This window comes from Panthera uncia, chromosome B4 (genome assembly GCF_023721935.1).
Source record: "Panthera uncia isolate 11264 chromosome B4, Puncia_PCG_1.0, whole genome shotgun sequence".
In the NCBI taxonomy this organism is placed as follows: domain Eukaryota; kingdom Metazoa; phylum Chordata; class Mammalia; order Carnivora; family Felidae; genus Panthera; species Panthera uncia.
The window spans coordinates 42,347,970-42,482,436 of NC_064809.1; the positions used below are offsets into that span (position 1 = coordinate 42,347,970).

The window sequence follows — 134,467 nt, forward strand, 5'->3', positions numbered from 1 at the left end:
AGAGAACCCCAAACAGTCTCCATGTTGTCAGCCCAGAGCCGGACGTAAGGCTGCAACTCAAGAAACATTAGGTCATAACCTGAGCTGAAACCCAGATTTGGGGGCTTAACCAACTTAGCTCCCAGGCATCCCTGTCTCTCTGAGTGTTGTAATGCAAAGTCTTACAAATACTAATCTTATCTCTTGTGTTCATCTTGAGAATACTGTGACAGTATATAGAACACACGTGTCAGGTCACTGAAGAGAATATTTCTTTTCACACTTTGTTTCTGAAGCGTGGACTTTATCCAAGGCTCCAGCTGCCCACCACACCCCAGAAACGCACAATTAATTTTAACATGTTTTAAACCCTTCTTCCAGGAAGAACTTATTTCAAATATGCTACATGCTCTGAAATGGCCACTGCTTGTAGATCAGCCACTGGAAATATTCGTGGTTTTTCTTTCCTTGACTCAAGATTTCGGAGAGTGCAACACTGTGAATACGTGTTACTTTTGTCTACCTCGACTTGGGCTTACTTGTCACCAGCGGCATTAGAGGTCTGACAGCCACATCGAAATTTGAGAAATGATGTTTTAAAGGCAACTGCAATTGTGATAAGTGGAGAGTCCAATGAATATACAGTTTTGATATAAGAAATTATATCAAAAAGATGTGTTGATATTGAATGATTATTGTATCTGTGAATAAAATGTGTGTTTTGCTATATTGCCAGATTGTATTTGATACATTTTATTTAGAATTGTTATGTGTACTCCTAATTGATAGTGATTAGTTTTCATTTTTGCAGCCGTATCTCAGCGTTTTGGCATCTAGCTGACTTGATCAAATGAAGGCGAGTCCCTTGTTGGGATAACAGTTGATATATTATTGTAAGTGCCTAGCTCTGTAAAGGTTAACTATATAACTGACTTAGGAAACCATATTTAGATGTCTTTATGAGGAAAGTAAACTTGGTAAACTTTACTGGGTATTGATTGTGTTCTAGCTTTGGATTATCTTGTGTCACCTTTACCCATTTTCCTTATACCCGGAAAAGTCTACCTTTAAAAAAAAGTTGGGGTGCCTGGGTGGCTCGGTCGGTTAAGTTTCGGACTTCGGCTCAGGTCAAGATCTGACCCCCCCCCATTCATGCTGTGTCTCTCTCTGTCTCAAAAATAAATAAATGTTGAAAAAAGAAAATAAAAAAAAAATAAAAAAGTTTTAGCACTTGTTTATTTTTGAGAGACAGAGATAGACAGAGCATGAGTGGGGCGGGGGGGGGGGGGGGGGGGGGGGGGGGGGACACAAAACCCCAACAGGCTTTAGGCTCTGAGCTGTCAGCACAGAGCCCGATGCGGGGCTCGAACCCACGAACTGCGAGATCATGACCTGAATTGAAGTGAGAGGCTTAACTGACCGAGCCACCCAGGCCCCCCAGAAAAGTCCACTTTTAGATTTTATTGCTCTTTTAAGTGCTATTTTCTATTTTATCTTTTCTTACTTTGATCTTTATTAGGTCACTCTTTCAAATTCTTGAAAGTTCACTGTTTGTATATAAAAAACATTTTTTTTTAAATGGCTATTTATTTTTGGGAAAAAGAGAGAGAGAGACACAGAGTGTGAGCGGGAGAGGGGTGGAGAGACAGAATCTGAAGCAGGCTCTAGGCTCTGCCCTGTCAGCACAGAGTCTGTCTCGGGGCTTGAAATCAGGCACTATGAGATCACCACCTGAGCCAAGGTACGATGCTTAACTGACTGAGTCACCCACGGGCCCCTGTTAAAATTTTAATGTCATAACTCGTGCCCCTGTTAACAGTTTTAATATCATAACGTGTATTATTAAGGTAATTGTTTATAGTCTTTCTTTTATTAGCTTAGTTTTTTTCAGACCTTTTCCTCAGAGTGCTACTTTTCTCTGTCTGGTGGTTGTGGTAAGAAGAGTCTTTGATTTTCTTTTCTTGTTAATAGTTTGCAAACTTAGTTGTGTCAATCATATTGTTAATCTGCATAACAAGGTTTAAATTTCTCTTTTTCTCTCTTGCTATTCTTGAGTGGGACATCAGGCCTTTTGTTCAGTTATGCTTTTCAGTTCTTTCTCTACCCCTGTGGGAAGATGTGTTTCTCATGCAGTTCCGTGGATCTCTGGGCAGAAAGATCTTTCTAGAATCCATGTTTCAGAAGTTTCCCTTACCCCCTTTTATTTATTTTTATTCATTTTATTTATTTTTTAAGTATTTATTTTTTTTTGAGAAAGAGAGAGAGAGACAGAGGGCAAACTGGGGAGGGTCATAGAGAGAGGGAGACACAGATCTGAAACAGGCTCCAGGCTCTGAGCTGTCAGCACAGAGCCCGATGGGGAGACTTGAACTCTGGAACTGTGAGATCATGACCTGAGCTAAAGTCAGACACTCAGTCAGTTGACTGAGCCACTCAGACGCCCTTGATTACCCTCCTTTAATGCCCTTTTAGTTTTTCAAGTCCCAAATCAGCCTGCCTATAATTTTTTTTTTCCTTGATGATTTCTGGAAACATCACTGGCTGTCAATAGGGTTCTGTGCATGTATAAACTTTTCATATAGGATATTCATATCCAAATGTCTAGCATTTTATTTTATTTTATTTTATTATTTTTTTTAGAGTTTATTTATTTTTGAGACAGAGAGAGAGCATGAACGAGGGAGGGTCAGAAAGAGGGAGACACAGAATCTGACACAGGCTCCAGGCTCTGAGCTGTCAGCACAGAGCCCGACGCGGGGCTCGAACTCACGGACCGCGAGATCATTACCTGAGCTGTAGTCGGCCACTTAACCGACTGAGCCACCCAGGCACCCCCAAATGTCCAGCATTTTAAAACACTCCCAAGCACGCTGGATGTCATCGAACTTAAACCTCTTTTCTCAGGGAAATAGTTTTAAAACACAGATAGAATTTGAACTTGTAAAATTGAAATTGATGACTTCTTTTTTTTTTTTTACAGTTCTTTCTTTCTTTCTTTCTTCTTTCTTTCTTTCTTTCTTTCTTTCTTTCTTTCTTTCATTCCTTCTTTCTTTTTCTTTCTTTATTTTTTAATATGAAAGTTATTGTCAAACTGGTTTCCATACAACACCCAGTGCTCATCCCAACTGGTGATTTCAAATAGGTTACAGTTTTAGTAATTAAGTCCAGTTTTACTTGGTTGCTCTCTTCTGGTGACTTTTTGTCATTGTTTTTCTGAAATAGTCTAATTTCTGAAATGAAGTACTTTTTCTACTGTGTGAGGTTTTTTTTTTTTTATGTTTACTTATTGAGAGAGAGAGAGAGAGAGGGAGAGAGAGCATGCATGGGGGTCGGGTGGGGGGAAGGGGGGCAAAGGGCAGAGAGAGAATCCCAAGTAGGCTCTGAGCTGTCACTGTTGGCCCAGGTGGGAGTGGGAAGGGCTTGATCTCAGGAACTGGGAGATCATGACCTGAGTCAAAATCAAGAGTCAGACACTTAACTGACTGAGCCACCCAGGGGCCTCACTGTGTGAGTTTCTATTGCAATGTACCTATAACACCGAGTTATTTGGGTTCAGTCGGTTTATCCTTTTCTGGGCTGTATATGGCTTCTTCAAGGATCATCAAACAGTTTTGGAGAAATCACATATAACTTTCTGTCGTACTGTTATCTCTTTCTCATATTCAATGTATTTCCAAGCCAGAGAAGGACAATCTTTTTGTCTTGTAATTTTGAAAATAAGTTTATGACAAGCCAACACTCCACATGTTGACATGGCCAGCAAAAATGACCATCGCTTTGTGGGCACATGTCTTACTGCGAAATTCAGTCTTTTCTTTAAAATCACTTTGCGGGGGGCGCCTGGGTGGCTCAGTCGGTTGAGCGTCCGACTTCGGCTCAGGTCGTGATCTCGCAGTCTGTGGGTTCGAGCCCCTCATCGGACTCTGTGCTGACAGCTCGGAGCCTGGAGCCTGCTTCAGATTCTGTGTCTCCCTCTCTCTCTGCCCCTTCCCCGCTCATGCTCTGTCTCTCTCTCTGTCAAAAATAAATAAACATTAAAAAATAAAATAAAATAAAATCACTTTGTGGTACGATGAACATATGCAAAAAGCTGTATATATTTAATGCATACAATAAGGGGCTTGTAGATGAATATACACCTGTGAAATGATCACCAGAGTCTGCGCCGTAAACATATCCATCACCTCCAAAAGTTTCCTCCCACCCTCTTCTTTTTATTTTTTGAGAGATTCAGTTCATGTGCTTTTATATACTTATCTCCTCCATGCTTAATCCCACATCCTTTTTCTGGATATTGTGCAGCACACTCTTTCGGTCGACTCCCTAATCCATTTGCATGTATCCTTTCGTCTGTCATTAAAACAACACATTTAGCTTTTACTTATTTATTTTTCTTGGTAACGTCTGGGGGATGCCGGCCTTGGTATACGCCCTGGGCTGAATGTGTCTCCCCAAAGACCACATGTTGAGGCCTTCATCTCCAGTGAGATGGTTGTTAGAGGTGGGGCCTTTGGGAGGCATCTACCGTTAGATTAATTCATGACACTGGGACCCTCTTTATGGGATTACTGCCCTTATTAAGAGAGAAGGAAACACCAAATCTCTCTTTACACCAGGTGATGACATGGCAAGAAGGCAACCATCCACGTAAACCAGCAAGAGGGATCTCACCAGAACAGGACCACACTGGCACTCTGATGTCAGACTTCCAGCCTCTAGAGCTTTGAGAAACAAATGTTTGTTGTCTACCCTACAGCCTATGATGTCTTGTTATAGCCTCCCAAACTGACTAAGACGATACTATAACCATTTTCATTTTCATTATCTGAGCTCTTATGATACGTAAAGTATTCACAATGTCAAAAACTAAAGTAGCACTACCTTAATGCAGGGCACAACTTTGACGTTCACTGTCCAAGTTAAAGATGGATGGTTCACGTTTATGATTACAACACACTTAAGTTGTATGTTTAAGTAGCATCGCTTGGAGTGATGAGAAAAATGGAGGGTCCCTTTTTGTGACCCACGGATCATGGTTGCTTAAAGATCAGTGGTTGGGAAAAACCAGTAACAACAAAAGGCTGATAATCAATGCCTTACCCACTTGACATTCAAAACAGTGTTGCTTCCAACCCCTATATTTTGTATCATCGTATGTGGTTTGTACTTTCTCTCCAACTTCTCACACTCATCTCTAAAACTCTGGATGTTGGGGGTACCTGGATGGGTCAGTTGGTTGAGCGTCCGACTTTGGCTCAGGTCATGATCTCACGGCTCGTGAGTTCGAGCCCCATGTCAAGCTCTGTGGTGACAGCTCAGAGCCTGGAGCCTGCATCAGATTCTGTGTCTCCCTCTCTGTCTGCCCCTAACCCACTCGTATTCTGTCTCTCTGTCTCTCTCAAAAATAAATAAACATTAAAAAAACAAAAAACAAAAAACAAAAAAAACTCTGGATGTTTTTCCATCCTGGGGAGTGACTACCTGGGAAACAGGATTTTCATTACTGTTAGTGGGACAGACTTTGGTAAATCAGGATTGTTGGTCACTCTAGGGTATCTATTCTTCTTGTTCTTTTTTTAATGTTTATTTATTTTTGAGAGAGAGAGAGAGAAACAGACAGACAGAGCATGAGCAAGAGAGGGGCAGAGAGAGAGGGAGATACAGGATCCGAAGCAGCCCCCAGGCTCTGAGCTGTTAGCACAGAGCCCGATGTGGGACTCGAACTCACGAACCATGAGATCATGACCTGAGCTGAAGTCCGACACTTAACTGAGCCACCCAGGCGTCCCGTTAGGGTATCTACTCTTATTGAGACATTGGAAGAGAAAAATCTGGCTCTGCGTGAGGATCTTATTGCCCTGCTCTTATGTCAACAAATTTTTTTGAGTCTGTTTTCTTTTTTGCCTTGGTCTTGGAATGATCTAAGGTGCCAGAGAAAAAGCAGAGGGGAGGGAAATATTCTAAAAATAAATAGTTTAACTTCTGAGAGCTAACCTTACCATACTTAAAAACATCTGCTGAACACATTAGACTCAGTTTGAAAGTGAAAAGCAAACACTCAAGCAAAAACAAAAACAGAAAACAACCAAACGAAACAGACTCTTACAGACTTGCTCGATTTGCAGAACAGAGGGTCACAGGATAAACAAGTAGCTTCTGCAATAAATGCCCTTTCATCCACTTCTTATTTATTCAGAGCTGTAAGAAAGATAATTAGTTGAAAAGCCTTTTTTTTTTCTCAAACAACGTATCTGTTTTTCAGCAGAAAATTAATAAGGAAGAGATTAACTTGTCGTCATTTTGCTATAGCACTCTACAAAGATAATTTGCTAAGTGCTTGCCATAGAACAGGTACTCTCCTAAGAATGTAACACTATTAACACATTTAATCCTACAGTAGGCCAATGCTGTCGTTAATACTATTATCTCAGTTTTACTAGCAAGAAATCTCAGGCACAGATAGACGGGCAAATTGCTCAGACTGGGATTTGAGCCTAGTCAGACGCATTTCAAAGATGATGTTTTTAACTTCCACATTTAAAGGTAAAGCTGACATCAGCAATGGGAAAAGAAATACTAGAGTTAATAAGACGATTCCATAAAATTATCTGATCAAAAGTAAATACACTCAAGCCAAGAGTCTTAATATACTCAAAAAAAAAAAAAAACAAAAAAACAAAAAAATAAAAAACAGATACAAGCGAAAATAAAGGGCAGTTTACGAAAGCAGTTTTTTTTAAAAAATTAAGAATAATGTTATGGAGAATAACATGCTTGTACGATTACTAAAGTTTTACGGTGAAATAGAAGCAGTTGCGGTCACAGACACGAAATTCTTTATGAAGGAAAGTAAGTCTTCACAAAATATCTCAGTTATTATCAAATAAATCAAAATCTTTGCAACTGACTGCCAGACTGTCTGAAGATTCTACTGTCTGGTCATTTGGAGAGACAATCCTTCTCATTCTTCTCTAGGAGCGCCTAAGAAAATAAAAGTTAGGCTTCAAAGCAAACAGGGGGGTGGAAAACCCTACCTTAACAATTTTATGGAATATTAAAGAAAAGTACTAGCATTATCTTCTCTGCCCCCCCCCCCTTTTTTAAGAAATAAATGGTTACAGGGAGAGTGGAGAAGATATTGTATTGCAATATAGAAGCTTATTTATGGTGATGATATTATAGGCTGAGCCATGTCTCAGATTGTGACTATATTTACATAGAGGGCTAGTAAAATGAGGTTTTAGGGTAGGCTTAATCTAATCTGTCTAGTGTCTTTACAAGAGGAAATTTGGACACACAAAGACACACTAGGAGTTAAAAAAATTTTTTTTTTTAAACATGTATTCATTTTTTTGAGAGACAGAGAGAGACAGCGTGAGCTGGGGAAGGACAGAGCGAGAGGGAGGCACAGAATCCGAAGCGGGCTGCAGGCTCCGAGCTCTCAGCACAGAGCCCGACGCGGGGCTCGAACTCATGAACCTTGAGATCACGACCTGAGCCAAAATCAGACGCTTAACTGACTGAGCCACCCAGGGGCCTCTAGACACACCAGGAATTTAGTACTTGGAGGAAAGAACATGTGAGTATATAGTAAGAAGGACGGTGGCCACATTCGAACGAAAGGAAAAGGACTTGGAAAAAGCCAAACCTGCGGACACTTTGATCTTGGAATTCTAGCTTCCAGAACTGTGAGAAAATAAATTTCAATTGTTTAAGCCAGTGTGTGGTATTTGTCACAGCATTTCTAGCAAACTAATGTAGACAACGGTAGGAACATCTCCCCTCCATGTGGGCTCAGAGGCCTAGGATGCCAACGGGGGGTGTATCTCAGATTTTACCTCCAGACTGCTGTTTGTGGTTTCAAACAGCATCAGTTATGCTGGGGCTGAGAACAGCCAAGACTACTCAACAGATGGAAAACTTCAGGTTATTAGATAAGCAATTAACTCCAAACTCCAAAAATGATCAATTATTCTTGGATAGATTATTCTTGGCGTGTTATTCTTGGGTAGATTTTTGTTGTTAGAAATTCACACCTGCTTGTTTCAATACCAATGGCGCACTCTTAGACAAATGAGAAGGGTACAGATAATGGCGAAATGAGAGAGGTTCCACAGGGGGCACTGTAGGATGTGGAGATCGCTCTGCAGAGGATGCAGAAATTTTGTCTGAGCAGCCAGGAGGGCACAGGGGTGGGAAGGGGGTGACCAGAAGACTGAACAGCTGTGAACAGCTGACACCTCCCCCCAAAACCCCCTCCCTGCCCCCCCCCCCCCCCCCCCAGGTAGTCCAGAGGCCAAATATTGTTTCAGGGCTCTCTGCTCTCTGTTTCAGGCTACTGGAGATAGTACAACCTGGGGGGAAGCTGAGGGCCTCCTAATGCAATCATGAAGGCTTTTTTTCCAGGAAGTTGCTGGAAGGAGGTGAGGGGACTTGGGGAGATGATATTTGTAGCTAGTGCCTCAAGAGTGCTGAGATTCACATCTGGGCAGCCAAGGCCACCATGGAAGTCCAAGAGGGCAGGGGTGGGTGCCTGGAGAACTCCTATCTGGCAGTAGGTGTTGACCAAGAAGAAGAGATTGTAAGGCAACCAAAAGCATGTATTTGGGGTCTTATGGATTACAATTCCAAAGACCAAGAGTGGACCTAAATCCAAAGCATGCTCTGAATTTCAAGTGCAGAGTACAGGCTTGTAAAGGCAAAAACCACAAGGTTACAGAACTTGTTTTGAAGGAATTAGGATTGGTGCTGATAGAGCTAAAAAGACTATCGGAGACACAATTGCTATTTCTCTAATAGAAGCTACATTATCTCTGTTTCACTCCAAAGTAGGAGGATGTGTTCCACAAGGTGGTTTAGGTATAACTGACAAGTTGCAATTGACAAAAGCAGAAAGTTCACGGTGTTCCGAAAATTGAAACAGGAGCCATGCTTAGGTCCTGCTTCCTCAATATCCTCCTGACCCTGTGTTGACTGACTCTTTTAGCCATGCTTACTTGACTTTGGCATCTTATTTCACATACATTCCTGCAATATTCTGAGCCTGACCTCCCTTGCCAAAGATTGTCCCTACCTCTCTCCTCTCTCACCAACACCCATTTGTGATAGTGCATATTTTGCAGATGAGAAAACTGAAGCAGAAGACGTTAAATGATATGTCCATATTGCAAATGGTAGGGTTGAAACTTTAGTGTGGTTCCTGAGTCTGTGCTTTTATTGCTAATTTATGGGAAGTAAACCAGAAATAATATCGAATACATAGGTTACTACACAACACGACACAACACTGACTATGGGATAGGGCTAAAAAATAACATTCCACTTAAAACAGTTTGCAGGAAACATTGAAAACAAGAATGTTCAAGAAAGTCAAAAGTAAAGGAAAGGGAAAAATGCAGAGGGACCTGGAAAATGTACCCAAACAAATTAGGACTTGTGGTATCATCGGCATACAAGATGCTATTTAATATTAAAAACAATAAACTGGTTAATGACCAACATAACATAATATGCAGCAATAAAAGTTGTAATTTGTCAAGAGGATATTAAATCAGAGAACATAAGTGTGTAAACATCAGACGAACATTACAAACGTAAGTTACTAAAAACAGTAACAGCATTGAGTAAGCAGGGAGAAAAAGTCAATGATATGGGCAACACATTGATTTACAATAAGTTTAAGGACTGTCACATGCCTTCAAGAGTCTACATTTGTAAAAAGTGGTCATTTATGTTGTCATAAATGTAATTTTAACGGGTTTTATAAAGTGTTGATTTTACTGTCCACAGTCATAATCAATATAATAGAAAAAATGATCAAAGGCTTTTGTTCCCTGATCCAAAAAAACAAACAAATTAACAAACAAAAAACAGGCAAGCAAGCAATCATTTGCTGTAGAATTTAAGAAATGCATTCATGGATAATCCTTGGAAAAGTAATAATCAAAACCGAGTTATAAAATATTTACGATACAATAAAAATGACTAACATTTTTATCAAAATCTACAGGGGAGAAGAGAAAGCAATACTTCAAGGAATGTTCCTAATCTTAAATGTGTTCATCAAGAAAAACTACTAGTAAAAGTATCCACTGGCAGTTTTAAGGAGTTAAAAATATTAAAAATGAAATCTGAGATTTCATACACGTAACTTTTTGTCTAAGGAAAGCAAAGTGTTGTTGTTGTACAGATAAGTTTCAGTTTCAAGTCAAAATACCCAATCTGGAGCCCTTGCTCTGTCATTTACTTGTTTTGTGATGTAAGTAAGAAATCATTGTTGAGCTTTGGTTAAAACAAACAACATGATAAAAATTCGGTGAAAAAAAGAAAACAGAAACTCCAAATTACTTGGCAAAGTAGCCCTGATTATTAAAAAAAAATTATTTTAGTTGATAAGTCCCAGTGTACTGGGAAATGTTTGGAAGGATGGATAATAGCTACCTACACAAACAGACAACGAGATCTATCAGATACAAGGAGTAATTTAAACAGCAGAGTCGAGCCAGTCAAGCCCTGTCAGTCTGGCTGATCCATAGAATTACGAAGAATAATTAATTGTTGTGAGTTTTAAAAATATGCTCTGTCGATCGACCCTTGTTTTCAGCTCAGGTCATGATCTCTCAGTATGTGAGTTCGAGCCCTGCATCAGTCTCTCTGCTGTCAGCACAGAGCCCACTTTGGATCCTCCGTTCCCCTCTCTCTCTGCCCCTTCCCTACTGGTTGTATCTCAAAATAAATAAATTAAACTTTAAAAAAAAAGATAAAAAAAAAATAGGGGTGCCTGGGTGGGTCACTCAGTTGAGCATCCGACTTCGACTCAGGTCATGATCTCACCATTCGCTGGGTTCAAACCCCGTGTTGGGTTGTGTCCTGACAGCTCAGAGCCTGGAGCCTGCTTCTGATTCTGTGTCTCCCTCTCTCTCTGCCCCTCCCCCTGTCACACTCAGTCTCTCTCTCACTCTCAAAAATAAATAAACAATTAAAAAAAATTTGTAAAAATGTATTTTATTGCAAACATTTATCATGGCCTTTATAGCTTTCATTGCTCTGATATTGGAATAATTTCATAATAAACTGAAATTAGTTGTGATGCATTGCCCACACAAACCAAACAATATTTAGAGGCCTCCCTTAGAAGATGGGAGCCAATACGATCGTTTTGCCAATCTCTTACTGGTTGGGAACTCCTGTGAATGGCCCTGACTACTTTGGCAGTTGTCTTGGGCATTGTTTACAACACACGGGACATTTCATGAATCATGTTACTCTACTTCGAGGAAAGTCTGGCATTCTTGGTGATATGCCATCCCACCTGGGTACTGCAGTGGTCGCTTTTTTCTAGGCACTCAATCTGCTGTACCTACTGGAGGGTTAGTTGCTAAGGTTCTTATCTGATCTAGGGTGTCAACTTCCTTAGGTGACACCAAGGGGTGTCAGGGCCTTATGAGCCAAGATATAGAAGACAATGAGGACTGTTTCAGGCTCTTGCAGGTGGACCCAAATGTCTCCACACACATCCTGACCCCATAAGGGCCCACCCATGATCATTTACCCTGTGGCTTTCCATCGACCAAGAAAGACATGCGGTTAATCTCTTTAGAACAGCCCAATTGTCAGTACTAAGGGTTAATGGCCAGGGCTCCTATCCATGAACCAGTCAGACAACTCTGAGCTCTCAGCTCACGGACTGCTATGGTTGGTCTCTGTTTCCACCCAGATGGTGTCAGTGTTGGGCTGAACAGCGTCCTTAGTTCATGTGGACAGGCTTCCTTGACTAGACCCCACTGTATACCAAGCATCAGAAGGAATTTATCCTGATCCTTCTGCAAGATCTACATAATTTACAGGGGCTAGTAGCACCGCCCTTTCTAGAGACAGTGCTCCTCTGCTGCAAAGATACGTGTCGTTTGGTCAAAGTAGGGGTTTGAGCCATAGCAAAGGGAAATTGGTGGAACATATTGTCAACCCATCGACCGGAAAGTTACCATAATGTGCTGTCCTTTAGTGAGAGGCTCTACTTCGGTGGGCTGTATGAACTGCTAGGAACTTGATGGGGTATATCAGGTTTCTGCCTCCTTCTAGAGCTGAGACCAAAACCTGGGAGTACTCACTCCTTCTGTTTCTGCCACAGTATCCAACCCATACCTCTGGAGTCATGGAAACATCTAACTCAAATGGTAGCCTTGCTTGGGGGATGCCCAAAGCTTTCATCTGTTTTACTAGTACCCTTGCCTTCTCAAAGGCAGCTTGTTGCTCTTATCTTTGGTCCCACAAACGCCCTTTATTTACCAGACAGTATAAGGGATGGGCACCAAGTAGGAAATAAAAGTCCTCCCAAACCCTTAGATCCCTACAGAGGTTGTTCACATTCTTGGGTGTCAGATAGGCTTGCACCTTATCCATCACAGCTTCTGGGACAACATGGGTCTCACCCAACTAAGCAACGCCCTCAACTTTACAGTGGTGCCTGGCCCTTGAATTTTTTGCGGGTGCGTTGTCCAACCTCTTCTTCACAGATGTTCCAGCAAAAACTTCAGAGGGTCCTGAAGCAGAGACAAGTCTTCACATGTTACTATTACACCATCAATGCAATGGGCCCATTTTTAAAAAAAAATTTTTTTTAACGTTTATTTATTTTTGAGACAGAGAGAGACAGAGCATGAACGGGGGAGGGTCAGAGAGAGGGAGACACAGAATCTGAAACAGGCTCCAGGCTCTGAGCTGTCAGCACAGAGCCCGATGCCGGGCTTGAACTCACGGACTGCCAGATCATGACCTGAGCCAAAGTCGGCCGCTCAACTGACTGAGCCACCCAGGTGCCCCACAATGGGCCCATTTTACTGATGTGGGAAGGGAGAACAGGGACAGATCTGGGGCTACTGTCCTAGGACATAGGGGTTGTGCAGGTAACTCTGGGGAAGCACTTGAAAGGAAAATTGTTGTCCCTCCCATGCGAAGAAGACAAATTCGTCTCGTGACTCAGTGGCTAGGGGTATACTGAAAAAAGATATTTGCTAAGTGCGGCACAGCATAACATACTCTTAGGACGCTGGCCAAGGTAGCTAAGATGGTGACAACATAGAGCGGCGACACGGATGGGGGGGGGCACTTTCGTGTTCAGTTTTCAGTAGTTCACTGTCATCTGCCATGAGGCTTATTTATAGGGCCTACCTGGTTATTGAAAACACTGTGGGCAGGGCACACAATGCCCACTCAGGGCAGTTCTTGGATAGTTTCTCCTATCTCTTTTTGCCCCCGGGGAATTTACATTGCTTGACCGTTACCACCCCTCACAGGAGTGGCAAGCTCACCAGTTCCCAGTCGGCATTTCCCGTCAGCACTGGTTTGATTCCTTTGACCGAGCTGTCAGATCCACTGATACAAGGGTGCAGAGTTTGACTTTGGAGGATATCAATGCCCAACGTGGTCTCTGGTATCGGGGAGATACACATCTCATATTCTTGGGCGGGAGTTGGGGACACCCAATTTGCAAGTGTCAGAAGGAACTTCTTGGCCATAACCGTGCGCACTTCATATGTGTCAATGGCACAAGGAAGCCACTAAACGTCTGAGGGTTACCGTATACCTAGAGTATCAGCTCCAGTGTCTGCCACACCCATCACCTTTTGTTTATTCCTGCCCTCGGTGAGGCTTCTGGTCACCCTTAACGTTCCTCATCCGGAGGCAGTCTCGGCCTGTAGTCTATACCCAGGGTGTGGGAGGCACCCACCTGGAATAGCACTGTATCCCTGAGGCCCCTGCTGGAGCAGATGAGATGACAGAGACAGGTGCAGCGGGTCTGAACTGTTGTTCAGGCTTTAAGGCTTCCCACAGGACAACCAACACAGCGTTAGATTGTCTGGCCATTTGTTCAGATGGAGTCCCCACAGCAATGAGGTCAACCACATTTTATTTTATTTGTTTCACCTGGCCCTTTACAGTCGATCAGGATAGCCCCTTGCCTTTCTGAGTTCCTTCTATGTCTCCGGTCTTTCTCACAGCTTGTGTCTGTTCCCAGGATTTGTCGGGCTCCCCCAGATCAGCAAAAGATTACCCCTCATCGTAAGGTCTTGTCCCACAGCGGGACTCAGCGTGGGTATCAGTGTACCGTATCAGGAGCTGGTATTTATACGGTGTCCCAGGACTCACACTTCTAACACAGAAGCCACCCCTTCCCACACAGAGGTAGGTGGCCATTATGGGATTTCACCCACAGATGCCTCTTTCCCAAGGCCCATTTCTTCAGTCTCCTGGTTGCATCACCAATTGGTTCACAATCCCCTCGGGCACTTCTCGGGTAAAATCTGAAACCAGTCCCTCATACGTGGAGGGCACAGAGAGATGACAGAAAAGGGCAAGCCACTCCGGATTGTAGGTGGTAGGTTTAATAAACAAGGGGACTTACACACGAGGCTTGTCTTGGGCAACCGTAGGACGGATGAGTCCCCACACCCATCCACCAAATCTTAAAAGTTTATGTGGCGTTTTTTTTTTCTTTTTTAAAAATTTTTTTAAGTTTATTTAATTTGAGAAGGAAAAAGAGCATGAGGCGGGGAGGGGCAGAGAGCAACGGAGAGAGAATTCCCAGCAGACTCCGCGCTGTCAGCACAGAGCCCTTTGTGGGTCTGCGAACCGTGAGATCATGACCTGAGCTGAGATGAAGAGTCGGACGCCTAACTTTGCGATCCACCCAGGCGCCCCAAAAGTTTATGTGGAGGTCTTACCTGGGTTCAGTCTTGTATACCAGCCAGACTCTCTCAACACCACATGACTGTCTCAAGGCCATGTCTTTGGACAGAGGAAAGGTTGAGGAGTTTCCAACCAAGGAGGTTGAGCTTACAGGTCAACCTGTGGTCATGTCTTCTCGATGACCACCCTCCCACCATGCACACAAACTAATGTGCAAACACATATGAAGATGGGTTCATCACCGGAGACAAATCAGCAATGATTCTTGTCTGTGCTGAAAAGTTCAAAGGGCAAATTCAACATATACATTTTAATTTTTGTACAGTTGCCCCTACAAAGTGTGATTTGACTGTTAAGAAAGATACTGATTGAGCATTATTTTGTGGTAGCTGCAAACATCTAGTTCTAGTTCCGGTTACTGCTTGTTGGGGTAAAATGTTTTCAGTCATAGGATGCAAATTTTGAGTATCGCCAGTGGGCTATGTGCTAAGTTTGGGCTAACCAGCTTCCAGCAGCGTATCGATAACATTTGCCACGAGAGAGATTTCATTATTCTCTTCCCCTTGAATAAAGCATAGGGGTGACATGCCAGTAACACAGAATTCAGAGGAAGGACTACATTTCATCGTAATAAAAGAAAAATCGTGAAAACTCAGATTGGTTGCTTTCTTTCCACACTTTCAGGCTGAGGTTTTTCATGTCTTCAAAAGGTACTGCTTATAACATCAGGAAAATAGGATTTTGTTCATTACAATATTTTAAAATTTATTTTGATCTTTTATTTATTAAAAAACCGGGGCACCTGGGTGGCTCAAGCGGTTAAGCATCTGACTTCGGCTCAGGTCATGATCTCAACAGTTCGTGGGTTCTAGTCCGGCATCAGGCTCTGTGCTGACAGCTCAGAGCCTGGAGCCTGCTTCGGATTCTATGTCTCCCTCTCTCTCTGCTCCTCCCCAGCTCATGCCCTGTCTCTCTCTGTCCTTCAAAAAAAAAAAAAAAAAAAAAAAAAAAAAAAAAAAAAAAAAAAAAAAACCAAAAAACCCAAAAGTCCAGGGAATTTATAGGAGCAGGAACCCAATTTTTAAAAATAACTATGGGCCTATGGAGATCTTTAGAATATTCTGCAAAGGTCTCATCCAACCTCATCCTCACCCTCACCCTAGAAATAACGTAGAAAGTAGTGCAGGAAATGTGTGCTATGTTATTACAGTCATTAAAAGAGTAGAGTATAAAATAGAAAGGCAGGTCAAACAACAGAACTGGTAGAGAAGCTAGTAAGCAACATAATAAAGTTGGCTTCAAAACTCAGTTGGGACAGACAGCATTAACGAACAAGAGGTTTATTTAGAAATAAATCATGTATAGATCGTACAATACACTGAAATAAATTCTAGGTCCATAGCATTAGTTATAAATAAAATCAAAGTAGATGCAAAAGTTTCAAGGGCAATTGCAAAGGAGAAAATTAAAACTGAAAATAATTGTACAAAAAAACATCTGTTTTCTGGACTCGTCCTAGAAATCAAAAGGGATGTGAAGCATCCCCTTTGTTGCTCTTTGTGAAGATTTTTGTTTTAATACCTACATTACTCAATGCTGCTGACAGTGCTATTAGTCGGATAGACGCTGCATATGTGATGGGAGTATACACGTGCATGACTTTACTAGATATCAGTCTGGTGACATCATCTTAGAACTTTAAAAATTTCACCTATCCTACGTGAATAATGACATAGGGGCAAAAATTATTTGTAAGAATGTTTATACAACATAATTTTGAGTTCCTTTAACATTACGGAAAGTTCAACAAGAGTCCTAAGTTATGGCTTATCCATATGATACTATATCACAAAGGTATAAATTTCTTGTTTTTAAATTATTCTAATAATATGGCAAAGTCATTATAGATAACGTGAGGTTTTAAAAAAGGTAGACTAAAAATTCAGTACGGGATGATCTCAAATTATGTTTATACAGCCAAGAAAAAAAGACACAAAGAAAATATGCCAAAAATTAATCATGGTTATCTCTGAGTTGTTGACATAAATACTTTTTGGTTAATTCTTTATTTTCAATTTTCTGAGCTACTTTCCTTTCTTTTTCTTTTTTTTTTAAGTTTTTTTTTTTTTTAAATGTTTATTTTTGAGAGAGAGAGCAAGGGAGAGCAGGGCAGAGAGAGAGAGGGAGACACAGAATCTGAAGCAGATTCCAGGCTCCAAGCTGTCAACACAGAGCCCGACGCAGGACTTGAACTCACGAACTGCAAGATCATGACCTGTCCCAAAGTCAGACATCCAACCAACTGAGTCACCCAGGCGCCCCATCTGAGCTACTTTCAATAAGAAGTAGATTCCTTGCACCCACTAAGCTGAATGTTTCCCTTTGCAGGTTTGCCCTTTGTTATATATCTAACAAAGGAAAATAAAAACGATAAAATTACAGAGATTAATGGCGTTACTAATCTGTGCAGCCTGTTGTGAAACCTTTCTTTGGTGGCTAAAACCATTAGTGCACTTATATTTAAATAGCTAATTACTTTAAGTTTTATTTTTCTGGAGGAAATCTAAAACAATGTGATTTAAATTGACTTAAATGCCTTAGACAAAGATAGATTTTAATTAAAAAGTTAGCAATAACATGTAGAGCCCATATGTCTAAGTAGCTAAAGCACAATATAAACAGAAAAAATATTAATAAAAAAGAAAGAAAATGATCATTGGCTTTAAGTTTTTAGGATAATATTTTGCATCTTTCAGCTTTTCTTTTTTTTTAATTTTTTTTTTTTTTTTACATTTATTTATTTTTGAGATACAGAGAGGGACAGAGCACAAGTGGGGGAAAGGCAGACAGAGGATGAGACACAATCCAAAGCAGGCTCCAGGCTCTGAGCTGTCAGCATAGAGCCCGATACAGGGCTTGAACCGACGAACCGTGAGATCATGACCTGAGCTGAAGTCGGACGTTTAACTGACGGAGCCACCCAGGCGCTCCTTTCAGCTTTTCTTCATTTCCAAAATATGCTATAATGAGCATACGTTGTTTCTTGTTTACTTTAAAAAGGTATAAATTACCTTTATTTTTAATTACACAGATTACATACATGTTTTAATTGTTAAAAAATTTAAATAATGGGTAGAAAAGGCAAAGAACAAAATTGTAAGGAATAACAGTAGATTCCTCTGGGCTACATTCTGTGACAATTCTCTGGTTTCACCCTCCGACAAACTAATTCTCTCTTCAGCGCTATCCATTCTCCTAATCAGTCCATCTATACATTTTTATTTTAAAAACCGATATGCTGAATTCCAAGATCTTTCATTGAGTATTTTAAAAAGACACGTCGCCCCTTCATTTCTGAGTATACAAATCTTACTTATTTCTAAGTTCTTGTTCTATTTGGTCTCCAACCGTTTTCTCAGGTATTAGCGCCTCAATTTTTTTTTTTTTTTCAGCTAAATACTTTTATTTCAAGTTGTTAGAGTCTTCAACCATTTATGTTTGGGGCCCGTCTCAGAGTACCTGTCTGCTGATTGCAAGATTTCTCCAACAAGACCACACAGATGCTCACATTCAGCCAAGCATGGTTGGTGGTACCTCGTCCTGGGCTTTGGGGATTTCCTTTGCCCAGGGGTATTTCCAGCAAAGCTGGTAATGTCCTGCCTTCTCCACCTGATTAAAATGGGACTTTCCTTTCCGGTACTTCTTTTGCCTCCTGTGGCTCCAACTCTGGAGGTGAAGCACACGATAGGGATATAAAAAGGTCGGCCATCCCCCTTCTTGACCATTACGGACTTCCAGCCTAAAGCAGAGAAGCTAGAGAGGGGGCAAGGCTTTAACCTGGAAGTTTAGCATGGAATTTTATATTATTAGAATGAGACTGTCCTTATCACTAGCAATCACCAGGTACTTTTTCTTTCTAATTATCCAAAAGGAAAAGGAAAAGGAATGTAATAGACATGAGATTTGATTCGTAGAGAAAGAATTAATCCTCGCATCAGGTCTGAGGAGACAATGCTTTCTGTTTGCACACTATTTAGCTGTCATTGCTGGTTACACAGGCCCTGCAAATGCTTCTGCACTTAGTGAGGAGGGGGGAAGAAATCAGTTCGAACTACCTGGCTAGTACATCATACACGAATAAAATGCCCTGTTATTTGCGCCAAAGTCCCTGTCTGCCTTTAATCCCCTCCACACAGTGCATCAGCATTACCCAAGAGTCACTTCCAGCTCTGCTCATGGCTTTTTCTAAGAATTCTGAGCTACAGTTTTGTTCTTTAATCATGTAATGTGTAAGGATTTAATCAAGAAGTCAATCACATGATACTGTCCAATAGAACTTTCTAGAATGATGAGAATGTTCTGGGTTCTATACCTGTGCTTTCCAATTCACAGGTGGCTAGTGAGTACTTGAAATGTGGCTGGTGCAACCAAGAGACTGGATTTTAAATTTTATTCAATTTTAATTAATTGAATCTCAGTTGTGTGAGACAGTGCAAATCACTGTATTATGTCGTGATGTAAATCAGAGAGTAGTTGATAGTCTTTTTTTTTTTAAAGTTCTTTTTTTTTAATGTTTATTTATTTTTGAGACAGAGAGAGACAGAGCATGAGCAGGGAAGGGGCAGAGAGAGAGGGAGACACAGAATGTGAAGCAGGCTCCAGACTCTGAGCTGTCAGCACAGAGCCCAACGCGGGGCTCGAACTCACAAACTGTGAGATCATGACCTGAGCCGAAGTCGGACACTTAACCGACTGAACCACCCAGGCGCCCCGATAGTCTTAAACTATTACCTAAAACCATGTGCCACAACCCATATGTAAATAATTACTGACATATAGCAAGAATTCATAAAATCAGCACTACCATTTCACATGTTTTCCCCCTTGCCTGCTACATATTTCTATATTTCTTTTTAGTTGTCTTCATCTTACTCTGTAAATGCGTTATTTTACTGTGTGCAATTTAAACTGACAAGGCACAGACATCAGCTTTGAATTCAGGGTCCACAACGGAGACATTTTCTGGCACATCCGTAGTCATTTGGGGGACACCGTCAGTAAAAAGAAAAAAAATAACATAAGTGTTCATATAGAGGTTATTTTCCCCTTAACAAACCATGGGCTTTTGTTATGTTTGCTATTACTAAATGATGTTCAGATGACACTACGTGAATTTTGGAGTTGCTTAGAAAACTGCGTATTTGAATTCCAAATCCATCACTTCTCAGGTATTAGTCTTGGCAAAGTGAGTCTCAATATTTTTGTCTGTAGAATGGGAATAATGACACCAAAATAGAAATTTTATGAGGATTTTATGAGACAACAAAAAGGGAGTACATTCTTCCATAACTAATGTTAATTCCAGTCCTTTTATACAGAGTGCTTTGAAGCATAAACTTGCCTTAAAAAGAGAGGTAAAGCTTTAGAAACCATCATATAAACGGGATTCCAAATACCACAAAAAGAACTTATGATGGGGATCCTAGGTTAGCAGAAAACTACACGAAAATTATAGGCTGAACTAGGGGATAAAGACATACCAGGTGAAGGATGCTGAAATAATAACAAAGGGTAAGGAAGGAGGCAAGGAAGAAATGCACACGTAAAAGTGCTATTTAATAATCATGCCCTTCCAAAACGGGACAGATTTTCATTATTTTTCTTATCATTGGTGGATAACATCTCCATAGCTATTATTTACTACATCTGGCCCTCCCCCTGAGAAGCAATAACGTGTTTTCTTTTCCGAGAGCATCTCCATGGTGATTTCACACCAGCCAAGGATGGGCTCTGAGGGTAACTGGAAGGAGAGTTGCCTCTCAGAGGCTCCCCATTTGCCCGCTGAATTTGATTAACATGTGGATCTGGAGAAAAAAAAAAGAAGGTGTATTTCGTTGCATGCTGGATTTTTTAATTTATTGGAAAATGTCAGTAAGGAGCTTCCCAGTTATTAAGATTCCAGCCTACTGATTGAAACCACGGGGATGTCCTCTGATTCCCCAGGGAGAATTGATGACTCTCCTGTCTGGGTTCACACAGCTACATATTATAACACTTGGTATATTTTTAAGCTTCCAGTTTTTACATGCCTTTTTCTGCGTAAGTCTACGAGCGAGCTTAGCAGGCATCTATGTAATTGTGTTCAGCTGACAGATTGACATGGGAGACCAAAGTACAATGGTTATGTCTAACATACTGGATTGTAAAACACGTCAGGTATCCTGTTACCACAACTTTATCTCTTCGAGGTCGTGATTCATTTAGTCATGATTCATGTTCTTTTGACCATTTTCATTATTACCACCCCCTAGCTGGATAGTACTCTCCCATTGACAAAAATCTCGTTTTAGACTATCCTCACGATATTCTTGTTATTTAGTCCCTTAACTGTGGATCAGTATCTCTAAAATAATTCTCCAGTATTTCTGTAAGGTGGGGTCACTTTCCTGAATGAATAAAAACACTTCCCTCTTTTACCATCCTAGCATAAATAATGAGTAATGCCATTGGAACACTTCCCCAATCATTTTATCCCTCTTCTCTAATCACAAAGGGTGCCTTTATGACTAACTGTAAATCAAGAGCCTTCACAACACGGCACCAAGTCTCCTTTCCAAATTTTTTTTCACTGTGACTTCCTGTTTGTTGTATGTTTCAGCAAAGCTGGATTATTACTAGTCCCAAGGTTCTCTTGATTCTCCACCCTTGTGCCTTCACTAACATTGCTCCTCTGTTCACAATATCCTCCTATCCCTAATTTAAACACTGATCATCTGTATTCTCTAAGGTCTCTTAAATTTCATCTGCCCGGTGATGCACGTAGCTGTTATGGTCAATCCCCCACCCGCATGTCCTAGATCCCTTTTTACTAGCCCTTTGTCCTACTCCCAGCTTCATTGTGTTTTGCTTGCTTCTAACAGCTTGCATCTGTGAACTTTTTTTAAGAGGCCTGTCCTTGGGCCCGTTGGCAAGTCCCTAAGGGTTTACCTCGACCTTGGGAATCGCCCATCACTAGTAATTGCCTGGTGCTACAGTATAAAAACCTAGCTACCTTACCTAAATGTGGAATGAACTGAAGTGTAATTTATGCCTTGGAGCTTCCGGCCAGATCAGGCTGAAGTTAAGACACTGTCCAAAATCAACTGCCCACTTGACTGGCTTCCTCTTGTCCCTGTCTTGCTTTCCTCCGCATTCTTTTTGGTTTCTGTTGGGAGCATTTTCTTAATAACTCACTGGCTTATTTCTTTCTGTCTCATAATCTGACTCTGGGTACACAGACCTAAGATAATAACTTCCTTGATAACTAAAATATGAAGCATCCCTAGGGCTTTCATTTACTTATCACATAATTCAACCACTATGTAATATTTACTCATTATATAATTTATTCATTATATAATATTAAGAGACTACTATATGCCAAGTCCTATTCTTCCAGATATCAAGGATACAGAAATACATTTTGTTTATTTATACTTTCCTAAGGTCACTTTGATTGTGGTTATTTATATTCGTCTCCATGTACTTCTTATGACATCATTTTGAGGGGAAAACAGTATCTTCCCTATATTTTGATTTCACCTTAGCTAGCACGTTGCTTTGTATGTAGTAAGCGTTCAGTAAATTAGGAACCTTGTAGGAATTGGGAAATATATTTAACTTTGCTCACCCAAGAGAGAGAGAAAGAAAGAAGAAAGGAGTGAATTTTATTTATTTACTTATTTACTTGTTTTTATTTTAAAATAAACTCTACCCCTAACATGAGGCTCCAACTCATGACCTTAACATCGAGTCACATGCTCCACTGACTAATGGGTCCTAAGGCTACTAAGAATACAGAATCAATAATTTAGACTAGCCTACCTCATTTTTTGTGAATTACTTTTAAGACATGAGAAACAAAAATGTGCATAATGAATACCTACGTATTTCCAATTATAACTTACAATTTCTTCAACAGGCTTCAAATGATCATCTAGAGACACAACTCAACACACGCCCTGAGAAGGAAATAAAGGTAAGGTAAAGAAAGTGTTTATTTTTTGTGTCTTAAGAACTTTCTTACGAAATTAATTAGATAAATCAGAAGGCATTAGATTATTGTCATCTGTGACATACAATCGACTTCTCCTTTGCTCTAACACCATTTACTCATTGTCTTTGTTTAAGACATAATCTTCTTTTGTTTGGTCTCCTGCAAAAGTCTCTAACTGGATCAGCTAATTCTTCCATAGTTATCAGTGTTAACCTTTCAAAAACTAACTTCCTGATCTTATCTCTTCTCTGATGAAAGCCTTCCATTGCGTAAATATCCGTGTCTTCATACCTTGATAGGAAGCCGGTCACACATTGTTTGTTGTTCGAGTCCTGGCCTGGCCATCTTCCAAAAGCTCCTATCCAGTCATTCCTTAGGATGCCACCTAAACTGATGCCACAGTTTCCTATAGTTATTCCTTCTTTAGAATTAGCTTTACTTCTTTCATTGCTATAAATATGATGTATTCTGCCCTTTTCCTTCCATACAAGGGGCCACTTTCTCTTTTACCATTGGAAGCATGGGACAGCCCCTTTAATTCTCCGAAACACAACTGGAATCTGTTAAAGACTTTGTGTATTACTTAACTGCCTTATCCTTTATCTCTCCAAATTTACTCCTATACATTCCCATTAACACATTTCTTTATTGCCTGAAGAATTAGTCATTTTATTTTTTTTTCAACTGTACTTTTCCCATTATACTTTGTCCATGCCAGTATACAGCAGTTACCATGGTAAATTATAAATTATAAATATTTTTATTTGGGCTCCCTGATCAGTTTCCTGCTTATGAGTTTTGTATCGCTAATTCACCTTTGTATTGCTACCATATGTCGGCTTACCCAGCACGTAACAAGTGTTCAATCAGTTCGTTGATTTTTTTAACCATATTAAAAAATGGAAATTCTACCAGCTATTTTATTACTGCATTATTCACTGTTGATTTGAAAGACAGATTTCTTTTTTTTTTTTTTTTTAATTTTTTTTAACCTTTATTTATTTTTGAGACAGAGAGAGACAGAGCATGAACGGGGGAGGGGCAGAGAGAGAGGGAGACACAGAACTGGAAGCAGGCTCCAGGCTCCGAGCCATCAGCCCAGAGCCCGACGCGGGGCTCGAACTCATGGACCACGAGATCGTGACCTGAGCTGAAGTCCCACGCTCAACCGACTGAGCCACCCAGGCGCCCCTGAAGGACAGATTTCTACTGAATAATGAATAAATGCTTTTTATAGTGTCAAATGGTTTAGGTGATATTTATATTTTATTATAGAAGTTTAACATTACATAACACATGCTCCTTAAAGAAAATTAAGAGAAAAGTCCTAAGATGAAAACAACTTCATTATGAATGAATTATAGAAACAGTATCTAAACTGGTTCATGGTTTGGGGGCTTACACCTGTGTGTATATTTTCCATGTAGACTCACCTTAATGATACTGCATTTTTCCTTCTTTTAAAACTTTCAACAGAATAAAATAGGTGCTTTAGAATTGTGTTAACACTGTGAAACATTTGAGACAGCTACGTAATATTAGATCACAACAGATACATTTTATTACTGTTTTTTTTTATAAGAGGGCACCCTTCTTGTAAGAGATATGTTCTTGAAAATCTCAATTTAAAACTCATTCAGGGGGTGCGTGGGTGACTCAGTCTGACTCTTGCACCTGACTAAGTGCCTGACTCTTAATTTCCGCCCAGGTCATGATCTCATGACATGTGTTTTTTGTGGAATAAATTCTAGTCCCCATCTGGCCATAGCATAAATAGCTTATAGAACACTCAGTTTGCCAGCTTTAAAACTATGAGCACTGAAACATTTTTGTCAGTTGAAAAATATGAGGGGGTATTTTCATTCACTAAGACTATGAAGATAGAGTGGGATTTAGACACACACACCCACACACACACACACACTCACCTCAACACTTTCAAAATCATATACTTCACAGATATTTCTAGTGAAATAACAACCAGATAGCACAAAATTGCCAAAATAGGGTAAAACTCTCTTGATAGAATGACAATACTTGTCAGTATAAACATAATACTCTTTTCTAGGCAGTCCTATTGTTTTTTTCTGGGCTCCTAGGGGTAAGTGCAAATAACCTTCCCTTCCTCATTCAATGACATTTAGATGGTTGTTTTCGGAGCTTAAAACATCTTTCAAGTTTTTGATGAGCATTTCTTTTCTCTCTCTCTCTCTTTACCTGTGAGTATGTATTTTTAAGAAAAACACTAAAATTTGTTGAGTTTCCATAAAGAAAATAGCTTGTTGTCTTAAGTTTGTGTTCTAGCAGGATAAACACTTTAAATAAATGCACTGAAGCTCTTGCTACAGAATTTCGGGACTCAAGGACTAGTAGTGGTGATCATTTTGTCAGAGGGCCTTGCAACCGGAAATTATACAAGGTGAAATAGACTGTAAATTTCTCGAGGCCTACCCTGTTGTCACTGCCTGTAAGAGCACAGGCAAATACATTAGTCAGCCTGTCCTTGTTTCTGATTGCTGAGTGAAATTTCATTGTTTGCTTTTTCCTTGTCCTTGGCAAATTTGGGCAGAAGCGGTGATAACACTCCAGAAGAGTTAAACACATATTCAGTTTTTCAGCCAGGCAGATGATTCTAGTGAAACCGGCTCTCCAAGAATTCATTAATTACAAACGTAGGGAATTTCCATGTATGGTAAATGCCAAATGCGAAGCTGGAAAACGTAAAGTTAGAAGATGCATCTGGATAATTTACGAGTCTTACGAATTTTAAATGGCTCAAGTGGCAACTACTTCTCCATCAGTAACTTCCTGTAAAATCTTTAGTGTGGGTTGATGTTATGTCTTCTGTAATTTTGCAGAGGAAGAGGGCAAGAAGAATGTCCACATATCAAAACCCAGATAGATGGTGGTCACGTACGAGGTCACGGCAGTCTAAATGTGTCCCCCACCCCAATATTTTTTCAAGGTACATCTCTTTTTATTCCTTGGTAAGTAAACAGAGGTCAGGAAGGTCGTGGGAGCAATTTGCCATAGAACCATAAGAAGACTTCTGGAAGATAAAGACATCACCTTAGCATTCACAGTTAGGGAAACATGGAAAGATGAATCCGAGTGGAGCGAGGTAAACCTTATCAAGGCCTCGTGATCTGTGAAATAAAGGTATCTTGGCAGGACACTGAAGCATTACCCCCCCCCTTTTTTTTGCATTGTATTATCTTCTTTTCCATTCCAAGAGTATTGCCAAGTAAGAAACTCTTGGAAGCCACTCACGTGATGGCTGTGATGTTATCACGGGTCACGAAGGATTTCTTCTGCTAGGCTCTGCCTCGAATACTGCCTTTCTATTGAAAACAGCAGGAGATCATTTTATGCTGCCAATAGATCAACTTTCCCCCCAAAAAGGTAAATTAATAATATCATGTCCTCTTTAAAAACTCCTTAATGGTCCATAATTACCTACAGGATAAATCCCAGACTCTTTAGCGAGTTTCTTCTTAAGAAGTCCTTAACTACCCACCCTTCAGCACTTTCCACTTCCTTAAGACACTCTTTGCTAATTTCCATGAAAACTCGAGCAATTTCTTACATGAACCACACACTCTACCTCTCCATGAATATGTATAATGTGCCAAATCCTCTATCTAGAATGTCTCCCTATGAATTTCTTTCTGCCAGCTCTACTTTCATGATTCTCCAGATGAAATTAGTTGACACTGTTTTAGACTCCAGGTAGATAGGTATCTACTCCAGGTAGATATCTCCATTATAGAATATCATATTCCCGTATAAATGATTGCTTTTATGTTATGTCTGCACGTGACTGTCAGAATCTCAAACGCACAGCTGGTATGTTTTTATTCATGGCTAACTTTCCAATGGTTAGACTATCACAAGCCTTTAATAAACGCTAATGCTATTTTAAATATGTAATTAATATTTTATTAATTAAAATAAATAATAATTAAAATAGTTAATTAATATTTTATTAATTAAAATAAATAATTAAATTAGTTATCAATATTTTATTAATAAAAATAAATAATTAAAACAGTTAATTAATATTTTATTAGTTAAAATAAATAATAATTAAAATAAATTAATAAAAGCCCCTTTTGTTTTTTTTTAAATGTTTATTTTTTTTCCCAATATATGAAATTTATTGTCCAATTGGTTTCCATACAACACCCAGTGCTCATCCCAAAAGGTGCCCTCCTCAATACTCATCACCCACCCTCCCCTCCCTCCCACCCCCCATCAACCCTCAGTTTGTTCTCAGTTTTTAAGAGTCTCTTATGCTTTGGCTCTCTCCCACTCTAACCTCTTTTTTTTTTTTTTCCTTCCTCTCCCCCATGGGTTTCTGTTAAGTTTCTCAGGATCCATATAAGAGTGAAAACATATGGTATCTGTCTTTCTCTGTATAATAAAAGCCCCTTTTGAATTACTTATGGCTTTTAGTCAATTTCAGATTTTCCATAGAATTTTGCCTCTGCTCACAAGGTAGCATATTCTTAGGGAGTAAAGTAGGAGAGTTTAATTCTAGCAAGAAAGAAAACTTCTTGCTATTCATTGAACTCACCTTATGTGTGTTTGAAGTAAGTACTCTTTTTTTTTTAAGTTTTATTAGGATATAATTGACATACAGCACTGTGTAAGTTTAAGGTATACAGTATAATGATGTGACTTAACATACATTATGAAAAGGTTACCATATTGTTTCATTAACATTCATCATCTCATATAAATACAAAAAAAGAAGAAAAAGAAGAAAAACGTTCTTATTTTCTTACTCTTAGGATTTACTTCCTTAATAGCTTTCAAACACACCGTACAACAGCGTTAACTATTGTCCTCATGTTGTACAATACATCCCTAGTATTTATTCATCTTTTAACTGGAAGTTTGTACCTTCTGACCACCTTCTTCCAACCCCCCATCCCCTATCCCTCACCTCTGGTACCCACAAATCCAATCTCTTTTTCTGTGTTTTTTCTTTTTTTTTTTTTCTTTCTTTTTTTAGATTCCACATATAAGTGAGAGCACACATCATTTGTCTTTCTCTGACTTATTTCACTTAGCATAATGCCCTTAGGGTCCAACAATGGTAGGATTCTCTTCATTCTCTTTTTTTGAATAATGTTTCACTATATATATATCACAATGAAGGAAGCACTCTTGATCCCCCAATTTTAAAAGCAAAAACCCATTTTGACAGTGGTGTTATAGTGGTTAGACAGTGTAATCCAGAATTAGACACTGTCCTTTTAATGCAGAAAGATGCACCTTTCCAATCAATAGTGGTTTTTGCTGGATTCTGACTGTTGCACCTTCCAGACAATGAAAAGGACTAAAGCCAGTAATTATCCAGTGCTCAGGTATAAAAATATATTAAGTCAAATGGCAGTTGGCAAGCCATGAAAGGAGGGCTTTTAGGCACCTGCACTTGTCCCAGCTTGCATAGTCCAGCAGGAAGTAGGATCATTTTCTTTTGGCGGCAATGAGAAGTCACCACTGCTTCGAACTCTCATTTTCCTTCAATACACTTTTGTTCAAAACGACTCCTTCCACCTTCCTCCTTTCCTCTATGGAAGGATGCTCTCCTCCTTTGTTCTCTGGACTTGTCTATGGTTGGCCATAATTTGCTTGTCTCGAATTGCAATCCCTCTGCTATTCTTGAATAAACTCATTTTTTTTTTCAATTTTTTTAACGTTTATTTATTTTTGAGACAGAGAGAGACAGAGCATGAATGGGGGAGGGTCAGAGAGAGGGAGACACAGAATCTGAAACAGGCTCCAGGCTCTGAGCAGTCAGCACAGAGCCCGACGCGGGGCTCGAACTCACGGACAGTGAGATCGTGACCTGAGCCGAAGTCGGATGCTTAACCGACTGAGCCACCCAGGCGCCCCTCCCTCTTTTTCTATTTACCTAGAAATTTTCATTTTTCATCCTGTAAAGTAGAGATGAAATCATCATGAAGTATAAAAGAGTAAATTTGGGATAAGGCCTCCTTGTAGTTACTAATAAAGAGGTGCGAACAGAATCTAAACTAATGCCGTTAATTTCAAGATCATGGCTCACCTCTTTCTAAAAAAAGACAGCCTTGTATTGTATATTTCTTTACCTTAAAGATTTTGGCCAAACCTAAAGAAATTTGGTCCCATTTAGTTGATGAAGACTGTCTTTATGCCTTTAACTTCATGCTTCTCTCTATCACAGATGGGATCTAGTTTCGGACTGGTGATCCTTTATGTTATCCCTTATAAAAAGCGACAACAAAAATCTACCTCCCTCCATGCTTTTCTGTTACTGATTCCTTGGGATTTCTTTGCCCCGTGTTATAACACTCACTCTAAGCTGTGATTCCAAAGTGGTGTCTATATTTAGAACACCTTTGTTAATCAAAATGCAGAACACAATCATAGCAGCAGCCAGCATACCTGGAAGTCAAATGCTTTCTAAGACTTTTTTACCATATTATAATTTGGATGCCTGAAATCTAATATCAGTAAGAGGAAATTCAACATGAAGAGTTTCAAAAACACAAGGTAATTGCTGTAAATGTTTAAGTTTGTTAAGTGAGAGAAAAACCTCACATAACACTTCTTTTTAATAAGGTGAATTGAGTTTGTACTTACACCCATGCATGTAATCTGATCTGGTTTGGTGGAGACAATCATAATTATGAAACATTGGAATACATACCCCTCTGATAAATAAATACATATCTACCATTAAGCCCACTCGACTGACTTCCCCATATGAGAATTCTCTAGATTGACAATTAGCAACTAAAATTTGTAGTATCTACCCTATAATTTTCTTGTTTGGGGCTCATGTTTGGAATTATGGTTTATTTTCTCTCTTCATGGAATTATAATAACTTAGAAAATGATCCTCTTAATGTTATTTATATTTGCCTGTGATTGTAATTCAGTTGCATCTGACTGAGACTACGATTGCTTATTGCTTTGAGATGTCCCTCGCGGACCTCCAAAGTGAATTTTGCATGGTAGACGTTGTGTGTAAATGTGTGCGCGTGCACATGTGCGTGAGTGTCTCTCTCAAACACACCCTCTAAATTTGGTAAAAGTTACCTAGATGTTTAAGTGTGAAATTTAAATGTGAAACAGTAACAATAACAGAAATGTATGTGCACAAAAAACCAGATACACACAAGGTTTTTGGGATAAATTCAATGACTAAGAAGCACTGGGTGTCATATGTACTCACCAATATCACACTGTATGTTAACTAACTTGAATGTAAATACATAAATTAAAAAAAAAAGAATGTTGTTTACATAGGAAATGCAGAACGGTGGCTTCTGATTTTCAGTCCATCGCATGGGGAAATTCCCTTCTATCCTGGGAAAGCTTTCGCCAGCAAGGAAGGATTTCATTTGTAAAGTTCAGGGTGTGGAGAAAGTGGAGAAAATGATGGCTTGGGTTTTGCATCAGGCAAAACTGGTGTAATCTTTCCAACGTGGGAAATCCCTCTTTTTCTTTAAAAAAAATTTTTTTTAATGTTTATTTATTTTTGAGACAGAGAGAGACAGAGCATGAACAGGGGAGGGTCAGAGAGAGGGAGACACAGAATCCGAAACCGGCTCCAGGCTCTGAGCTGTCAGCACAGAGCCCGACGTGGGGCTCGAACTCACGGACCGCGAGATCATGACCTGAGCCGAAGTCGGCCGCTTAACCGACTGAGCCACCCAGGCGCCCCTCCCTCTTTTTCTATTTACCTAGAAATTTTCATTTTTCATCCTGTAAAGTAGAGATGAAATCATCATGAAGTATAAAAGAGTAAATTTGGGATAAGGCCTCCTTGTAGTTACTAATAAAGAGGTGCGAACAGAATCTAAACTAATGCCGTTAATTTCAAGATCATGGCTCTGGTCTAAAATGCATCTTGGGATTCCCTTTATGGGAAATGTTTTCAAAAGAACAACAGCAACTTCCTTTACGAAAGCAAGAAAATGAGTCCAGTAATTGTCAAAATGAGATATAAACAAGACTTAAGTCCAAGTCTGTATGTTTTTGAATATATTATTTTAATATTATTAATTGATACTGTGTGCTTTTATTTCAATATATTTGTGTATGCGACATACAAGGACATTTTAAATCCAGTTATATTGGATTTAAAATATATAGGCAATAGATACTGTTAAAAAGTAAGCAGGTAATAAATACTCATGAAAAGTCAAAATAAGGTGTGCCTGGGTGGCCCAGTCGGTTAAGTGTCGGACTCAATATTTTGGCTCAAATCATGATCTCATAGTTTGTGAGTTCAAGTTCTGCGTCAGGCTCTGCGTTGACGGTGTGGAACCTGCTCAGGACTCTCTCCCTCTCTCTCTGCCCCCCCTCGTTTGGTCTCTCTCTCTCTCTTTCTCTAAAAATACATAAACTTAAAGAAAAAGTCAAAATAAGAAAGAAAAGGATGAAATTATGTTTCCCATCTTAGTGAAAATATATTCTCAGTTCCAAAGCTAATTGTGAAGTATACCTTCCGTTTTGTGCTATGTCCTTCCCACCCTCCCTGTTTCACTTTCTTTAAAGTGGGTCTCCTCAGGTGTTGTTCATAAGTTTTAATGGTAAAACATGAAACTTCTGGGAAGAACCCTAACCATTTTTGCAAACCATGACTGTCATTATTGCATAACGTCGAGTGTTAGGACAGAGGCCAAAAGGCTTAGAGATCTGCCAGGAACTTGCTATGAGTCAGGTAACAAATGAGAACTTGTCCTTTCCTCTGTGGAACCTGTTCTTGAGGAGAAGTCTACCCACAACCCCAGCAGGCAGACATTTCGGGCAGTCGATGGTAAGCGATGTTCACCCGTGTTCTCCCTTCAGACCTCTCTTTGTGTGCAGAACCAGAGTATGTACCTGTGGTGGGCCTCTGTCAGGGGGAGCGAGCTCACGGTGTTCTCTTCTGAATTGCCCTTCCTGAAAACAACGAGGTGTCTGTAAACTTGTTTTGATTTTGGCATCGAAGTTTTGCAAGCAAGTTATAAAAATTTCCAGAAGGTTCCTGCCAGCCGCGGCCGACTTCATCCTTCAGGCAGAGCGGGACTGGGAGCAAACGCACCCCTCTGGGACCGGTTTGCAGTAACTACAACCCCTTTGCGTAAATGAAGTTCTACTTTTGCTGTAGCCCAGGGGAAACTCCATTTACTCACCCTGTCTTTTATTTTTTTATTTAAAAAAAAATTTTTTTAATGTTTTATTTATTTTTGAGACAGAGAGAGACAGAGCATGAACAGGGGAGGGTCAGCGAGAAGGAGACACAGAATCTGAAAGAGGCTCCAAGCTCTGAGCTGTCAGCACCAAGACCAATGCGGGCTCGATCTCACGAACCACGAAAGCATGACCTGAGCGGAAATCAAGAGCTGGCCGTTTCACTGACGGCCATTTCACTGAGCCACCCAGATGCCCCTAAATTAATATATTTAAAGTGATTAGCCCAGTGCCTGGCACAGAGAAAACATAGGACAAGTCCCTACCGAGACTAAATATCACACACACATGCACTCGCCCCGCCATCCTTCACGTTCTAGCTGTAAAGAACATTACTGTGTACAACGGATGATTCATGTCAGTCAGTCAGCCTTGTACTGGCCCCTCTCCAACATGATCTCCCCGGGATTAGGAATCAAGAAAGAACTTAAAAAAGGAGATATCACAAGTTCTCTAGAAAGATACGACAGGGGGAAAAAAGATGAAGAATTTGGGAAAAAACGATGAGAAAATCTTCACCAGCTGCAAGGAACAGAATGCTTAACTAACAGAGACTTCAAAAATATCAAACATTTACCTCATGTGGCACAAATTCTGAGGAGGGTGGTATTGGCCCTGATTCAGCAGCTCGTCCCTTTCTGTCATTCTTTCTGCTCTGCCACTTGATGGGTCAGCATCGTCTTGCCTTTCTAGTCCCAGTTTGGCTTCTGCGCTACCGAAGGTGATTTATTCCCAATAATATCTCGATCTTAAAGGGAGGGGGCAGAAGAATTTTCTTCTCCTAAATTTCCTGAATCTCTCCCTCCCTCTCTCTTTCTCTTTTTCTACCCAGGAGCAAAACCATCCCAGATGCTGTGCCAAGAGACATCCCCGTAGTAGGTCCTTAGTCGGATCTGGTTCTTGTATCTCACTGCTAGACCAGAGTAGCGACCTGGGATGTGTCCTTTAGATACTCTTATCTATGACAGAAATACTCCTAATCCCAGTTTCTAGACGTGTTGGCGACTGTTGGCTCTCTGATGAATTCAGCTCTGAAAATTTCCCTCAGTGTCAGAGAGACTTTTCATCCAAGTTCCCCCTTCTTAGGGTAAGCTTGGTATCCAATAACCACTACGGTGGTGATATCAAGACCTGGCTCCCTTGCCTTAAGTGGGAGAATTCTAAAAGCCGATCCCAGCACCAAAGCTTTCTGCAGGCTGAAACTTTTGTTGGGGCCCATCGCAGCTCAATTGTATAGCTCTCTCTATACAATCCAGATTCTCTTCTCCTCCATGGGTGGTGTTCTTTAAAGCTCCCCTCAGTAAACCCCCTCCACCCAGAGTCTATACCCAGGGAACCTGACCCACGGACACCACTCACTCACAGTGAGAACTGTGATAATGTGATTGGCTTAAAATTATGATTCATCCCAAACCACCCCGGGGCCGGAGCAAAACACAAGTTCTCTAAATTGAAGAAGGAAGGATACTCTTGGGCGAGCAACCGCAAACACAGAAGGGTGCATTCTCCAGCATGTTTTATTTCAGATATTGCAGATGGTTGGGGAAGAGGAGAAGTAAGACAGTTGTAAGCAAGATAAGTGATGAGATGTTATTTGGCACAGCAGGGAGAGAGTGAAAGCTCTCAAACATCGAGGACCAGCAAGAATGATTGCTATCCTAACTTTTGCAGATTTCTCCAAGGGAATAATTCAGGGATGGTCTGTGCAAACCTTCAGATGCACGTGTGTCCTCTGACGGTCTTGTCTGAATGTGGATTCTGTTTCCATGTGTTTGGGTAAAACATGACATTCTGCATTTCCAATAGACTTTTGGCAATACTCCTGCCTTAGAGATTCTAATTAAATTGGTCTAGGTAAGAGATCAGCATATATATATATATATATATATATATATATATTTTTTTTTTTTTTTATTAACACCACAGACTCTTAGGAAGTTTAGGAAAAATTTACTCCTCCCAAAACATGACTCTTCTAAGATGTTTGTCCTAAAGAATGAATGCAATTTACTTTGGTTTATGATGTCCCTTTGTGGGTAATGTTTTTTTACAAGTCGGTAAATGATCAATTTGCAATATTTCTTTTACTTGATTAATCATGAGCGCTCGACACTGTCGATCACCCCTTGTTCCTTGATACATTTTTTCATTCGGCCTTCGTGAGCACACTGTTTTGGTTTTCTTATTTCACTGGTCTCTCTTTCAGAGTCATATTTACTGATTCTTCCTTAACCTGCCCCTAACCCACCTCTTAAGGTTCGAGTACTCACAGCAGACTTAACTGCTGAGCAATCTCTTCTCATTGACTCTTCTCTAGGTTCTAATCTCTCCCAAATTAGTTTTTTTTTTTTTAACCCAGAGCTCTCGCCCAAATTCCTGTATCGATTGTTCAGTTTCCAACTTGATATCTCCACTTGAGTATATAAAAATCACAAACTCACCAAGTCCGAACACGAATTCCTCCTTCAACCTTCAGTCACAGCCAGCTCAGGTGATGGCGATTCTTTTTTTCCAGTAGCTCGGACCAAAGGCATGGAAATAATTTCTGACCGCTCTTTTTCTCATTTGTTATATACAATCCGGGAGGAAATTCTACTGGTTTTACCTTCAAAATACACTGAGAATCTGATCACTTCTTACCGTCTCCACTGCTACAAACTCTGGTCCAAACCACTGTCATCTTTTGTCTGGATTACATGATAGCATCTACCAGATCTCCACACTTCTACTCTTGCACTTTTACATCCGAAAGCTGTGTGTGTGTGTGTGTGTGTGTGTGTGTGTGTGTGTGTTGGGGGGGTCTCCCCCAGGACCACCATATCTTGTGTATATATGCATGCTTTTTGTAAAAAGAAAGAAAAGTTGGGAGAGATGGGAAAGCTAAAGTCCCAATGGTGACCCTCAATGCCCTACCTGATCTAACTCCCCGCTATGATTCCCACCTCCTTCCCCCCTGCTATATGCTCCCCTCTGCTCTCTCAATTCTAGTCACACTGAAGTAGTTGCTGCTCTGTGAACACAGAAGACATGTTTCCACCACATGTTCCTCCCTTCCTGCTTTTCTAGTTGCTCTCACTGCCTGGAAGATTCTTCCCCAATGCATCTATGTAGTTAACTCCCTCACCTCCTTCAGACCCTTCTTCAAATGTCACTGCCTTAAGGAGGTCGAACCTAAATCTACTCAGTATTTCAGTCCTTCTCCTCTTCCTGTCTCCTTGGATGTTGTGGGTCCTCCTACTCATCTCTACAGTTTTTCTTTTCCCTAACACTTATCACCTTCCTATTTCCTATATTTTGATTCTCTATGATGTTAATTTTATGCCTACATATATTGTTTGATTAGATTACATATATTGTGTATATCTCCCATTCAAATGTGAGCTCCACAAGGATAGCCATTTCTTACTATTTTCTTTCATTGCTATAGCCCCACCATCTAGAAGAGATTTTTGGCACATGTGGGCCCTCAAGACTGGTGGTCTGACCTAAGGCGACATGGCAATGTGGATAAAAGCAAATGGATCAGTGAATCATTCATGTGATAGGTCAACATGGGTCCATTACCAACAGTAAATAAGTAAAATGAAAGAGATGAGACAGGGAAGGAGTTAAGGTTGATACTTAGATAATTGTTTAGCGATGATATTGTCACACACTGAGATAAGGATCTCTGTCAAATAAGCTAGTTTGGGGGTAAATAATGAATGTTATTGAAGCGCCTGTGGGACATGTGGCTAACGAAGTACAGTAGGCAGTGGGATTCACGGGGCTGAAATGTAGAAAGAGAGGCATATATTTGGGAAACATAAAAAATATAGATGCAAATTAAATCACAGGATTTTTAGTATGTATAAAGAGAAGAGAAGAGGGCTTGCTAGAATCATGATGAAAAATATTATTTAATGTTTGGAGAAAGAAAGTGGGGCCAAAAAGAAGAAGATCAATTGGTATCTAGAGAGTGAGAAGGAAAAGGTGTATATTATGGGAGGGGATCAAATCCTTAAGAGATGATGGGAGAAAAATAAAACAATAAAAGGCAAGAGGCCAAGACAAGAGAAATAAGAAAAAATTGATAGAATGAGGAGGAGGCCAAAGAGGATGAGATTTCTAGAAGACAGTAAAGGGGATGTTAGGGTTAAGTATTTCATGTACCAGTTAAATGTAAACACAACATAGCAAACTGCAAACACAAAAAAGTGTGATGGCTACATAAAAACATGATGGAATGAATTATTCCTGTTGTCCAAGTACTTTTGTGTAGAGGGGCAAGAGGGACAAGTGTCATATGATGCTTTGATAATGCAAGTGTCACCTAGATCAAAGCTGTATATCCTCCGTTAAATATTCCATGGTGGTCTAGTTTACTAAAGATCTTTTCTTAAACACACACACACACACACAATCGCATCAAAACTTGGCATTTCCCATTCAATACTCCTAAACTGGAATGTCTGGTATGCCCCATTTAATTGATTAATTAATTAATGTTTATTCATTTATTTTGAGAAAGAGTTCACATGCCCATGTGTGCAAGCAAGGGAGGGGCAGAGAGAGAATCCCAAGCCGGCTCCATACTGTCAGCATAGAGCCAAATGTGGGGCTCGATCTCACAAACCTGTGAGATCATGGCCTGAGCCAGAATCAAGAGTCAGACTCTTAACCCACTGAGCCACCCAAGTACTCCTTTAGGCCCCATTTTATATTGAAATGTGGACCAGGAAAATTATTTTGGTTTTCTGTCCAACATAAACTGGACAGAGGTTTCAATGAAAAGGGCAAGTAACATAGCTATATTGTTCATCAATAGTCTTTCATTCTTTAGAAGATACATAGATCTCAGTTCCCTGTTACCTCTCATACTCACTGTGACACCAAGACATTTTGGAAAAGTAAACATTAAATTCTAGAATTTCTCTGTGCCTTGAAATACAGCCATTAGCAGACTGCATCGTGCCCTCCTTGCCTCCTTAGAATTGGGGAAACGATTTTATTATGTCTGCAGACTATTGAATACATGCCACGTAAAATGAGGATTGAGAATTCTTTATTTAGGCACAAAAAAAAAAAAGTTTCCCACATAGGGACATTATTTACCACAAAGTAAATTCCCCTTATTTTACCATGTACCAAGGAGTCTATTTTCCTTGAATGAAACTCTTGAATTTAAATAGAGCCTAGGGTGTCTTTAAAAGCATGGAGTACTGATGTTGTATCTACACATCTGATGTGCCATGTTTTGGTAAAATAAGCGAACTGAGAAGGTATAAAGCAATTCTTAACCCAATCAAATAAGCTTTTGTGGCACCACCTGTGGACTCACCCCAACAGTGTATCTATGATGAATCAATTAATAAACATTTAGTAAGGGCCCAGTTGTAATTGACGCACTGTGAGCAATATACATTGGGCAGAGATACTACAAAAATAAGTTTAACCATTTTCTTTTAAAACATTATATTTTTAATTTTGGGGGTACTGGTAGAGTCCAGGATACTCTGTTTCCATTTTTTTTTCAGCTCAGCAACTGGAGAATTTATCTGTATCTTTTTCTTACTTGTAGTAGTATCTCAGCAGAGTCATAAGCCTGTATTAATCAGTATAATAAATTAATTTTTCAAAAGATCAAATGCCATTGGACTTCCCTCTCAATTATATAAAGGAAATTAATAAATCCATCAATTAATTTATGACTTTCTAAGTACTTTTTCCCTTATTCTCTGATGATCTTTCATGGAGAAGAGTCTGTGTGTTTTGTGTTGCCTGTGTTTCTTTTATTTCCTTGAGCCCATATGAAGTCCTCTTTAATTACATCTCTTTCCCTCACGTCCACTGACCCTGGCTTTCTTGCCCTTTCTCTGGATATTGGAGGATCCCATATTCTGTACACCATAGCGTCTAGAAACTTGACTTCAGAACTGACACCAGTAAAGCAAATTATGAGAGCCGCTATCAAAGAAAGTCCTAAGTTTCCCAGGATGAAAATTACATATAATGTACTGAAAGAAGAGAAACTCACAGACTCAGATGAGAAATGAAAGAATTTTATGGGACAATAAAAAATACAATCTGATAAGAAGTCACGGAAGACTGTGGTCTCTTCAATATGGGAGGTGATGCATGGCTTTCTTCCAAGTTTGATACAGAAAGATGAGTTTATTCAAAGTAAATAGCTTTCCATCTGGAATTTAAAAACATAGGTTAAACAATAAATAACTGTGTGTGCATAGAGAGAGAGATAGATAGATGATAGATAGACAGATGGATAGATAGGTATAGACATTGCTGAACAAACATACATATATACACACACACAAATACACATACACATCTAATCTATACGTGAATGTGTATAAATGTATGTGCATCTATATTTGATGACTAATCAACTTATAAAACAAAGATGAGAGGTTTTAAAAAATGAGTCATGTATAAAAGCCACATATACAGCTGGAAATTCTTTAAAGCTATTTTAAAGAAAGAAATAAAATCTTATTGACTATCAGGATACTCATTTAGCACACATAGCTACTCAAACCCTGTGACATATGGCAGACTTCCCTTTGTTTCATCTATTGTTTTTATCTTTTTAGGCTTTCGTTGCAGATATATTTTCAATATTTGTAATTTCCTTACCTTTTCCGGTGCTTTGTTTTTTCTCACGAGGAATCTGAAACACTGTTGATGTTGTAAGTAACAAGGGCATATTCGTCTGGAAAATAAAGAGAAAGTTCGCCCCTTATTAAGTTTCCAACTTTCTATAATCAGATTATGTCAGACTATATAGATACATTAGGTCTTATCTTTCCAATACTTTTGTAAGACAGTCAATCACTTCTCCATTTTCTAAATCCAAAAATATCGTATTAAAGTTTAAAGCGCTTGATGAAGTACATTCAATTAGTGAGTGACAAGAGCAGGAATTCAAATGCTACTTGACAAATTTCATGTGTCATTCAATGAGAAACTAATAGCACTGAGCTTCCATGGAAAATTTTATGGTCCTTACAACATCTTAGCAACTGTTTTGGAACCTAATCTATCAAGAGTTTTCTATAACATTTCAGAGTATTGTCCACTCTCCTTCTCAAATCAAAGTCCATAAAGGTAGCATGAAATGGTAAGAGCAACAAAGAGACTGGAAGTGTCGAATGGTTTGTATTTCAAGTTAAAGGGGCGGTTTCTCACACTATGTCAAAAAGATTCTAGGTGCCGAAAATCTTTGGTAACTGGAAAATGGCCCAGTCTGAAGATATAATAGGGAGGGGAAAAAAGCAATATAGAAAGTAAAACCAGTTACTGTTTAGTATTTGATGACTGAGGTTGATTTTGGAAAATTTAGTGGCTCAGGGAGTCTTAGATCTAGATATCATGGTCATGTTCAGTAGCCTTAGGGCAAGGGCGTTGCTTGCCTACCTTTTTCATAATAATCATAGACCATAACCGGGGCTGGCTGTATGTTGGACACGAGGTTGCTTTGCTCAACAGAGAAAGTAAAACTGTTCACTGTACTAAAAACCTAGAAAGATACAAATGGTAAATACATCAGCTCTACATCACACGAAGACGCAAATGATAAATACATTAGGTACAAATACATCAGCAGTTCTGCAAAGAGAAAATCACTGAGCAAATCATATCCAGAAGTTCATGATTTACCTAATTAAATAGAACTAGGGTATCAGGAATGGATAAAGAAATTGTGGTTTATATACACAATGGAGTACTACGTGGCAATGAGAAAGAATGAAATATGGCCCTTTGTAGCAACATGGATGGAACTGGAGAGCGTGATGCTAAGTGAAATAAGCCATACAGAGAAAGACAGATACCATATGGTTTCACTCTTATGTGGATCCTGAGAAACTTAACAGGATCTCATGGGGGAGGGGAAGGAAGAAAAAAAAAGTTAGAGTGAGAGAGAACCAAAGCATAAGAGACTCTTAAAAACTGAAAACAAACTGAGGGCTGATGGGGGCTAGGAGGGAGGGGAGGGTGGGTGATGGGTATTGAGGAGGGCACCTTTTGGGATGAGCACTGGGTATTGTATGGAAACCAATTTGACAATAAACTTCATATATTGAAAAAAAAAAGAACTAGGGTATCAGTATCTTACATAATGACAAAATCATGTGTTAGGTGACATTAAATTATAAGAAATTTGAAGTCCCATTGCTTATATTGAAGTGAAAAGAATCTAGTTCAGAACATTAGTGTAATGCAGGCATTTATGTGAAAGGTAATGATGTACACATAGAAGGGACGACTCTAAAACTCATGCCAGCCTTTGTTAGGAGTTCCTGTTAAACTCTACATGAATTCTACATCGACTCTGTGTCCATACTATGTTAGATGCTGTGAGGAATGAAAAACAGGAAAATGATATTGTTGACTTGAGTCATTCTAGTAAAGTAGCTAAAGCATATATGAACACGCTTGTTAACTCTTATTATCTAGTGATATTTAGATATCATTAAATATCTTAAATATCTAATTACATTTAGAGTTAAGAGGGAGAAGTGGGAATGGAAGAACACTGAGCATCTTTAATGTCCCATATTTTCTAATAAACCCCATCAGATATACAGTTGACCCTCGAACAACATGGAGGTTAAGGGTACCGACCTCTTGTGCAGTTGAAAATCTGCATATATATTTTGACTCCCCAAAACTTAACTATTAATAGCCTCCTGTTGAAGAGAAGCCTTACCTATAACATAACCAATTAACATATATTTTGTATGTCATATCATATGCTGTATTCTTACATTAAATCTATAGAAAATGTTATTAAGAAAATCATAAGGAAGAGAGAATATACTTACAGTATTGTATTGCACTTATAAAAAAAAGAATCCTTGTGTAAATGGACCCATGCAGTTCAAACCTGTGTCATTCAAAGGTCAACTGGATAAAAATTCATATATGTATGAATAAAATACAAGCATCCAATCACCTTCAGAAATCAAAAGAAAGCCACGGAAGAAAAAAAAAAAAACAATTATTGCTCAACTTACACTTTCCAAGTAGAAAAGAACATGATCATTCTTGACTTCAGTCTTCATCACTTGGCCATTATTTTCAAGCTTTAAAGAAATTGGCAGGGAGGGATGGAGAATAGATATTAAAGAATATCTTCTAGTATCGAATGTTTCATGCTTTTTACTTAACTGATTGTCAGGAATGCATTTTATGGATGTTCCTTTATGCCATGATATTTTTTAAAGTTTATTTATTTTGAGATAGAGAGAAAGCACAAGTAGAGGAGGGGCAGAGAGTGAGAGAGAGAGAGAGAGAAAGGAGAGAGCGAGGATGCCAAGCAGGCTCTTCACCGCCAGCGTGGAGCCCGATGCAGGGCTCGAACTCATGAACTGTGAGATCATGACCTGAGCTGAAATCAGATGCTTAATCAATTGAGACACCCAGGTGTTCCATGCCATGATATTTTTATAAACACAAGTAGGAACTAAATAAAGAAATTAATTATGAACTATGGGAAAAAATGACTTCTAATTGCTACAAATTAAGAACACCGTCCCTCCAGTGTGACAGCAAAAATAAACAAATGAACTCTGCATATATTTGTTTAAAGGAAAAATTGCACTATTTTGTTTTGCTAACGAATTATTCCGTGCTCAAGTTTTAGGCTTCTATTATTTACCTCCTCAATAGATGCCATGACTGGAGTAAATCCTGACAGCATTTTTACATCAACAAGGGCCATATTGGAGTTATTGCGGATTCCAGTATATCTGAAATTTAAAAACAAACACAAGTTGAGACAACAGTCTGGAAAGGTGACCTATATTAAGGCAAGGATGATGGAGACGTAGATGCCAACTGTCTGTATGTCTGGAGCAAAGGCAAGAACTGAAGAGGGAACAGGGCGAAGAAAGTCATTCTCAAACATCTGAGAATAGGCACAACTAGAATAATAATGGATGAGAAGATACAAAGGAGCGTAATTTGGAGTAAAGAGTGAATTATCTGGACCCAGAATCTCTCCAATCTCTTTTAAGTTTACCTGAGGCCTCAAAATCATGAATTTTAAACAAAGCTGATACATTTATATGACATATACTTATGTTAGCCTTAGATCTGCACAATACTTAAAGGATATCTTTGTTTAGAAAGCAAGATGTTGGCAGAATCTTAGAGTAGTCATGCCCTTAAGTGACATAGATTATGTCCCTGACTCTGGACAGCATCGTTGGGACATGAAGTTGAGGGTTCCACAGCGTATGTAGTTCTTATCTTAGCTCTGATGTTTAAGAGATTTTCATTCAGAAATCCTAAGAAAAATCCCCCAAACTAATTTTACTCGGTGTTTCTCCACATATTAACTAGGATTAAAGCTCTCTGGCATCGATAAATTATATTTTAATTCAAGAGAATGATTTTGTCTACTCCAAATAATAAAAATCTAAAATTTTGCTCTGCATAGTTAGAGAACCAGTATTTGTAAGTTTCCTTGTACTGGCCCCACTGTGTGGTCTTCAGGAGGAAAAAAAAAATAGTATCTTTGTTGCCCAAATCTGACAGATCTTACACACACACACACACACACACACACACGCACACACACACACAAATGGGAGCATTGCTGGAATATATTTCCAGCAGAAGCTTTCAAATTTATACTTGCCTATAATACAAATCATACTTGCATAAGTACTAAACTGGTGTGTACAGAGAGAGCTATAAAGTAACTATGCTGTAGAAATATCACCACCAACGTATGAACTCATCGCGGTTGCCATCATTAATATTTATTTTGCTACTATTTAAAATAATTATTGTTTGATCTATCGCCCTCTGTCTAAGCTGGGAGTTGATGTCAAAATGGGACACTCACTTGAGGGTTACGGTCAGGTTAAAATTGCTCTGGAATGTATCCGATGAGTTTTTCTTTATCATTTCCAAGGAAAGGGAAAATCCAGATGCCTTCTTAGGTAGGAGTACGTTATACCTCAGGGTAGCCTAAAAAGAAAAGCAAATCGTAAGAAAATCATAAGACAAATTTATCCTGAAGTAAAAATTGAAGGACTTCTGTTTCCTCTATTTTTAAATTTAATTTTTTAAACGTTTATTTGTTTTTGAGAGAGAGACAGAGCATGAGCAGGGGAGGGGCAGAGAGAGAGAGGGAGACACAGAATCCAAAGCAGGCTCCATGCTCCGAGCTGTCATCACAGAGCCCGACGTGGGGCTCAAACTCACAAACTGTGAGTTCATGACCTGAGCTGAAGTCAGGCGCTCAACCAACTGAGCCACCCAGGCACCCCTCTTCTATATATATTTCTAATGCACTTTATTTTGTATCTTTACCATCAGGGAATAAAGCTAAATGTAATTGTTCAGTTTTCAGAAGATGTAAGGACCTTTACATAATTTAATGGAAATATCGGAATTCTTTCTAACAGTGACATTCCTCGAGAAATTTCTCAGTTACCCAGCTGTCTTTAGTTGTAAGTGTCTCTTCATAAAATAACTTGCATTTTCAGCTTTTGATTAGAAAATATCAATGAGAGAAAGAATGGAGATAATAATGAAAATATACAACGGTAAAATAACACTCTATCTATAACTAAAAGGATAGTCTGGCTTTTTAACTGGCAAATATTTATTTCTGCCTCAGGTAGATTTTTATTACCTGGATAAATGTACAACCTTGTCCTTCCACATCTACTGTATATTGTCCATGTGCTTTTGTTAGTTCGGAACGCTGGACCAGTAAGCGATTGTCACTGTTAACCTGGAAAATCTCACTGGATTCCTCACTGCGAAAGGTGACGGTGTTTTGGTCATCAGAGAAGGTTAACTTCATGTAGCGGGTCATGGCAAGAAGACAGACTGCAGTGTCCTGCAAAGAACAGTAGAAGCCAAGATCTAAGTTCTGTTATGTTGCAATATTAGTCATCACTTGACCATGAACTTTAAATCAATCCGTAAAAATATCCCTAAGACAGGTCAACGGACCAAGAAACAAATCTTAAGTCATAGGAAGATACATTTGCTTATGCAATGATTGCCATTTAATCTTCTTCAACCCATCTTAATTAGATTTTAGTTTAAAGGATTTAATGAAATGTAGTCTCTGTTGTTGAAATAGTGTCAAATCTTTTCTAAAAATTAAGGTTCTATGTACTTTGGCTGCCTTGAATAATGCTTATGCCCAACAATCTTCAAGAAAAGGAGTCAGAATAAGAAAAGGATGTTGGGAGATTCACTAACATATGATTTTATTCAGCTACTAAGACTAAAGCAAATAAGGAGGGAAGTAACAATTTCCTTCATAGGAATGAAACTGCATTTCTTTGAATTTTACTTTTTTTCTTGTTAAGGAAAGACATAAGCCACTGTTTTTTATACCCATTTCTTTTGTTACTCATTACTTCCACTTGTTTTTCCCAATGTCTACACCACATAAATAGAGAGAAATTTTTTTTCTTGGCCTATATGTAGTATCATAGTATTATTGGATATCTAACATCATCAAGACTCTGGTGCTTACAGTAACAATCCCTTCTAGACTCATATTCTACTTTTACTGTGCAAATGGAGGTAAAAATCAGTCACAAATTCCTTGAACAGAGGCCTTAGTTTATTCATCTGTATATGAAGAATTCTTGGTAGAGTCTCTGTTGCACTAGAACTGCCCAACAAATCGTTGGGCATACACAATATCAAATATTCTTCATCTCAGAAGGTATTTTCTATGATTACCTTTGCTATCTAGATTATTGAAGGCTAGCATCTTTCGCATGAAACATATGATTAATATCAGGCCCATGTCAATCACCTGAGTGGAGGAGAAACCCCCATGGGAATTCATCTGCCGGGCAAGCCACTGCACAATTTTACTCGCATAGGTGAGATCAGGAGTTTTCTTGGAAAGAACAGCCAAGAGCACATAACAAGTCTTCTCAGTCTCAGCAGAAGGTGCATGAGGAATAAAGAACCGGGATGCTTCTGTCTTGGGTTTCTTTGCTCGTTCCCAGTATATGACATTATCTAAGGAAAAGGAAGAATTTTCACATAGTCCCTATAAATACCGCTGATTACACATAAGAACAGTGCGAATTCCATTTCTGACCTCTGCTGTGGGTTGAGATGTGTTTTCTCAAAATTCACATATTGAAGCCCTAATCTCCAGTACCTCTGAATGTGACTCTCTTTGGAGATGGGGCCGTTAAAGAGGTGATTCAGTGAAAATGACACTGTTAACGTGGGCCCTACTCCAGTATGACTAGTATTCCGATAAGAGGGGAAAATTTGGATACACAGAAGGAACACCAGACAGACAGGTGCACAGAAGAAAGCAGAAGACAGAGGGAGAAGATGCCCATCTATAAGCCAAGAAGAGAAACCTCACTTGTTGATACCTTGATCTTGGACTTTAAACCTCTAGAACTGTGAGATAATAAATTTCTCTTGTTTCAGCCACCTAGTCTGCAGTACTTTGTTATGGCAGTCTTAGAAAACCCATATAGCTCCCAACAGCAATTCCCTAAGGTTAAAAGCAGTATGTGATTAAGTCACACAAACAGTAATTTTGGTCGATGGCATGGTCACCATGCTTGATTTTCTCTACTTTACTCATTGGAAAAGAAACTAACAGAAAGGAGAAAGAGGGAAATAGAAAACATGTAATGTTCTTGATTTTATTTTTATTGTTTTAAAACTTTTTTAATTTTAAATTTAATTTTTTAATTTTAGAAGGGCAGAGAGAGAGAGAGAGAGGGAGAGAGAATCTTAAGCAAGCTCTGCGCTCAGCAGGGCTTGATCCCTTGACTCCAGAATCAGGATCTGACCCGAAATGAAGAGTTGGATGCTCAACTGACTGAGCCAACAGGTGCCCTATGGAATGTTCTTTAAAGATAAAGGGGCGCCGAGAAATTCCACAAGAGAAATGGAAGCAGACCAGTGAAGACAGGGTTCCTATATGATTATAAGTAAGTTTCACTTCTTTATTCTCAAGGCCATCCTCATTAGTAAGAGTGAATAATAATACTTACTTGTTTTGGTAGCAGATTGATCCAGGATCTGGAGTAAGGATTCCATTTGTTCCTCTTTTTCAGCTAATGCAAAAGCATAAGCTAGAATTGCATGATTATAGCCATTAGTGACGCCGTGTTGAAGTGCTTCCTCTAGGCAAAAGAGCCCATCTCGTAGAGCAGGAAACTAGTCAAGGCGAAGAATAATATATTTTAAAATAATACCTGAATACTTTATAAGCTTGCTGACTATTTAAACTAATCATTCTGTAAAATGTATACAATATGTCCTTGAAGTATATTTTACATATAAACTTATTCATATACACGTATGTATGATAGTTCATAAATATTGTTAAAATTCAGTTTTAATGACAATATTAGTGTTTGGGAAATAAAAGCTAAGTAATATGCATTATATTTCTAAGGATGCTTTTCGAGATATACTAGTGACTAAAAATTCCTGCTATTTCACTTAGTTCAGGAATAGATTTTTCAGTCAGATAATCTGAATTTGGGATTCGGGGGTAGCCAATATGATCACACTTAAGTTGAAAATGTTTACATACTAAACTGGTTTGACAAACAGACTCTTCAGTTACATCTACACCTAAAACAGGACTTCTTAACCTGAAATTCATGGCTGGACATAAGGAGATATCTCAATACCTGAAATGGTATGAAAAGCTTGCGGATGTGTGCCTATGTGTATTTTCCCTAGAGAGAAACGCAAGCGTTCATCAGAGGTTTCTATGAATCAGAAAAACTTTGAGCAGCTTTAACTTAAGGAGGGGTAATGAATTAAATGCTCTCCCGATTTTCATTCAGTCTAAGGATTTCAAATCGCTCTGAACCCATAATGCATTTAATGTGCATTCAACTGGCTGGAACTCAAGGATGATAAGAATCCGTACGGTGAAATTGAGTCCAGCTTCAAGGAACGCTCCGACAATATAGGCAGTGAGTAAAACGTCCTCTTCTTCTCCACCCTAAACACAAGGGAACAATTAATCACACAGGATAGTAGACCACACACAAAAAAGAGCTATTCTTCTGAAGTGAAACTAAGTATGCTAGAAACACTGGAACCAATACTCTTATTTATGAAAACATCCTAAATGTAATTTTAAAATGTGATGGTTAATAACTATGCTATCGGAGTGAGAATCCACCAAGATTCATTACACTAATGAAATAAACAAAAATACAATTAATGTCAAGTACACGAAATGACAATCTGTTTACATGACCCAGGATTGAGCATGAATTCCAAATAACTCCCATGGCTCTATTTTCCTTTATTTGTTGTTCATTTGGAAAAATAAACACAGAATTTCTGCTGCCCTCGAGCAGAAGGTTGCTGCGAAGCTGCCTGAACATCCCTGGGGACGTATCCTAGGAGGTAACGATAGTCAGGTCTCAAGGATTCGTAGAGTGTAAAACCAGAAAAGTATCTGTAAGTTATGCAATTTGTAAGTTGACAATGCATAAAAATGCAGTGGGGAACTTAAGCATTAGATAAACCAGCATTCACACAAGAGATTCTGATTCAAAAAGTTAGGAATAAGACACAGGGAAATGAATGGGTGCTCTAATGATATAGGTGCATAGCCTTCAGATGGCTTTTGAGATCCTCTGATCTGGCATAAACCTCTCAGTTTCTCTATTTAAGCAAAAGGTGACCTCTTTCTTCTTCAGAAAATGAACATCTGAGGAGCTCAGTTTGCAAGGTGCAAATAACTGTAGAAAGGAACACCAAAATAAGCTGTGGGAATCCATTTAAATTATAACAGGTTCTATCACCATTCTCTTGCAGTATGGGTTCTTGTTTTTCTGTTGCTTCTTAATCCTTCCCAACTCAACACACACACACACACACACACACACAGAATCCTGGAAAAGGGATTGGGTAAGATCAGACAAACGGAAGCAGTGATCAGTAACGGGCCCAGTAAGAAGAAAGCTTGCAGAGATGTTTTAGAAAAGAACATACACAATTCTCATTTTCTACGTAAGGACAAGAGCTCTTCTCTACCAGGGTGCTCCTATTGTGAAGAAGAGATTTGAAATAATTTAAAGACATTTGTCTAGGGGAGCCTGGGTGGCTCAGCGAGTTAAGTGTCCGACTCCTGATTTCGGCTCAGGTCATGATCTCATGGTTCGTGGGATCGAGCCACAGGTTTGGGCTTTGTGCTGACAGCGCGAGGGCTGTTTGGGATTCTCTCCCCCTCTTTCTCTGTCTCTTTCCTGTTCACGCTTGCGTGCGTGCTCTCTCTCAAAAACAAACTTTAAAACAGTAAAAAGATAAAGACATTTTTCTACACTACAAACAGTATAACAATTTGAAGAAAATTGCATTAAAATGAAATACCATACAGAGTGGCCATTTGTCCATATTTTGAAGTGGATTAGCTTTAGGTTTCAAATCCAAGAATAGGTGTAGTGACTCTGAACAATGAAGAGGGAAAGCCCCGAATATTTTAGGCGATACTATGGCATGCTAAAAAAATCATGATCAGGGCTTGTTTTCAGAGGGAAATACAAAGGTTAGGAGAATAAAGAACATAGAGGACGGAGGGGCACCTCGGTGGCTCAGTCGGTTGAGCATCCGACTTCGGCTCAGGTCATGATCTCACGGTCTGTGAGTTCAAGCTCGGCATGGGGCTCTGTGCTGACAGCTCAGAGCCTGGAGCCTGCTTCAGATTCTGTGTCCCCCTCTCTCTCTGCCCCTCCCCTGCTCATGCTCTCTCTCTCTCTGTCAAAAATAAATAGACATTAAAAAATTAAAAAAAAAAAGAATGTAGAGGATGGAATGGAGATGTACAGGTATCCTCAAAGAAGGGAAACCAGAAGGGAAAATGCCTAGTGATTTACCTACATATGCACAGGGGAAGGGAAGGGGTGGGTACCTTCAAGGACATAGTTCATCTCATTTGTATTTTGACCTACAGCAACCTAAGCCTTCATCCTTTGACTTGAGAAAACATTGAAAGAGTTTCACTGAAATGCTGTGAATGACTGGATATTCTTCCTGAACGTTCTTGCCATCCATAAATAGGAATGAATTCCCTAATTAGGGCCCCATTCTTTAACATATTGTCTGACTTTAAATTTATGAATGTTTCCCTTCTAGGTTCCTTTTTTCTTCCTTCTCTCCTATTTTTAGTTTATCCACTGCAGGAGACTAGTTCTATGGAAGTTCTATGGAAGAACTAAAGACCATGAGGCAAACAGCAGGTTCAGGAAAAGTTAGTCTAGCTGTGGTTAACATGCATGCAGGGGAATGAGGCTGTTGACCAGTACACCAGGGACCTACGACTCTGGTGGACTCAGAAGGGGTAATATTCCCAGGAAAAATATTCCTGTTCTAGATGAGTTAGACCAGAAGTAGGAAAGGTAGGCAATGCAATGACACGAAGAAGGCCTAATTCTGTTCATCTCTCACCTCCCACGCATTGTTGAAAAGCTTGCCATCACTTTTAAAGCAGCCATCGATTTGCTGTTTGCTTGAAAGCCAGAGCAAGGTCTGTTTTTGAACTTGTTCATCAATGTAAACATATTCCTTCATTTTCTCTAATGTCTTAAAAGTAAGGGCACTGAGCCTGTAATACAAATCACTAGTTAGACCACAGTTAGATAAGAAAGAGATGTCATTTCTCCAACAGGTTCATCAGCATTGTTCCCCTTCAAGAGTGGCTGCGTCTGATTTGGCTCATGTTGACCGCAAAGAACATTTACTGAGAGTGGATGGGTCAGTAAAATGCTGTGAACGTCAATATGTGAACATAAACGTAGGTAATTTCCAGCGTGTTTCCACTCAAAATTCTTGTTTTGTGGTTCATTGGATTATCTATACACGGAGACAGAATGGGTTTAATTAGATGCTCTGGGGCCTTCTGGTTTTACTTTCCTCTCTCCTGAATCTACATGGCTCTCTGAGAAGTGTAGACCAACTTGTGTCATTTGCCACAATGTTAGGCTGTGGCGGTACAGGGGGGTGTCATTAAATGATCAGACTGCTAGGCAAATTGCCACGGTACTTTAGGTATATGGTTGTATTAGAGATAGAATAGTCAAACATTTTAGTCAACGTGATTCATTTCTGTAAAGTCACTTTGAAACTCATTTTGCTTCCAAATCCCACCGAACTCAGCCCCCTCAGACTGTCACAAGCCCTCTTCGGATCACTCTTACATTATTTAAAATAAAATGTTCATCTCTTACCATAGGCTTCCTTTCCGGTTACTCTGCCAAAACACACTATATGAACCATCAAAGTTTTTGAAAGACAACTGCTTTTGATAACCTAAAATAAAAAAAAAATAGGAAATTAGTTTTTCAAGCTACAAAAATTAGAAAAAAAAGAACGGCATAGCACAAGCCCTGTGTTTGGGTTTTAGACAGAAATTACTAGGAGGATCATTTCAAGTATAATTTCTGAAGTTTGGGTTCTCTATCCATAGTGAGAAAAAGTAAGTCATGCTTTACAGGGTTTTAATGACCAGATATGACATGTGACTATGCCTAGTTTAATAAGTGGCACTTAACTATTTAATACCTTTTCCTTAAGGTTAATTTATTTCTGTGATATCTTTCTGAAAAGTGAACCTGGAGAAATTATCCCCTTGGATCTCTCCTTGGTGTCACATTTTGCAAGGTTTGTATATCCTTTTTTTTTTTTTTTTTTTTTTTTTTTTTACATACAAATCCAGTCACTTCATTGCAATGGAATACAACTGGGCAAACGAATACAGACCTTGATGAGTGAGCTATTTATACCTATTAGTAACAAGCACAACAAACTAGGTAGGGTGGCACAATGTTCAGATGAAAAAAAAACTGGGCTCATAATTTTAAAAGTTATTGTTCTAATCTGTGAAGCCGAATGACCGCATAGATACTGAAGTAAAAAGAAAAAATAGCTAGGACTCAGAGCACCTCAGTTCGGAGTCCAGACCCACTATTATGGGTCAAAAATAAATACCTACCTGCCCCCCCCCCCCACGAGACCACCTCATAATAATAGCTTTAGGACATCTTGGTATCAGGGACAATTGATTTTATTTATTATGGGTGGAAATTACGCAAATAGCCTCACCGTTAGACAAGAAAAAGAAAGCCTTAGATTTAACTTCCTCGGTCAACTGTTTAGTAGACTGTAGATAGTCTAGGACATAGGTATCCGATGCGAGTAGGGCAATATTCTGCTCTCCACATCCATAGGGCATTTGGAGAAGATTCTCCAGATTCTGCATCGCAAGTCCTAGAATATCCCCTAAAAATAAGAAAAGCAGAAGGTTACCACCGCTTATGGTTGGTACCTCAGCATTAACAACCGCAGATAAAAGACACACAGTGGAAGTAGGAAATATTAAAAATCGCATTACAATTGTTTTTTAAGGGTTGTTTATTTTTGAGAGAGAGACAGAATACGAGCAGGGGAGGGGCAGAGAGAGAGGGAGACACAGAATCTGAAGCAGACTCTTGGCTCCGAGCTGTCAACACAGAGCCCAACACGGGGCTCGAACTCATGAACCTTGAGATCATGAGCTGAGCCAAAGCCAGATGCTTAACTGACTGAGCCACCTCGGTGTCCCTAAAATTGCATTTAAATGGTGGAAACAAGGAACGTTCTCCTGAGGTAATTCTAAAGAGGAGATAGGCGTAGCCGGTGAAGTTAAAGGAGTTTCTGGTATGCAAAATGGTTTTTTTTGTTTAAATGTTTATTTATTTTTGAGAGGGGGGGACGCCGAGAGAGAGGAAGACAGAGAATCCCAAGCAGGCTCCTCACTGTCAGCGCCGAGCCCGACGCGGGGCTCGAACTCACGAACTGCAAGATTATGACCTGAGCCGAAACCAAGAGTTGGGTGCTTAACCGACTGAGCCACCCAGGTGCCCCAAAGCATACAAAATATTTCTGAAAATCTCCTTACCAGAGACAGGGGGAAGTTAGAAAAGTGTGTCTTTGCTTGTTTGCTTGTTAGCTTTTTGAGAAACTGAGCCTGTGAATTATAACTGCAATCCATCCCTCCCACAAAAGCATTAATGTTAGAAAAAGAAGTTTGCCTTTTGTAAAATAGGTTTTGCCTGTTACTGAGGAAATTCTCAGCATCTTTACCAAGCAAAGTTTATTCTGATTTTTCAAAGGGGAAATACATAAATATGTATAATATTTCTGATTGATGAGCTGTAATAGAAGCCTTTGTTTTCTAAATGGCAGTTAACGTCCAGCAGAACAAGTGTTTCCTAAGGGCATAGATTTGAAAATAGAACCCTCTTATACTGTTGGTAGGAATGCAAACTGGTGCATCTACTCTGGAAAATAGTATGGAGGTTTCTCAAAAAGTCAAAAACAGAACTACCCCACAATCCAGCAATTGCATTACTAAGTATTTACCCAAAGGATACAAAAATACAGATTTGAAAGGGTACATTCACCCAATGTTTACAGCAGCACTATCAACAATAGCTAAATATGGAAAGAGCCCAAATGTCCATCGACTGATGAATGGATAAAGAAGATGTGGAGATATATATATATATATATATATACACACATATATACATATATGATGGAATATTACTAAGCCATCAAAAAGAATAAAATATTGTCCTTTGCAATGATGTGGATGGAGCTAGAGTGTATTATTCCAAGCAAGCTAAATAAGTCAGAGAAAGACAAATATCATATGAGTTCACTCATGTGTGACATTTAGGAAAAAAAAATGATAAACATATGGGAAGGGGAAAAGAGAGAGAGAGAGAAGAAAGCAAACCATAAGAGACTCTTTTTGAAAAATTTTAAAATGTTTATTTTTGAGAGAGGCAGAGAGACAGAGTATGAGTGGGGGAGGGGCAGAGAGAGAAGGAGACACAGAATCTGAAGCAGGGTCCAGGCTATGAGCTGTTAGCCAATGTGGGGCTCGAACTCACAGACTGGGAGAAGATGACCTCAGCCCAAGGGGGATGCTCAACCAATTGAGCCATCCAGGTGCCCCAGGGGACTCTTAACAATAGAGAAGACACTAAGGGTTGATGGACATAGGTGGGGGGGGGGGGATGGGCTAAATGGGTGATAGGTACTAAGGAGGGCACTTGTGAGGAGCACTGAGTGTTATATGTAAGTGATGAATCACTAAATTCTACTCCTCTTGGCCAATATTACACTATATGTAGCTAACTAGAATTTTTTTTAATGTTTATTTATTTTGAGAGAGGGAGACAGAGAGAGACAGGACACTAGTGAGGGAGTGGTAGAGAGAGAGGGAAACACAGAATCTGAAGCAGGCTCCAGGCTCTGAGCTGTCAGCACAGAGCCCGATGTGGGGCTCGAACCCATCAACCACGAGATCACGTCCTGAGCCAAAGTTGGACACTTAATCGACTGAGGCACCCAGGTGCTCCTTAGCTAACTAGAATTTAAATAAAAAATGTGGAAGAAAAAAAAGAAAATGGTACCATTCTCCTTTCAGATCCCACATGGAAATAAGCATAGAGAATGACCTTCAACAATCCTTCCCTCCAACTAATAGTTTAGAGAAATCTCTCCATTCTGTTATTTTGAGGATTATTTTTTTTAAGATCACCTCAATCAAAATTTTCAACTCATTGTGAAAGACAAGATTTAGCCAACTTACCCACAACAGTGAAAAAGGCCCTGGCCGATCCTTCTACCACATTGTTTGTCAAGTCCAAAACGACCTGATTGGAGACTTTGGTCCCTAGATGGAAAATATTGATAAAAAAGATAATATGATAACTTTCTTTTACAGACAATAGCAGCCAGATACGTGGGACAAACATATTAGGAAATAGATTTCATTATTGACTTCTTTTTTGCAAGTTGCTTATTAGAAAGATGAAATTGAAATCTCTGATCTCATTTAGAATAATAATACATTCAGAGAATGGTGTGTGTCTGTGTGTGTGTGTGTGTGTGTGTGTGTGTGTGTGTGTATTAGATAATGGCCCTTAGTTTCCATTAGTAGAGTGCCTAAACTCCTTATGTGTGAAAAAAAAATGTAAAAAGCTACTGACTATGACATATAAAACAGCACACATAGAAGGCAAAGTTTGGAGATTCCCACTAACATCAGATCATCATCAACAAGATGGCCACAAAGCAGGTGACTGAGGGGTGGTGATGTGTCTGTGGGTTGCTTTCTCCCCGTCCTGATCTTCCTCTGTCCAATGCTGTGCAACACATCATATGGCAAGAGGAGCCAAAAAATATGTAAAATGGGAAAACGGGTTGAGGCAGACCAATGTCATAGATGAACTGACAAAAAAATTCTCACAAATTATACTTTTGGTCAGCCAAAATTGTACAATGAAGATAAGGGATGAAATAAAATCATCCCCCGTTAGGTACTTAACATGAAATCACTGAAATTACTCAGTGTGGCCAGGGAACTAATGTGTAAGGAAAGGAAATAAGTTGACTCTGTTGACAAATTTTCTTTGGGACTAATTTGACCACCTAAAAGAGTCTCTTACCTTGTGTACAGATAAGGAAACTTTGAGTCATTTCTTTTTCAATACCTTCAGGCTGTCAAAGAGTAAACAAAGACAAGCACAAAGTAATGAGTCTGGGGCACCTTCCATGTAGGAAACATAATCCAGAATCAGCTCAGAGAGGCATGACTGGCCCATGTTTGTCCCCGGGAGATGATCCATTCATTGACCCCTTTTGTTTAAATTTGGAAGTCACTGTATAGTACCAAGACCTACTTTAGACCCTGTGTTCCCGTTGTTTGAACAGAGATAACTTCGATATCATCGTGGGACACTGTCAACCCCCCGATCCCGTCCAGCATCTCCAATGACAAATGACAGTGTTTTGTGGAGTAGGACCAAGAGGCGAGGTGAGAATTATCTACTGAGAATTGTTAATTCTTTTTGAGGATGATGGGATCTACACCGGAGTGTAGGACAAGTAGATTTGTCTCGGATTTAAGAGTCGGTTAAAAAAAAGGAAGGGAAGGTGCACCTGGGTGGCTCAGTCGGTTAAGCAACTGACTTCGGCTCAGGTGATGATCTCACGGTTCGTGGGTTCGAGCCCTGCATCGGGCTCTGTGCTGAGAGCTCAGAGCCTGGAGCCTGCTTCGGATTCTGTGTTTGCCTCTCTCTCTGCCCCTCCCCCACTTGTGCTCTGTCTCTCTCTCTCTCTCAACAATAAATAAAATTTAAAAAGAAAAAAAAATTAAAAAAAAAAAAAGGAAAGGAAGAGCAACAGGTCTACAGGAACCACGAGTTGGGAGCAAGCAAAAAATCATCAAGCCTGTTTCAAATATTAAGCTTTACTATCCTGGGTCAGATATTAATTAAAGAAAGGATGAATTTTCCTGCTGCTTTAATTCATCTAAAATGATATGTTTTGTGTCAAAAGTCACTATACTCAATTCATTAAGTATATTCAAGAAGAATGCCTCCCTGTATTTAACCCATTGCTTATCTGAAAGAGCCTGACAGTTTTGCATGTACATACCTCCACCAATAGACTTTTGACCACAGTATCTTTCCAGTTTAGATTCTGCTGATCAGTTGCTTCTTTGGGGCAGGCACTACTTTGTCTGGACTCAGCAACTACCGTGATATTCACTTTACCTGGAAAACATTCCTGAATGTAAGTTAAATTGTTGACCATAGGCCTCTTCTGTAATGGGAAATGGTTAGACTCTACGAACCACATCTTGAATTGGATGACCTGAATACATACTATCATCGTGTTTGTGCTTGACCAAAATAATTTGTTCTTTCTCCTGCCTGAAGATGATTTGATATGCTCTGTTTTAGCTGTTTCAAGATCCTTATGTTAAATACACGATTCATTATTTAAAAAACAAAACAAAGAAACAAACAAAAAGAATCAGATCTAAATACAAACAACTTGATAGTTGCCAGAGGGAAGGGGGTGGGGTAATGGGCAAAATGGGTGAAGGAGAGGGTTCCAGTCATGGAATGAATAAGTCATGGGAATAAAAGGCACAACATGGGGAGTATAGTCAATGACACTGTAGTAGCCTTGTATGGAGACGGATGGTGGTTATACCATAGAGATGTTCAATCACTAAGTTTTACACTTGAAACTAATGTCGCACAGTGTGCCTACTCTACTCAAATAAAAAAGAAGTTAAAAACCAACCCAACAAAGATAATAAATGATTTATTTATTTAATTAAAAAGTAAAATATTTTAAGGAAAAATAATAATTTGCAAAGCCACCAGAGAAAATTCCTTGATAATTGGTTGTCGATAAAGGTTACGTATACCAATATGGGGACAGAACATCAAATAACCAGGGATCCTCACTTTTCCCAAGTTTGAACAAACACAAATAGTAAAATATGACATAGTGGAAAGGGCACTGGATTTAAGTCAGTGCTAGCAAGGAATCCATTGTTTTTAACTCCCCGTGAATCATGGGTCATGTAATTAACACTGATCTTCAGTTTCATTGTAAAAATTGGAAGATTGAAAAAGATAATTCTTTTGGCTTCCTATTACTGTATGCCTATATACCAATATATATAACCAATTACTGTTCTTGTTTTTACTTGTTGCTGTGTTTTGTTTCATTTGTTTCCTTTTAAGAACGACTTTGATTCTCTATTCTTAGAACTGTGTCCCCCACTTAATGCCATAAAACTTACCATAAAAAATGCCATATAGTATTCTATCTCAATTGCCAGGGTAAGATTTTTGAAGACTTAAGTGTAGTCAGAAAAATCGAGAAACAAAATCTAACAGGGAAAGTAGTTTTAGTCACACCAACATCACAGGTGAACCAAAATGATCTATAAATAAACTCTTTGCTGCCTGCAATAACACAATGAACATGGAACATGAAATAAAGGAAATTTTAATGACAATTTTTTACATCAGCGATAACGAGTATCACGGCTCTATCACATCTAGCATTTTGTTTACTAGTTTTTTTTTTTAACTTTCCCTTCCCTTATATTTTCAACAAGATACTTGCAAATTTATTTTTCTATATTGCAGATAACACATGCATGAAGAAAATACTCTTCTCAGTGTCTGATCTCCATCCAAGGGTTCACTGTTTTTGATGTTTCATGATATATCTAGCAAATTTATAAGTCCTGGCAATCATCATGATTGAGGAGTAATTTTGGTATAGGTGACACATGTCCTTGATGATAGGTGAAGGAGCAAGTTAGAAGTGGAGGACCTGAGCAACATTAATAACAATATAACCTCCTTTTGGGACATGACATATGGATTTGATAGATCATGGAAATTGGCATTTATATTGTATTTAAATCATGTTATTCTTTTATACAAATGAATGGTGGCTTTGCATTAGCAACTGGAAAAGAGATTATCAAAATAGGATTTTTAATTGAAAATTTACAAAGAGGAGGGGCACCTGGGTGGCTCAGTCATTTAAGCGTCTGATTCTGGCTCAGGTCATGATTTCATGGTTCAGGGGTTCCAGCCCCACATCAGGCTCTGTGCTGATGGCTCAGAGCCTGGATCCTGCTTTGGATTCTGTGACTCCTGCTCTCTCTGCCCCTCCCCTGCTTGTGTGCTCTCTCACAAAAATAAATAAACATTTAAAAAATTTTTTAAAAGAAAATTTACAAAAATGAGACTTACAAAATGTGAGGGAGAAAACTATGTTTGTATAGAGGATTTAAGGAAAATAAATGAAGGCCATAAAAGTAGGCTGTTTTTTCCCTACATCTATTTCACCCATCCTGGGGATTAAGACTGCACCTACCATGATGAGACCTGAATAATGTATAGAATTGTTGACTCTGTTGTAAACCTGACTCCGATATAATGCTTTGTGTTAACTATACTGGAAATAAAAGTAAAGAAAAAAAAGGTTGAAAAACAAAAGGGCTGGTTTTCCATGAGGGATTGGCATACCCATTGACTTACCCAATGTCTTCGGTAGAAGAGTCCAGACATACGTTTTCTTCTCTCCAGCTTGGATAATCTCACTGCCATTGTTTTTAGGGGTGCTGATATTTGCTTCAAAATACTGAGATGATTCCAGCCGAACCGAAATCTGAAAAAAAAAAAAAAACAGTCAAGCAATGAGAGTGGCATTCTAAAAACTTTGCTGCTACGATTCCTCTTCCCATCTTGAGAAAATTAGCCAATTTGCTAGCAAAAACAAAAGACACCAAATTACTTCTCACAAGAAGCTAAACAATGGTAAAACACACAGCAGTATGATATGATATTCTCAAAGTTGTATTCAAATCAATGCTGTGAATTAAAACAGCTGTTGTTGTTTAAATTTTTAAATGGTTATTGATCTATTTTGAGAGAGAGAGAGAAAAAAAAAAAAAACCAAGCAGAGCATGAGCGCAGAGCCCAATGTGGGACTCGGTCTCACAACTGGGAGATCACCACCTGAGCCAATATCAAGAGTTGGTTGCTCAACAGACTGAGCCATCCAGGCTTCCCTAAAGTAAGTATTTCTCCCTGAGGAATATGGGAACAGGTCTTATAACTTGATAGTGCCATTTTTGCATTTGAGAATAAAGAGACTAGGGTAATATTCAAGGAAAATATTGAGAGATCTTTTGGCGTTGGTAGATTTCGTGTCCAGATCGAAGGGAACAACTTACCTCTACACATGTACTTAGGTAGCTGAAGACACTGACAACCAAATCGGATTGTTCATTTCGAACAACTGAAAAGGGCAAAGTCATTTCAACAAAAAAAGGCTGGGAGATTTCCAGAGTGACTGTTGATGAAATGCCAAATCCAGCGTCACCATTCACACAGAAGCCATTTGCCTGCCACTGGGTTATGGTATCAGGGACGAGGAAGGACATGTTTGCTGAACCTGAGGAACTAAGGAGACATCATTGATAAAATGCATTCCTTGTCTAAACAAGGAAGCTAAACGTCGTGCAGAGCAAGCAAAAACGTTATTAACTGAAGGTTAAAAGTAAGTTAAAATGTTTAGACAGGGCATTAGATAACAATCTTGAAAGCCGTATTTTTATCAAATTTATCTTTAAAAATGGCAAATTTCTTTGAACACGGCACGATTTAAAAAAAAGTTGAAGCAGCTTGCATCTGCCTGCATGAGATTAATAAATGAGAAACAATGCTAGAGAAAAAAAAATAACGTGATCAGGACATAACAATGAATGATCGTCTCTATTTTACAAATACGGTATTGCTTTATACAGCTGATGGTGAAGTTTAAGAAATAACAACGAAAAGAAAATAGAAATAAACACAGGAGAGAAAACTCAAAAACTCACTCGACACTGACGAGGTCCCATATCCACGTCTCTGGGAAGTTTGTTCTTACCGTTTCTATTATAGCCTGTTCTACATAGTCAAAATTCTCCTTCAGGCCTCCACCAGCTAAAAGACAAGAGAAATGCTTTAGACAAGAGAATAAAGGTATGTGTTTCAAAGGCACACACCTATAAGCTATGTCGTTAATCACACATGCTTAATGTGAAGCAAAATAGGGCTTTGCTCCCGGGGCTCATTGCCAATAAATGTATATCTACACCTAGGCATCGGCATTTTGATGTTCAAATCTCTGCCATTATTCAAAACCACAACAAACCGACAACAATAACAACCGGGCTACATTGTGCCTCCAGGGCCAGATTTAGAGAAAGTGATGTTTGTTCCTGAATTGAGCTTCTCATTTGACATTCTGGTATCTTGCACTTACTTGGCCTCTAGGCTGTAACCGGCATTCTTAATCACTGCGTCCTTTTTAAATAGTCACTCCTGTTAACCTTCGTGACACCACATCCTTCTAGTTTTCTTCTCTTTGGCCACTCCCATTCTCCCATTCTCCCCATTTTGTGATCTCCCCCTCTTTGACTGGTTTCTAAGAGCTCTGGTTTCTAAGACCTCTTCTCTTCTTTAGGCACTGTCTCCCCATTGACATCCCCACACATGGTGCCATTACAATACGTGTGCTGAGGTCTCCCCCCGCGCCCCCCCCCCCCCACCTCTGCATCTCCAACCTGGACATTTCTTCTTGGATACTTTACAGGCATTTCAAATGAATCTGTTCCAAAGGCAAACTCATTATATACACCCCCTTCTCCTCTCTAGTATTTCCTGTCTCCTTGAAAAGTACCAAAATCCACTCACTCACCCAAATCAGAGACTTAAGAATTGCCCTTGATCCCAGACCCCCTTTCTGTGTTTTCTATCCTAACCAATCTCTGAAAACAGCTCTCAGATCTATCCATGTTTCTCTATTTCCACTGCCTTTTTATGGTAGTCCCAGCACTGCCGTCTCTCAGTTTAATTACTAGCATTTAGAATATTTCATACAAGCAGCCCAAATCCCAATCCCCTTTTCCATAGAGCAGCCAGAGATATCTTTTAAAAACACATATTAGATGGCAGAAAACTTGTCAATCGTGTATTATTTCACTGAAATGAATTGTAAGCGCTTTCAATGCCCTACAAGGTCTTCCTGAGCTGTCTATCCCTCTTGCTTGGCCTATCTTTACTCTTGCTTTTGAGCCATCCTTCTGCCACCCTGAAACACTTTTGTTTTCTTCGCTGGTCTTGCATAGTGCTTCCCTCACTGCTTGGAATGCATTTTCTAACTCCTTTGCGATGTACAATCATTCATCTTTCAGGTCTTGGCATAAATGCCAAGGATTTAACAGGCCCTGGAGGAATTTATGTCTCCTGTTTATATTCTTCCCATTCCGTGCACTCTTTCCAGGCTTTTGGTGTTCCTGCTTCACTTGTCATGCTTCCCTGTGAGACTAAAAGTTCCAGAAAAGCCGAAATGAAGCCACTGCCTTTACGATGCGTAACTCCGTACCTGGCCTCAATAAATGTTTGTTGAGTGAGTTAACAAATGAATAACTGAAGAAGGAGGACATTACAGGGAATGACTTTGGGGTTCAGTATATTTCATTGAAAGATACTAAGCAGTTTAAATGTGTCTGATAAAGATTACTGAATGTAGTGTCATCGAGTAGCAGAAAAAAAAGTACAGAGCTTCAACCTCTTGACTAGGACTTCGAGGCGGTTTTAAACTCTACACTTCTAGGGTCTCTTGAGTACCTGCTGAATCCACCCTTGCATGAAGTTGTTAGGGCTTTCATTTTTCTCCAGTAGTTTCTGGTACTCATCTTCAGGATCAGCCCCACTTCGACTACTGGACTCACTCGATATTGTGTAGGGGGATTTGTGGGTGTCATTCACGTATTTTCAGATCTGGAATTCAGCTTTGATTTTAGTCCCATTCCGATGATCTTGTTTCATTTGCTTTCCCGACTACATTCCCGTTTTGAACATCTGTCTCATTACCTCATTCGCCTAAGATGATGGCTGATTTTTGTGTTTACAGCCCTTTCAATAGAAAACGGACTACTATTTGAACTCACGTCTCTGATGCCAGCTTTTTGGCTACCTGGGAATCAAAATGCCTTCTGTCTTGAACCCTGTGGATTGTGGTTTACACGTAATACAGGTATAAGGGCCCCATCAGGACACCTTCTCCTGTATCACACTCACTTACAATGATTGTCCCTCCCGCATCACGACACATTGCCTGCTCTTAAACACTTCTGATTCTGTGTTCTACCGATAAAAATAAACTTCCTTGTACATCCGAAGGTAATTCTTCCTTTGAACAACAACAACAAAAAAACCCAAACCAAAACCCAAAAACCATTTCTAGTCTGCCTTATCCTGCAGGATGTCTAGTTGTAGTCAAAAACATGGCCTAATTCACATATAAATCCCAATTTTTATAGTTTTATCACAAATACACCCAGTTCCACAAACTCTTTTAGCCATCTCTAAGACATAAAATTCTAGATTACCCACATGCAAGTCTAACTTTTTTTTTCCCCTTCCCCTCCCCCACGGTCTTCTGTTGTTTCTCAGGATCCACATATGAGTGAAAACATATGGTATCTGTCTTTCTCTGTATGACTTGTTTCACTTAGCATAATACTCTCCAGTTCCATCCATGTTGCTACAAAAGGCCATATTTCATTTTTTCTCATTGCCACGTAGTATTCCATTGTGTATATAAACCACAATTTCTTTATCCATTCGTCAGCTGATGGACATTTAGGCTCTTTCCATAATTTGGCTATTGTTGAAAGTGCTGCTATAAACATTGGGGTACAAGTGCCCCTATGCATTAGCACTCCCGAATCCCTTGGGTAAATTCCTAGCAGTGTTATTGCTGGGTCATAGGGTAGATCTATTTTTAATTTTTTGAGGAACCTCCACACTGTTTTCCAGAGCAGCTGCACCAGTTGGCATTCCCACCAACAGTGCAAGAGAGATCCCGTTTCTCCACATCCTCGCAGCATCTATAGTCTCCTGATTTGTTCATTTTAGCCACTCTGACTGGCGTGAGGTGATACCCACATGCAATTCTAGGTGGGGCACTGTATATTGGCCCATATCCTTCTGCGTCTAGATGCAATGGCCTGAGGAATGGCATCCTTCCCTCCGTTGAACATACTTCCGGTTTCCGGTAATGAAGGTTGGTAAAGACTTTCAGACCCATAGCCTTCAAAGAAACAAACAACAAAAGAAAGCTGTGCGTTTCTTTCATGCAAGACCTAAAAAAAGGCCTACCAACTATATATTATAATGATAAACAGATGATAGAAGTTTTCTCTGCCAGCAAGGGTGTGGGATTTTAGAAGTCAAGTCAGCTCTATTTGATGTATGGAAAGTCTTTAATTTGGAACAAAAATGATAAGCATTATGATTTATCTAGCATGTATGTGCCAGGATTTTGCTAAGTATTTTAAGTCATTCTCCATTTAATGCAAAGGGAAAAATACTTATGAGGTAAGCACTATCATCACCCTAATTAACGTCAAACAGATGCAAACACATAGATATATACACATGCACTGCACAGTCCCTTGTAGATTAAACTAAAGTCTGTCTAGCCCTTTTTCTTCCATGCCTTCTGACTCCTCTTATGGAGACTTCAGCGGATCTAATTGATGGAGCCTGGATTATATTTCAGCTTCTTGGTTTGGTAATTTCTGTGTAACACTTATTGCAATAAATTGAAGACTGGCTCATTACTTCGAACACAAAGTTTTATAATTTCACTGCCACTTATTTTTAACAAAAGAGGGAGAAAATCAACAAAAATTAATACCTTTTTGAAAATCTTTTACTTATTTTTGAGAGACAGAGGGAGACAGAGCATGAGCAGGGGAGGGGCAGAGAGAGAGGGAGACACAGAATCCGAAGCAGGCTCCAGGCTCTGAGCTGTCAGCACAGAGCCCGACGTGGGCCTCGAACTCATGAAACATGAAATCATGACCTGAGTCAAAGTCAGACCGTTAACTGACTGAGCCACCCAGGCACCCCTTAATATCTTTTTATAAGATAGTTTCTGAGTCATCTTGAAAGAGATTACTGACACCAGTCTCCAAGAATAGGAAGAAAACGACACATTTAATAAAACACAGATATGCATTATGAATACTACAGTTAAAATTGAAATGAAATAATTTTTAAAGTCTTAAGTGATCTTACCCTGAGAATATCATAGGTGTCTCCATCCCCATAGTTGCTTACAGGTATATAATACAAACCATTGTAGAATATATCCTTCTGAGGAATGCAAGAGTCAAACTTGCCATCATCAAGGTTGAGGCCATGATAGAAATAACCATACAGTTCTACACGTGGAAGCAGATCGTACACCTATGAGAAAAATCACATGGTTCCCAATGGTTTTAAGCATTCCTCTTTTATTTTTACAAAATTGGCAAGTATTTTAAATACTTTTTAGTTCCATAATAATCTTCTCTTTATTTTAAGAGCATAGTCATAATATTTAATCCAACATTTTTTGTCAACTCATCCTTCCAGAAGAGGGAAACTTCAATTTTGTTTCAGGTGGTCAGTGTCATGTTCATAAAGTTTTCCGCTTCGGTTCAGGATTTAGGATAGCATGTAGGGTAGCATTCTCCACTCCTATTTCCATCAGCAACAATATTTGTAATTAAACAAATAGCGTTTCATTAAAATAACTGGAAAAGGCACTCTTTATCAATGAACACTGTCCACAAACATATCAAGAACTGGAAAAAATTAATTCCATACCAAACTGCTATAAGATAAAGGAGAAAATGAAAATCAAAACATTTCAGCTGATGCAACTTGTCTGCTAAAGTCACTAACCGAACAAATAGAGAAAAAGCTATACCAAAAAAAAGAAAAACCAAAGACATTTCATATAAATCAAATATTCTTAAAACTTTTTTTAATGTTTATTTATTTTTGAGAGACAGAGAGAGATAAAGAGCACTAGCAGGGGAGGGTCAGAGAGAGAGGGAGACACAGAATCTGAAACAGGCTCCAGGCTCTGAGCTGTCAGCCCACACGGGGCTCGAACAGAGTGCCTGCCACATGGAGCTCGAACCCATGAGCAGTGAGATCATGACCTGAGCCAAAGTTGGACGCTTAACTGGCTCCAGGCACCCCTAAATCAAATATTCTTAAACATTCACTGGGGGTACTAAAAAAAGCACCATGAATTGGAAATTCAATAAAGAAAGAAAGGAAATGAGAAAGACCTAGGAAGAAATAAAATGATAATTTATTAAAGTCAGAAATAGTCAAATTAATATCAGATATAAACTCCAAATTATACAGAGCTCAAGAAAAAATAGATGGAAAGAAAACTTTAAAAAGCAACATAAAAATAAAGAAAAAAGAATAAAAATGAGAGGAAAATAAATTAAAATGAGTCATAGGCAAAGCAGTTGACTTGGAAAGCAGGCAAAGAAGATCCAATATTGCTTACAGAGTTTTTCTAGAAAGAGGAAAATGGAAAAACTAATATTTAAAATTATAATTCAAGACAAATTCTGGAAATAAAAAATGAGTTTACCCAATGCATGGGTCTACTGACTAGCTGGTAAAACATCTCCCAAACAGATTCTGAGAGGTGTTTTACTAAAAATATTAGATTTTAAATATAAAGGGAAAAAGCCAAGCCCTTCAGGCAAAAAAAAAAAAAAAAATCAATTTACAAGGGCACACGAATTAGACTTATGTCAGTGTCCTTAAAAGGAAGATTTGAAGCAATTCCAATAGGGTAGCAGCATTTTCAAGAAATTTAAAGAAAGTGGGAACCAAGAATTTAAAATATAGATAACTTGTCCTTCCCACAACAAAGCTTTAGTGAAAGAATTGTGAATGCGAAATTCAGGGAATTCTCTACCCAGGTGACCTTCTGAGGAATCTAGTATAAAAGAGCTTTGGGCAACCAAAGGATGGCTAAGGCAATGGGCGAAACTCGGTGCGTTTGAAGAGAAAAGTAGAATGTAAACATAGGATGTTTTGACAAAGAAGTAAAGATCCAACTTTAACATGAGAGAAAAGGTGAAAGTACAATAAAATTATTGACTGTGGTAGAGATAATAGGAAGGAGTCAAAAGATACTACTTAAAAATGACTGCTTAGATTTAAAGGTTAAGCAAGAAAAAAGTGAGATTAGAGTTTTATAAAAGATATAAACACAAAGACGATCACTAAAATAAAAATTAAACCTCAGTTAAATGCAAGAAATTTGAAACCATCTAGAGCAAAGAAAAACTCAAAAAGCTAAAGAAATAAAATAAATTTGGGGTGCCTGGGTGGCTCAGTCAGTTAAGCGTTCGACTTCCACTCAGGTCATGGTCTCAGGTTCAGTTTGTGATTTCGAGCCCCTCATTCGGCTCTCTGTTCTCAGCGCAGAGCCCGCTTTGGATCCTCTGTTTCCCTCTCTCTCTGTTCCTCCCTCGCTCACTCTCTTTCTCCAAAATAAACATTTAGAAAAAGAAATAAAGTAAATTTAAATGTTGCACAGTAATTATAACAAAAACGTTATGATAGAGTTGATGCCTGTTATGATAGAGTTGATGATATCACTCATATCAATACAAGTAAATAGACTTAATTCTTTTCTAAAAAGTTTTTTTAAAGCAAAATCCAGCACTATACTTCTAGAAAAAACCTATAAAATACAATATTTCAAGATACTAGGACTAAAGTGTAGGTAAATGAAATTAATAAGAAAGCAGAGGTTGTAATTATCTTGATATTAGACAAAGTAGAATTAAGGACAAAAGGCATCAAATAAGATAGAAAAGGGAACTTTGTAGTGCTAAAACCCCCATTGCACAATAAAGGGACAAGAGTAATGAATATCTGTGCACCAGATAATACAGCAGTCATTTATGCAAAGTGGAAACAGCAGAAGGTGCAAGGGGAGGTAGACAGAAACACTCTTTACAGAGTAGTTTAACACACTACTCTCAGTACAAGACAAGTCAAGTGTATTTAAAAAATAACAACAGAATCTTGCCATTTGCAATGACGTGGATGGAGCTAGAGAGTATTATGCTACACGAAATAAGTCAGAGAAAGATAAACACCATATGATTTCACTCTTATGTGGAACTTAAGAAGCAAAACAAATGGGCAAAGGGGGGAAAAAGAGAGAGAGAAACCAAGAAACAGACTCTTAACTGTGGAGAACAACCGGACGATTACCAGAGGGGAGGTGGATGGGGGATGGGTTAAATAGATGAAGGGAATTAAGGAGTGCACTTGCCATGATGAGTACCTGGTGTTGTAGGAAAGTGTGGACTCACTATATTGTACACCTGAAACTAATATTGCACGTATGTTAACTATCTGGAATATAAATAAAAACTTGGAAACAAATTAGATCTTACGGATAGAAAACAAACTGATAAAAGAGATTGCATCTTTTGAATACAAGTGAAGCATTCTCAGAATCTGTTGATACATTTGGGCACGCAGAAAAAAAATCAGTAGTTTCCATAAAGTAGAAAGATTACTGATCACGAGGCAGGATAACTTGAAATTAAAACGAAAATCCCCATATAGGTAGGCCTGTCTACATATACATTATAGAATGCTTCACTAAGTAAGTTTTCAGGGAAAGGCTAAATGCAGATAGTATAGAATTTCTGAAAAATGATGATGTAATTGCTACAGATCCAATCTAAGAGATACTTTAAAAGTAGAGATCAGAGAATTCATAGGCCTTAACGCTTAAACCAATAAATATAAGTAAATGAAAATTATGCAAATTTCTAAGTAAAAGAAGTACAAATAACATCAACAAAACAAGCAACAATAAAGAAGTTATATGGACACAAGCAAAAATTAATGTGTTAGAATACTTCAAAAAGCCCATATTAGATCAAATTAATCAATCAAAATCTGAAGTTGAAAAAATCAACACAACAGGTAAACCACTAACATATTAATAAGGAGAAAAAAAAGGAAGAAACTAAAAATATGCAAAATAAAAGTTACATAAAGAGGAAAAAATTAAAGAAAAGAAGGGTGTAACGATTGATATACAGCACAGAGTTTTTAAATATCATGAGATTTCTTTGCACTTCTCAGTACAAATAAATTTGAAAGCCTATATAGAAAGAATTTCTTAGGAAAATATAAATTGCCAAAAGTGACACCAGTAGAGAGAGAATGCTTAAGCAGACCAATTTCTACAAAAGAAATAAAATTATTAAGAAGCTACCATGCACAAAGCACCAGGCACAGGATATTCTGCTAGAGTCCAGAACAAGGCAAGGATGCTATTCCTCCTGCAATTTAATATTCTACTGCAATTAGGCAAACAATTTTTTAAAAATAGATCATCAGGGGAGCGCCTGGGTGGCTCAGTCGGTTAAGCGTCCGACTTTGGCTCAGGTCATGATCTCGCAGTCAGTGAGTTCGAGGCCCGCATCAGGCTCTGTGCTATTTGTTGGTAATATGGCAGTATCCCTAGAAAGCCTAGAGAACAACTTCTAGAACTAAATCACTAAAGGATTTCAGCAATTTAGCAAAATTATAAAATTATTCTGCAAAAAAAATACCTCTCATATACACAAATAATAACAAGTTAGAATGTATTATAGAAGAGAAAACTTCATTCGCAATAGCAACAAAAGAAGTTAACCTGCTTCTGGATAAGCTTAACAAGAAACTACATAAAAGTTATTTAAAATTAAAATTCATGAAAGACGTAAAAGTACAGTTGAACAAATGAAAAAGGCATTTCATGTTCTTGATGTGACATTTCACCATCAAGATGTACTTGATGTGATTTATAAATTCCATACAATCACAATAAAAAAATATCAGTGAACGTTTTCTGGAATTAGACAAGTTGAAGATAAAATTGCTACAGAAAATCAAACATGGCAAAATAGCTAAGGAAACTCTGAAATATAAGAGCTGGGGGATGAGAAAGAGGAGTTGATTTCTACCCAAAAATTAATGCACCCTACAAAGCTTCCATAATTAAAACTGTGGTGCTGACCCATCAATAGACAGGCAGACCAGTGGAATAGAATATAAACTCCAGAAATAAATATAATTGCAAATAGAAATACAGTCTATGGAAAAGTATTGCAAACCAGCATAGCAAAGATAATGTTGTATCAACTGGATAGATACTAAATTTTAAGAAGAGAGAAATAAAACAAGTACTATTCCATTGTCTAGTGAATTAAGGATCCCTGGAAAAATAGTTATTTTCAAGGCTGGAGCAAAGAAAGTACAAGATGGGCCTCTAGCATCTTGCGCCAGAAAATCAGCAATTGCTAAAACCATGATGTGGGCACGTCACAAGAACACGGGCACCGACTTGAAGATGTTCCCACTGGGAAAATTTAAGATAATTGTAACATAAAAATAAAGGATAGTAATGAATTGTGAATTATTATTTAAAAAATTTTTGTGATGTTTATTTTTATTTTTGAGAGAGAGAGAGAGAGAGAGAGCATGAGTGGGAGAGGGGAAGAGGGAGAGAGGGAGACACAAAATCCGAAGCAGGCTTCAGGTTCTCAGCTCTCAGCGCAGAGCCCGACGCGGGGCTCCAACTCTTGAACCATGAGATCATGACCTCAGCCGAAGTCAGACGCTTAACCGACTGAGCCACCCAGGCACCCCTGAATTGTGAATTATTAATTCAAAATTATAAACGTTGAGAAATAAATATTCCTGCATCCATAAGTAAAGAGGAAGAGGGAGAACTAGAAAATCATGTTCCAACTCTCATACCAATATTGGTTTTGGCAAAAACTATCAATGGATGCTAACTCCAAGGAAATTCTGATGAGAAGCAGGATGTACAAAGAGTCTTAATAAGCACAAATTGCTCATTAGTTTAAGGAACAAAATAGCCAGTGGAGATATATGGAAACACCTTTATCAGGTGACTAAAATTACCATCACCAAATGCGCGGCTGAATCTTGTGTACCTTGAAAAACACACAGTATCTTACACACTGTATTCCGGACAGAGATGCATAATCTTGGCCCAAACATGAGAAACATCAGACAAACTTAAAATGAGGAACATCCTATTTAAAAAACTACTTGGCTTACGTTGTTCTAAAAGGTCAGATTCATTAGAGACAAAGAAAGATTCTGTTCCAGGTTAAAGGAAACTAAAGGAACATGACTACCAAATGCAGTATGCGATTCTGCCCTGGATCTTGCACTAAATTAGGAAAAATGTGTGGTATAGAGGACAACTGACAAAACTTGAACATAGCTGGCAGATTAGATCGAAAGTACTGAAACAATGTGCAGTATCCTAAATTTGATAACTGTATTGTAATTATGCAGGAGAATATCCTTGCTTTTAGGAAATGAACACTGATATATTAAGGAATAATATAGCATGAAGTTTTCTACTCACTCTCAAATGGTTTAGAAAAAAAATTGAAATGCTATATACATATGTGTGTGTGTGTGAGAGAGAGAGAGAGAGAGAGAGAGAGAGAAAGGGGGGAGAGAGAATGGGAAAGAGAAAACAGATGTGACAAAATGTTAGAAACTGGTGAATCTGGGTAGAGAGTACATGAGAGTTCTCTATACAATCCTTATATCTTTTAACATTATTTAAAACTAAAAATTAAACTTATATAACATAATATTGAAAGTACTATAAACTTAATATGAATAGGAACGTTCTCCTTTATATAACATCTCTTGATTTACACTGTTAATATGGCCATAGATAATAAACAAGGGCAACCTCCTTTGGCTCTGATATATTCTGATTCACTTGTATCTTCTGCTCTGGTGAAATGCTTCTGGAATTTTCTACTGGTGGACCCTTGATGGTTTTTCCTCAGGGTGTTTTTTTTTTTTAATATTTTTTTAATGTTTGTTTATTTTTAAGAGAGAGAGAGACAAAGTATAAGTGGAGGAGGGGCCGAGAGAGAGAGGGAGACAGAATCCAAAGCAGGCTCCAGGCTCCAAGCTGTCAGCACAGAGCCTGATGCGGGGCTAGAACTCAGGAGCCACAGATCATGCATGACCTGAGCTGAAGTCGGAGGCTTAACTGACTGAGCCACCCAGACACCCCTCTCAAGGTGGTTTTTCTAAGACCTTGCTACCTCCAGTTGTAGGAAGAATGAGTAGAGATGATTTACTCTGGCTCCATGAAACTCTTAGAAGAAAAGTATATATAGATTTTCTATGTTTATAGGTAAGCTTATCCTTTATTTGTTGATACTTTTCTGACTCTGAAGTCAGTTAGAAGCTTCGTAGCTCCAGGGTATCTGGGTGGCTCAGTCCATTAGGCATCCGACTCTTGATTTCGGCTCAGGTCACGATCTCCTGGTTCTTGAGTTCGAAAATCCTGCATTGGGCTCTGTGCTGACAGTGCGGAGTCTGCTTGGGATTCTCTGTCTCTCTCTGCCCCTCCCCCTGACAAAAATAAATAAACTTAAAAAAAAAAAAAGAGAAGCTTCTCAACCCCAATAAGAAATTTAAATGTATTCAACTTTGACATTGGGAAAAAATGTATAGCTTATGTCATGATTAATTGTTAGTATATTAAGTCATTAATTTTTATAATTTATACTTAAAGCTGGATGTACTATAGATTGTTAAAAGCAGAATACTAAATTGTGTTTTTCAGTGAGATCCCATTTGTAAAATATATATGCCTTCAGAAAAGAGATTTAAAAAATTACATCAGAAATGTCCATATCTATATAATAAAAGTCCATTTTGTGAAATTAAAACAAATTATCTTAGTGTTAATATTATGAATGATTTTAAAGATTTCCTTCTTTCTGCCTTTGTGTATTTTGCACATTTTCCGCAGGACACAGGTGCTGTGGTCTGAACTTGTATGTTGAAATCCTCATGCCCAGAGTGATGGAATTGGAGGTGGAGCCTTGGGGAGGTGATTCGGTGGAGTGGGTAGAGAGTGAGATTAATGCCCTTATCAAAGACGCCTGAGAGATGTCCCTTGTCCCTTCCACCATGTGAGGACACAAGGAGTCTGCAAACCAGAAGAGGGGCCTTGCCTGACCATGCCAGCTCCCTGATGTCAGAATTTCAGCCTTCAGAACTGTGAGAAATATTTCTATTGTTTATAAGCTACCTAGTTTGGGGGTATTTTCTTGTAGCAGTTCAAATAGCTTCAGACAATAAGTATAATTTTAATCATAAGAAAAATTTTTAGTTATTCAATTAGTTATAAATGGGATCATACCTTTCAATATTTATATGTCCTCATGCCAAAAAAAAAAAAAAAAAAGGGAAAATAGCCAACAGTTATTAATGGAAACAATTTTGATGTGAAATTCTAGAATTGCTGGTCTGGAAATGCTTACGAGAATATAAGATCTCTTAATAGGTAATAGACAACTGTAGACTGTATCCAAGCATCTCCTCCAACACAGAGATTTAACTCTAAGTTTCAAGAAAAATAAAGTGTATAATCCCTGGGAGAAAAAAGGAGGAGAATACTTGATATTCTAAAACTTGTTTCGTCTCAAATAAAGCACATCGGCTGAAAGGCAAGGAGTCCAGATGAAAACGAGGAACAGGAGGAGATCAGAGAGCTTACACTTTCGGCTGACAGCTGTTGTTCTGATTTCAGCAGAAGAACACTTTTATCCACAGCCCGGAGTGCACAGTATGAGTCAGGGGCTGCTTGAAGGTAGAGATCCGTGTTGGAGCCAGGTAGCCCCTGCTCCTTAGAGAACTTCATGCTAACCTAAAGTGGAGGAAGAAAAGGAGAGTAAGATACTTATAAAAAATTTTTTTTTCAATCTTTATTTATTTTTGGGGGGGGAGGGGCAAGGAGAGAGAGAGACACAGAATCCGAAGCAGGCTCCAGGCTCTAAGCTGTCAGCACAGAGCCCAACACGGGGCTCGAACTCACGGACCGTGAGATCATGACCTGAGCCAAAGTCGGTCGCTCAACCGACTGAGCCACCCAGGCGCCCCTCATCCCTCCTGTTTTAATCATACCGACATTTATTGTGAGATCACCGCGTAAAGGCGATAGTAGTCATGTAAAGAAGGAGACAGCGGGGAGAGAACTGCTTCGCTCCTCTCTCTCAGGACAGGAAAGAAATAGAAGAAACATCACCTTGTTTTTAAAGCACTTGTCAACCTGGAATCTGACACTGTCAGCCACAATTTCCCCACTGGGGTGAAGGGTGTAGACAAGCATGACAGCCACAGGAGCAAGATCGGCACTGACGTTGATCGGGAACGAGAAGTTTCCATTCCAGGCTGTGTAGTAGGAGATGTCATTAACTTTAGTGCCAAAACTTTCCTGGCTCACTGGCTACACTTGGATAAAAGAGAATGGCTGATGGATAGCGGGAGCGAATTGGGCTTTGTGTTAAAGTCAAACAAGTTAAATAGTGGGAACGACGTGGGCAGATAAAAAAGACTGCATAATTTAGGCGGCAACAATATTTGGGTTTGGCAGAGCACGTTTCTATAATGGGCTTGACAGCCTGGCAACGATTGAAAGGAGTTGAAATCACTTTCTCTGCAATATTTGGAAGAATACCCTGGGGTCATACTATTGCTTTCCACCCACTAATCGTTAACGTTAAGTGCTCTTGACTCTATCCCTATAACATTTTCTTAGAAGGAAAGAAAAATGAAGGCAGAGTACCTCGTAAAAAAAAAAAAAAAAAGAATGTATTATGTTTACCTTTGTTTCTGATTTCCTTTTGTCCGCTGAGGAAGATAGCCCCTTTTACCATCACCTGGACAGAACACAGGAAACACGACGTGTAACATCACGCTATCTAACAGAATCTGAAGAATTGCTAATGACGGTCTGATGATAATTCTGTTCCAAAGATAAGGTAGCTTCTACGAACAAATGCAAAACTCTGCACCACTTGGAAAAGAACACAGAAACTTCTACGAACAAATGCAAAACTGCACCACTTGGAAAAGAACACAGAAACTGACGACGATGAATTGAAAGTCTATTATGTGCTAGAAACTTGGTAAATAATATGCAATTCACCAGGCAAGGGAGTGTACAAAGCCCTGAATTATTTAGACTGTCTCGCTTCAAGGAAGCCAAGTCATGTCACTTCTCCACCACTGTTCCCTTATTTGTAAACTGAAAAGTGTAACTTTTTTTTTCCCTTTGCCTCATAAGGACAAAATGGATAAATATGGAGACAGAGCCAAAAGGGCTCATTCCTTTTACTGCTTATCAAAATTAGCCTTCCCCTTTACTCTCTTGTCTCTGCCTAATGTTGTACTCTCATGAAGGGTCACGGATACTCGATGTGAATTATAACCGAATGTTTAAAAGAGCAGACTCTGAGTAGCAGGTTTTTCAACCTTAGGGAAATTGAAATTGCCTTGGATGTTTTTATGTGTTCATTTACTTGCTTCTGTGTTTGTTTTTAGCAGATCCAAGGGTAGTCACAACCATGTGGGGTCTGCACACTCAGGAACAATGACATGATTGATGTCCCCGTTCCAAGCCGCCCTGTGCTAAGCAGACAATCAGACAAGACCCAAGGATCCATCAGTGGAGACTTACCAAATAAAAAAAGTTGATATTGGAATCATCCCTATATGCTTCTTTGTTTAGGGTGTAATGCACAGTAACAGTTTTCTGTTGATTGCATCTAAGCTGTTTTGGTTCAGGAACAATCTTCAGGAAGCTGTTGGTTCGGGAGTAAAAGCGTGAAACTGAGAAATGAGCATCCACATACTCAGGCGCTAACCAGCTGGGAGGATAGCAGTTCTTAGGTCGAATATACGTGGCCTAATAGGAAAAGAGAAGTAAAGGATGTTAGAGCTATAAAGACTTTTAAGGACAGGGATTATTCCAGAATGGAAGGCTTCTTATCTCTTCACAGTAGAGAGGAATCTTAGTTTGTGGCTGACGTTTCAAATATCAAGTTATTGGAAGTAAAATAATAATTACGCTTTCTTCTTTTTTGGCGTATAAAACATGACCATAGTTGTATGTATATTTTATTAGGCCTACGCTAGTTTATTTTTACTTTGTAACTGAAGTCAGGGAATAGTCTTACACCCTGTATCTTTCAGCTATATTTGAACGTGGATGAATTGTTTAACTCTAAAATTCTGTTCAAGAAGCAGAAAAATGGAAATCAAAGGGGATAAAAAGGCCAAATCATCTTCATGAACTATTTCTGGTGTCTCAGAGGAAAATATTGGATGTTACAGACTTTATAACAATTGTAGCAGGCTATTATCTCATCCTCTTGAGTAAGTATTCTTACATATTATTTAATGAACAAGGAGACATATAAAATACGTGAAATTTTGCAACTTTTTAAAAATATATATATTTAAAATTTTTTAAATGTTTGTATTTATTTTTGAGAGAGAGAGAGAGAGAGAGAGAGAGAGAGACAGAGTGCAAATGGCAGAGGGGCAGAGATAGAGGGAGACACAGAATCTGAAGCAGGTTCCAGGCTCTGAGCTGTCAGCACAGAGCCCGACATGAGGCTCGAACTCATGAACCGCGAGATCATGACCTGAGCCCAAGTTGACAGTTAACCGACTGAGCCACCCAGGTGACCCTAAAATATATTCTTACTATAAATGATCTTTTAAGAGATTCCTAATGTTCAAAATTCCTAACACTCAAATACTTTGTGGGATCTTGTCTACTCTTTGGTGTCTTACTTTCAGGTTGAACTCTGAATCGAATATATCTGAAGTGTCGATGGAAAACAGAGCTTCCCCATTGTCGTCTGTGGTGTAGTTTCCTATAAATCTGTTATTTAGCTCCAATCGCAATGGCTTGTTCCCCTTTGGTACATTATCAGGTCCAGAAAATTTAAGCTGTGCCAAAAAAAAAAAAAAAAGGCATTAATTTTTAAAGCTCAAAACATCACATTTCTATAGAGAATTTTCTATTCATAAATGTGATCGCTTATTTGTAATTTTATTAAAATCAATGGACAGAAAGATGGTCTATTAAATAGATACATAAAATGGAAACAGCTATAATTGTGTTGATCGCTTTCCTTCCCCCGTGGGGGACTTTCTCTCATCTATCAGACATCGTGAGGCTACAAGTGTGTTATAAAAGTAGGAAAAAGATGTCCAGAAATTTTCAAAGGGCAATCCATGATCCAAGAAAATGAAATGAGAATATGTATTTTTAAGTCAAACCTACAGTTCCAAAATAAGGAATGCCTCTTCTGTAGAAAGAATCCATATTCTCAAAGCTCACACTCCCAAGCAATTGAGTGAGAAAAATGGAAGTCTTTTCACTGATCTGCACACCTGTAAGAAATAAAAAAAATAGCGTGAGGGAGGATGAATTGTTTAATCTAGAATCTCAAAAGAACAAATAGCTTAGGGGATATGTACAAACTTCTATGCAGAGAATTACATTCTTGTTCGACATTGAAAGGAAAGCGTAGGTGCTTTGGAGTATGTTTCAGAATACTCTGTATCTATCTGGTTATAATATACTTCAAACTTAATAATATAATCAATGTGAAAATGTTTGGACCAGAAGCAGGAGAAAATGCTTTTAATTTCTTTCTTCTGACCATTCTACTCAGTTCTGGCTTGTAACTCCTTTTATAGCAGAGAATGTCACAGACATCTCTTGAGAGAAGGCTTTCACTTCCTTTAAATCTTTCTTTAGCCTGTCAAGATAACTATGCTTTTAGACTTTTCCCAGATAAGAAAAATATCTGAAAGCAAAGTAAATAGGAATGGATTGTGATAAGCAGAGGTAAACATACCTAGCTAAGTTACAATGCTACAAATACCCATAACAAATGCCATCACTCTATTGATCAAGTGTGTTTATACAAAGCACTTTATAAATAATATTATCTCACTCATTTTTAAGCAACAAAAATAGCCATTGAATCTGGCTTTCTCCACTCCAAATTAAATTCCACTTTCCTCTTTTTCTTTGTTATTCTTTTAACAATGATTTATTGAGCACGCATGTGCAATCTTGTAAATTTCTCAATGATATTTTATACCCGCAAATGTCTCCATTTGTATTAAATCAGAAGTTGACAAACTTCTGTGAAGAGGACCTCACAGTTATTATTCTAAGCTTGTGAACCATAAGCTACACAACTTTGGCATTTTAGCTGTTAAGCAAGATAAACGAATGGGGTCATGTTCTAGTAAACTTTACATAAAGAAGCATGGAGCTGGGTTTGACATTCTAGCTGTAGATTGTGAACTTTTGTATTAAATCAAAGCTCAGACCTGGTCAATTGGTTATCAACTGATTTACCCTAAATTAAAAAGAGTGCCTACTTTATTAGCTTAGCTTGCTACTTCAGAAGCAATCTCTGTCTGATTGATGCAGGCACAGAAGTAGATACAAACCTGTAACATTTACATAATAAGTTTATTTTAAACATTAGGAGGAAAATCTTTTTTCAGAAGCAACCTTCAAGTTGACCTATTGGTAAATGTACTCCACTTTACTATGTGGAACAATTATTGATCTCTATTTGGTGAATCTTGCTTACTAGATACACTTCTCCCTAGGAAGCTGCATATACCCCCAGGTTGCCCATAAAACATGATCATTACCTGTCCCAAATTCCATAACTGTTACAGCGGTTTGAAATGACATGAAAAATCCTGAACGGTAGAGTTGGAAGACTTTCGTATTCACAATTTGAGTCACACAACCATTTCTCAACTGAAAAATGAAGAGAAGGTATAACAAAAAGATTAGGGATTCAAAAGTCTTAAAGGGATATAGACTTTTAGCACAGATTTCTACCTTCCCCCACCACCCCATGGTTTCATCTCACAAACTTGTTGAAATGACCAAGAATTCCAAAAGAAGGGCTGGGAGTCCATCAGCAATTACAACAAGTGAAGGAGGTAATGTGTATTTTACAGACTTCAGGGATATTCTATTGACAACAATGTAGATGGCAATAAATTAAAGATGAGAATCCTATTTTAAGAATTAGAGATTAAAATCATCTTGAGTCTTCAAGTGTGTCACACAAGAACTCTTTTTAAGGTAAATTGTTATTTAAAATGAAGAACAAGTCTATAGATGATCTTTCATTGGTGACATCAGGAACGAGAGAAACGTAGATTTAATTACATTTTAAAATGAACGGTACTATTAATTCTAAATTTAAAATGGTAGAGGGATAGATCAATTCATCTGACTCTCAAAACTACCACATGAGGAGACACGATTGTCATCACCATTATATGGATGAATAAACTGAAATATATAATCTGCCCAAGGTCACACAGATAGAAAGTGGTAGCTAGGCATTCTGATCGCAGAACATGTGCTCCTCTGAACCATCAACTATAATGTTAACAACAAAAACAGGCAATTTTACTTTGTCTATTTATAATACAATCAAATTACAAAGAAATGACAGAGGCGCCTGGGTGGCTCAGTTGGTTGAACGTCTGACACTTGATTTCAGCTCAGGTCATGATCCCAAGGTCGTGGGATCGAGCCCTACCTTGGGCTCTGCCCTGGATGTGGAGCCTGCTTAAGATTCTCTCCCTCCCTCTCTCTCTCTCTCTGCTCCTCACCCCCCATTCATGCATTCTTTCTCTCTCTAAAAAAACAAAAATTAAAAATTAAAAAAATGAAAATAAAATGTAATCAGAAGAATCTTACATGCCTTGAAATTAAGAAAAAAACCATTTTTCAGTAATACCTGAGTCAAAGAGAAAATATAACGTAAATCAATAAGAGTCTCGACATTAAAGACAAGGAAAAAAGTGTTTTGCATCAAAATCTATGGTATTAAGCTATGGTTAAAAGAGAAAGTAAAACACAATGTGTTTTTAACGAGAAGAAACAACATTTTTTAAAACCACCAAAATAAACTAAAATTTCAGGGAAAAGAAAGAATATGATGACTATAAAAATAAATGATTTAGGGGCGCCAGGGTGGCTCAGTCGGTTGGACATCCTCCTTTGTTTGGCTCAGGTCATGATCTCATGGCTCATGAGTTCGAGCCCTTCATCAGGCTCTGTGCTAACCGCTTAGAACCTGGAGCCTGCTTCAGATTCTGTGTCTCCCTCTCTCTTTGTTCCCACCCCACCTGTGCTCTGTCCCTCTGTCCGTCTCTCTCAAATATAAGAAATAAAACATAAAAAAAAATTAAAAAAAAATGATTTAGGAACAAAAAAATAATATCGGAAAGGAAATAATAAAACAAAAGTCAGAGGAAGTCCAACAAAACAGAATAACCTTTTACGAGCACTATTTAGAATAAAGAGGGAGACCAAAGTTGTATAAGATTAGATGCTAATACAACTTAGTATCCATTTGGAAGAAAACGAAATGTGTTATTTTACAACATAATAAAAACTACTTTATGTTGATTAGAGAAATTTTTAAAATGTTAAAATCACGCTTAGATAGCTACACGTACAACATGGTGATAGGTGAGAACTGTTTCTAAGGCTGAGAAACTGTAAACATCAGGAACTTTGGTATTTCAAAAATAACACAATCAAAGTCAATATTTAAATAACAGACTTGAAAAAATATTTGCTTAGGGGATAGAGGGCAATATTTATACTAAAAGAAAGTTTCAGTTTCACACAAACAGGGAAAACAAGGACCATTAAGAATTCTTGAAAGAACAAATTCAAACTCATAACAAAAATATGAAAATACACTCAAGTTCACAAATAATACCAATTAAACCAAAAGAAACTTCTTTCAAAATGGCAACATTTTAAAACCTGCTATACATATTGCCGGCAGTAACTTGGGAACTATAGTCCTCTCACACATTGCTGACAGGAATTTAAATGCTTAAAAATTTTTTTGACAATATTTTTTAAATGTAAAATTGTGTGTGATTCTATCATCTATCTATCTATCATCTACTTTGATTCATGAAATCCATGCAAAGGAATCTGTATGAAATACATAAAACCACTGATATAGAAAGATAGTTTTAGCAGATTATTTATTGCTATATTTGTCACACTGGGGAGCAAAAAGCCATTCGCGGAGAGAACACCCATCACTTGGTAAAATGACTAAATTACATTAAAATCACACTACAGAAAACTGCACTGCTGATATGGAAGAAGTCGACTCAGCCTTTCTTTGCCTGCAATTCTTATCTACAGGAGTTCTGCTTGTCTTTAGCAAATCTCGATATTTACCAATTGATGTTCATCAATTTGGTGAGTAACTTCAGGACGATCAGGCTTAAATTATAAACTGAAATATATGCAAATCTCATTTTCGAGGTCCTAAGTTGATTCTCAAATAAATGGGCAGGATTGTTTACTGAGATTAAGATGCCACAGATCAGGAAAGCAGGTGGCGGCTTCAGAAATGAACCTCAAATTTAAAGCAATGCAGGTAGATACTCCGAATCGCAGGTGTGTGCGAATGAACTTTTTTCACAAGGACAATTCTAGATTGCATGGTGAGTCTTATCAGGGATTTGCTAATTTAACAGATGACTAATGATTCCACATGGGAAGACCAGAGAGATCATCTAGACGGTATATAAAACAAGAAAACCAATAAGGTTTTTCAAATTTAAAAATTCTATGAATCCATAGGTGGGTAACCATTTACATGGCCTAGAGAAAGAGACTATTGGTGGACGTTGTATTTGCTCCTTATTCTTCACCTTATCTAGCTGCAGCCTCCATTACCCACGAAATGAAAATAATGTTTTTAAGTCCCTTTTATAAATGGAATTGTAGGGGCCAAAGGCAGGTTCCCCCCAAACATGCCACATGGGCTTATCGATATTTTATTTTATCATTTAATTTCATTTTATTTTAATTTCATTTTATTATTTTATTTTATATGTTTACTTATTGAGAAAGAGAGAGAGAGAGAGAGAAGGGGAGGGATAGAGAGAGAGGGAGAAAGCATTCAAAGTAGGGTCCATGCTGTCAACACAGAGCCTGATGTGGGCTCGATCTCACGACCATGAGATCGTGACCTGAGTCAAAATCAAAATCAAAAGTCGGACACTTAACTTACCACCCAGGCGCCCCAAGGCATATTGATTATTTTACATAAAAGTTACTTAAGGAAGAGCCGGTGCAAGGACACTTAGATCCTCCTTGGTCCCCCTGAAAGAAGGGAAAAAAACTCCCAGGTGAAAGGCACCCTCGCTGCACTAAAAAGTAAAAAGACATCCTTACCACCAGAGACAGGGACTTTAAAGCCAAGAAAGCTCTAGAAAAAAAAAAAAAAAACCAAAAAACCCCCAAAAAAACCTTGCTGGTTTTTTTCTAATCTACTACCTCGACCCAAATTCCAATTCGAATTCCTTACTAATTAAAGCTTACAAACACCTGTTTTCTTTGTCCTGTCAATTCCTCACAAATTTATTGTCCCTCTGTCAAAAAGTATAAAAGCTGCTTGCCTTGGTCATCTTTTTGGACCTCAATTTCATTATGGGACCGCTGTATGTACCTAATAAAATTTTGGGTTTTTTTCTCCTGTTAACCTGCTTCATGTAAACTTAATTCTATTTAGTCCAGTGGAAGACTTTAAAGGGTAGAGGGAGGATTTTTTCCTTCTCTACAGAATCGAAGAAAGAATAATAATGAAATATAATGATAATGACAATAATAATGATGATCTGTACCTGCGCAATAAATTGTTCACATATTTCATTGTTGTTGTTCTCACAGTTCTCGGAGGAAAAGAATTTTCTGCACACCCGGATTTGAGCTTTTCCTTGCACCGGCTGGCCATAGGTGTACCTGGTAGGAGAAAGTGTAGTGACAATTATAGATGATCAATACCATGGGCCTATTTTATGGGCTTTTTCAGAAATTGTATATGAAATCTGGAACGTATGGCTACCCCAATGACTGAATTCTATTAGCAATCATCATCTATTAGTGCTATCTTCCCCACAGAATTTGAATTCAATTAGGCATGTGATCTGTTATAAGGATTCGGCTGCCTTTTTAAAAATCAAACTCAAGGGGTGCCTGGTTGGCTCAGTTGATACAGCATGTGTTGGCTGATCTCAGCACTGTGAGTTCAATCCCCACGTTGGGCGCAGAGCCTACTTAAAAGAAAACAAAAATCAAATTCAGGGAAATGTAGGACCTAAAGTCTCAGCAAAAGGGATTTAATGATCACATCGAGTTTTTTAAATTACATTTTAGCCTGATAGAAATATTATAAAATTTGTCTGCAGCACCATTTTTTATATGGAAAATATATATGGATCTAAGTAACATGTGGATTATTAGGATATATTTTTTTAAGTTTATTTATATTTTGAGAGAGGCAGAGATAGTGCAAGTAGGGGAGGGGCAGAGAGAGGGAGACAGAGAATCCCAAGCGGGCTCTGCACTGTCATCTTGAAGCCCGATGTGGGGCTCGAACTCAAGAAACTGTGAGATCATGACCTGAGCAGAAACCAAGAGTCAGAGGCTTAACCGACTGAGCCATTCAGGCGCTCCTGGATTATTTAGGATCTTAAAATACTTCCAGATCAATACTTAAAAAAATTTTTTTTATATTTATTTATTTTTGAGAGAGAGAGAGACAGAATGCGAGCAGGGGAGCGGCAGAGAGAGAAGGAGAGACAGAACCTGAAGCAGGCTCCAGGCTCTGAGCGGTCAGCCCAGAGCCCGACACTGGTCTGTGACTCACGAACCGGAAGAGCATCACCTGAGCCAAAGTTGGACACTTAACCGACTGAGCCACCCAGGTACCCCCAGATCAATACTTTAAACAACAATTCTCATTGTACATCCAACAAATGCAGCAGGTAGGGAGATTGGCATAAACTAGATAAATTTTGATCAAAAGTATGTCTTGTGGGGTGAGATTAAATAAATATCTCATTTTCTCCTAAAACACACAGAAAACCACAACACAAGGTGGGTTTTTTTTTTTAATTTCAATCAAAGGCAAATACAGTTGATTTGAAATTTTTTGTTATTTGAGGATTGCTTCATTTAGAAAAACATAGCACCTGTGAAATTAGTAAGTAGTAAAACTGAAAATAATTAAATTTATCAATGATAATATTTTTTTTTCTAATTTTTGGGCACTACTATGTATCTGGTGGTTACACAGATGATCTAATTTATTTTTTAAGCGATCCTGAGACGTCGGCGTATAATGTCATTGCGCAGATTAGTGAACTGAGGTCAAGCAACTCGCCTACGTTGTAAGATACGGAATTGAAATTCAAACTCTGATCTTCCTCCCTTCCCACAGTCCGGGCTCTTCCACTAAGTTGCTTTTCTCTCCCTACTTAAAAATTGTCAATGCTTCTGAGAATTCGATTCGAGCCAAATCGCTAAAATCATCCATGCGCTTTAAAGATCAATTACATATAACACAGCGGCAAGACTCAGATCAGGCCACAGGTGACACAACTGAACATATCTTATTATTGCTTCTTACTGTCTTTTGCTTACAAAATAAAACTCTCATTGTCGTATTTTCTAGGGGTTAACACATGCCTGTGAAATATGTAGCTTAAATGTTCGTACAGATCAGAAAGAATAAACATTTTCCCTTTGTGATTTGAAAAGCTTTTGGTGGGTACTAATGCGGTTTATTAAGGTGTCTTTGCCTATAGGCGCGTTTTCTTCCCTGTTTGCTAAAAGGGGGCCGTTTGCCAAAATACCCTGGCTTGCTGTTGTTTTCTCAAGTGCCAGGGAGTCCTGAAGAAACAATGCACAGACGTAGTGCGTGCAACCTGAGGTAGGCAACTCATGCATGGATGTTCACTCCTAGACATACTGATTTTATTCATCCTGTTCCTGTAACCTGCCCAGAAATATTTCTGTAGCCACGAGAGCTTCTGTCTCAACTGCCTGGTCCTGTTGCAGGGCATCATGATTGCTGATAACTGAATACCATGTCATGTCAAATCTAAATGAAATGTAACATTCAAGAAGTTTTTGAGAACTCCCAATTCTGTATCAACAGTTAGTTTAGCAAGTCTCCTATGAAGGCGATACTTGATAAATGCTTTGGCTCTCCTGATATCTGTGTCGTACTTTTTTTTTTTAGCATACCCCTGGGCAGATAAATTATAGGTATTAATCCCATTGACAGTTCTGGCTTGTGTGGGATTTTATGAGTGAAACTAGTTTAGGAGCCTGGATTTTTTGAAGCGTATTTGATTACCTCCTTATTTTTAGCACACATATCTACATCTTTCATATATTACGTTTATGAAATTCTAGCACGTGTCAGCTACTCTTCACCGAGACAAGAAAATATTCGTACAGTTGTGCTAGAGTCCAAAGAACATTGTAGATACTGTCAGCCTTTCACCCAATATATCTTTAAAGTACCTTGACTCTACTCAAGAATATTTTGAAAGTCAAAATCTACTTTGAAACCCTCTGAAGATGCTCTAAAGCAAACTATTTCCATGTCGCCAATTAAATAAAAAGTTGGAACAAATATGTCATATATTACAATTTTTAATTGTTTATATAAATTATAACAGAGGTCTTGGTTAGAAGAGTACTTCTGACATCAAATAGTATTGGTCTAAATCCTAAGTCGGCCATCAAAAGGCGCCATTACTGTTGATAAATTATTTCAGTTCTCTGTATCTTGTTATCTTTTTTTTCTAAAACAAAGATGATAACAGCTTCTATCACATAGCATGGGGGTAAGAATATAATAAGGGCAATGCTCAGCACAGAAATTGGCATTCAATAAATATTAACTATATTAATTATTATTAGAAATTTGAGAAAAGGCATCATACTCTTAAAAATGTAAAAGGCATTCGAAATCATTTCCCAAAAACAAAACTAAAATTTCTCAAATCATACAGGATTTTTTTTTTCACACGAGGAAGATTCAAATTAATTCTAATTGCTAAAAATACCTTTTTTCCCACTATGACATTTTGAAGAGTTTCTTTTTTATTTAAAATGAAAATATCAATGATGGTGAAGATTCAGTGAGGCAGGTACTTCTGTATCAGCTGCTGGAACTTTACACTGATGCAACGTATTTAGTGAGTAATATGGCAATCAAAAAACTAAAAGAATATTATACATTCTGTCTTGACAATTCCAGTTCTGGACATCTTTCTTAAGTAAATCGTTTTTAATTCAGAAGATACTTCTTATACACTTATACACAAAGACATATACTATAATAGTACGGAAAAAAGCTGAATAGCCTCCATGTTATATAATAAAGAAAAGTTAATTTGGTATGGCCACATAGAGTTATGTTTATGCAGCAAGGAATTAGAATTAGTAAAAGATGAGCTGAATATGAAGACATGTTTTCTTAATTATAGTGTATAGAAAAGGATGATTGCAGTTGATGAATATGAAAAGATTCATACAAGACTAGAAGAAAATACCTTACAATGTAAATGGGAATCAGCAGAATTAATTACAGGTAATTTCTTATGGTTTTCTTTGTTTTTAAAATATTTTACAACAAGAATTCACTCTTTCTCTAACAATCTTAAAGGAAGCATATAAATAAAGTTACATGGTTAATCTCATTTCTCATTCTTTCTGAGCTCTATATTGACCGTTGGAGTCAAATCTCCTGAATACTTACTTAGCACATACATTCACTTGGAACTCATCATCCGAAATAGTTACTATTTGTGGTGCACTGACCTTAACTTCAAACCTGGGCAACACTGGAAACAAAAAGAAATAGACTTCAGCCCCTACAACCACTGGTGAGAAAAACTTATGGCAATCACGTAACTAATCATGTAACTAGGTAGGTTTCTGTGCACAACATTTTCCTATGTATGCATCTCGATAGCCCACATTTCAACTGCCCCCAATTCTGTGTGTGGCACCAGTAAGTCATAGGGCCTTTCCTTTATCTTCCCTGTTCTCAGAACTTCACATGTTATTTATCGTAATCATTTAGATCATCTTAGAAGATTGTCTGGATTCTAGAAGATGAGACATTTCCCAGGTAGGAAGGTCAGGGGTTAGAATAAGGATACAGGGCAAGAAGGAAGGATGATAAAGCAGAAAACCCCAAGAAAGGAAAATGGCAGAAAATCAAATCAAGCCTCACCTAAATCTTTTGGCTAAATCTAACATAAAATTTGTTTTGTTCAGCCCTTTGAACTCTTCCTTTATAAGGAAACAACCATAAGTAGTAATTCATTACCATATCTATCAACAGTAAATTGGTGTGTCAATGTCTTTCCTGATTTTTCTTTCACGATAATAGAGTAATCTCCAAATATTGGTTCTGAAATCAGTTGGAATGAGAGTTGGGTAATGTTTTGAAAGGAGGTCACATTTTGCCACTGAAAAATCCTATTGTGTTGAGGATCCTAGAAATAAAGAAGAAATAAAATTAGAGGTCATGAAGAGTATTATCCCTTCTTTCTTTATTCTGAGTACCTTCTATAGTTATTGGAAGTAAAGAAAACTACCATTTTATTGCACTAATATCTTGCACTGTAACAATAACATAACTTCCTCGGGTATACAAATTCAATATTACAGTATGTCTCTGTTAAGCCCCAAAAGGATAAGAACAACAATCTCTAACTATTGCTTTGGATTTTTGTCCTTCTGAACCAGAGTTCCATAGTTAACAAGTTTAAAACACAGGGGCGGGGCGCCTGGGTGGCTCAGTCAGTTGAGCGGCCGGCTTCAGCTCAGGTCATTATCTCACAGTCTGTGAGTTCGAGCCCCTCGTCGGGCTCTGTGCTGACCGCTCAGAGCCTGGAGCCTGTTTCGGATTCTGTGTCTCCCTCTCTCTGCCCCTCCCCCGTTCATGCTCTGTCTCTCTCTGTCTCAAAAATAAATAAAAAAATAATAATAATAAAAAAATAAATAAAACACAGGGGCGCCTGGGTGGCTCAGTCGGTTAAGCATCTGACTTTGGCTCAGGTCATGCTCTCGCTGCTCATGAGTTCGAGCCCCTTTTCAGGCCCTGTGTTACAGCTCAGAGCCTGGAGCCTGCTTCAGATTCTGTCTCTGTCTCTCTGCCCCTCCCCTGCTCACACTCTGTCTCTCTCTCTCTCTCTCAAATATAAAATTAAACACAGAAAAAATTAAAAAAAATAAAACGCAACATGCCTGCCCCAGAGTAGTGCTTTCCACAGTAGAGTGGACCCACTCCAACAGATGCATAAGGAGGGATTTATTCTAACAAATACTTCTATTTGTCACTGGTGTTTATTTGGTCTATAAATAAACTGGTTATGAATTTACACAATGCATGCAAGAGCTGTTTAATGGGAGTTCTACATTTTCTTCTTTATTTGTTTTTAGCATATTACATCTTATGTGAGCCTGCTTCCATAAGCCTATTTAAAGATATCAACCAGTTGTGATTAAAGAATTCCTGATAAAAAGATTTCTACAAAGAAACAAAAACATTATTTACTACTCACTTAATTTAATTTTTTTTTCTCTCCTTTACAATAAAACCTAGAAAACTAAATTAATTTTCCAGGCTTCCTTTCAGTAAGGATTGTCCATATGACCAATGTAACCAAGTTGGCCAATGAAATGACCAATGTAACCAGCTTGGCCAATGAAATGTAAGTAGAAGTCACCGAGTAGACATTATTTCTAAAAGAATCAGTTGCGGCTGGCCTTGAGAATAAAACAACACACTGAGGCCAGCCGAGAGGTTACATAGAAGAAGCCCGGATCCTTCGTAATATTATGTTGTTCTTGTCCAGACCTTAAAGTGCCTGCACTCAGACTTAGTGGTTTGTGAAAACAATAAAACTTTCACTCATTTAAACCAATGTTGGTTAAGCTTTCTGTTGCTTTCAGTGGAACACTAGCTGTGAAGGTAACTGTGAAGGTAGAATCCTAGTGTTCACACTAGGATGTGAAGATAATGCTATTTACAGATTACGAAGGATGCGGAAAACATGAAAATGGCTGACTTGATATTTATCCTACTGGAAGGATGAGCTATTTGCCACCCACGTAAGAAGGAATTTGTATTATAAAGACAAAATTATATTGTATATATATATATATATATATATATACAAAATTATATTATACATCGCATTATAAAGACAAAAAAATTCGTATTATAAAGACAATTTGGAATATTTATATACATATATAATGACAATGAACCTAGATCCTAGTGTATTAACATTTAATTTTTTTTTTAATCTTTATTTATTTTGAGAGAGAGAGAGTGTGAGCAGGGAAGGAGCTGAGGGGAGGGAGACACAGAATCCGAAGCAGGCTCCAGGCCCTGAGCTGTCAGCACGGGGCCCGACGGGGGGCTCAAACTCACGAACCACGAGATCATGACCTGAGCCAAAGTCAGACGCTTAAGCAGCTGAGCCACCCAGGCGCCCCTCAGTATATTAACATTTAGACTTAGTTAATAGTAATAATACATATTGCACGTAGAAATTAAAGTACATATGTTGGAATTGATGGGCACAAAAGATTTACTGACAGACTTAAGATCTGAAATTAAGTCACACTCTACTGCACTAGAGCTTTGAACTGTAGAAGGAGACTCCATTAACTATTTTCTGAAAGCAAAGGGTCCATTTTGTAATAATATCACCGACTCTATTTCAAACCTTTAGGTGTTTGTGTTTTCTATTTCCTTAAAATAAGATATGGTTAAATTAACATTGAGAAGGGCCAGTAGCCAAAATGAAGCAATTTTAAACATAAACCTCCCTTAGAAGGAGCCCAATCGTTCATTTTCTGTGGAAATCCATTACTGCATTTGCCACACAGGATCAATACCAAAGTGGCAGCTTTTTATTTACATCTTCCGCTGATGCCTTACATTGTAAGTAGATAAACATTTCTCTTCCCCTTATTTCAGTTCCCTTACTTTCTAACTACACGTAATGAAAACTACACACACACGCGCACACACACACACACACACACACACATCCTTATTTATCTGAATATTCAAAATAATGAGTGTGATAAAGCAGATCGCTTACCTGAAGTGTGATCAATGGATACTGAAAAGAAAAAAATGCAGGTTAATATTGTAATAGTGTTTTTTTTTCTTTTTTTTTTTTTTTTTTGCCAGATATTGCATTGTTAAGATCGTCTGGCTTCGTGTTGAGACGGCCTTAAGTTTCGCAGAAGACCAAGTTTCCGTAGTTAAGCGTGCCAAGAAAACCCCAAATGTGAGAGATCCTGAACCTCATCAGGGAAGTGGAAAGCAGGTTCCATGCAACCCATTTTTTTCCCCCCTTATATGATGAAAAGACCTAAAGAAGTACAAACTAACTCCCAGTAAAGACAAGTTCTAAATTTGGGGGTCAGCATTGAAACTCCACCTGTACAGTATTCCATGTTAGAATCAATTTCCGTACTTATGCAAAGCCTCCTGGTGACACTTTAGATGGTAATGGATTTGTTTACTTTGCTTCGATTTCATTGTACCGTTAGAAATTAATGAACTCACCAATTCCTCAACAGGTCTGAACTTGGTATCCAGCGTCACGATGCGAATTTGAACTAAAAGAAAAGAGGAAGAAGGGATGAATGCTTGTAAATAGACATAGGTATGTCTACGAATGCTTGTAAATAGACATAGCAATTAATTGTCTTGCTGTCACGGAATGCTGCCCTGTGTCCCCTAGCTCTGATGTGACCCTTTGAAATTTGGGTCCTATTTGGAAAGAGCTCTCGTTACACATTTGTAATTCCTCTGTTGACTGTTGACGATGCTCTATTATTACCAAAGCTGCTACCACCAACTGGAAAGTTTTGCCCTAAATGGCCCACAGGGACACCTTAAAAATTGGAGCCTCGGGGCACCTGCGTGGCTCAGTCAGTTGAGCATCTGACTTTCGATTTTGCCTCAGGTCATGATCTCGCGGTTTGTGAGTTCAAGCCCCACATGGGGCTCTGCACTGACAGTGTGGAGCCCACTTCGGCATCTCTCTCCCTCTCTCTGACCCTCCCCGGCTGGCATATGTGTGCGCATGCACGCACGTGCTTTCTCTCTCTCAAAATAAATAAACGTTATAAAAAATTGGTGCCAGAATTAATTGTAGAAAGAAAAATGTGAAGTATGTATAGTAGAAGTTAAACATAATTTTCTGGAAAAGGATAGTAACGTTAGCAAACATTAAATTAATTTTAGCAGAATTCCAGAAAGATCATTTTAACTACCTTTATATACATAACTGTCATGATAACATTTTAATAAGTACAGAGAGAATATAATGCAGGGAAAAAAATCTCAGTATAGGAATTCTGTTTTAATTCTTTTATTTCTTTTCAAAATAAATCATACAAATATGTAATATTAGAAGAAAATACATAGATGATGTCATCCAACCCCCTAATTTTACAAATGAGAAAGCTAAAGATCTCAAAGAGCAGAATTTCCTTGTCGAAATCCAATAATTTACTGGTACAGCCAAAACAAAAACCACCCCAGTTCAGAATCCTAGTTTGGTGTTCTTTCTGCCACCTTTTACTTACCACAATACTAAAGAAAATAGAAGAACTCTGCTTAGGTTATCAGATTAGTGATTATTTCTACTGGCACGAATAATAATAATAATAAGGAGTCTTTGTGCTAGGTCCTATTTTACATTGACTGTCTCATTTTATTCTCACACTATTTCCGGAAGGGAGGCATTTTTATTCCCTCCATTCTACAGATGAAAAGACTTGAGTCTACACAGAGATTTACTTGGCTGGCCCAACTGGTAAATTATGGAGCAAGAAGTGAAACCAAACGTTTTGCATCCCAGGCTCGTATCCATTTTATTACGAAAGTCTGTCACTAGAACTTTTAAACTTTTAAAGTGGCATGCACGCGTTTAAGAAGCAAAGCATTCAGTTCCTGGGGCTGGAGGGCACTGTTACGTAACTGACCTAGGCGGCCAGTAGAAATTCGAGAAATCCGTGATCCCCTACCATTCAGAATAAACTTGAGACTGACATTCACACGTTCGGGGTGCTCTAAATTTGAGGAATGTGTTCCTGAGGCCAGTGAAACAAAGGAAACAAGAACACTGACTTACCCTTTTGTCCAGGTTGATAGATGGGCTTATCTGTCTGCACAAAGGTTACGGTCTCCTCTGAAGCGAGTGCTACGGACCTCCTCTCAAAGATTTTAAGAGTCTCTCCCTTAGCCCGCAATGTCACAAAGGCCAAGGGCTCAGAGGACTTTTGAGACACCTGTTCATGTTAAAGAGCAGAGAATGGGAAAACAAGTTGTAGACATTGAGCTGGTAAATAAGGTCTTAAACTGGCTTCTCAGGCCGCGAGCCTCTAGAGAGGACCTTATGTCTTTTTTTATTTTTTTAATTTTTTTTTAACATTTATTTATTTTTGAGACAGAGAGAGACAGAGCATGAACGGGGGAGGGGCAGAGAGAGAGGGAGACACAGAATCGGAAGCAGGCTCCAGGCTCTGAGCCATCAGCGCAGAGCCCGACGCGGGGCTCGAACTCACGGACCGCGAGATCGTGACCCCTGCTGAAGTCCGACGCTTAACCGACTGAGCCATCCAGGCGCCCCAGGACCTTATGTCTTAAAGGGAGACTCGGAGACCACTTTTTACAATTGCTTTAGTTAGCATGAGGACTGTTTCTGACAAACTTATTTTTACGTCCGCTAGCCTTCTATTTTCTGTGTGTGTGTGTGTGTGTGTGTGTGTTGCCCTCACTGTCAATCTTGCTTCTTTTTACCTGTATTTTCTTTCCTCATATTGTTAAACGGTTCTATCCAAAGGGCAGTGATTGTGCTTGATTATCACTGCCTATGAAAGAATAATGGCAGTATTTCACAGGTTTTGTTGCATGGGTAAATTTTCCTTTTGTTTCTTGCCTCTCAGGAAGTCTCTGATCCCATTCCCTAGCTTCCACATTGCATCCAAAATCAAGGTTTGTTATCTCTCTAAAAGTAATGCTTTAATGCTTATTTGTTTGTGAGAGAGCGCAAGTTGGGGAAGGGGCAGAGAGAGGGGGACAGAGGGTCCCAAGCAGGCTCTGCGCTGACGGGAGCGAACCTGATGTGGGGCTCGAACTCCCGAACCATGAGATCATGATCTCTGAGCCGAAGTCAGACGTTGAACTGACGGAGCCGCTCAGGGACCCCTCTCTAAAAATAATTTTTCAGTAATAATTTCCTCACCCCCGCTGAAGTTCGGAAACGGCAAGTTCAGTGCCTCACCTTGAAATCTGCACAAGCGTAGAAGTTATCGTCGTCCACAGACTGGTCAAAAATCGTGGTGTTGTATCCATCATATTCTAGGACAACACTCAAGGATACAGATTCGTTAAGGTTTGAAAGGTGGAGACAAGCCTTGTCTGTAGAATGACTCTGCATCACGGAGGACACCCATAGGATATATTGCCTGTGCAAAGAAAGTAACCAAGGCTTTAAACAAGTGTAGCAGAAATGCAGAACACGCATAAGAAACAATTTTAACGTATTGAAATGTTTCTGAAACATTTTTCATAGCATTGCGATAAACTTGAGTATGTAGAGAGAGGCATCTTAAGAAAAAGGTCCTAATTCCCTCATATGCTTGTTTAAAATTTATAAGGCAAACCAGCACTCAGTCTCAGAAGTTGAAACAGTCAAGTAGAATCATATTTTAACACAGCACGCATTTCCCCTGGTCACTTTGCCAGGACTCAGGGTAAGAATACAGAGTATACATTTCCTTACGGTTCTGAAGCCACAGAAACAGTAAAATGAAGCAAGAAGGTGCTCAGAAAAATGGTGGGCACCATTTTATCCCAGTGTCTGAACAATAAAGACTTCAAGGTAAATATTCAATCTCTCTCTCTCTTTTCTTCTTATTCGATGTTAGCTGCCCCAATTATCCACTTTCTTTTCTTCCTTCCACTCTGCCTTTCCCTGTACGTTGTTGCTTTTATAGTCAGGCACGATGAAGGATCAGTTACTTTTTGGAACAAGTCACTTGGGACCCATCAATCACACGTAGAATAGCCTCTCCCATTACTTCTGGAGCAAGGAGGAGCGTGTTATCGCTTTATATATAAAACTTCCTTCTTAAGTTCATTGGATGCTGCTCTGTTTTTGGAATCAGCAGCACAGGTTGGACAGGAAGCAAGAGAAAACAAAGAAAACAGTTGTGCAACACTTAAGAGCTCATTCATTTAATTAAGCACTTCCCTCCCGGGGCTGACCGCAGTATCAGAAAGCGTTGATAGATAGGAATTAGCACTGGGCAGAAAAATACCCCTCCAAAAAGCTGTTATCATTCTGATTGCCAAAAGGTACATTTTTTAAGCTGCTGAGAAAAGTAGCAATATCCGACGCTATCAAAACACAGGTGGAAATGGATATCTCAATACAGGCTCGTTTTATGGATAATTGATACTGTTTTTATTCTTTTATAAATTCAAAATGCAGAATGGAACCTTTAAAATGTTGACGTGTGTTCAACATTTACGATGATTTTCTTAGGGAGGTTTTTTTGACAATGTTCAATATCCTTTTCTACCCTAAATGTCATAAGAAAAAGGGGCGCCTGGGTGGCTCAGTCGGTTAAGCGTCCGACTTCAGCTCAGGTCATGAGCTCACGGTTGGTGAGTTCGAGCCCCGCATCAAGTTCTGAGCTGACAGCTCGGAGCATGGAGCCTGCTTCGGATTCTGTGTCTCCCTCTTTCTCTGCCCCTCCCCCGCTCATGCTCTGTCTCTCTCCATCTCTCAACAAACTGAATAAAAAGTTAAAAAAAAATTTAAATATAATAAGAAAAAAATTCAAGCAAAAGTAATAAATACATGTATGTGTGTATACACGCCCAGTAGTCACTTCACCCTTATTTTGATTGCAAAGCATTTCTAAATGGAAAATGAGCCATGCCAAAGAAACTGGCAACCTCTTGACTTGTGTCTCTGGTGTGTTATTTTTCCCACTTGTCTCCTTTCCTTTTTTTTTTTTTTTAAACATATTTTCTATTTCAAGTATTGATGGAGTTAGTACATCTGGCTTGAAGAATGTTACGTTGTATGATGAAGGGAGCTGGTTTCAGTCTTCGTTTCTGAAAGAAATAGGCACACGACACTGCAAAGGCAATGCAAAGTCAAAACAAACAAACAAAAAATAGCAGTTATAATAGATGAGAAGCTGTAATGAAGTAGTAAGAGCCCTCAGGAATGGGAGACTAAGGGTTCCTGGTTGACCCCATTTCGAATTCCAGTGCAGAAGTGTGTTCCCCAAAACTCTGACCATGTTGCTTTCTCAGTACAAGTGAGACCTTGCTCCCTTCCTCATTTCTACGTTAAGACTTTTGTGTTGGTCTGCCTTTTCTCTAAAAGGAAGAGAAAGGAAGCCAACTCTTCCTGCAGAGGAAGCCAACTCTTTTAAAGTCTCTGCATGCAGGGGGGTGGGGGGGCTTGAGTGGCTCAGTCGGTTAAGCGCCCGACTTCAGCCCAGGTCATGATCTCACGGTTCCTTGGTTCGAGTTCCGTGTCGGGCTCTGCGTTGACAGCTCGGAGCCTGGAGCCTGCTTATGATTTTGTGTCTTCCTCTCTCTCTCTGCCCCTCCCCTGCTCATGCTGTCTCTCCTTGTCTCTCATAAATAAATAAATATTTAAAAAATAAAAATAAAAAAAAAATAAAGTCTCTGCTTCGGCACTAATTCTCACTTGTTGACCTGTCCAATCATTTTTAAGATTTAATTTTTTTTCCACTGGAACCCCAGACTGTTAATCTCTGTGTTTGACCAACACCCTTCCCTCTGATAGCCCCTTAGGCTTATTATTAGAACCACTCTTTCCACTCCACTCCCCATACTGATATCATAAGATAAATTAAATCACTAGCTTCCCAGATTGTTGATAGATCAAAGCAACGAATTCTTTATTCCCAAGGATGATAAATCCAAAGAGCTTGAAACTTCTCTAAAATATTTGCATTTTTCCAAGTGTAAAACGTAAAAAATTCTTTTTCGCATTTACTTATTTTTGGGACGGATAGAGACAGAGTGTGAGCTGGCGAGGGGCAGAGAGAAGGAGACACAAAATCTGAAGCAGGCTCCAGATCTGAGCTGTCAGCACAGAGCCCAACGTGGGGCTCACACCCACGAACTGTGAGATCATGACCTGAGCCAAACTAGGACGCTTAATCCACTGAGCCATCTGGGCGTCCCTCCAAATGTAAAACTTTATGTTGGGTAAATGCCTGTTGATCTTAACGTTAATCGAGGGAATTTACTGCTAACAAGAATGTGGGTTTTTCGCATTCTTTTCATTCATCTTAAGACTAGCAGGGTTTTACGACATTTCTTTCCTCAAATATAATTTTATCTGATGAACATTTCCTCCAGAGAATTCAGGTATGGATTCAAACTTATCTACTGAAGACTTGCTATATATGGGCAAAAGTGCTAGTTCTAGAAATAAAAAGATAAGTAAGACACAATTCTCTAAAGCAGTTTACCTTCTAGTAGACAAGGGAAGAAGGGAGGAAAGAAGAAGAGAATGAAGAAAGAAAAGAATGGAGGCAGAAAGGGAGAGAAGGAGAGAGGGAAAGACATGGGAGAAGGGAAGGGGCAGAGTGAAGATGAAGGAAGGGATATGATAGAGAAGAGAGAGTATTTCCTGAGTACTTGATACATAGCAGGCAGTGTACTAGGTGCTGATATGGACAGTATCTCATTTAATCCTCAGAAAATACAATTTTAAATGTATCACTTATTCTCATCGTACAGATAAGAAAAATACAGTATTGGAAAATATCATTAATTTTCATAGGGTCTCCCGGACAGTTAAGTGGGGTTGGGAAGAATTTCTTTTTTTTTTTTTAATGTTTATTTATTTCTGAGAGAGAGACAGAGCATGAGTGGGGGAGGGGCAGAGAGAGAGGGAGACACAGAATCGGAAACAGGCTCCAGGCTCCGAGCCATCAGCCCAGAGCCTGAAGTGGAGCTCAAACTCACAAACTGTGAGATCATGACCTGAGCCGAAGTCGGTCGCTCAACCGACTGAGCCACCCAGGTGCCCCAAGGGAAGAATTTCTTTTAGCAATCATAAATTGAATGAGATCAAAGGATATGTTCATAGGTAAGAATACGAAAGGACATGGATTAGTGTACTTTGTTCTAAATTCTCAGTAGGTTTCTGCTGAGCAAAGCCATATGTAATAGAAAACAGATATTACATCAACATCTTTTGGCAGATTCAATACTATTTAAGTTATTGGTATTTACTGCTGTGGGAATACCTCTATTGACTCATTCACTCAGTACATGTTTATTAAGTAACTACTATCTGCTAGAATTGTGGTAGACGGTAGAAAGGAAGAGGTGAATGTAGGTTTTGGAGTTATCATTCTATCAGGAAGGGCAGAGGCTTAACAACTAATAAGTCATTAAAATCACGGTAAGTCTCACAGAGGAGAAACAACTATAGGGCACCATGAGAATGTATGTTGGGATGTACTTAGTATTAAACTAAGTCCTGGTGATAAACAGATGAGTAATACCACTTCTTTTTTTTTAATTAAAAAAATTTTTTTAATGTTTATTTATTTTTGAGAGAGACAGAGACAGAATGCGAGTGGGTTAGGGTCAGAGAGAGAGGGAGGCACAGAATCCAAAGCAGGCTCCAGGCTCTGAGCTGTCAGCACAGAGCCCGACGTGGGGCTTGAACCCACGAGCCGCGAGATCGTGACCTGAGCCGAAGTTGGATGCTCAACCGACTGAGCCACCCAGGCGCCCCGAGTACTACCACTTCTTTTCCTAGAAGAGTTCCCTCTCCACTCATCAGGAAATGTAAACATAAATTACAATGCCATGTGGCACAAAGACTATCCTATACTGAAACTATGAGCAATGCTCAGTGGAATCATATTAAAATGATAAATTAGAAAGCTGGAAACAAGTTTAATAAGGTTTGAGTTGGAAATATTAACATGATTATGAATTTTCCAGGTATAGTAGAAATTAAAGAAACTGTTATAACAGCTTTAAAAAAAGTTTTTTCTTAATTCAAGTATAATTACTGTACGGTGTTAGATTATAACAGGTGTACAATATAATGATTCAACAGTTCTCTACATTACTCAGGGCTCATCATGATAAGAGTACTCTTAATCCCCTTCACCTATTTCACCCATCCCCTCACCCAACTCCCTCCTGGCCACCACTTGTTTGTTCTCTATACTTAAGAATCTGTTGTTTGTTTGTCCCTTTTTTTCTTAGCTCACTTGTTTTGTTTCTTAAATTCACATATGAGTGAAATCATATGGTATTTGTTTTTCTCTGACTGACCTATTTCCTTTAGGATTATACCCTGTAGACCCGATCATTGTTGCAAATGGAAAGATTTTATTCTCCTTTATGGCTGAGGAATATGCCATCGTATATATGGACACCACAAGTTCTGTATCCATTTGTCTGTGGGTAGACACTTGGGTTGCCTCCATATTTTGTCTGTCACAAAGAATGCTGCAAAACACATAGGGGTACATATATCTTTTCAAATTAGTTTTTTTTTTTTTTTTTTTTTTTGGGCAAATACCCAGTAGTGGAATTACTGGATCATATTTTAATTCTATTTAAAAATTGTTCGGGAGGGGCGCCTGGGTGGCTTGGTTGGTTGGGTGTCCGACTTCGGCTCAGGTCAAGATCTCACAGTCTGTGAGTTCGAGCCCCGCGTCGGGCTCTGTGCTGACCACTCAGAGCCTGGAGCTTGTTTCAGATTCTGTGTCTCCCTCTCTCTCTGCCCCTCCCCTGTTCATGCTCTGTCTCTCTCTGTCTCAAAAATAAAAAAATAAAAAATAAAAAAATAAATAAATAAAAATTGTTCGGGAACCTCCATACTGTTTTGAGAGCTCCTTTTTCCTCCCATCCTCACCAACATTTGTTGTTTCTGAAGCAACAGCTTTTGGAAGAAAATTGTAAGACTGTAATAAAATATTATGCATATTTTCAAAATAATAGGTTCAGTTTTGGTGAGAAAACAAGGTGGTGGTATGACATGACATTCGATAAGGAGATTGAAAAAGGTTGTGGCTGGCTTAGGAGAAGTCTTTTCCTTGTGCCAAGGAGATTGAATGTCACTTTGGAGGGTAACGGACATAATGACTGGGCTCCTTGGAAAATGGGAGTGAGCAAAATAGTGGTAAGAGAACCATGTGGAAGTCTGCTCAAAGACTATTCTAAGTTACACAGGTAAGGGATTGAACGATGACAGTATCTCCTCAAGAAACATTTTCGATACTGCAGGTGTTAGAACTTGGTGAGTTTTGACATGGAGATGAGGAATGGGAGAGGGCGAGATGGACACGAAGCGTGAGTGCCATTGTAATTAGACAAGACAGGAAAGGCAAAATGAATGTAGAGATTGATGGGGGCTTGTGGTGATGGTGGGGTTCAGAAGTGATGGCCAAGAGAGAATTCTTGAAGATGTCTTTGGTGCAAAAAGGTGATTTTATTAAAGCACGGGGACAGGACACGTGGGCGGAAAGAGCTGCACCTGAGTTGTGAAGAATGACTGATTAGGTCGGGAGGGGGTTGGGGACAGTGTACATCTCCAAGGAATTTTGGAAGTAAGGTTTCCAGGACCTTGAGAGGCTAGCTGTTGTTAGGAAGACGTCATTTATCACCATTTAGTAAAACCTCAGTCGTGAGACCCTTCAGATGTATATCAGGGGCCATATGCTTGGAGTATAATTGCCAACATATACTTGGGGGTGAAAGATAAAAGAGGTTTGCAAAGGAATTGTTATGTGTTTAAGGAGACTCACAGGATCCTGGGGCTGTGGTGGGGGTGGTCAAGATAGTGTTAAGCTAAGATTCCCTTTTGCCCCGGAGCAAAGTGTCATCATCGAGGCAGCTGAGCTCCTTGAGAAAGGTCACTCTGCCTGTAGGCAGTAAGGGAATATCATTTTTCATTTGCCTTTGTTTCCCACACCACCATGGCAAGCACTTAAACCCCCTCACATCTTGATGAGGACAAGACTAGGGCCCCCAGCAACGGAGTCTATAGGTTTCTGGAGATTAGGCTATGGATAAGATTGTCTTTTTCTTGCAGTTTACTGAGTTATCCGTGAACTGAGGGAGACTCCTGTCCTGCATGACCGTGATCTCTATCAGCCAACCATTTGCTTCCTTTCTTTTCTTTTGTTCTTGGGCAGCCACGAGTGTCCGAGGAATATCACATATATCTCACCTGGGCGGGAATGAGATGAATCTGAGGCAATGCCTTAAAATGTTTTGACACGATGCGTTTTACGAATTCTTTCAACAGCAAGAAAACTTCTTGATTTTCTTAGCTACCTAACTAATAACGGCGCATTTTACGTGTGCAAAGTGTAAAGCCTATTTCAGCGTTCCTGAGAAAGTCTTGAACGTCTAGTTCACCTTTGTGAAACGTTTAAGTCAACATTAGAAATAAGAGCATTGCCCAAGACCCGTAATATATAGGCAGTTAATTCCGTTTTAAAATAAAGCTGTTCAGTTCCCGATGTTGCAATCCATTGAAAGGGAAGTCACCTTTCCCTCCTAAAGGAACAACCTACTTGACGAGTGAAACTGCCTTTCTTATTCTCAGATGTTTATCTCCTGCCTCACTGATTGGTTGGGAAGGTGGCCAAGAAACTTCTAACCACACAATACCCACCTGTGGATGAGTGATTAAAAAAAAAAAAAAAGTAATGGGGAAAAAACCAGATGGATGATGAATGACCACTTGAATACTTAGGGCATGGCTATGTTTACAAAGCCACGTTTTTCACGTTTTTCAACTCTGCAAACCAAACTCAACAGTGTCAAAGATAAGATTATCCAAGATTGTTTAATGTCAATTGTGCCCTTCTGTTTGCCTAAGCACCCACTACCAATCTCAAATAATATCACTCCATCCAAGCAGACAAATGTCAAATGGAGTCTTTACCAAATGCTACCACCCATATGGTGGTTCAGACATCTTTAGTTCTACAGCCCTTTTCTTTACTAGAGAAAATATTAAAAGGTTGCGGTGAGGGGTAGATGAGATGGAGAAAGGATGTGTAATGATGGTAACCATATAATACAGTATGCATAGTTACGTTATTCTTCACTGGAACAACCATCCGCCTGGAAATTTCTGTGACTGTCCTTGGGGAAACATGGCCTTAGCAAGACATTTAGACTCCAACTAACATTATTCAACACAGAGACTTGTTGATTGCTTTGTAAAATATTCAGAATACATTTCATATGACTGCATATCAGTAATAGGTCTTGTGATTGGGTAGAATCAAATAGTAATAATAATACCACAAAGCTTATTTTCTTCAAGAATATGGTGATTGAATTGTTGAGATAAATGCAAAATCAACTCCAGACCACGCAAATGGAATAATAAGGAAGCATGGGTTTTAGGAAGCTTTCTGCCTGGAGGAGAGCAGGATCAAAGAGGATCCCACCAAAGAGGGGTCATTTAAGAATCTTCAGGCTTTTAATTTTATTATTATCTAAAAATCAGAAGCCTCAACTAGATGTACTCCTTACCCAGAACTGCTGTTACATTTTAACTTGAATAGACCGGAAGTTGTAGCAGTACATGGAACCTGGAAGAAGTTAGGTTATGAAAGGCTAAGGGAACCTGGACGGTAGGCATGAGGGATAAGGTATGATTTTCTCTTTCTTCCCCAGAATAAAAGGGTATAAAATCCAGGTTTCTGGATTCCTCTGAACTAGCAGTCTCTTTCTCCTTCTATCATCAACAAGATGGATAAAACCAAATAAGGTTTTCAAAGAACAAGGGAGGCCCTGGGAGGCTGTATCCTTATTTTCTTGTGTATGCTTTCCTTAGTGGGTAAATGACGAGATAGTAAAGTAAAATAACCTTAGCTGAGGGGATCTGACCTAGTTCACTGTGACTATCTGGGCAATCATGGAGCTACCTTGATGATTCTGGTAGACCTTTCTGGTCTAGACACCTAGCTCATAGTGATGACCATGGTGATAGAAGAATAGGTTTATATATGACTCTTGCCACATTATGTCATGTAATTTTGTGAATCAGTCTTTCTACTCTTTCCTAATATCACAGGAATACAGGAAAGATACATTAAATGGAAATATATGTTGGTACGGCCTGAGTTATAATTTCAAATATATTTTCTAACAGTCTGTTTGGCCCAAGGCTGGTCCAAATATCTTTCTAACTCTGACTCTGTGTCTCTGATGATAAATCTCAAGCATATTAAGCTGAGTTGCTACCCTGACATTCATGGAACAAGATTAAGACATACTTCAGTAATTTGGCTCAAATGCCATTCTACAATCACTCCATTCATAACTGGTCATGAACTTTCAGGGATACCTGTGGGGTATGATTGCCAAACTCCTACTTCTGTATAATGTGTGAGAGTTTGTCATTTCCCTCTTGTCTTTGGACTCCTGCCAATGCCTATCAGTTAAGTATTGCTCGAGAAGTCCTCCAAAGAATTAACTAAGGAAGACTGTAAAAAGCAGGTTAATTTGTTTAAGAGAATTTGTCATTTATTTAACAAATAATAACTGGACATTTACTATCTGGTAAACCTTGAAAAATGTATTGGGAATTTAACAATTAACAAGGCATAGTGTGATTCCCACTGTAAAAGCTTTTACAACTTAATGGGAGAGACATTTTATTTTATTAATTTTGTATTAAAATTTTTTTAATGTTTATTTATTTATTGAGAGAGAGAGAGAGTCAGGGAGGGGCAGAGAGAGAATCCCAAGCAGGCTCCATGCTGTCCACTCAGAGCCAGACACGGGGCTTGATCTTACAAACTGTGAGATCACAACCTGAGCTGAAATCAAGAGTCAGATGCTTAACCGACTGAGCCATCCAGGTGCCCCGGGTGGGGGAAGACATTTTAAAAAGCAGTTATAATATAGTGTGATAAGTGCCTTGATAGGATTGCAAGGTGTACAGGGAGCAAGTAAGAGAGGTGCCCACCACAGACCAGAGCATCAGGGAAGTCTACCTCCTTAAACATAGGATACAAGTGAAAGGTATATGTTTGTAATGTAGACATATGTTGTTGGGGTAAGTAGTCAGTCTCGAATGAAGGTAAAAAGTGTGCACAACATAAAAGTAAGGGAAAGTCTGTCAAGTACAAGGATTCAGAGTGGCCAGAGTAGGTGGAACGCAGAAAGAGAGAACAGGGTGTAGTGAAATATGAGGCAGCCAGCAAAGTGAGGGGCCAAATCACGTGGCCATTTTGTTTTTATGTTGTTCAAAGGGCAACTGTAATCCGTGAAAGTGTTTTCCTTGTGGGAGTGACAGGAACAGGTGTTTCAAATTGTGTTCAAAGAAGTCCTAAGGCTGGTTAGCATTCAAATTTGCTAATTAAAATATTCAGAACGTGTCGGATAAACCTGGACAAATTTACATCTGTCCATCCATCCTTCATCTTTTCGGCAGGGAAGATGATCATTTTTCCTTGGAGAGGGGATGTTTGGTGAGTTGTTTCATATAGGTTATTAAGTTCCATAATGGATTTATACATGAAAAAAAGGTTTATTAGAAAAAAAGGTTTAGAAAAAAAAAAAAAAAACAAGGAAAGCAACACTTATTGAGACTTAATTACCTACCAGACATCGTGCCGGAGTCTTTCAGGTATACTTTCTCCTGCAAATTTAACCTGAGGAAAGTTGGCTAATAAGAAATGCAACTGGATTCAATGATAACTAGCTGTGACCCACGTGGCTTCAGGGACAGGTAACAGTCCCTAACTAGAGTCATAAAATCCCAGGAAACAAGACATCAACGTTCCTTTCTAAACAGTGCTACCTTGTGGTGCTAACTCAGCTACCATTTTTATAGTAATTTTATAGGAATTTCTTCACTCTTTTTATCCCCTGGAGTAGGGTTTCTTAGCCTCGGCACTACTGACATTTGAGGCTGGATAATTCTTTGTGGCGGGGGCTGTCCTGTGCCTTGTAAGATGTTACGCAGAATCCGTGATTTCTACTGACTAGCAGCTGGTACGTCATGACCACCAAAAATGTCTCCAGACGTTGCCAAGTATCCCCTGGGGGCAAAATTTTCCCCAGTTGAGAACCACCAGGAACAGTATTTGTCAAATGATAATGCAAGAATAGCTGAGAATCAGATACTGGTGTTGGGGACAGAGTGTGCGTTAATCTTTGGGGAGATAAGGACACCTGATGGAACATTAAGCTCTTTATTCTGAGCTTATGGTCTTCCTGCATGTTTGGTATCATATGTCCTTTCTTTTACAGAATAATGGTAAAAATAAATGATCGTTCTTCTTAATTTTTCATTCCTTAAGCAGCAAAATTAAAAAAACAGCCACCTTTGTCAACTTCCTATTTATTTTATTTTATATTATTTTATTGAGCTATGAAATCCAAACTGTCCTCATCTATGGAGGAAATGTAATGACCATCTTATCAAAGCAGAAGTATTCTTAGAATATCTGGGAGGAAAATAATTGGGCTAATTCTAACTAAATAGGAAATAGCAAAAGTTTCCTTTAGTACCCCATACATTTCAGTCTATCTAACTACCCTTATGACAGTCACCGTGTATTGGGGAGGAAGGCAAATTAATGCCCGATTTCCACACAGGGGGCATAATTCTAAGGGTGTGCCTAAGAAGACAGTATTATTTATCATTGTTGGTGCACCCAAGTGGGATTGCTATCAGTCTTAAGGCATAGACTGACAGTGCCCGGACATACCTTAAGAGTCCTAGTTGAGTTCTAATAATTGAGGCTACTCTTTCTTTTTGGAGGGACTGCCCGAAGAAAGTCATACCAACTTTCCCTTTGTCCAAGCCGACAGCTGGGCAGCATAGATGCCACTTACTAAAAGATACTGGACAGGCATGGGCAATACACTGGAGGGGTGGCAGGAGTTTTACATGAGAGATACAGGAGCTGAAGCCATCCCTTCTCATTTCCAATGGACTTCCTAGAAAACTTAAGGGAAAGGACAACCAATCGTGGTTAGAACTATTTGGTGGAGGATGACAGACGAGGCACCGATTTAAAATTAGGGCATTTGAAGCAGTTGGAGAGAGCTGCACCCAGGGCGTGTTCCTTCATGAGGAAACACCTAGGTGTTTGGAAAGACAAAGATCACTAATATTCCTCCTTTCCCCATACATCTTGGGGTCTGCAAAATGTTCTCCCTAGGAGTTAGAATTCATACTCTATTTCAGCTTCCAAAAAGTGTGTCCCATTAGAGTAGCTATAACCTCATATATTTTTCTCAATCATCCCTTCGGTGTACCCTGATCTTTTGTTCCAAACTGTCAGGTACAAGACAAATAAGGGCATTTTAAGAATAGAATTTACAGAGACCTATTATGTGCTGTACTTTGGCCCGCATGGACTATTGTACGGGAACTCAGCAAGCGATATCCTCAACCAAGTGGTCATTATTCTTCCAATCCAGGACCTTGTCAGTCCAAAAAGACAATCCACATGGCTGGAGCACAATTAAGGTTAAATCCCTTAGGCTCGACCCTTATCAGTTGACTTTGGATGTCCCCACTCTCCAAAGGATTGGGTAGGATGATGGTCTGGGTGTCCGCCTGGTTTCAGATGGGCTGTCAAAAAAGTTTGAGTCCTTCCCCTCTCCAGAGGTTCCCAGCATACTCATACAGGTGCATATGGTCTTTGGTCCTTCGTGGGGCCAGAGGGACCTTTGCACCACCTCCCATCACTTTTCCTCTTAGAGCCGCTGAGGTCAGTAAAAGGTGTGGCAGGGGTCAGAGAGCATGGAAGGAAATAAGTTCCGTATTAGTAAGGAAGGAACATTTGTTTTCCGTTCTGAGAAGATGGTGAATGCTCTTGGCTCAACCAAAGGAAGTACTAGTGACTTCTACCCACCCAAAGCTAGACATATTTATTGCCGACACCATTTGTTTCAACTTTAAGGACTCTGACTTAGCAGCTACAACCACATTGGAGTTTGGCTGGGATCACAAGACTTCAGGCCTTATTTTCATAATGGCATCCCGGATAGTTAATTTTATGTGTCAGCCTGACTAAAGGATGGGCAGTAAACATTATTTCTGGGCGTGTCTGTGAGGGTGTTTCGGGAAGAGATTAGCATTTGAATCAGTAGACTGGGTAAAGAAGATATATGCCTTGGCCCGTGTGGACAGGCATCATGCGATCCAATGAAGGCCAGAGCAGAACAAAACTGCAGAGCAAGGGCAAGTTCTCTCTCTTCTTGAGTTGGCCCATCCATCTTCTTCTGTTCTCAGACATCAGAGCTCTGGGTTCTCAGGTCTTTGGGCTCCAATTAAATTCTACCACTGGCCTTTCCTGGTCCTCCAGATGGAGACAACCTATTGTGGCATATCCCAGCCTCCACAATCAAGTGAACCGATTCCCATAATACATCTCTACTTTATCTATATATGATCCATGTATCTATCTATGATCTGGCATCATTATTTAAAACACACACACACACACACACACACACACACACACACACACCCCTTACTGTTTTTGTTGCTCTGGAGACCTCTGCTTACCACACGTCCCTTCCTCCTCTTACCTGGGAGAGAGTAAGCAACAAGTAAGGTACCATTCAAACGACTTGTTTCAATTCTACCTCTTAGCCCCTCAGCCTTTAAGCATTCATTAACATTTAGGATGGTGAAGTACCCTTGCTCCTTTCTACTCACTGACCACTTGAATGAGAGCATTCACTAGCAGATCCTAGGGACTTTTCTGATATTCCCTAGCCTGATGCATGGAACTCTTGTCCTTTCTCTTCTAGGAAGGCACGCTTCTGTCAGTATCCCATTTCAACCTCCAAAAGTGTCAAAAACTGTGAAGAATCTGAGATTTTATCCTATTTTCCAGGGGAACAAGGTAGCCATCTATTTCAGGAATGCTAGCAGAAGACATTAGATTCGTGGGGCAGAGACAAAGCAACTTTATTATTCGTGATAAGCTGTGTAAATTACATGTTCACTTTGTTTTGTGTGGTCCCTCCTAGCTCCACGGGGCCAACAAGGAGTGACCCAGAGATATTCTCCATAAGTAGTGGGTTTGAGTCACAGCTCAGCAGTCCCCACCTTAAGAAACCTTGATCTTGTGCAGTAGGCTTTGAACAAGCCTACCTGTTCTTTACTTCAGACATAGGTCATTCTTTTTAAATACTAAAAATAGATTAAGTAAATTATTTTAAAAATAATGGAGGGGTGCCTGGGTGGCAGGGTCGGTTAAGCATCTGACTTTTGATTTCGGCTCAGGTCATGATCTCACTGTCGTGGGATTGAGCCCTGCATCGGTTTCTGTGCTGGGCATGGAGCCTGCTTGAGATTCTCTCTTTCTCCTTCTACTGCTCATGCTTTCTCTCTCTCTAAAAAAAGTAAATAAAATAATAATAATAAATAAAATCAAAAAAATAAAGGAGACATTCTTTTTATTATATCGGATGGCAAATGAATCTGCTTTCTGCTCTAGAGAGAGAAGTACCGTCTGTATTATCCAAGGCTGTTCGCTATACAAGTATCCTTGAAAAGACAGTCCAGAAGAAAATATCGTTAGTGTCTCTGTTCCCAAAATGCGCACAGCGGTAATTCTCTGTGGAGAATTACCTAACAATAATATTTGCACATTCCATGCATTGTCTTGCTTCTTTCTTTCTTCATTTACTAATCTGTCTTAGAAATCTTGCTGAATCATTACATGGAGTGCACCATCGTTGACTTTTGCAGGAACAGAGATATAACTATGTGGACCCTTAGATTAATTCAAATCTTTTTCTCTTAGAAACAGGGCTGCAATGACCTCTCACATAATTTTTTTATATGGGGACCAGAATTAGCTCTTTATGTTGAGATTTTTTCATTTGTCTTTTGACATTGCTAATGACCTCTTTAAATGATGCAGCCACCTTTATTTTTACGTAGATGAATTTTTTTAAAATCTTTTCTCTTTTGGCTTCTGGATCTTGAGTTATCTCTAAAAAGCTCTCCAACCCAAGGTAAGGAAGAGATTACCCTCTATTGTCTTTTAGAATTTATATATATATATATATATATATATATATATATATATGTATATATTTCTTAATATCTACATTTTGATCAATTTGGGGTTTATTTTGACGTACGGTGTCAGGTTTAGTTCCAACTTTTTCCACTTCCAGATGACTATCTAGCTGTTCAAACATCATTCATTACCTCACTGTTTTTTTGAATGTTGTTTATATCAAGTTCTAAACTACCATATATACATGGGTTTATTTCTTGTTTTGCTGTTTCATTTCTTCGGTCTAACTATCCAGTTATGCAAAATTAACAAGCACCCACTGACATGATAAAAATTTTTAATATATTCTAAGGGTGCCTGGGTGGCTCAGTTGGTTAGGTGATCGACTCTTGATTTCCGCTCAGGTCATGATCTCACAGTTTGTGGGTTCAATCCCCACATAGGGCCGGGAGCTGGGAGCACGGAGCCTGCTTGGGATTCTCTGTCTCCCTCTCAGTCTGGCCCTCCCCTACTTGTACTGTCTCTGTCTCTCTCAAAATAAGTAAACAAACTTAACAAAAGCTGGGTTTTGTTTATGCCTTAGGAAAAAAAAATTCATATTCATTGTAATTGAGATTTGTTGGTATTAACTGACTAGAAAAGGGAGAAAATTCTGTAGTGTAAAATTGTTAAAGACACATTTTTGTGGGATAATGGATTTAATGGATTTAGTGTAAACAGCTTGCTACATTTCACAAATGCATTTGTGATTAGTACAGACATTGGATAGGGATTGACGATTGTCTTAACAAATAAAAACAATATATGTTAAAGTAGATTTAAGTAAGTATAGTTTAAATGATGTTCCTACCATTGAAAAATAAGCTATGTAAAATGTGACTATGTTGTATTGATACAATAATGGAAATACGTGTGTATGATTTTACACATATAGTAAATTCTTTAGACAATATTGCTAGTATTAAGAGAGGTAGAATAATTGTGTTTACAGTATGGGCCGTGGAGCCTGACAGGGTTCAAATCTAGGCTCTTTCACTTACAAACCGATCGATATTGGACATGTTGAAACCTCTTGGAAACTGACATCCTCGTCGACAAAATGCACAGAATATCAGTCTTTTAGAGTTCCTATGAAGATTAAATGTGTTATTAGAGATACAGTGCCTAGAACAATCCTTGTCACATAATAAAAACTCAGTAAATATTAGGACATAGAAGGTGAGCTAACACATTTGGCGTAAGCAAAGTAAAACTCTTTGACCTGGCTTCATGTCTGCTTTTGTAGAATGTGGTCATTGAACCATACATAATGTCTATCATTCCTTCTATGTTTATACATCCTATCTCTGAAGTTAGACTAATTGATATTCCAATAAATAAATAGAATCAATTGTTTAGGACAGCAGGTGGTCATTTGCTTGGTGCCAGGACAGTGATTTGCATTGTTCCAGGAAGGAGGAAGGAGAATCAGCTGCTTGCTATGACATGGGCTCAGCCTAGTTGGTCTGGAATTGTGCAAATTAGTACAGCCGTATTTGATTAATCTAGTCCAACACAAACATGGGCAGATTTCCTTACCAATCCATCCACTGGGACAAAAAAAAAAAAATCTAAAGGTAACTGAGTTTTCAGAAAGCCAAGCATTCTCCTTTGCAAACTAAATACTGTGTAAATGAGAAAACATTCTAGAGTCACAAGTCGCTAAGCCTTTGTTGAAAGCCTCTTAAAGATCTGAATGGTGTATATATTTTTTTCTTTTGTCTGTTGACCTGTGATATCTTTATTATAAAGAAGTAAAGAGAGAAGCCATCAATCTCTTATCTTAAACAAAAAGAAAGAAATGGAGCTTTTTTTTTTTAATTGAAAACTGATTATTCTAGACCAAAAGAAGTGTGTTATTCTTTTTAATCATGACCTAGTTCTGAAGAAATAACACAACTACACAAATTAATCCTCTGTAGAGCAAAACTGGTAATGGTGGAGGTAGGCAAGACATTCAGTATTACCTGTGAATTCTTCTACTTTTTCAGTTTTATCCCATTGCATCAGTAAAGTTGAGAACATCGCATATGATATCACTCCACATCTCTCACAAACTTTCAAATACAGTTGAATTCGTTTTTCCTCAATTCCTTTTTTTTTTTTTTATGATGTCAGAAGATTAAATATTCCTCCACTTGTATTTTGGATCCCATTCTGTCCGTGTCTTTGAACTTGTACTTCTTAAACAATTGGTCCATGGCTGAAAAAAGCTAATATGTTGACTCAACGAGGTCTTGCCTCATCGTATCTATAAGAATGCAGTCTTGATAATGCCTTTGCAATGTGCAATTGAACAAAAAATGTTAGCCAAAAATAGACGAAAATACTTCCTGTTTCAAAATTTAAGTGAAATCGCATTCACTTTTATAATATCTTGGACTATTGACTTTACTGTACTTATGAATATTACCAAGAATAACCCTGAGGCTTGAGGTGCTGAACAGGAGGAGCTGACCTTGCATGAACCCAGTGTAACTGATGGAGGTCAGGACCTAAATAAACAAAGGTTGTCTGTTTCTTCGAAGTTACGGAGAACTGGCACTCTTTGCTTTATACAGATTTCATTTACATAGCTTTAGAATAACATAAGTTTTCTAGTAAAATTTGCCTTTAGTTTTCAATCTCCAATTTATAATAACACAGTCCAAGCTCAACAAAAGTCTGGAACAAAAGCAAATGTGTTTTTATTATTTAAAAAAATTTTTTTAATGTTTATTTGTTTTTGAGAGAGAGAGAGAGAGAGAGAAACAGAGTGTGAGTAGGGGAGGGGCAGAGAAAGAGGGAGACACAGAATCTGAAGCAGGCTCTAGGCTCTGAGCTGTCAACTCACGAACCACGAGATCATGACCTGAGCCGAAGTTGGACACTTAAACGACTGAGCCACCCAGGCGCCCCACAGCAAACGTGTTTGTTTGTTTGTTTGTTTGTTTGTTTTTTAAATTTGCCACTCTTAAAACCTTAAGGAATTGAATTCTTTCAATTCCTCAAACAGGAAGGTCTTTTTCACCACATGGTTTTTACCCATGCTATGCTGTATAACAAAGATGCTTTTATTTTTCATTTCTTGGAAAACCTATCCTAGACATCAGGTTTAAGATAATATATTAGTAAACTAAATCTTCAAACTAGCATAATTCCCCCTTTAATTAATTAATTAATTAATTAATATTTGTACCCATGGCACTACTTATGATTTCTCCTTTGTATTACATTGCATTTGAAATTGATGATTCAGGGGCACCCAGGGGCACATGTTAAATGTGATTACTGCATGGTGGTACATGGAGGGGGCTTCTTGAGATCATCTTGGTTCCATTCATACACCTACTCCCATTGTGTGTCAGGAAATCTATTGTTTTTTGACAGTTTGTATGTGTTATACCAGAGACGTGGACAAATATCCAGATAACAGCTTCCAACACAATGGAATTCTTAAGCCTATTAACAAAAATAGGGGTGCCTGGGTAGCTCAGTTGGTTAAGTGTCCGACTTGGGCTCAGGTCATCATCTCACGGTTCGTGAGTTTGAGCCTCCCGTCGGGCTCTGTGCTGACAGTTCAGAGCCTGGAGCCTGCTTTGGATTCTGTGTCTCCCTCTCTCTCTCTGCCCCTCCCCTGCTTGTGCTCTGTCTCTGTCTCTCTCTCTCTCCCTCTCAGAAAAATGAATAAACATTAACAAAACATAAACATTAAATACGTTTCTTTCCTGGGTCCTAAAACATCTAAACCAGAAAAGTTCATATTCCCAAAGAATGGAAAACAAGCATTTTGCAATAGCTACTGCCATATTCACACGTTGGCTCCCAGAATCACCCCACATTCCATCTCTGGCATAAAGGACAGGCCCTCCAACATTTCTCATCCCTAAGTCACAATTGCAGTAATCCCCCAATAAATCTTGTTCTAATTCTATAATCATCTTGCAACACATTTGTCAAGGCTCATAACATGGTGTAGACCTTTACTTCGGGCCATTTGCTGGGTTTTTCATAGACTTGGGTAATTTTCCAACACATGTGGTTCACTTCCAAAAAAGAAGTTAGAAAGCTCCATTCCTGGATTAGCTTGAATTCAGGGAGCAGGGAGGTAATGTAAATTTGACCAATCACAGGCACTGTGGTGAGACTTGGAAATCAAAAGTGAGTGAAATGAGAAGGGAGTGGGGCAACGTGTGATGTGAGAGTCAACTTCCAGTTCCTTGAGGATCAGATAAGAACCTTTTCACGTCTAGTCCAATGTGTTTGTTTCACAGACCGATGAGCCAAAGGCGGGGGGTTCTAATCACTGCTAGGCCTATCAGTTATAACCATATCTGGAAACTGGATCTATAATCAGGAGACAGATCTGTGCTCTGATCAGGCCACTTATCTTTGGGAAAGCTAGCAGGAAGATCATAGGTATGGCTTATCCACCCTAACCGAGGTGGAAACTAGTAAAAATCATGTAGCTATTGTTAGATAAAAATTCAGCAGTCCGTATCACACGCTTGTGAAAAAGCTAATTAAATAATCTCCTGTTCCCCATTAATGAAGTACTCATCAAGAACAAGTGAGGACCACATTTCCACCACTGTGGTATAAGACTGGGCTGACTAGTTCTTAGAGTGCTAAGAAAATTAAAGAAAAAGGATGACAAGTCCAGAACTTTAATAAATCAACCTTTCCCATCTGTTACGTCTGTAACAGAAGTCATCCCCAAATCCCTACTGGAAGCAATGAGTTAACTTCCCTCCTATGCACTCAGAATGGTACTTTGTATGTGTCATCTTTGGAAGTATTGATAAAATAATTCCCATCAGTCAAGCACCCCAGGACTTAATTCTCTCTTATAACCCAGTTGAGAAAGGCTGCTCTAAAGTCTTGGCTCAAGTAATGCACTGAAGACAGATGTCACCAAGATGGAAACACAGGCAGTTCCTGAATTTCCTGCTCCTGTGGACGTGCCAAATATACAGCTAGGCGGTGGATCGCTTCTCTCTGAGAGAAATCCAGAAACTAGTTACTCAACTCCTATCCATAATATAGAGAATTATCAGCGAGGTTGAACATGGTTATTAATGTAGGTGATTAAATATTTTTGGTCCAGTGTTTGCTGAGAAACATGGATTTATACACAAGATGATATGATTTATCTGCTCCTTAAGGACATTTTACACTTTATTAAGATGGTGATTTCAATATAATATGAATTATCAGTGTAACATTGTTATATTGTAATATACTATAGACAATGTTCTATTTAATATACTTTGTGTTATATATATTTAATGTTTATTTATTTTCCAGAGAGAGAGACTGAGTGCAAGAAGGGGAGAAGCAGAGAGAGAGGGAGACACAGAATCTGAAACAGGTTCCAGGCTCTGAGCTGTCATCACAGAGCCCGACGCAGGGCTCAAACTTGCGAACCCTGAGTTTTTACTCAGGGTTTTATGCATCTTTTACTGCATAGAAATATGTTAGAAATAGAAATATGTTAATCATCTTTCACTGCAAATTTTCACACAAATGGTATACATGAGCAAAATTGGGATTTTTTTTTTCTGTAAAATGACTATTTTTTAAAAAATGTGTTCTGTAACACAGAGATTTTTTAAAAAATTTATTTCATTTTATTTTTGAGAGAGACACAGAGTGTGAGCTGGGGAGGGGCAGAGAGAGAGGGAGACAGAATCTGAAGCAGGTTTCAGGCTCTGAGCTGTCAGTACAGAGCCCGACATGGGGCTTGAACTCACAGAGTGCGAGATCATGACCTGAGCCGAAGTCAGATGCCCAACCAACTAAGCCCACCCAGGCGCCCCTTAAATGATTATTTTTCTGTGCCCAGATAACAAATGCTCAGTTTGTTTACCAATCTATTCTGTGAAACTTGATCTTGATGTATTCTAACAAAATTCTTTCTTTTAACATTAAAAGTTCCTATTAATCTTTGCTTTCTGTGGAGATGTGTTTTTAAAACACAGTATGCTGTTTCTCTCTTGTCGTCAATCTGCCTGTCTCAAATTTAGGTCCCAAATTTGGAATAATAATATAATTGTTAAGATATCTTTTTATGTATAATCAATTTTTGGGTCCTGGCAATGCCCCAGGTAACACATTTATTCCTTAATTTTATTGAAAGGGATAAGGCAGGAATAATAAAAATAATCAAATATGATTGTCAGCCTCAAAATTTGAGTATTTCATAGTACCATGAGAACACTTTATTTACTGAACTTAAAAGACCTGGTAAATCTAGAAGAAAGTACAGCTTTCTGGATTTATTACATAAAAGTCAAATAACTTAATGTGAATTAACAGCGATTGTAAAAAAGGATTACAGAACAAAAGATTAAAAAAAGGACACTCATGTTTCAGCACAAAGACTGGTATAATAATTATTTACCAAAAGCTTTTGCTTCTAGGATTCTGGATTTAAATACTCTTGTTAGTTGCAGGCACTTGGAGTTATAGTCAAGTCCCCATTTTATTTGATTCTTCCTTACATATCAGATCCACCATGGTAGCATGCTGAATTCAGGAGTGTTCCTTTCTCTACTTGAGGAAATTCCTCAGTGGTTTAATCTCCGCTAGAAAATGTTCCATCCTGTACACAGGCCTCTTGTAGTTCTCTTAGATAATCCTGATTTAATTTTATTTTATAGTGGTTTACACTTCAAAACAAAAACTTGAAATCATCCTCTATCCATTAAGGATTCAAATTCAATCTTGCAACCTGATACGCTTCCTGCATTTAAATCAATCCACCTGACGGAGTTAATAATCTTCATCTGGGCTTTCCAAGGTCAAAAAAAAAAAAAAAAAAAAAAAAGATCAAGATCAACATTTACACAATGATCATGTTCCCGTATATCTGGCCATTATTTGCTTATTTTCGGAAATCCCTTTCACTGAGAGATTTTTTTGTTTTTGTTTTTGTTTTTTTAATCTTTATTTATTTTTAAGAGAGAGAGAGACCGAGTGAGAGCAGGGGAGGAACAGAGAGAGAAGGAGACACAGAATCCGAAGCAGGCTCCAGGCTCCAAGCTGTCGGCACAGTGCCCGATGCCGGGTTTGAACCCACGAATTGTGAGATCATGACCTGAGCCGGAGTCGGATGCCGACTGAGCCCCCCAGGCTCCCCTCACTGAGAGATTCTTAAATCCCTCTGTAAGGCTTTACTTTTTGCTTAAAAAGTTTCATTGTTCTATCCTCCATCTTCAGTGCAAAGTAGCAAATGGAATTAAAAAAAAAAACAAAAACAAAAATTGGTAAAGCTCTTAGAGAGTCTAGAACTTCCTTTGCCTCAGGGATTGCCACAAACCTTGACGGTACGCAGGATACAGACTCTTTCTTATAGATTAATAACAGGCCGCCCCATGCATTAGGCGACTTCCCTATTATGAACAGATATAACAAGATACAACCAGTGTTATTAAATAGGTACAAACAGTTTTTTTCGAATAACCACTCAACACATCCCTTCATAACTTGAACATGGACATTGAGTCCTCTCAAAGAAACGCTATACAAACAATTCATCCTGGTCTGGTTAAGCGCCAGAAAAGGATCTTACCTGGTATTGGAACAACTAGGACAGCAGTAAAGCTCCAAACTGTTGATCACTGGATCCATGTTTCCCAACCAAGAAGACAGACGCCATCTTCTCTTTATACCAGATATCCTCTTGGTCTGATCACTGCTGTCCTCTTCATTGAGGGACTTGAAGTTGGAGATTCCTACAAGTCCTCTAAAAAGAGACAGTTGCCCGGAGTAAAACATTCCCACACAAGGCGATAAAATAAAATAAAATTTTTGATTACCCACCATCTCCTTTCTTTCTGTTTTCTCTTCTCTAATCTTGCCTCCGACTGTATTTTACCACCCCATATTGACTGGCTGAATGATTTCCCAACAAGCTCAGCCAAGGGAGTCTTTCTACATCTTTTTACTGTTGACACGCTGTGGCCTTCTGTCATTAAGAAAAGCAACACGCCATTTTAAACTCACAACCAAATTTAGCATGGCCTATGATTTCCTCTTAAGGAACTCCCAAGGTGGGGGGTGTTTGTGCCTTGGCAAATCTTCTTTCTGTACCTCACGAATATAGTCAGTAAACAGCGCATGACTAAACTAACAGAAAAAGGCACATGGTTCTCTGAAACCGACCTAGAAGGATATTGAGACATGTTTTAATGGTCTGGGTTTAGTTATCTAGGATCCTGCCCTGTGATCTATTTCAAGGATTAATATCATTTTGTTGGCAGTCTGTGTTGTGGTTGACTGCGTTTTATCCTGGGTCTTAGGTGCTACTGCATAGTTATTATTACATCACGTGATTCCACAACTTCTAACAACAGCACAAACGAGTGCAAGCAACATTCTCTAGAAAATCTCCAGATTCACAGAATTTCAGCAATGGCAAAGACCTGGATATCACAGATTAATGTCCTATGGTTTGAATTCATCTTCCTTTAACCAAAAGCAGGGGCTTAAGATAGAAAAAAAAAAGCATCCCTGTCAGCTCTTAGCTGGTGTTCCTGCTGAACATAATAATTTTACAGAATACAAACATTACACAAGATCACTCTGGGATCATGTTAAAGTAAGACAAAAGCAAGGCCTAATCATATTTCGGACCGACACAGATCAGCACATTGGGCAAACTGATCACATATCTCCTTCTCTCAGCTACATACGTGATTCCAGCTTCTTTCTCAATTACACCTCACGCCTTGCTGTGTTCTTCCTGCCTCCTACATTAAGACTGTTAAGAAACCTTCAGGAATTACGCAGTGAAAAGAATCTCCAAAGAGCATACTTAAATAAAATTTTGATAAAGACAGAAGATCTATGCTTACAGGAGAAAGAAAACATAGGCAAATACCCCGAAGATTCTAGATATCCGTGCACATCTTCCAGGGTCCTCTTCCATCCACACAGAACATGCTTTGTCTCTGGAACATGAACCACCACGACATGTGGATGATATTTCCGTCTCAGGGAAATCAAGGGACAAGTCTATTGAGAGGTGTCTTATCTCCCTCCCACTGGTCACATAGCCAAAACCTACCAGTGAAACCAGGTAAACCCAGCACAGAACATCAATCTGTACGTTTTCAGTAAAAAATGTAGTTGAGCTGATAGAGGGCACATGCATGTGCTTTTTGGCACATTAAACCTCACATTATAAATTATAAACTAGTGAATTTCTTCAGGCACCCCTGGACACAATGATAGAGCTACCACAAAACAGCTGCAAGTTAGCTCTATCCCTCAATAATCAAAATCAACACTCAACAATCAAATTTGTGGACCCAAATGCTAGTTTCTGAAAGCATCAAATATAGAGCAAGATCAACTTTATGGAACCCTCCCCCAAATCACGTAGCATAACGCCAAGTCCTTTAACAAGCCCTTCCTAATACTTTCCTATTAAAATAGTCTGCCGTGAAGGATAAAGTTGACTCACAGGTGAACTGGAACAGAAAACTGTAGCCTTATCTCTGACGACTGTTGATTGTCCGTCTTTGACTCTTGGCAAAAAAAAGCTCAGTAGGATTTGTGATGTGCTGTTTAAACTTCAAAACGTCCATGGTGACTCCTAGGGCTAGTTTGTTGACTGATGGTTTTCAACTGGTCCAACCAATTAGGCAGCCTGACGATAATGTCACCAATGGAGTAGGGATGGGAAATAGGTGGAAACTTCTGTTTTGAGCTTTCCCAGAGTTACATTCCCTTGCATAGGTATTGGTAGTTCAATCTGGAAATGGAATGCAAGCCATGTGTGACTGAGAACCCTGGGGTGACTGACCATGGAAGTCTCCAAGGACCCCAAATGTTTCCTACACATTCTTTCTCTGGCTGCACTATATCTGTGGCTTTTAGGTGAAAGACCGACATGCGTATGCTCTGTGGAGTCTTATAATTGCTCAGTTATTCAAAGTGTCCAAAATCTTGCACCCGTGGTGTGGGCATCCCTTGCAATAGCACATAATAACCCAGCTTTAACTCAGATTTGTTCTTTTTTTTTTTAATTTTTTTTAATGTTTATTTATTTTTGACAGAGAGAGAGAGAGACAGAGTGTGAGTGGGGGAGGGGCAGAGAGAGAGGTAGACACAGAATCCGAAGCAGGCTCCAGACTCCGAGCTGTCAGCACAGAGCCTGACGCGGGGCTCGAGCTCACAGACCTGAGCTGAAGTCGGACACTCAACCAACTGAGCCACCCAGGCGCCCCTAACTCAGATTTGTTCTTGTCTGAAGCTGGTAGACGTCAATGTGGGAAATCAAGGGTAGAAATGTCAGCACTAAAGTAGACAGACATAGGTTACATCAGTGGAAAACGTATATCTATACTACATTTTACTTTTTGAACAAAGCGTTCGGAGAGAAAACGGGTGGAACTGTAGCATATGGCTGAGTTTAGAAGAGAACGTTAATGTATCATTGCATGTATAAAAGAAAAATGTTCGTGGAGACAAAGAGAACTGAATTGCTCTGCATTTAAAAAAAAAAAGACTGTTAGGGGCGCCTCGGTGGCTCAGTCGGTTGGGCACTGACCTTTGATTTCAGCTCAGGTTATGACCCCAGGGTGTGGGATTGAACTCTGATTTGGGCTCTGTACTGAACAGTGGAGTCTGCTTAAGATTCTCTCTCTCCCTCTGGCCCTTTCCCTCTCCCCCTCTCTCTCTAAAAACAAAAAAGGAAGAAAAAAGAGACTTAAGATATTTTTTTCTTGGTTTTTCCTGAAGGATAGTAAAATAGGACAGCTGGAAATGATGCAGCAATTTAGCTAGCTAGAGGATAGAGATGAAGTATAAATGTGGCCACAGAACTATTCTCTTCCAGAACCCTCAAATATAAAGAAGAATGAACAACAAAAATAGAAAACTTGCATGAGTAGTGGACACTAGACTGTCTTCTGTAGGTATATGAGATCCAGTGGAGAAAGACAAAAAAAAAAAAAAAAAAAAAAAGATGCAAAAAAGACCTTGATCTGATGGTCTCTATTTAGAAGAGCAGTAAAACCCAGGGGAAATGTTTAGAAGACTCTTCCATAATCCCACTAATACTGCTCTATTTTAGGATCAAGTATAGATCGGCAAAACAGAGCAATTAGGTCCGTCTTTGGATTTCGCTGACACAAACTGAAAATCAGCATACAGTTAAAGCTCTCCCTTAAGAGAGATCGATGCCTAATCATAGACTATACAATTGCCTTTTTATTTTAAGAAAAGGGTACAGGTGAGCCTGGAAACTGGGGGCTAGCAGAGAAGCACACAGATTGACTTCCAAGGACAAAAACAAGGCTGGTCTCCACTTCGAGGCTATAATAACCAGAAGTCTACAAGTGAACCCCCACAGAGGTTTTGTGTAGGCTGGTATTAAGATTTTGACCTGAGAATACTACACGGAGCGTTATCAAATTATTCATGGATTTGTGGGGGGTGAGAGTCCGCGGCGTGTGAATGGGGATCGGGCTGGGAACAATGACAGCCAGAGGGAAAGCAGCAATCACACCTGGGGTTATTAAAGCCAAAGCACATTCTCAAGGTAGCAGAGGGGGCAGGTTGTATAAGGGGGGCTCACCCAAGTGGTCTCTAACGGAGGCTGCTTCCAATCTTTTGGGAAGTCCCTCCCACAGGTTGGGGGGGGGGGTTGACCCTACAAGGTACCGAACAGGAGTGGCAGCCTCTCTCCTTGGGGCTGGGCTGTTCTTGCAATGCAAATGCATCGTAAGGAGCCTAGAGATTATCCTGGGGCAGGGGTGGAAGAGGAGTACGCATGCTCCCCACCGCCATTTTTGATCTGTCAGGCCCAAGGTCTGGGAAGCCACAAGGTCAGGATGTTGAGCTCCCTGGCTTATAATGTGTAGTTTATTTATCACCATTCTTACGTCCCAGCTCAGGTCTCCATCATTCCCCTTCACGGACTCGGGACTCTGCCTCTGGACGTTCCTTCTCCGGGTCTTATCTAGTTTCTACCTAACCGATTTAAGAACGTAAACCATAAGGTATCTTTCGTGGAAAAGAAACGTCACCATTTGACACGCTTCCTCTTTCCTGATGCCCTTGTTCACTTGCCTACTGGGGCACCGCCCTCTGTGGTTTTCCTTCTTCTCATTAGCGTCTTATCCACAGTCTTTGTTGAGTCCTCTGTTTCCGTTGTTCAGTGTGGGGTGCCACCAGGGCTAAGCCCTCTTCTCTTCTCTATAACCCTTCATTCCCTTTCTCAGTGGCCTCATGTAGTTCCTTAGCTTTTGATGCCAATAACCCCCATATTTCTGCTTGCAGCCCAGAGCCCTCACCCTAATTTGAAATTTGTGTATTGAGTTACCTACGGGGAATCTTTTAGTGGTATATCTAATGAACATCTTGGTCCCACTTGTTCAAAACAGAACTCTCAATCTACCCCAAACCTGCTTCTACCCAAAGCCTTCCCTTGTTTCACTTGAAAACAAATCTCCCCTTCCCGTGCTCAGGCCATAAAATCTGCAGCCATTCTGGACTGTTCTCCGTGTCCCATACCAATCTGTCTGAAAACTCTTTTAATTTTACCTTCATTTTTTAAAGTTCATTTATTTGTTAATTTATTTTTTGAGAGAGAGAGAGAGAGAGAGCACACACAGGTACACATGCAGGGGAGGGGCAGAGAGAGAGAGAGAGAGAGAGAATCCCGAGGAGGCTCCACACCAAGCCCACATATCCTGAGCTGAAATCAAGAGTCGGATGCTTAACTGACTGAGCCATCCGGGTGCCCCTTACTTTTACCTTTAAAATATATCCAGAATCTAAACACCTCTCACCATCCCCACTGCTGTCACGCTGCTCTGAGCGACCATCATTGCCTTCCTGTGTTATCACAACTGCCTCCTCACCTGCCTCCTTGCTTCTGTCTTTGCCCTCCATAGTCTTTTGTCAATACAGAAATCCAGTTGAACACCGAAAACTAAAACGTGAACCAAATCAAGCCCTTATTGTGCTCGAAACCCCACAATGGCTTCCCGTTTTCCACAGAGGAAAAGCCAAAGTCTCCACAGTGACCGACAGGTTTTACCTGATCTCACCTTGTTATCTCCCTGACATCAGTTCCTGCTACTGTGCCTTCATTTACATAGATTGGCCATTTTCACCTTCTTGGTGTTCCTGGAATATGCTGGCCATACTTTTGGTTTTCACTGGCTCTTCCTTTCACCTACATCTGCTTTTGCTGTGATATTCCATTGCCTGTCTTATCTCCTCATCTCTCCAAAGTTTTGCTCAACATATCTGCCCTTGACCATCTTATTTATTTATTTATTTATTTATTTAATGTTTTTACTTATTTTTGAGACAGGGAGAGACAGAGCATGAGTGGGGAAGGGGCAGAGAGAGAGGGAGACACAGAATCTGAAGCAGGCTCCAGTCTCTGAGCTGTCAGCACAGAGCCTGACGTGGGGCTCGAACTCACAGACTGTGAGACCTGAGCTGAAGTCGGACGCTTAACCAACTGAGCCACCCAGGCGCCCCTTGACCATCTTATTTAGAACCACCACCATCCCTCAAATCCTTCACCCTTTGTTTCCTTTTTTCTTATTTTATTGCCTTTTATGCATTTACTTATAGCAATTATTTATTGTTAATCTGACCGTTATGGGATGTAAGCTCTACAAGGTCTGGGATGTTTCTCCACTGTATTCACTGACATGTCCCAAGTGACAAAAACTGGCAGACATCATAGGTCAGTCGGTATTTTTTCAGTGAAGAATTAATTCTGAACTTTAATGGACCCCATACAGATTACCTACAGAAATGTTTAAAAATAGGTGTGGAATGTGTAGAATCAGAATGACACTGGGAAGCTTTGACCCACCAGACTTCGTAGTTTTCAGGTTCACTTGACTAAAGACTTCTTTGGATATAATAGACTGTAATACAACTACTAAGGCAGATTTATGTACTCTTTAAGTTCTGTACCTCAGAGAATACACCATTTCTTTTTCAAAAAATGCAAAGCATAAAGTTAAATGTATTGTCATTATTTTAGAAACCACTAAAAGATTTTAAACAAAAAACTCAATACTTGGAAAAAGGAAATTACTCTTTTAAATCATTCCTGAACTGAAGAGAGTTTCAAACAATAACTACAGAGTATTTACAATAAATGATATTGACAGCATTGCTGGGATAGGGGCCAAGTGTAGGATTGGGGCCAAGTTCCTACCCAGAAAGACGGTCATTGTCTTGAGTGTTCTTATTACTGATGAATAAGTTAAATATCCAAGAGGTTTACTCACTCAAGATCATACAGTTCCTCTTGCTGGATTAGGACTTGGACCCATTTATTGTCTCATTGCATAACCTATATGACATTTCTGTTTAGAAAAGATTTTTGGAAAACAAAATAATAGCTAACCAACAGTCTCTCAGAACTCCTATCTCATCTCTGAAGCAAACAAAAAATTTTTTAAAAATAAATGAATTGGGATTGATATTAAAAATCAGACAGTGCTCATATGTAACACTGAGGGACAATATTTTCCAGATTGAAACATTTTGCTGAGACACGTAAAAACCGAATGCATATGTACTGTAATGACTTAAATGATTGGGTAGGAGCTCCTTTAGACCAGGACTTTTTTTCTTTTTTAATTTGATTTTATTTTTTAAATTTACATCCAAATTAGTTAGCATATAGTGCAACAATGATTTCAGGAGGAGATTCCTTAGTGCCCCTTACCCATTTAGCCCATCCCCCCTCCCACACTCCGTCCAGTAACCCTCTGTTTGTTCTCCATATTTATGAGTCTCTTATGCTTTGTCCCCCTCCCTGTTTTTATATTATTTTTGTTTCCCTTCCCTTATGTTCATCTGTTTTGTCTCTTAAAGTCCTCATATGAGTGAAGTCACATGATTTTTGTCTTTCTCTGACTGACTAATTTCACTTAGCATAATACCCTCCAGTTCCATCCACTTAGTTGCAAATGGCAAGATTTCATTCTTTTTGATTGCAGAGTAATACTTTATTGTATATATATACCACATCTTTTTTTTTTCTGTTTATTCATTTTTGGGTTTTCTTTTTTTTTTTTTAAGCATGAAATTTATTGTCAAATTGGTTTCCATACAACACTTAGTGCTCATCCCAAAAGGTGCCCTCCTCAATACCCATCACCCACTCTCCCCTCCTTCCCACCCCCCATCAACCCTCAGTTTGTTCTCAGTTTTTAAGAGTCTCTTATGTTTTGCCTCCCTCCCTCTCTAACCTTTTTTTTTTCTTCCCCTCCCCCATGGACTTCTGTTAAGTTTCTTGGGATCCACATAAGATGATAACATACGGTATCTGTCTTTCTCTGTATGACTTATTTCACTTAGTGTAACACTCTCCAGTTCCATCCACGTTGCTACAATAGGCCATATTTCATTCTTTCTCATTGCCACGTAGTATTCCATTGAGTATATAAACCACAATTTCTTTATCCATTCATCAGTTGATGGACATTTAGGCTCTTTCCATAATTTGGCTATTGTTGATCGTGCTGCTATAAACATGGGGCTGCATGTATGTGTCCCTTTGAAACAGCACACCTGTATCCCTTGGATAAATACCTAGTGGTGCAATTGCTGGGTCGCAGGGTAGTTCTATTTTTAGTTTTTGAAGGAACCTCCATACTGTTTTCCAGAGTGGCTGCACCAGCTTGCATTCCCAAAGACTTTTTTTTTTTTTTAATGTTTATTTATTTTGAGAGAGAGAGAGAGAATGGGGAGGGGCAGAGTGAAAGGGAGAGAGAATCTCAAACAGGCTCCACGCTGTCAGCACAGAGCCTGACATGGGGCTCAAACTCATGAACTTCAAGGTCATGACCTGAGCCAGAATCAAGAGTCGGATGCTTAACCGACTGAGCCACTCAGGCACTCCAGAGACCGAGGGTTTTTTAAAATTTGTTTTAAGAAAACTAAAGTATCAGGTCGTTATAATTAAGTAGCATTAGTGACACCTGCATCACGATTTTAAGTTGGGGATGAAGAAGCAATGTAAATAACACTGTTCCAGTTTAGCGTGGCCAAAAAACAAATTACCACAAAACATAGTGGCTTAGAGCAGCCACAGTCATTTTATTATCTCTTACAGTTCTGAGGGCTGACAGAGCTCAGCCAGGCGGTTCTCTCTTTCTAGTGCAATTCCAGCCAGAAGGTCACTGGGTCTGGAGTCATTGCAAAGCCTCCCTCACTTAGGTATCTGGCAATTGAAGATGGCAGTCACTTGAAACTTCAGCTTAGACCGAAGTTGTCCAGAACACCTCCATGTGGTCTTACTTCTCAGCCTGGAGGCTGAATTCCAAGAGCAAGCTTCCCATGAGCTGTTCAGTGTAAGCAGAAGCTACCCTGAGTTTTGTGATCTAGCATCTGATGTCACATTTGGTATCATCAAAGCCTGATCACATTCAAGGGTGGGGAAACTCAGACCTCTGCCCTAAATGGAAAATGTTAAAAAAAAAGGGGGGGGAAGGGGAACATATTAAAATTAACACTGATATTGTAAGCAAAAAATATAAGAATTCATAATGCAGGTCGTTCTATAATAAAATTGGCCCAGACTCTTCAATATATAAATGCTGTGCATAAGAAAGAAAGAGCATATAGACTATTCTTTATTATAGGAGATCAAAGTGGTAATAACCAAACGCAGAGTGTAAACTTTGATTAGATCCTGGATTGAGGAAGGAAGTGGATTGAGGAAGGTAGTTCCAAGACCACTTGGGAAAATTTGGATTGAAATATATCTTACAATATACGCTTTGTATAGATTAATTTCTATGTACAACTTACTTTCAAATCATTCAGAAAAGAAGATCATAAAACGGAAGAGAGAGGTAAAGTTCAATGTGGAAAAGTTCTAACAATTATTAGATCTACCTAAGGAAAATCTAGGTAAGAATCTTTTTTATGAATGTGAAACTTCCCCCTCCACCCCAAACTGTTTTTCCAGTTGTAGTGGCACATTATAGTCACAAGGTGGCGATAGATTCGCTTTGAATTTAAGAACACTCCTGCTGTGAAAGGAGTATCCAGAAAAAAATACTTTTAAAAACATATATATTTATTTATTTTTGAGACAGACAATGTGAACGGGGAGGAGAAGAAGAGAGGGAGACAGAGGATCTGAAGTGGGGTCCGTGCTGACAGCATAGAGCCTGATGCCGGGCTTGGACTCAGAAACCACGAGATCATGACCTGAGCTGAAGTCAGATGCTTAACCGACTGAGGTGTCCCCAGAAAAAAATACTTAACAAAACATCCTCAACTGTTAGCTCTAGGAGATGACATGTGTAAAAAATCTCGGGAGGTTAAGAATCCCTGAAAAAATTTGCACTTATGATCGAGTAGTGAACATTCACATAGGCATGCAGGAAAGTGGAAGAAACACGGAAACAGGAAGAAGCAAGGACTGACTGGGAGAAATCCAGTATCTAGTCCTGGCTCAATTAATGTTTAATTTTGTGACCTTACCCAAGTCACCTATAAGTAGCTCTCATGTGTAAAATGAAAAACAAAACAAAACAAAAAACAAAAAACAAAATAGACTCAGGGATCTTTCACTTTCTTTTCATGTGTCAAAAAAGTCACATCTCTCTTTGGTCCAACTTGCATATGGTAACTAATAATGAACTTCTTGAGTCTAACTCCTCAGAGACCTTGACGCTGCTAGAAGGAAATGCCTGATAACTGACTTTCTGTTGCTGAGACTAGTTTCCTACGGAGAAGGAAACATAATTCCTCTTAAGATATACTGTACGTAGGGGCGTCTGGGTGGCTCAGTTGGTTAAGCGACCAGCTCTTGGTTTTGGCTCAGGTCATGATCTTGTGGTTTGCGGATTTGAGCCCCACATGGGGCTCTGCACTGACAGTGTGGAGCCTGCTTGGGATTTTCTCTCTCTCCCTCTCTCTGCCCCTCTCTTGCTTGCTTTCTCTCTCTCTCTCTCTCTCTCTCTCTCAAAATAAATAAATAAACTTAAGAAAAAAAGATATGCATATATGATAGGAGATGCCATAAAATATTCCTGTGCACTATATCTGTTTGCTATGCATGCATAGGTGTTTCTGAAAACATATATACATATATATAGTGGACAGTTCATCAGAGCCAATCACTCCTCTTCTGCTCTTATGCATTGTCACCCCACGTGTAAGCCACGTGGAGAGAGTAAAGGAACAAAACTATAAGGGATGAAGAAGGAGTGGGCAATAGGCCACAAGATAAAGATCTGGAAAGATTTAAATGATACATTTCTTTGATGAGGAAAGGAAATAGAGCTCGCTCTGAACAAATTATCCTGCGAATTTCGTCTTTCTCACCCTGCACCAATTCATCTCGTTCATGATCCGTGCTACTTTTCTGACATGCTATAACCAGGAAGCTGGTGTCCTTTTAATCTTTTCGGGGAGCTTCGAAAGCAACCAGATCTTCCCTCTTTTATCATGCCCACCATTATCAACCCATTTGCAGCTCTTTCCCTCCTCAAAACTCAAGTCCATTCCATAGGGAAAACATATCTTCAAACTAAGTGACAAGTTTTACTGATCGGAAGTCCCTTTTATACCTCCCCCCCCCCTTCTAATTTCTGGGGCTGAAGCCATAGAATTATTGAATCCTTCCATTGAAAAATGCCTTTGTGGACATCTAGTACCAATATCCCAATTACTAGGAGAAAATTCTGCATATACGCTATGTGAAGTATGGTACAACCAGAAATCACTTTAAAGGGTTATATGCAGGGGCGCCTGGGTGGCTCAGTTGGTTAAGTGCCCGACTTTGGCTCAGGTCATGATCTAGCATTTTGTGAGTTCAGGCCCCACATCGGGCTCTGTGCTGACAGCTCGGAGCCTGGAGCCTGCTTCGGATTCTGTGTGTCTCTCTCTCTCAGTCTCTCTCTCTCTCTCTCTGTCTGCCCTTCCCCCACTTGCACTGTCTCTGTCTCTCTCTCAAAAATAAATAAACACTTAAAAGTTTTTTTAAAGGGTTATATGCAAATTGAATGAAAAGAAAGAACGCCGATACTGGTTCTGTCCCCCTCCATTGTACCCACGCCCTTTGTAGTGGGACTTTGAACTTCCTCCCATTAAGACCAAAAGTCTATTACCTCCACGCCTTGACTCTGGGCTAGTTTTTGACTTGATTTGTCCAATCAAATGCGGGGAGAGTAACAAGTCCAGCTGCAAACCTAGAGCCTTCTACCTCTTGGAACTCTCCCAGCCACCGTCTGATTAACTTGAGATAGTCTGACGGGGAATAAGAAACGCGTGGGCCTATTAGCCAAGTGGACAGTAAGCCAACTGGCCCGCAGCTGACTAAGGTCCTCCTAGCCCAGTCGGCCTTCAGTAGGTCAGTCAGCAGCCCCCAGGTACATGAGTGAGCCCAGACAAGACCAGCCAAACCAGGATCAGATCAGTAGAAGCTTCTGGCTGACCCATAATCTGGTGAGCAAACTAAATCATTGTGTTTTAATCCACTGAGTTTTGAGGTGATCTGTCACATAGCAAAACTTAACTGATGCAGGTAGAAAATACGGTTGTATTTGTACTTACTGTTTCTCTTATAAGTCTATTTTGACATTATATAATCCCGTTAATTAAATGTGAAAAATTTTAAAAATAATTTGCTGAGGATTCTTTTGCTCTGATTTAACTGGTTAGAAATTTGGGACATTATTTCGGTTGGTTGTAACAATCCCTCCTCTGTGTTGTTTTTGTCTGTCGCTGCCTGGTAACTGCAATGGATATTAATTCAGGAAAAAACACTGATAAGCCAGAAGCAGTTCAATTATATGCTGAGCCCCTAAGTAGTGTGAAAATTTGAAAATAAAATAAATGACCCGAAAGACCTGAATTTGTCTTAGCATAGTGACAAAATTGAGGAAGAAAGGAATTGATAATATATGTAATACAAAGCAGGTGGGTAAGGCTGAAAGTACAAGATTTCATAGAAAACAACATCTACTGTGCCGAAACAATCACAGGTCACTTTCTAGAAGATAGACTTCATTTGAGTGTTAAAAATATTGGAAGTTCCCAACAGTAAAGAGGAAAGAAGGGCATTCACTCAGAAAAGCAGCATGAACAAAGGCATTCACATCCCATATATCAGCTCCTAAATATTGTTTTATTAACTACCTCAAATTTCCTACAAAGTAAACTCTGACATAGAATATTTATTCTTTCTTTTTTATTTAAAAATTTTTTTTTAAGTTTTTTTCTTTTTGACAGAGAGAGAGAGACAGTGCGAGCATAAGCTAGGGAGGGGCAGAGAGAGAGAGAGAGACACAGAATCCGAAGCAAGCTCTAGTCTCCAAACTGTCAGCACAGAGCCTGAAGTCTCTAAACTGTCAGCACAGAGCCTGAAGTGGGGCTCGAACTCACTAACCACAGGATCATGACCTGGGCCACAGTCGGACGCTCAACCTACTGAGTCACCCAGGCACCCCAAAATATTTATTCTTCTTAAATCGTCATTCATGTACTATTCACTGAGTACCTGCCATATCCCAGACATCTTTCTAGGTTCTTGGGACACATCAGTGAAGAAACAAGCAGAGAGAATTGTGATTCAAAAGCTTGCATTCTGGATCCACTCTTCCATTGCTAGTTGGGCAAAATCACTTCACTAACAAATAATCATTAATTTAAATCATCCTATGTCCTCATTAGCACCAAACAAAGTACTAATAATTGGATACTGTTTTTGGTGCTTTCAGCCCCAAAATTATTACTAATGAATAAAAATATCTGAATAAAAGCCTGGAGAAACAAACTATCTGGAGAGAAACTGAAATCAGAATTGGAATTACATGGAGAGATTATGCCTATTGAATGCCTGCACCTGGGAATTTGTAGCCACGTGGCAGTTACCTAAAGTAGAATTTTGCAAGTTTCCCGGGGAGCACAAATGATAAATCCAAAGCACACTCTGGGTAGCAATGTTCGGATGTTTGTTTTGAAAAGGCCCTGATTGATTGTATTGGGATAGATAGAGAGGTAGCCACGCAATTGGCTTCCTATACCTGGGAGGTCCGATTTGGGTTCTAGCTCTCTCAGTGGGTCATTTCCCGAATGTTGACAAGTCATTCTATGCAGCTTGTATTGTTGTTTGAAAAATGGGCTTTTTAGGAAAACTGTTCTTGTAATTCAGCCACCTTGCAAAGGTCTGTGGTCAGAATCAAGAGCCCCAGATGTTAGGCGGAAGGATTTGAAATAACACCAGCCCCAATGGCCGTTTCACTCAAACTGCATTAGACACTCCAAGCAAGAGCCATCTAGGCAAACCCATTCAATAAACAAATTCTACTGTACGTGATTTTAAGTCCACAAGGGGGCAGAATGGAGTCCACAGCAAACCACTGAAGTACAAGTACATATCCCTTGTTGGCCTTGTATTTCAAGTTTCCAGGCTTGGTACTTAAGTCAAAAGTTATTCTGGTTTACCCATACCTGCATTACAAAGGAAAAGAATCTCATAGCTGGCTGCCTACACATCTGTGCATTGGAAACAACGACTTTTTGAAAAAGCTAAGTTTGGGGTGTCTGGGTGGCTCAGTTGGTTAAGCTGCTGACTTTGGATCAGGTCATGATATCAGGGTTTGTGATTCTGAGCCCCCGCCCAATGAGTTCCCGTTAAGGGCTCAGAGCCTGGAACCTGTTTCGGATTCTGTGTCTCCCTCTCTCTCTGCCCATCCCCCACTTGTGTTTTCTTTCTCTCTCAAAACAAAAACAAAAACAAAAACAAAAACAAAAACAAAAACAAAGCTAGGTTAAGGTATAGAGGATATTTTATTTTTAGTTTTTAGTTTTTTCCACCATGTTTTCCCATGAGACCTACTTTTTAACAGGTAAGGTGCCTAATGAAGAGAGCTGTAAAGTGAATAGGTAGGAAGGTCAAACAGAAGCAAATGGACTTCAAATCCAAGCACGTAACATAGAAAAGAAACAGAGGGGGTCTCACTGGTTCAGCTTCAAGGTCAATCTCCTACAACATAAACAGACTGTTACTGTGCCAATTGGTCAGCTTAGCTCACTGTATCAAAAGGAGTCAGGGGGGGTGCCTGGGTGGCGCAGTCGGTTAAGCGTCCGACTTCAGCCAGGTCACGATCTCGCGGTCCGTGAGTTCGAGCCCCGCGTCAGGCTCTGGGCTGGTGGCTCGGAGCCTGGAGCCTGTTTCCGATTCTGTGTCTCCCTCTCTCTCTGCCCCTCCCCCGCTCATGCTCTGTCTCTCTCTGTCCCAAAAATAAAATAAAAACGTTTAAAAAAAAAAAAAAAAAGGAGTCAGGGACTTCTCTTTTCTTCCCTCCATTGTTCTATCTTGGTACTTGTCCAACACTAGCCAGGAGAGCAGTGGAACCAGCCTTACAAGCGTAAAAGCAGCGCACGAAAAGACAGCAAAGGAGGAATATAATTATATTTCAGAGGAGGAAAGAGAAATAAATGACAAATTGTGGGAGACAGAGAAGTTTGAGCAAAAATTCAGAAAGGAACTACCATTTGAGTTAAGCCTTCCACAACTACTAGGGTTCTTCTAGATAAAGAATAAAGATGTTGCGTGAAAACAGCGTCACACCCTTGCGGGACAACAGGTATGAAACTCCGTAATCCTAAAACATCAGGAGGTGTCTGGAGACAGGCAAGGCGTCTGTGCCTGGAGCGTATGGGCTGCTTAGAGAAAATGTAGACGGCAGATCTTGAATGACACGGGATCTCTTTTGACGTGTCTTGGAGTTGCAGTCGGCTTATTGTCAACAAACACTGACTCAAATACCGTAACCAAAATTGTTCCTTAGACCTAATATTTCTTAATCTGCCTAGAATACGGTTAGACCTGCCTTCCTCAGGAAACTGCATCCTCACAGTCTGAGTCTCAGAGATGCTCTCCGGTATCGTCCACCGGTAAGCCTCACTGATAAGCTCATACTGCAATAGCAAAAGTCCAAGACCCTAAGTTCTTGGAGTCATTTTTTTTTTTTTTTTTGTAAAAGTTTCTTATGGACGTGCACTTTTGGGGCACTTCGTTTCAGATCTAACAGGTGTAGGAGAAGCAACAGGCCCATATTTGGAATGCATTCTGGTTTAACTGGATGCACTTAGCCTCATCCTGATTCGCTTTAGAAGGTGCAACTGAATGTCATCCAAGGGTTGGAAATGTATGTTATCAGTTATGGAAACACTTTTTTCTTGCAGCGCAGGTTTCTGTTCTTTGCAGGTCATTTCCTCAAGGGTGCCAAACATTTCATAGTCTCACTTTTATGTTACATCGTTTGTAATGACGCTCTTGTGTAGAATGTCTCCCTAAGTAATTTATTTCCCAAGTATCTGACACAAAATGAATTATGCTTTGGGGTTTGGATATATTCAAAATTTTATGTTAACTAGTATTATAAATCATCATGAAAAACAGAAATTGAAATATTTAGGTCATTATTATATGTATTTGAATTTATGTAATTCAAATTGGCATTGAATGATCAAAGTAAGTAAATACCTATTTTTCAGAAATTTTATTGTAAACCTCCTTACACAATAAGTCCAGGATTATTATTGTTTGATCTCCATAGAAAATGTGGCATATTTTTAAAAAGTGAACACTCCCGACATTTATCTGAATAAATATTTCCCTTTTGTTGAAAAAAATCACTTATTTTCCACTAAATAATGAAAAATTTAATTACATATTTCCTACAGCCTGTGTGTGAGCCTAGAGAGAAAGGGACATAGAAGGAAAATAAAGAAGTAATGAGAAAATTAAAATAGGAAGAACACTGGAATGGCGGGAAGAGTTTAGGTCCCTTCCCAAGATCCTTTGGTCATGAGATTCTGATATCAGAGTCAAGAGAATGGACTTAGGCCAATGTTCTGGAACAATCCAGTTGTGTGATAATATGAAAAATCATAGACTATGAAATATCCACAGGACTTTAGAAATCTTTTACTGTAACTTTTCTAGAGGTGAGCTAAAGCATAGAGGGGATCAAGGAAGGCCACATGTATAGGCCAAGACTGGAAACCAGTCAGCTGGTCTGGGCTTCTCTCCATGGAACGTCACTGTATCTTAAAATGATACTTGGTTTCCCTATGTATTTGCTTCCTCATTCATACAATGAGTAGGTTAGCCGTGAACTTCTGTAAGATTCACGACAGTTTTAGAAGAGTCAGTATTGGTTCACTTTGTGCTTCTAGATATACATCGGGCCAGGTTAGCTGTATAGATGCGGAGACCTGTGATGGAAAGTAGAGAAATTGAGAGGGAATGCATAGTCAAGAGCCAGAACACGCCTTATTTCTGACAGGTTGTAGTTCTTTCTGGCAGATCCATTTATTGTCTGTGTCACAGTCCTCAGAAAAAATTCCTGTCGGGGAGACGTAAACACAGCTGTTTTTCTTAGTATAACCAACAATACGTAATCTGTGGAGCAAACGAAAAGCGTCATTTAGTGCTTGGGATTTTCTCACGTAATTCTCCTCATCCAGCCAGCGTCTCCTACAACTTTCAGGAAACAATGGGCTGCTAAAGTATTGAGTATAGAGCAAGCACACAGTCACAAACCTAATGGTGTAAACTTTTAATTTAAAGCTAATAATAAATCTCCGGCCCTTGCCAGTTTATCTTCACTGGAAAAGCATTCTCTACCAAGAAGCTTCAAACTAATATATACAAACAAACAAACAAACGCCAAGCTTTGCAAACTGGGGTTCTCTTCTTATTCTTATTCTGTCCTTAATACATGTGAAAAGTTTGTTAACTTTACTGAGCTTCAGTTTTCTTCAATAGAGAGGACAGGACCACCTGATATTTGGGGGAGGCATTGAGATAGCCCATGTGAAGGTCTGACAATGCTTCAAGTTTGCACTCAGTAAACATAGTAAGTAGACAACAGCATATGACGGACATGCAGGGTCTACAGAATTTGGATCGGCTTAGAAAAGAGGCTTAGCCGGGCACCTGGGTGGCTCAGTCGGTTAGGCGTCCGACTTTGGCTCAGGTCACGATCTCACGGTCTGTGAGTTCGAGCCCCACATCGGGCTCTGTGCTGAGAGCTCAGAGCCTGGAGCCCGTTACAGATTCTGTGTCTCCCTCTCCCCCTCCCCCCCCCTTGCTCTTTGTCTGTCTCTGTCTCAAAAAAAAATAAAAACAAAAAAAAAAAAAAAAAAAAGAGGCTTAGTTTGTGTGGTATGTGACCAGGGCCAGAGGCTTCCATTTTTCCTCATTCCAAACAGAAATTGGTGGGTGTCTGCTTCAAAATGTCATTGGTTCCAACACACATGAGGCTTATGGCTCACTGCTGGTGGGGGGGTGGGACTAGTATTGGAAATAGGCAGCACTAGGGTGAGGTGCCAGGATAGGATGGTTCAAGACTCTCTTATCCATTTCAAACAAAGAGGATAGGGTTCTGTCACAGCTTTTCTTTGTTCCTTCACTGCATTTCTCCATGCAGCCCTTTCGGCCTGAGCAGCCAATCCGATTCCTTCCTAGTGTCTGACACCCTAGTCAACTTATGAACTTCTCTCAACTGGGCTATTGCCAAAGTCCGCCATGTTTTATCTCTTCTACCCATTTGATTCCTTCTTCCGCTTTACAAGATAACTTTTTAATGCTTACATGGCCAAATCAAAGACTTTCTTTCCGAAAGATCGTCAATGGCTTCCTAGGCTTTCCTTAACCAGATCTCAGCCTGGTTCTCTACCTTATCTCATTTAATCCCTATTAATCCTGCAAAAACAATTACTATCACCCTCTATTTTTTTCTTTACCTGAAAGCCAGGCTGACAGTTAAAATAAAAGCAGAATTTAATGAATACTCTTTCTACTACAACCCCATTCCTTCCAGGTTTGCCTGATCACTGCCATATTTAATTAAAGCATAATTTTTATCTCAGAGTAAAATGGGATGTTCAGCTGAATTTAACCCATCCGCTTTACCTATATTTCCACTCACGGACACTTCAGTGTTCTCCAATTTTATTATAAACTTCAATAAAATAAACACACACACACTGATTTCCATTAACCCTAATTTGGGTATGAACAAAGAAAAATAAGTCAACATTAAATTTTCATTTATATGGGAATAAAGTACAGAGAGTAATCACCAGAAAACATGTAAAAAATGAAGGTAGATTTTTTTTTTAGAATTTGTGTGGTGTGTGTGTGGTGTATGTGTGGAGTACGTGTGTTGTATACGTGTAGTCAGCGTATTTTGTGTGTGGCTTGTGTCGTGTATGTGTGATGTGTGTTGGATGTGTGTATGTTGTTTTTGGTGTGTGTGTGGTATACATGTGTGGTGTGAAAGCACATTTTATCCACCAGAAAGAGTAGGCTTGCCCTTTCATAAATTTATTCTACCTCGGAACACTTAGACTTTAAAATAATTAAAAAAATTTTTTTTTAAATGTTTATTTATTTTTGACAGAGAGAGACAGAGCATGAGCGGGGGAGGGGCAGAGAGAGAGGGAGACACAGAATCTGAAGCCGGCTCCAGGCTCTGAGCTGTTGGCACAGAGCCCGATGTGGGGCTCGAGTTCACGGACCCCGAGATCGTGACCTGAGCCGAAGTCGGATGCTTAACCGACTGAGCCACCCAGGAGCCCCTAAAATAATTTTTTGGAAGAATCACCTTTAAAAAATATTTTAGAACATGTGTCAAACAGCATAAAAATTTGCTAATTAAGCCCACATATGTTTCAATGTTTCACACTTTCCCTTATACGTTTACACTATAGCTTAGATAAACTTGGACTTGTTCCTGTGTTTTAAGTCTCATGTGTTTTCCTCATATTCCTCATGTTTTTTGAATGATAAAAAAGTTTTAACTATCATTTATAGAATGTGATTGAAGCCTTCATAGACTCAAAAACTGGAACACAGGGGCGCCTGGGTGGCTCAGTCGGTTTAAGCGTCCGACTTCAGCTCAGGTCACGATCTCATAGTTTGTGGGTTCCAGCCCCGCGTCCAGCTCCGCACTGACAGCTCGGGGCCTGGAGCCTGCTTCAGATTCTGTGTCTCCCTTTCTCTGCCCCTTCCCTGCTCACGCTCTGTGTCTCTCTCTCAAAAATAAATACACATTAAAATAAGTTAAAAAATAAAGCAACACAACATCCTCTCTTCTGAACAACTTATCAAAAGAAGTTCTTCACAGAAACATTATTTGAATGCATACTTTTGCTTCCGAGGAAAAAATTCTCTGCCTTTGTTACACAATTATCCATTAATTCTGTTAAAATATATAATTTATTTGGGTAGTATCAACCCTCCTATTGAACCGATAATTTTCTTGGACATCTTACACAAAAAACTACAATGAGACACCCAATAGAAAATAGCTAATAGATCCTTTGTGGCATATGCCATATTTATCACATCCCCTCAAATAATTGTCTCCTTTGCACCACTTGTTAAAATATACCGTTGACCTTTGAACATCATGGGTTTGAACTATATGTGTTCACTTCACATGGTCTTTTGATAAATACAGTGTGTTACTGTAAGTGTATTTTCTAGTTTTATGGTTTTCTTAATAACATTTTCTTCTCTCTAGCTTATTGCAAGAATACAGTGTAGAATAACTATAATGTATTTAAAATATATGTTAATCGACTGTTTACGTTATCAGTAAGGCTTTCCGGCCTGTCTGGGTTCCACACTCTTGATATTTACTTTTTTTTTTTTTAATTCACTGAAAAACACTACTTAAATAATTCTGCATGCTAAAAGCCTCCAGCTAGAGATGGTTTAATGCGATCCCCATCCCCCCCCCCCCGCCCCCCACTCACCTATTCCTTCTTTCCTAAATCTCCGTTGTAGGTAAATATATATATATATATATATATATATATATATATATATTGCTCTAAAGGGCTGATGTCTTTTCCCATATGGGACTTTCAACCAACCAGCTTCAGAATCGTTCATCTTCTGGCCAACAGGCACATGAAAAGATGTTCAACGTCGCTCCTTATCAGGGAAATACAAATCAAAACCACACTCAGATATCACCTCACGCCAGTCAGAGTGGCCAAAATGAAGAAATCAGGAGACTATAGATGCTGGAGAGGATGTGGAGAAACAGGAACCCTCTTGCACTGTTGGTGGGAATGCAAATTGGTGCAGCCGCTCTGGAAAGCAGTGTGGAGGTTCCTCAGAAAATTAAAAATAGACCTACCCTATGACCCAGCAATAGCACTGCTAGGAATTTATCCAAGGGATACAGGAGTACTGATGCATAGGGGCACCTGTACTCCAATGTTTATAGCGGCACTCTCAACAATAGCCAAATTATGGAAAGAGCCTAAATGTCCATCAACTGATGAATGGATAAAGAAATTGTGGTTTAT

General features: G+C 39.2%; 1 protein-coding gene across 2 annotated transcripts; it reads right to left on the reverse strand.

The window, feature by feature from the left end:
• Positions 1–37,967: 37,967 nt before the first annotated feature.
• LOC125918819 (ovostatin homolog 2-like) lies at positions 37,968–92,156 on the reverse strand. 2 transcript variants are annotated; one of them, XM_049625052.1, is made up of 36 exons: positions 91,828–92,156; positions 91,327–91,510; positions 90,175–90,331; positions 88,599–88,651; positions 88,126–88,146; positions 85,332–85,500; positions 84,756–84,840; positions 80,824–80,941; positions 76,786–76,897; positions 75,389–75,498; positions 74,893–75,051; positions 73,772–73,999; positions 72,917–72,971; positions 72,338–72,483; positions 71,810–71,959; positions 63,439–63,609; positions 62,302–62,446; positions 59,184–59,289; positions 58,536–58,764; positions 57,838–57,967; positions 55,415–55,533; positions 54,424–54,475; positions 53,565–53,648; positions 51,026–51,202; positions 50,152–50,233; positions 49,373–49,529; positions 46,842–46,916; positions 45,949–46,114; positions 44,733–44,944; positions 43,584–43,793; positions 42,789–42,913; positions 41,595–41,685; positions 40,951–41,019; positions 39,350–39,452; positions 38,570–38,645; positions 37,968–38,114 (listed from the first exon to the last, which is right to left on the reverse strand). In XM_049625052.1, the coding sequence occupies exons 1-35, from the start codon at positions 91,890–91,892 to the stop codon at positions 38,593–38,595; spliced, it is 4,368 nt and encodes a 1,455-aa protein (XP_049481009.1). In that variant the 5' UTR covers positions 91,893–92,156; the 3' UTR covers positions 37,968–38,114; positions 38,570–38,592. The 2 variants fall into 2 exon arrangements, with proteins under 2 accessions (XP_049481009.1, XP_049481008.1); XM_049625051.1 differs by having other exon boundaries at positions 91,327–92,153.
• Positions 92,157–134,467: the final 42,311 nt, after the last annotated feature.

What these genes read in the sequence shown, in the direction of transcription:
- LOC125918819 (XM_049625051.1), bottom strand. Translation starts at nt 91,608, where the DNA reads ATGTTTCAGAAACATTTCAATACGTTAAAATTGTTTCTTATGCGTGTT. An exon ending in ATATCAACTTTTTTTATTTG is followed by an intron (nt 72,972 to 73,771) that starts GTAAGTCTCCAC and finishes TGTTCTGTCCAG; the next exon opens with GTGATGGTAAAAGGGGCTAT. An exon ending in GGCCTTTTTCACTGTTGTGG is followed by an intron (nt 51,203 to 53,564) that starts GTAAGTTGGCTA and finishes TCTTATTTTTAG; the next exon opens with GGGATATTCTAGGACTTGCG.